Below are 144,179 nucleotides of genomic sequence, written 5' to 3'. Positions count from 1 at the left end.
ATAATCAAATGAGATCTTGCTAGCGAAAATAATTAGTTATAGAGAATAACGATACGGCTCTCTTCCCATTGATTGATGTATGGTCGATCTTTTACTTATCTCCACTGTGGTGTAACGGGTTCTTCTTTTGACTTTCACGCAGACGACCGGGGTTCGAAACCTAGTCTTTCCCTTCTTTTTGCGATGTAGGAATAATTCAATTTGGTGCACGTTGAGAGCTATATAAAGAATGACATCCTCAATGCATGTAGATTTATAATATTTTAACTTAAAACTAGGCTACTTTGGCGTATAATCATTAATATTATATTCCAAAAAATTATATTGGAAACACGGGGTTTCGAACACCGGTCGCTGGGTTGCCAGGATTGAGCACTACCGCTGCGCCACTGTGCCAGATGGGATTAATTCATTGTTTATACATTAATGAACGAGAGACCCGTGTTTAGAATATACTTTATTTTGAATGAAGTTTTATCTCTTTATCCTCATTCATTAATGTGACGTCAACGGCTCATTAAATTTCTCAAATCCGTCAAACAGCGCATCTCATCAGACATCTTAATCCCAGTTACAATTAAAATAACCACATAATGTGTACATCGCACCGAGCGAGCGCCACGGTATATATAACGTGCATTATTTAGGACAAAGTGAATTTAGTATCAGCATTTTGGGTCTATTTTACATTTCAAAAGCCCCCTCTGGAAGAATGGAGCACAAAAACGTAATTCAGAATGGTATAATGCAGATCGTAGACTGTGGGAATAATTTCAGGAAACGGGCTGTCACTTGTTTGCGGGGGCGTGGCGATGGTTCATCCGGCTAACTTGAACTTAAACCCTGCTTTCGACCAGGCTCAAACTTTTGGATCTGTTGTCATGGTGATTTGGACAATCCAGATTCGGGGAACCGGAAAGTCCGGCTTAAGTCAGACTTCACCGAAAGTTATCCGGCTAACTCAGTTATCCAGGTACGGGGAACGGGGCCCAGGTTTAGAATATGTCACGAGTTAAGCTAAGACTTGTAAGATAGATATCTCGGAAAACTAACCACAAGTGATCAGTACGAACAAGCACTGAACAACGGGCTGTCAGACTCTTTATGCAGCCGGTGCTTCTCACTCCGCGTGCGTCCATTAGGCTCGATGAGTTGGGACGATGTGGGAGTCACAACACAAACTCCACACAGAAAGGCCCCCTGGTGGGGTTTGAACACAGGACCTTCTTGTTGTGAGGCACCAGTGCTAACCACTGTGCCACCGTGCCGCCAATAAGTTGTTATGGAAAATATTATGTTTCATCCTATTCCATCATTTGTACAGTTTACTGGGCCTATTATGTATACAGTGTACAGATAGCATGTTTATAGCTCTAATATTCTCTGTACAGCCTTGACTATATAGCGGCATGGTGGTGTAGTGGTTAACACTGTCGCCTCACAGCAAGAAGGTCCAGGGTTTGATTCCCGCTTGGGGACCAGGTTTCCATGATGCCAGGTACTCAGGTGGGGTATCTCCCAGGCCTTTCTGTGTGGAGTTTGCATGTTCTCCCCGTGCTCGCAAGGGTTTCCCCCCCGATAAGATAAACCCAATGAAAAAACATGCACAACAACAGATCGCTAACGCCGTGGCGTCCTTGACGAAGACGGACAGGAGCACTTGGATTGGTCCCCGGGGCGCAGCTCACGTTGACGCCCTATCTGCTCCCGGCTGCCCATGGGGGGAAGGACAACGGGATGGGAAAAGTGCAGAGAGACATTTCATCTGCGACTCAGGCTGCGGTTAGACTGACTGATGTTTTCGTTTAGTTTTCTAGATGAGTTTCGCTTTCCCAGAGCGCAACGTAGTGGTAGGCGAGTCAGACATTCGTTTTGCAACCTGAGCACTTTCGTTTTGTCACCTGAGCACAGTGATGTAGTACAATGCCAAAGCAGTAGGTGGCAGTAGGTGGCGAACATGAAGGCAATTGTCAACCAATCAGAACTTGAATGTGCCAATACACTTCCTGCAAAGAAATGTCAACACGCCGCCATCTTTAAATGCCTCCGGCTATTTAGCCAATGCAGCACTTATTTTTCAGCAAAGTGTAATAAAAGTGCAATAAACAAAACGGATACATTCACTGTGTGTTCTGCCTCTCATTTGTTGATGAAACAAAACTAGCATCAACACAATTGACCACCAAGAGCGGAGTTTAGTCTCATCGGCGCTGATAGGAATATGATAGGAATATGCCATCATAACAGTATAGCATTGTGGCTAGAAGCTAACGTTAGCACACGTTAGCCAGCCAGCACCAAACTGATGATATCGGGAGCTATCAGTAGCTAGATAACATTATAGACAACGCCTTGTGTATTAAACAAAGGTGAATAGATGACTGGGCCATTTTGTTTAATGCTTGTTATGTTGGAAGATGAGCTCTGAGCTAACAGGGTCTGGTAGCTACGGTAGGTAGCTAACGTTAGCCAGCTGCTCATGCAATCGTTAAAGCTAGCAGAATGAATGGATGTAAACTTTATTTAACATATCGCAGAATGGGTACAATACAATACGGCTCAATACAAACAATTGTTAAGGGAATGCAGACTGTTGTAGCGTGGACAGGGGTCCTTATAATAATAACTTGACAACACATGGTAGCTGCAGCTATTTGGGACAGCTCTGTTGTGAGGACACGCAGATGTCGGTATCTACTGCGCATGGGCGTTGAGCAACAACAGCTCTGCGCCGATTACACGACACGTTGTCGGCGAGTTTTGGCGCTTTTCCAAAACGGAAACACAATTTCAGCGTTTTGGTAGGGCAGCGCGTTTTCCTGCCAAAACGGCATTTCTATCTAACAGGGACAGCAAACGTATTCAAAACGTATTCAAAACAAACACAAAAACAGTCTGTGTAACAAGGCCCTCAGTGCATGTGTGTGTGTTCCTGTGGGTCGCCCATCTCGCGTGTGTGTGTTAAACTGCATGACAAATAAAGACTTCTAATCTAACCAATTATTATTATACTAGTTAATATAGTTAACTAGTATACACTTTTTCAGACACTAGGGCGAGAGTCTTAAAGGGGAACTATCTTATAAATGGCCTTTTTGAGTGTTTAGCATTGTTTCCTACCTATGTGAACTTATATTAATATGATCTATGTCTCAAAATTCTCATATTGGCGCATTCTTCCAATTCTCCTCTCACAATATTCACCGTCACTGAACTGAGTCACTGAAATGTGCCCTATATGTGATGTCATAAAGACACTGCTGCATGTTAATGTTCAGGTGAACCAGAACGCGCGCAGTGGTTTAGGAGCCCAGGCTCAAAACAGCTCGAGATCTTGAGGTAGAAAAATGCTGTTTTTGAGGACTTGATTAGAAATACAAAACAATGAATAAAAAAAATATATATATTACAGAGGTGTTCCATAGACTCACAGGAATTGTGTAAAAGTGCCCAAATAGTGAAAGAAATAGTAAAATAGTTCCCCTTTAACACACTCTGTGCCAAAAACGGCTTTTTACGTGTTTGGCCGCCGACCGTTGAGTGCCATAAACGTAAAAAGGAGTTTTTGGATTGTTTGATCTTTTTACTTTGATCCCCGCTCTACACAGTTGCCCAGAGCGATCTGCATAATTTAGGCACGTCCCGACACATTGGAACTGCATTCTGATCGACTATCACCAGGTGGCAGTATCGTCCCGTGTCTGAACTGTATGGGGCTCTGGGCTGATAGTCAGCTTCACTTTCAGTTTCTCCTCGCGAGTGGCCCCTCCTTCTCCTGGGACAGAAATTCACAGTCCTCGCCTCGGGATTCCGTTGCATAAACGTATTTGACCATCGAAACGTGTATAGACATATACACTGGTAATCGCGATGGCGATGCGATCACTTGGAATTATTCTTTTGGGATACCTTCTGGCTAAGGTAAGGTACATTCTATGTCTATTTTACCTAATCTGAAATGTGTTTTTCTTTTTTCTAACAATCACAGTTCTGTGTTTCTTTTTTTAAACTTAAATTTTTATTAACATTTATAGACAAACAACACTTACACAAAAATGGAACCCATAATACAACATTGTTAAACAGACATAAATAATAAAGTACAAAAAATATAATACAATTGTAATACCCAAAGAAATTAAAAATAAAATCAGAAAATACTAACTAAGTCAAAAGTGTGTGACATGGGTTCAGAGACCCTCCTTGAACCTCTTTCCTCCTTTACCCTTCGCCCTCTTGTGATGCATTTGGTTCTTCCTCTGTGATGTCGTTTTCGTTCCCCTTGTAATCCTCCCACTTTCCCCATCTTTCTCCAAATTTCTCTTCCTGTAACCTCAGCATGTGTGTTATCCTCTCCATATCCTGTATCTCCTCCACTATTCCTACCCATTGTGCTATTGTCGGTGGGTCTTCTTTGTACCACAGTCTTGTTATTGCTTTTCTGGCCGCTATCAACATTATCTTTATTAAATATTTGTCCCCCCCTTGTATTCCCTTGTGTGTCAGGTCTCCTAAGTAAAGCACCAGTCCTGTTTGTGGTAACCCGTATCCTAATATTCTGATCATTGCCTCCCCTATCTCCTCCCAATACCCCTTCAGCTTCTGACATCCCCAGAATATGTGTGTGTGATTTGCCCCCTCCTTCCCACACATCCTCCAGCATGCTCTTTGTGTTGGTGCATATTTTCCCTTCAGCTCTGGGGTTATAAAGAATCTGATTATGTTTTTCCATCCAAACTCTTTCCATATCCTCGATCCTGTTGTTGAATGTTGCACCTCGCATATGTTCCCCCATTCCTTCCCTGTTATTCCTATCTCTAGTTCTCTCTCCCATTTCTCCCTTATATAATCGGTCGTGTGTCCCTTGCTGGTCATTATAGCCCGGTACAGTGCTGATATTACCCTTCCTTTCCCTCCTTCGTATGCCCTTACTATCATCCTAATTATTCCATTCTGTTCTTCTTCCTTGTCCCCTCTTATTTCTTTATTATAGTAATCTCTAATCTGTAGATATCTGAAGTGGTCCCTGTTTTCTAGTCCAAAGTTCTCCTTTAATTTGTGTAGTGTTTGCATTTCCCCCTTCTCTATCATTTTGCATATCGCTGTTGCCCCCCCCCCCCCCCCCCTCTCCCACCTCCTGAATCCATGGTCCAGCCTCCCTGGTTTGAATCTCTTGTCATGTGCTATCCATCTCAGAACCCCTGACTGCTTCTCTAATTTGTGTGTTTTTACTACTCTGTTCCATATGGTCAAGGTGCATTTGGTGATAGGATCTAACAGTCCCTCTTTTTCTTTGAACAGTTCCCTATCTCCCACCAGAGCTTGTACCTTGTATCCCTCCCCTTCTTTTTCAATGTCTTTCCATCTTGCCTCATATTTGTCGTTACACCAGCACGTCACTGCTCTCAGTTGCGCTGCATAATAATAATCTTGTAGGCTGGGTACTGCCATCCCTCCCTCTTCCTTTGGTCACAGTTCTGTGTTTCAACGAACGAAAAACATGCTCGGCAAACGCGATCATAGTTTTGAGTTAAAACGACCCCCCCTTGATGATTTTGTGATGATACAAGTCATATACCTTTGATATGGGAGTATTCTGGGTTTCAGGGGATCAGCCAGAACGGTTTGGGCTTATTGCACATAATGTGTTTTATCTCGCAATCTATATGAAAAGAATTGTGTATTATCTTGGAAATGCGCGATGTTTAGCGTGTAATAAACTACAAACTACAAACTACAGCATGTGGAAACAAACTATTATTCCCATGCTGGACTACAAGTAATGTTTGTCAAAATTTGCTACACCGTGTCTCATACAGCTATAATACAGAACACACACACAGCTTCGCAAACATAGTGCAACGACCACGGAAACGACTAGAAGGCTGGCATTCTAAGGGTAACTTTAACCAAACAGTGTGGCACTGAAAGTGTTCTTAAAACAACGACCATGGCCCAGGACAGTTTGTCTTAGATATGTCATATTTTCAGAATATGTCATCTTGTCATTTTCTTTGTTGTCTTTTGTTTCATATCAATATTGTGTCAGATACAAAACCCATCTTTGTTTTCATTTTGTCATCTTTGTTTTCATTTGTCATTCCAAACTGGTGTATTTAATTGTATGTCTGACCAGAGCTCTTGCTCACTTTCTGGTCAGAGACTCGTGTTACACTTGTCTCTGATTGTAAACTGAGGATATTTTCAGTGGCCACAGAAAATAAACTACTATCTGAATTTCTACAGTTCACTGTCTTGACTCCTTTAAAATATTCCACAACCAGGTCAATTCCAGAATAGGATTCTGAAGAAAGTGTGACAGGTTGACAGGTTGACAGGACAGTGCTACCCATTCAACCCCCCCCCCCCCCCTACTTTAATATAAAAACATTTTAACATGCACTTTTCTTTTTTATATACCACACCTTTTTCCTCCTGTGACTATGCACACCGAGGATTATCATGACTGTAGGAATGTACCCCCTGGATTGTATTGTAAGAACTGTTGGAATAACTATATATGCCTTGGATTACTGTGTAAATGAGACACAATTATGAACTGCTTGAACTATGTGTCAAGCTAAATGACTAAATGTTGCATCCTCCAACTTTGTCCTCCAGACAGGCAGACCCCAGGTGGTGAGAGCAGGCAACTGCACCTCCTCATCCATCACCCTCAACATAGGGGCCCCCCAGGGCTGTGTTCTGAGTCCCCTCCTCTACTCCCTGTACACACATGACTGTGTGGCACAGCGGAACAACAACACAATCATCAAATTTGCTGATGACACAGTAGTGGTGGGCCTGATCTCTGCAAACGACGAGAGGGCCTACCTGGAAGAGGTCAAGGTCCTGGCGGGATAGTGTCAAGAGAACAGCCTCTCCCTGAACGTCAGCAAAACAAAGGAGATTATTGTGGACTTTAGGAGGTCGGGGGTCAGGGACTACAGCCCCCTCAGCATCGACGGGGCACCGGTTGAGAGAGTGAACAGTTTTAAGTACCTCGGAGTCCACATATCCGAGGACTTGACATGGACCACACACATTGACAGTGTTGTGAAGAAGGCACGGCAACGCCTCTACTTCCTCAGGCGCCTAAGGAAGTTCCAAATCAGTCAGAAGATCCTTAAGAACTTCTACTCATGTACAATAGAGAGCATCCTGACTGGCAATATCACCTCCTGGTTTTGGAATAGCACCGCACAAGACCATAGCAGACTACAGAGAGTGGCCCGTTCAGCCGAGCGCACAATTGGAGGGGGGCTTCCCACTCTCCAGAACATTTACAACAAGCGGTGCATGGGTAAGGCTAAGAGAATTATCAAAGACTCCAGCAACCCAAACAACTGCCTCTTTGAACTGCTGCGGTCAGGCAAGCGATACCGGAGTCTCATGGCAAGCACAGAAAGACTCAGAAGAAGCTTCTATCCCCAGGCCATCAGGTTGCTCAACGAACAATAACACTATGCAACAACCATCAAATGCACTCACAGCACACACATCCACACGCACACACTCACTTTAAACAAACAACACACTGCAGCACCCACTCTACACACTTTAGAACACCTAAACACACTTTATATTTATTGGCAAAGAATTTGCACTACAACCCATACCTCAGTACACCTTACTGTAAATTGTACCTAAATTGTACCTCATCCCATTTCTGCTTTGCACTATATAGTAGATTGTATATTAGTATATTGTATAGTATATTGTATGGTAACTCAGTTACTTCTACTCTGCATTGAACATTGTACATATGTACATACTGAACACTTGTGTCTACGTACGTGACTTATATTTTTTACTTGCTATACTTATTTTATTTTATACTTATCTATTTTTGTCTAGCACAGTCTCTGGAGCGTAACAGAAAGAAGCATTTTGTATAAAAGTATTCTGTACTTCTGTATGACAACTAATAAAGAAACTTGAACTTGAACTTGAACTTATCCGCCAATCTTCTCCTCCACTGCAGGAGCAGAGGGCTACTCATCTGGGTGCTCCTCAACGCACCCTCTCCCCCCAGTTAATTGCCCTTTTACCTCAGTGTGTGTGGCTGGCCGAATGATGTTAAACTGGAAACAGCAAACCACTGATAGAGGTTTCCTCTCCATTAGGTGTTCTATGGTGACTCTACGGAACCAACCACACATGGATGGAACTGACGTTTTCTACAAGGAGATTATTCAAGAGCCTTCTGCTCTGCATATTTTGTTGGACCAACAATCCTCTGTTGTTTGGTTCTATACACCAGGGCAGCGGCATACAGCTTCATTTTCATTTATTTAGTTGATTTTCCCTTTTCCAGATCCCTAAACTGTCTCCCCACGTTCGTCTCTCTCCCATTTCCCCCATCCATTGTGTGTTTTTAGTATAGGTACTGTAAGTTCATGTCAGGTCGTATATTTTAGTCCCTAGTGTGTTTCCCCGTTGTCCTTCTGTCTGCTACACACAGTGGTCCATTAGGGCGGCAGGGAGACCTTTCATGTTCATAGCAGCAGCACCGTGCTCCTCTCTTAGTACCACTCACCAGGCAGAGCTTTGTGTACTTGCAGGCCATTGTGTCACGCATGTTTAGCCCTGAGACTGTCTGTAACCGTGGGAGACTGTCTGTAACCGTGGTATCCACTCTGTGGATGGTGTTTTACACCACAAACCATTACCTGTGTGGCCATTGGGTGTTATTGTGTGTGGACTTTCTTTTTGCCATTGTGGCAATTTCCTATTGTTGTGTGTGCCGCCATTTTGGCACCTCCATTACTCTCGCTCAGTGCTGGTGGGCCATGGTACCACCCAACCTCTCTATCGGCTGCTACGGCCACGCAGGGTTCCTCCTCACCAGACTGCGCTGCGTTCACGCCAAAATTAGGAATATTCCCCTTTTTCACACATTGTAATAAAAAGATTTAACTCTTAGTTACGTTTTCATCTGTTGTCTGCTGTGTTACGATGTTTGGAACTTGTGGGAACTGGTCCAGGTGGATTTCCTCAACAGCTCACACCTCAAAGGGTTAAGAGAGGTATAGTACAAACCTGAGAGAAACTTACACGGTTCACATCCTGTACTTTTATTTTGTATAGCTTTTTATTATTTACCTCCTTTCCTCTATATTCCATATCTTTTTCTACATGACAACTCAGCCGGGACACTGACAAATAGAGGAGAGGCAAGAGAGAGGGATAATAAACACACATGCACTGACAGAAACACTTCCTCTCCCCAGAGAGTAAACTAAAAACTCTGTCCAGCATACGGTGCTATATTTATCCTTCCCCCCATCTCTCTCTCTCCATCCCTGTCTCTCTTGGCTCTCTCTCATATTTGACCTCAAGTTTTGCAGCCTCCATCGTTTTTAGTGAGTCACAGTGACAGCTTTCATTTAGCCCAGGCTAAGTTAGACCTGCACCACCGAGACGTGGACATTTGAGTGATATCTCTCTCTCTACCTAGGCTGGTAAAGCTATGCCTCCTAAAGTGTGAAAACGGAAGTACAGGAAGTACCGGCTACAGGCTTTCCGGTTTCGACAAAACAATTATAGAAACGTGTGAAGTGCACAATATTTCCTCGTTTAAGCCACTGCAACGGCTTTGGCTGAAGAATTTACTACATGACCGGGACGCGTCTATTCTTTTACCAACGGATTTCCAGTTCCACGTTCGCGTTCTGCGATCTGATTGGCCACTGACGTTTCTGGTGCGATCTGATCACGTTTCTGGTCATGTGACATGTGCGCCCAATCGTGTGACGCGCCCATTTCCGCCTCGAACAGCAGCAAACTACCTAACGCCTAGTTTATCACTGGTTAAGCTTAGGCGACTCGAAGTTAGTTAAGGTTAGAGTTTACACCGGAAATTCTACCCCATACACACTTTCGGCCGTAGTGCTTTACCAGTCTTTATCCCACGGAGGAGATAAAACTGGGAACGAGGTTACTCTCTACCTCTTTCCCCCTATTTCTCATCTCTCTCCCTCTCTCTCTCTCTCACACACACACACACACACACACACACACACACACACACACACACACACACACACACACACACACACACACACACACACACACACACACACACACACACACACACACACACACACACACACACACACACACACACACACACACACACACACACACACACACTGAATTGAGCTCCCCCCTCATACAGTCTGCCTTGATGTGTCTCAGATCTTTCCATGGCCACTAAAAGCTTGTCACTTCATCAAAATCAATTTCCATTATTTTCATCTCCCTCTCTTTCACGCTCTTTCTCCACTCCATCCCCCAAGCCCTTTGGACTCTCTCTCTCCCCCCTCTCTCTCCCTCTCTCTCTGTATCTCTCTCTCCATGTCTCTCTCTCTCTACTCTCTGTCTTCTCTCTCCCTCTCCCTCTGTCTTCTCTCTCTCTACCTCTCTCTCTCTATCTCCCTCTCTCTCTGTATCTCTCTCTCCATGTCTCTCTCTCTACTCTCTGTCTTCTCTCTCCCTCTCCCTCTCTCTCTGTCTTCTCTCTCTCTCTCTCTCTCTCTCTCTCTCTCTCTCTCTCTCTCTCTCTCTCTCTCTCTCTCTCTCTCTCTCTCTCTCTCTCTCTCTCTCTCTCTCTCTCTCTCTCTCTCTCTCTTTCTCTCTCTCTCTCTGGGTATTTATCTCAACTTGAGTTGTGTTTGTCCCGCCTGTCACCTCTCTTTCACTTTCTCTTCTTCTTTTTTGTCCTGGAAATTGTTGTGCTTTGTGCGTATGCGTGTGTGTGTGCCAGAGGATATATAGATAGATAGGAATTAGCTGAAGGACAAGGTTTAACAGTGATATTGGCTAATTCCTTTCACAACAGGAGGGGGCAAGAGAGTCGACTGAGAAAGAGGAGATTAGGAGAGGATGGAGGAAAAATGGTAAATGGACTGCCTTTATATAGCATCCAAAGAGCTTCACACGTTATTCCTCACATTCACACAATAACAGTGGAAGCGACCGTGCGAGGTGCCGACCTGCTCATCAAGGTGCCGACCTGCTCATCAAGGTGCCGACCTGCTCATCAGGAGCAGTTGGGGGTTAAGTGTCTTTGCTCAGGGACACTTCAACACGCTGCCAGGAGAAGCCGGAATCGAACCAGGAACCTTCTGATTACCAGACGACCACTCTACCTTCTGATCCACTGTCACCCCCAGGGTATTGAGAGACAGACAGATCTAGAATATGTGTGTGTGTGTGACTGTGTGTGTGTGTGTGTGTGTGTGTGTGTGTGTGTGTGTGTGTGTGTGTGTGTGTGTGTGTGTGTGTGTGTGTGTGTGAGAGAGAGAGAGAGAGAGAGAGAGAGAGAGAGAGAGAGAGAGAGAGAGAGAGAGAGACAGAGACAGAGACAGAAAGAGAGACAGAGAGCTTTGCCTGACAGTGCAAATTGATTGATGACGACATTCATACCTGGACAAAAATGTGTCTGAAATATTTTAACTAGTTGAGGCGTTGGCCAAGAGGACGTCCAGGTTGGAGGCCATTGTACACATGAACGTGTTGCTGCCTACTTGTAACCTTGATGCATTACCATTACTTTTGAATGGTTCCTCTTTCTCTGCAATTGAGTATCTCAGATGAACAACCATAACCGTTTTCAGATAAACAAAATGTTTTCAAACTTTATTATCTAAAGAGGGTCCTACTTGTAGCGACCTGAAAATAGTCTATTATTCAGATGTGCTAACTTGCCTTTTACCTCCCCTTTGTACACCAAGACATTCAAATTGGTTTCATTGATATTCGCACGAACAATGACACAGGCGTCTCCTTCTTCTATCACTGGAAGATGGATTATAAATGACATTACTGGATCATATTCTACAGTCCTTTTCCCTGTGGAGCTAGTAGACGACCAGCAGGGGGCGGTAGCAGGCAGAGAGTGTCGGAGAGAGAGGGGAGGAGATATATGGAGGAGAGAGACGGAAGATGCTCTCTTCGGCTTTGGACTTGGCCGTAAACGGTCGCAGCCACAACGGGCGTGTGCTTTGGAATAGCCCCGTTGAAGAAGTGAAGCTGGAGAGCCCCGTGGGATAGCGACGGGTGATAGGAAGTACTTGCTAGTTGACGTGACATCCTAGGAGTACCAGCGATAGTGTGTGAGCAAACGGTACAGAACAAGGTACTAACATTATCGAGTTACAGTAGTTACTGTGTGCGGTATAAGTAGCGTGCGGCTAATAACACATCTGAGTCCTTAGTAGTCGGGTTATAGCAGTTACTGTGCCGCCTTGCCGGTATAGAGTGCGAGCCCAGATACGTGCGTGGACCTACAAACAGTCTGCTCCGGCCGTCAGCAGCTGTCTTCACCGGCGTTCTGCATCAGCTCTGCACCGGCTGTGAGCAGCCAGCACGGGAGTCGTCCCGTCCAGCAGAGGTCGTCATCGCCCAGCACACACTCTCAGCCAGCACTGCCTCTCTGCCCAGCTCCGCCTGCTAGCACCTGCGACGAGAGCGTTCGACGCCATCTTGCCACCAGGACGGTGGTGGAGCGGCGCGGCCGCCATTTTGGTAGAGTAACATTAGGGCTTCGGTGCCCAGGATCTATTGCACGTTACACAGTGTGGTGCGGCCTGCGGGCGAAGTGAACGCTAACAACCAGTGTCTAAGGGGTACCCCAAACTATATATGCCGGCATTAGAATAGGACTTTTGCAAGGTATTAGTGGGCCCACACTTTTGTTTTCGTTCCTTTCCTTTGAGCGTGATAACATGTGTGTTTAATAATATTTTCCCATTCAATTAACCCTTTCCCTGTGGGGAAGTTACAGACCGGGTGCATTATAATTAAAGCCTTTTGAGGTATTATACAGGGTGAAGACCCAGACGTGGGTGATGAGTCAAACACAGTGAAGTATATTATCCCTGGTATTAACCCAGAGGTGGGTGTATAATATACGTGTTTATGAGGTATTGAGTTACGCACAGGAGCTATAGTAGGACTTCAGTCCATTCGACCACTCCTATTAAATAATTGTAACTGAACAGTACAATTAATATAAAGACTTTAATGGGGTTCTGTGTGCGTGTCCATTCCTGTGCCCAGTATTAACTCTTTTGGTGTGGGTAACGTTAATATAATTAACCCTTTCCTATTCCACCTTTCCCTCTTCATTGTAAGGTTTCTAGGGTCATTGAGGGAGAGTACTGCTTGCGGGGGGAACTCAGAGTATTTAATTACAATTCAGTCACGAGGTGTGGGAGGGTTTAAGGAGCAACTGGGGGGAGTGGGAGCGTGTTGGGGAGTACTGCTGACCGCCCTGCTGCAGGGAAGGAAGACCAGAGTACCAGACCAGGTTGGTAAATCCCGGGCCCCATCCACTCACACTACCAGCCTCCAGTCGACGCCCCAGGCCCAAAGACGAGGGTGCAGTCAGACAGAGTTCTACTGTGTCCAGCTACCTCGTGACTGCCAGCAACCGTTCCCACGAAGCAGGGATAATCCACCCTGCTACATACTAATCACCACAAAGTACCAGAAAATACCCCAAAGTACCTCAAAATACCCAAAAGTACCACAAAATACCCCAAAATACCCCAAAGTACCCCGAAATACCCCAAAGTATACCCCAAAGTACCCCAAAATACCCCAAAGTATCACGAAGTACCCCAAAGTATCACGAAATACCCCAAAGAACCTCAATGTACCACAAAATACTGGCTCAGAGGTAGAGCAGGTCAACTAATGATCATATGGTCAATGGTTTGGTCAGTGGTTTGAATCCCAGCTCCTTCTGTTCACATGCCGAAGTGTCCCCCGAAATTGTCAAATGTAATTTCGGGGTATGTTGGGGTACTTTGGGGTATTTTAGGGTACTTTGAGATATTTTGGGGTATACTTTGGGGTATTTTGTGGTACTTTGTGTGGACCCTCTAAAGATGGTAACTTGACTTTACAACTGTAAATACATTGGCTGTCCAGTTATATGGTTATTCAGTGCAAGGGTTCCTGTTTGCTCTAAATATACTAACGATATAAGGGTATGCTCCATGTATGCTGTTTCAAATATTCAAAGTTAAGTTATTATATATTTTTTTTACCCAGGGACAGTACACATTAATCAAAATCTTCAGTTTCCACATCAATGTAAATGTGCCAGAATTAGCTAATGAGCTAGTTTTCATCTGTAGTCCCTGCCTACCATGCATGTCTTTATGGTGTAGGAGGAAACCAGAGTACTTGGAGGAAACCCATGCGGACCCAGGGATTGGCTGCAATCTGCCATCTCTCCAGGACCTGTACGCCTCCAGGGCCCTGAGGCCTGCAGGTATGATTGTGGCCGACCACTCCCACCCTGGACACAAACTCTCTGAAGCACTCTCCTCAGGACCAAAACCTCACACCACAAGACTACACAGTTTATCCTCCTCCCCCATAGACACTACACATCACATTAACGTTCAGTCTCTGTCTGTTAACCTTTGCGCATTCCCTGATAAATATCTTGCAGATTCCTGCACTAACTGTAGTTTTTTTCACTTTGTATTTTTGTAAATATTTTTATTTTTATTGTATTCCTATTTCTTATTGTTGACTGCAGTACCGGTTTTCTATTTCTACTTTCTTACTTTTCTCTGTTTATTGTTATTATGCACCAACGTACCAAGACAAATACAAGCGCAGGCTCACACACACATATACACGCACGCAGGCTCACACACACACACACACACACACACACCACACACACACACACACACCACACACACACACACACACACACACACATACACGCACGCAGGCTCACACACACACACACACACACACACATGCGCACACACACACACACACTTAGGATACTCATATATAACCTCCAATCTCCAGCCAGAATTTTCATCCACCAACACTCCTAATTCACAGCTCATCCACTCTCCTATTTCAACTGCGGGAGTTTCAAGATTTGTTATTCAAAGACAATACGTCCTGCGGAGAAATCATTGTTCACTTCAGCACAGAGATAAGTCCTCTTCCACCAACGGCCTCACGTCTCACTTTCACAACTTAGTTGGCAGAGCAGGCAGGCTGACTGAGGTCAGATTCAGATTCAGATTCAGATTCCTTTATTAAGCCATTTGTGTAAAAACACATTGGTAATTGTTGCTGCATTACAGTGTATGCATTTTTCATTTATCTTTTCACAGTAACAACAACACCAACACAGACACAGGACAAAAAACAGTGCAGTGGAGGATTAATCATTTAAATAGTTATCATTTAAAATATATAAAGTGTAAAGTGCAGAGTTCCAGTAAAGACTAGTGCAGTGCAGTTAGTGTCATTGTACGAGTGTCACTTGGGGGCAGAGGGGGGGGGGGGGGGGCCTGAGGCATTTATCAGCCTGGCGGCTGAGGGGAAGAAGCTCAGTCTGTGACGAGCTTTCACTGCCTTTGGGATCCTCAGCCTTCTCCCAGAGGGGAGCAGGGTGAAGAGGCTGTGTCCGGGGTGGGAGGGGTCGGCCATGATCTTCCTCGCCCTCTTCAGCGCCCTGGAGTCGTGCAGGGACCTGAGGGAGGGCAGGGGACAGCCGATTACCCTCTCCGCGGAGCGAATCACCCGCTGCAGCTTGGCGAGATCTTTTGCCGCTGCAGCGGGGAACCAGGAGATGATGGAGTGGGTGAGGATGGACTCAATGATGGCCGTGTAAAATTGGGCCATCATGGTCCTCGGCAGTTTGTATTTATTCAACTGCCGTAGGAAGAACATCCTCCCCTGGGCCTTTTTTAGCAGGCCTGTGATGTTGAGCTCCCATTTCAAGTCCCGGGAGATGGTCATGCCAAGGAATCGGCATGACTCCACGGAGGCCACCTGGGTGCCTCCCAGTATGATGGGAGGGGGCAGGGCTGCTTTCCTCCTGAAGTCCACTACCATCTCCACTGTCTTTTGCGCATTGAGCTCCAGGTTGTTGCAGCTGCACCAGCTCTGCAGCCTCTCGATCTCCCTTCTGTAGGCCGACTCGTCTTCTCTCTCCCTCTCCCTCTGTCTTCTCTCTCTCTACCTCTCTCTCTCTATCTCCCTCTCTCTCTGTATCTCTCTCTCCATGTCTCCCTCTCCCTCTCTCTCTGTCTTCTCTCTCTCTCTCTCTCTCTCTCTCTCTCTCTCTCTGGGTATTTATCTCAACTGCTCCTACTTTCTTACTTTTCTCTGTTTATTGTTATTATGCACCAACGTACCAAGACAAATTCCTTGTATTGTGCAAACATACTTGGCAATAAACCTGTTTCTCTCATACAAACGCAGGCTCACACACACATATACACGCACGGCCGCACGCAGGCTCACACACACACACACACACACGCGCGCACACACATACACACACACAGATACACGCACGCAGGCTCACACACACACACACACACACACACACACATGCGCACACACACACACTTAGGATACTCATATATAACCTCCAAATCTCCATACTGTACAACAGCCAGAATTTTCATCCACCAACACTCCTAATTCACAGCTCATCCACTCTCCTATTTCAACTGCGGGAGTTCAGATTTGTTATTCAAAGACAATACGTCCTGCGGAGAAATCATTGTTCACTTCAGCACAGAGATAAGTCTCTTCCACCAACGGCCTCACGTCTCACTTTCACAACTTAGTTGGCAGAGCAGGCAGGCTGACTGAGGTCAGATTCAGATTCAGATTCAGATTCCTTTATTAAGCCATTTGTGTAAAAACACGGGTAATTGTTGCTGCATTACAGTGTATGCATTTTTCATTTATTTTTTCACAGTAACAACAACACCAACACAGACACAGGACAAAAAACAGTGCAGTGGAGGATTAATCATTTAAATACATATATATATATATAAAGTGTAAAGTGCAGAGTTCCAGTAAAGACTAGTGCAGTGCAGTTAGTGTCATTGTACGAGTGTCACTTGGGGGCAGAGGGGGGGGGGGGGGGCCTGAGGCATTTATCAGCCTGGCGGCTGAGGGGAAGAAGCTCAGTCTGTGATGAGCTTTCACTGCCTTTGGGATCCTCAGCCTTCTCCCAGAGGGGAGCAGGGTGAAGAGGCTGTGTCCGGGGTGGGAGGGGTCGGCCATGATCTTCCTCGCACGACTCAGCGCCCTGGAGTCGTGCAGGGACCTGAGGGAGGGCAGGGGACAGCCGATCACCCTCTCCGCGGAGCGAATCACCCGCTGCAGCTTGGCGAGATCTTTTGCCGCTGCAGCGGGGAACCAGGAGATGATGGAGTGGGTGAGGATGGACTCAATGATGGCCGTGTAAAATTGGGCCATCATGGTCCTCGGCAGTTTGTATTTATTCAACTGCCGGAGGAAGAACATCCTCCCCTGGGCCTTTTTTAGCAGGCCCGTGATGTTGAGCTCCCATTTCAAGTCCCGGGAGATGGTCATGCCAAGGAATCGGCATGACTCCACGGAGGCCACCTGGGTGCCTCCCAGTATGATGGGAGGGGGCAGGGCTGCTTTCCTCCTGAAGTCCACTACCATCTCCACTGTCTTTTGCGCATTGAGCTCCAGGTTGTTGCAGCTGCACCAGCTCTGCAGCCTCTCGATCTCCCTTCTTTCTGTAGGCCGACTCGTCCCCCCTGGAGATGAGACCCACCAGGGTGGTGTCGTCAGCGAAGCGAGGTGTGTGTGTGTGTATGTTAGATTGATAAGAATTGGAAGGGAAATGGAACATCTGGGTAATTGTTTGAAAATGTTCAATACTAGTGCCGATACCAATACCTTGTATTCGAAACCAATACCATGACAGTACCTTTTGTCAATACTTTGTGCATGGTGTGGGTCCTAGAAAGGCCTGCTGGTGAGGGCAGGCCTTCCGACTCCAAGGCAATAGAATAGGCCTACAACGTGTACCCAAGAGCCCTAAGAGCTTTGATTTGTCAACCAAGTGACATTGGATACAAGAACGCTGGTAGTGATTGGCTGCAAAAACCCTTACAATTAAAAGTGTTGAAAATTGGTATTTATTGTCTCAACATTTTTCAAAACCTGTGTAGTGGCCGCTTGTCGCTCCCCAATGAATCAACAAGCGTCACGATGCACCCACTTAGATAATTTCCTAACTCAGCAATCAAAGTTGTGGATGTTGATAAAGTTGAATGTCCAAGCTGCAGCCGATGTAGTTTGCAGGGTTTTATTGTCCAAAGCAGGGGCGGACCTAGCACATTTGGCGCCCTAGGTGAGGTTCACCACTGCCACCCCCCCCCCCCCCCCCCCCCCCCAAAACATTGCTGCGCTACCAACCGGTTAACCCTTTTCACTGCGACAATACACAGAAGGTTAACCCTTTCACGACCGCCGGTTGTGTGATAGTAAAGGGTTAACCCTCCATCGTGTGGCAGTGAAAGGGTTAACAGTTATACAGTAAAGTACTGCACCTTTATTTTTTACAAGCAAGAACAAGAGCTAAGAATAAATGTAAAGTGCACACTATACACAGACTTGGCTGACAGGAGGAGCATGTTCAGTGCTAGGCTCACACTACCCAAATGCAGCACTGAACGGCACAGGAAGTCCTTCATTCCAACAGCCATCAGACTATACAATGCATCACTGTGCCTCACTGCATCACTGAGCACAGAGCGGCAGCTCCATAGTGGCAGGAGGCCGCGACTAGCTGCCTCCAGGCTCCACAACAGGGGGCAGCGACTGCTGCCAGACATTGACCTAGGACTAATAGGAACCCAAGGAGGACAATACACTACCTGATGCATACTGCACCGTATGTGACACTGTGAATACTGTGAATATATATTTCAGTTAGTTAGATAGTTAATTATATTGACCAATTTGTTTACACTGCTTGTGTTGTTTTTACTACCTGTACCCCCCCTTCCCCCATGCTCAGTATATTTGTACTGTATTTATTTACTGTATATTTCATTCCATTTTTATTCTATTTTACTCTACTCTTATCCTAGGCAACTTGATTTGATTTGTGTTATTATTCTAATTCGTGACCTGTCCTGTGTAAATGTTTAAATGTTGAGCGATTTGCAGTGTCAAATTGCCCACGGGATAATAAAAGTATTTCTATTCTATTCTAAAGAATTAAAACAAATAAACAACTTAGCTAACACACAATAATAATAATAATAACAATAACAAACAATAAAAGAATGTGCAAATTAGCTTTCAAAGAAAATTAAGAAGAAATGTAAAGTGCACACTAAAGAATTAAAACAAACAACTTAGCTAACAATCATTATTACATGGCGTTTTCACATTCGCCGGAATGCTTGCTTGTGATTGGTCAATAGCCCCCCGACAGCGGTCATTATTTTTCAATAATGACCGCTGTGGGACAATAATGACCGCTGTGCACAGCTGTTCGCAATCAGGCCCACTGACACACACTGTTTCAGTGCAATTAGACACTGCCGGTGTTCTGCTGCCGGCGATGACAGGGGGCGGAGCGACGAGCGGAGCCAGAACGCAGCCAGAACCAGTGTTGCGAGTCGATGTAAAATGAATTAGGTATATTGTTAGTAAGTTAGCCATGTAATAAGCGGGATAATGTATAGCTATACTCGGTCATTGTCGCAAAATAATTGACCTTCACTGACGTTTAAAACACCTCGCCGAAGCGGCTCGGTATTTTAAACTCCGTGTCGGTCAATTATTTTGCGACAATGACCTCGTAGCTATACATTATCCCTTACATAATAATAATAACAACAATAACAAACAATAAAATAACGTGCAAATTTGCTTTAAAAGAAAATTATGTATGGTAAAATATGTTACACATATATAATCAAAATATAATATGCTAAATAAACAAACAAATAAATAAAAATTACAAATTCACTTTGTCTAAAGAACCATTTACATTCCACTCCCTATCACACTTCAAGGTTAGCCTGTAGCTCCTACTGGTTTCCATTTACAGTGCAATCCTTCTGGCCTTCCTCGCTGCAAAGTCATCAATCACATCAAATTGTCCAACTCCTGAGCCAGCTCCTTCCCATCCAAATCAGATTGCCCTCCATGGTTTAAGGTGTGTACAAGTGCCTCTGCTTGCTTCATCAGCTCTTGGTGTGGCAGGTCTTGGAAGTTGTACAAAATTGCATACCTTTCACCTTGGCACGTTTATCGTCTTCTTCTTTTGTTCTCTTTTTATACTGGATGGCCGGATGGCTTTTGCCTCTTCATAGTTCTCTAACGTTAGTCTTTCTTTCCTCAACGCTCAATTCTATAAACACTTGACCGATACCCATCAATGCACAGCGCTCTAGCATGTTCTGACTGTGAACACCTAAAGCTGAGGCTCAGACCGACCGACCGTTTTAGATTTTTGGCTCATTTTCCCTTATGTTAGAATTTTTTTATGTAAAAATAATGGTTGCAGATATAGAGGAGGGCGCCAAAACTGAGCCGAGCAAAAAAATAAATAAATAATTTTTTTTTTAAATATTAATTTAACAAAAAAAAAATTTGGGCGCCCCCCTCTGTGTGGCGCTCTAGGCAACCGCCTATATCGCCTGTAGGAAGCTCCGCCCCTGGAAAGATGAATGGTGATGAAGGTTAACAGAACAGTTGTCAATTGTTTGTTATAGATAAGCAGTTCCAACAATGAAAAACTGGTTTGAAAGTTCCCTCACAAACTCGGCGCTGCTGTAAATGAGAGTAACCTCAGTGTCTTACGAGGAACGAGTTGAAATAAAGGTATGAAAATTTTATTTAAATTCACATTTCAAAGAAAACGGAGTAACGTTTAGACAAATAATAAGCATAAAACCAGGGTGAACTCCCTCAAGAGCAACCCATCTGTCAAGAGGTTTGATGTCTGACGTGTATAAAATAGATACACAAACTAGTTCTCTCAATGACCATATTCAGATGTAATCACTGAATCATATTTTATGACAAAGGCCATGACGTTGTGCCATAACTAACAACAAATCAATGATTGTTAACAGTCTTAGGACACATGATAACAAGATAATTATTATATTGGAGAGACTGAATTGATACCCAACTCAACTATTAAGTGGCCTAAGCTACTTGACAGACACAGATCAGGCAATACAAGAGAGGTTAGTTTCACCCAATATGTCCTGGTCCCTGGTCTGGTCGTCCTCCAATCTCCTCTAAGTTCTGTTCCAGGTTTAGGTTTTATAAACAGGCTGTTAATTTTGCCCCTCCTACTGACAGTGCCCATCACTATAGAGCAGCGGTTCTCAAACTATGGGTCGCGACCCAAAGTGGGGTTATGTATGCAGGTGACAGTGGGGTCGCTAAATATGCCTAATTCTTTTGTGTATTGATAACATAGTGCTGTAATTCAATGTTCTAATAAATATGCATGATCAAGTTCAACGTGTGCTTTTATTTTGATATTCCTTAACCCATTCTCTGCCGGAGCTTATATCCATCGCTGTACCCTCTCTGCCAGCGCTATTTGTCTATGGAGATGTTCACCTTCTTTGCAGGGCTATAACTTTTTAAATTGTATTGCTAAATTGACATTACTATTCAACATCAATTATCTATCGTTCAGGATGTAGGAACGTTTTACTTTTTCATTCACACATTCATACTAAAATACCATCTAGAGTGTAACTGAGGGGTACAATTCCCTGACTGTATTGATAAGTATGGTATCATTAAACCACTACCTGCTTTATGTACTTTAAATACTGGCCACACAGTACATGATGTAGATATGATGAACACTTTCCCACCTGATGAAACGAAGTCCACACAAATGTATAAATCGAATATTTTATATAGCAAAGGGTATATACAACGTTCACTTAATGACATTTATGATTTGAATGCACTTGTAAGGCAAATGAGTATTCGTAGGTAAATCAACATTGAATGTCCAATCTCTGGTTACGCAGGGAGTAAGTATACAACCTGGTTCTTTAGGGAACAATAGCGATGGTACTTAAATGATTATAGCTGGATACACTAAAGGGGGGGTCCCGCTGGTTGTAAGGCAGTAGGGGGGGGGGGTTAGGAGAGCCGCTGGCGATATCCCATCTGGCCGACGATTTCTTGGGAGAATTCAGAGTGCTGAACACGGTGCCCACAGAACCTCGGTCCACAGATGAATACAGCTGGGCCCTCTTGTAGACGGTAGCTGCCGGTCCACAACGAAGAGACGTGAGGCGACCTCACTCTGGGTAGAGCGCCGTCTCACCTGGACTCCTCTCGGGGGGGTAGTTCCAACACTCAGCAGTGTTGGCTATTATCCATGGCATAATCAAAGCACCCAAAGCACGTAGATAATCCAAGCCGTGGAGGGCTCGCCGTCGTCCGGGTGAAGTAATCCAATGTACAGGTCCACTCGTCCTGGCCCAGAGCTCCTCGGATGCAAGCACCACACGTGGTCTGCCCAGCCTGGTTAAGACTCCAGATAACGCCAGGAACGATGGGGGTACTGCTCACTTTATAACTCTAACCGAACGATGCACCATACATAATAGACTATTATTAACTTAATAGAAATACGTCCCACTCGACGGTATAGTGCCAAACTATGACAATTCAACTATTAATCCACACGATGTCTCAATGCCTATTCTGAGGCCAAGTAGGCCATACTGCACCACACGTGCGTCGTGGGTGAGGCTTCACGTCTGTTACTAGGTTGGAGGGTAAAGGACTAATGGACTAAAAAAAAGTTCTACTTTACTTGCGCCATATATATATGCGCTGTGAACAAATAGTACCATTCGTATTTCGCCAGACGTATTCCTACGCGGAACCGGGCTTGTAACGACATGTTCGTCGGCACGATTGAACTTGAACCAAGGGGCTTGGCTGCTGGCGCCAGGTTCTTGTCCAATGGTAGAATGAAACTATTATGGGCTGTTAGTAGACTAAAGGGATATTCAGTGTATATGTACAAGGAATATACAGGGGATATCAAACGATATACAAATACTATTAAATATATATCCATAAATAAATATATATATTCGGTTTAATCTGATCCTTCACAACAGCCGCCCCCTAATTAGTCCCACCTAATTAGCTAAGCAGAGACAGATTAACCGCACTGTCTACCACTCAAGGTCCGCTGTAAGGGTCAGTCAACTCACAAAGTCATGGGGTCATGGTCGTCATCGATAGTGTCTGGGAGTCTGGGCAGTTCTATTAGCCTCGCCACGGGTCGTGTGTAAGTTCGCCCTTGGACGAGCACTTCAGCTGCTCGGACCTTGCCATCGGCACCGGTGATCACTTTGCTTACGCGGCCAGCCGGCCACATAGCTCTGGGTAGTGACTGGTCGACAATCATGACGACTGTTCCTTCTGTCAAATTGTCTCTCTCTTTTACCCACTTCTGGCGGGTCTGTAGAGACGGTAGGTAGTGGAGTAGGAAGCTGTTCCAAAACTTGTCAGCTAGTACTTGACTGTACCTCCACATTCTTCGGCCGTTCGCTTCTTCAGGCCTGTACATTGTCTGGGGTAGCGCGGGGTCCAGCCGCCCCATTAAGAGTGTGTTGGGGGTGACTGGGTCGACATCTGCTACATCACTGGAGACGTAGCCGAGGGGCTTGGAGTTCAATACTCCCTCGATCTCCGTGAGGACTGTCATTAGGACTTCTTCCGCCACGGTCTGGGCCCCAAGCACGGCGTACAGGGCTGTCTTTATAGAACGTACTTCTCGTTCCCAGGTTCCACCGAAGTGGGGTGCGTTCGGGGGATTAAACTGGAAGTCAATCTGGGATGGAGCGAGGTGGGTCTTAAGTTCTGGGCCCATAGCTTGGAAGCTCTCTCTCAGCTCTCTTTCTCCGCCTTTGAAGTTTGTCCCGTGATCAGACAACAATGTAGACGGTTTTCCTTTCCGTGATGTGAATCTTCGGAAGGCCATAAGGAATGAGTCTGTGCTCATGGTCGGAAGGAGTTCGATATGTATCGCTCTGGTGGTCATGCATTTGAATACAATACCCCACCGCTTCTCGGTTCCTCTTCCTTTCTTTATATACAACGGGCCAAAGCAGTCCATGCCTGTGGAGTGGAATGGCTTGTCGCCGAGTCGGAGGCGACAGGGAGGTAGGTCAGCCATCCGGGGTATGCTGGGCTGCGCGCGCCACTTTCGGCAGTCTAGACAGGTTCGCTGGAAGCGTCGCACCGCTTCTCTTCCTTGAAGTATCCAATAGCGACGTCTGATCTCCGCGAAGACTCTCTCTGCTCCTGCGTGGTGTACATCCTCGTCGTATTTCTTTATGATCAGCTCTGTGACCTTGTGTCGGCTGTTCAAGACTATCGGGTACTTAACGTCATCCGGTAGATCGGGGGCTCTCCGATGACGACCACCCACTCTGATGAGATTATGGGCGTCGCTCTCGGGTGCCAGGTGGAGCAGTCTGCTGTCTGATGGGACGGGCTTTCCTCCCTGTAGACAGTCTAGCTCGTCGGGGAACGAGTCTCTCTGGGCTCGTTGTAGTAGAAGAAGTTCTGCTTCTTCGTAGTCAGCTGCTGAAATGTCGGCAGTGTGCTGAATCTCTCGGTGGTGCCACAGGAATGTCTTTAGCTGCGCACTCTGTAGGGTAATGCAGTCATCTATGTTGGGGTCTGTGGAGGCGACTGTGCTCAGTCCACAGAACATAGGTTTCTTGTTCTCAGCCTCCTCTTTACTTGCTTCCCGTGGGGTGGGCGTAGGCCACTCTTCTTCCGGGAGCTTGAGGAATTCTGGTCCGTCGCTGTAGATGTTGCGACGGGTGAGGTCATCTAGGGACATTCCCCGGGTGATGACGTCAGCTGGGTTGTGTTTGGTGTCCACATACCGCCAGCTCGCTGCTTCTGTTAACTCTTGAATCTCGGTGACTCTGACTCCCACGAAGACTTTGTATCTGCATGAATCAGACTTGATCCATGTGAGTACTGTCGTGGAATCTGACCACAAGATTGTTCTGTGCACCGGAATGGTGAGTTCACGTTGGATTAACGTGGCTAGATGCGCTCCTGCTAGGGCTGCGCAGAGCTCTAGACGCGGGATAGATTGCTGCTTTCGTGGGGCTATTCTTGAGCGAGCCAGGATGAAAGCAGTGTGTATCTCTCCTCCCTTCTCTTGGGCACGCAAGTAGGCCACCGATCCATAGGCTACTTCGGAGGAGTCATTGAAAACGTGTAGATCCATCTTGCATGTCTCTGGCCTCACTGTGGGTGGGAAGTAGCTGCGGCGTATATTGACGCCTGGGAGTGAGCGGAGCTCCGTCTCCCACTCTCTCCATGTGGAGGCAAGGTGTGCGGGTATTGGGTCGTCCCAGCCCTGGTCCTTGTCCCATAGTGCTCGTACAATCATCTTTGCCCTGGTGGTGTAAGGTAGAATACATCCCAACAGGTCATATTGTCTGGCGAGTGTTCTGTACACACTCCGTCTGGTGGTCGGTATCGCCGTCGACCTTCCCTGCTCCGTGGTCAGGGGTTTGTGTCTATAGTGGAGCGAGTCTGTTTTGAAGCGCCAGACTAGTCCTAGTGTCATTTCTTGGGCTTCTCCTGGGATTGTCGCCATCCAGGTCTCGCTGCTGGCAGCCTTGTCCGCGGGGGAGAGGCTGCGCAATACGTGCGGGTCACTGCTGGCCCACTGCCTGAGATCAAAGCCGCCTTTGATCAGGGAGGCGCGTAGCTTGATTAGGAGAGCCTCGGCTTCTTCTTGAGTCGAAACGCTTTGTAAACAGTTGTCCACGTAGAAACTGTTCTTCACACTGTGTCGGACCTCTTCATCTGCTGCTGGGTCCTCTGCGACGTGTTTCTGTAGTGCAAATGTAGCACAGCACGGGCTGCATGTGGTTCCGAAGGGGAGGACTTCCCACTGGTAGATGGCTGGGTTCTCATCTCCGATCCTCTCTCTCCATAGGAACCGCAGCAGGGGCTTGTCCTCCTCCACTAGTCTCACCTGCAGGAACATCCCTTTGATATCCCCGCTGATAGCCACCTTGTCCTGGCGGAAACGTAGTAGCACGCCTAGTAGAGAGGGGCCGAGTGTGGGGCCGGGCAAGAGCTCTTTATTCAGATTTTGGGATCCGATCTGGTAGCTGCAGTTAAACACAATGCGATCCTTGCCGTTGTGGTGGACCTTGTGGTGCGGCACGTACCATGATTCGGTCGTCTGATCGGCCTCTTTAATGTCAATCTTTGTCACGTGTCCCGCTGTGATTAGCTTCTCAATCTCAGCGCGGTACACACTCTCTTGAGCGGGGTCTTTGGCTAGGCGCCGCTCTGTGTTCAATAGATACCGCTCCGTGGCGTCTTTCTTTGCGTGAAAGGTGGGCATTCCCTCTCGCCTCAGGAGTGGAGTTGCGTATCTCATCACTCCGCCGACTGTGACTCTCTTTGTCCCTTGCTCGAGGAGGTTGATGGCGTAAATGTCTTCTTTAGAACGAATGTCTTTCTTTTCGTTCTTAAAGGGCATTGTCTCTAGTGTCCATAGCCTCTCGACATGCTGCAGGAGAGTGGTGTCTTCTTCTGTCGCTCTGGAGTGGAGGCAGCTAGTGGCTGCTGTTCGGTTGAGAGATTTAGCGAGGGGGCCTTGTAGTGTCCACCCTAGGCGGGTCTCGACTGCTGCAGGACAGCCTCGGGGTCCTGTATGGACCCGGTCAATCGGGACGATGAGGTCTGCATGGTCGGAGCCTATCAGCAGGGTCGGGGTGGCGCCGTCTATGAGCGGGATAGGTAGTTGACGCAGGTGCACATATTTATCCATCAGCTTGGCGATGGGGTAGGTGTACTGCGATAGTCCTATTTCTTGGCTGGTGAAAGCATTTGTAATCCTATACCGTCGCTCTGGCTGCCCGCTTGCTGCGATAGTGAAGGAGACATTCTCGCCCTTTATCGTCTTTAAATCTCTTCTTATTGTCCGAATCGTCATTTGGTTCTCGCTCCCCCGCAGTCCCAGCTGGGCCGCAGCGGACGCGAGCAGGAGGGTCTTCTCTGACCCGTCATCAAGGACGGCGTAAGTGTCCATGACTTTATCTTGGTAGCTCAATGTCACACGGACTACCTTTAAGAGCACTTGGGCGCCGCTGCTGCTGGCGGGGTCAATGTACATGACACTTGCCTTGGTGCTGCTCGATGGTGCAGGTGCAGGCCTTCTTCTGTTACTGTCGTGTAGTACATCTAGATGGGCTCCGTCACACCGACTGCACCTTTTCTTTAGGCGGCATTCGGCTGCCATGTGACTGCGCGCACATCGGTAACAGCGCCTGTTGGACTTTATCCATTGACTCACTTCTTCTGCATTCATCTTTGTGAACAGGTGTGAAGTGCCACAGAACAAGTGACACTTTTGGACAATGACATCCTGAGTCGTTCCTATATGACCAGTATAAATCTTTAAACTAAACTCTGGAAAGATAGCTCTATGATGGCTCTACTTATAAAAAATGGAACTGAGCCTTTAATGTCTGCATAGAAGGTGTCTGTGAGAGCAGGCCCGCAGTGGGGAGTTAACCTGAGGAATGTGGCCCTGAGGATGCAACAGCAGAGGAGAGAAAGCTGTAATGTTAACCCTTTCAGACGGGAAGGGTTGCGGGTTGAAAAACAGGGAGTCCTGAATCTATAGAGGGAAATCTTAAAAAACGACATAACAATTAAATGTTTAATGTGTACAGTAAAAGTTTTCATAAATGGCATGCTTATAATTAACTGTCATTAGAGAATAATACTAAAAGAATGATGGGTAAAAACTGTTTTCTGGAGGAGATCTTTTAGGAAGCTTGATAAGAAATCCTAGGGATGGCTTCGTGCCCGGTACCATGTCACGTGATCCCCACAGACAAAGCAGTTGTCTGTTCTGAAGGAATAAGGGACTTTCTGTTACTTAAAAACCACTAGGTAACGAGAAGTAACGTTAGTACCAAGAAGGAGGAGCTCATACGAATTACGTATTGTACTCTGGTTTGCTAAAACAAAAATGACATCCCTGTGACTTCACTGTGTTTAGACCAATCGGAAATATTGTAAGATGGATATAAAAGGGACGGTTGCCCTTTCAAGGGCCAGACTTTTTTGAGAGATGGAGATCCTGCTGCCAGACACGGGGCACAAGCCGTGCAGAGATGAGATGTTCTGTTTTCTGCTTATTTTAAACTGAATTGGGTGCTTTCCACTTCAGTCTCTTCTTGTAACTAGCTTTTTCTAATTAAAAATACCTCTTTATAAATATCCTTTGTATCCTTTCTTCACACCAGACGGCCGGACGGCCGGGTAAGCATGAAATGTGTTTTGCCTTGTAACTTCACCCTTTGCGTTTTGATTAAAAAGACGGGTAAGCATGGAGATGTATTTTTGCATTGTAACTTTACCAGTAATAATAATAATAATAATAATAATAATGATAATGTGCCTGTAATGTGCATGATTTATGATGTAAAAAACCTCCCGAGTAAGGCTTTAGCCAGACGGAGTATTAATGATGTAAAAACTTTAGAAGTGTGGCTTTATCCCTACGGAGTAAAAGGAGACATATGATTATGCATTAAGGCAAAATAGAATAAGTGGCTTTATCCCTAGCCATAATATGATTATGCATTAAGGACTAAAGGTGGATTCTGTATAATGGGATTATCAAGTAAAGCCATACAGTGATAATACGTGTAACGGATAAGGGAAATGGACCTCATCTAATTAAAGAGAGTCCGTCCCAGTGCAAATAAAATAAAAGATTCCGCAACTTCAATCACTCGACCTAAGGTCGATGACTGACGGGGGTCGGAACGGTGCATTCGCTGTCTCTTGTCGGTCAGTGGTAACAACAACATTTTGTAGACTCGTTTGGTTCTGCGTGTCAACCACTTCACAGGACGCTGTTTGATGTCAAGATAAGCAGACCAATGAGTTATGAAGTTATCGATCTGACCTAAGAGATAGCGTGGGCATTCAACAACAGGTCACATTGTGACAGCCAGTGTTCCTTCTCACAGTACGGGCACACCATCTTCCACTTCTCTTTTCTCGAGGGGGTACTGTGGTTCTTACTGCTCGGTACTGATTCTGATTGGTGCATGACAGTCACCGATCTTCTTCCATCGTTTATTCTCCTGGGTCCCTCTCTGGAGCTTGGCGTGCTCCGCACGAACGTATCCAGTCGTAAGCTGCTGACTTCTCTCGCCAGGAAGTCGGCTAGATCGAGGAGGGATGGTTCGGGACCGTTAGGATCACGGTGGTCTCTCTGCCGCCTAAAACGCTCTTGTCTGGCGGGTGGCAGCTTCTCTAAAATCCTCTCGACGTTAGAGTTGGCGTATAGCTCGTGCATACCCTTTTCTCGTTGCGCTCCCAGCATCCCTACCAGGGACTGCACTTTTATAGACAGGTCGTCTAATGAGCGATTGTCTGTTGCTGGGGGTAGGCGATCAATATGCCTTATCTCTTGGATTACGTAATCCCATATACGTCCATATCTCTGGTCCAGCGCTGCTAGAGCCGCGGTGTATGGGGTCGTAGAGGTGGCATAGGCTAGCGCTATATTGTGCGCTCGCGGTACTTTCAGGTGCTTCAGTAATATTGCATACTTGTGGCGTTCATCAGCGACATCCACCATCATTGTCTCTAAGCACATCCGGAGCTCCGTGTACTGTGCTCGATTCTCATAGGTGAAGTCTGGAAACGTCGGCGTGGCAATGTATGACGCCGTGGATGGCTGATACATCGGCGAGCGTTGGGGGAGAGACCTCCTAGGCGAGTCTCCTCTTGCGCCTCTCTGTGGGCTGGTACCGGCAGGGTACCATGGCCCGCTGGTCCAGGTGCTATTCCTCGGGGCTGGTCGTGCGTCGTGCTCACCCATGAATAGAGTCGGGGGTCTGTAGCGCAGCGCCGCGGGGGTATAGCCTGGGCTGTACTGGACCTCCTGGTCCGGTGGAGTACTGTGCTGTCGTCGGGCTTGGTTCTCCTCCTCTCCCTCTTCCTCTTCTATCAGGTCCTCTAGATCCTGTAGTCGTTTATTTAGCTTCTCCGCAGTGTATGCTGCTCCTTCCTTGTAGCTGGGTCTCGCTTGGACCGGTCTGGGAAGGGGGTCTGCGGGGGGTATAGGCTTGGTCTGTTGGTCAAGTTCAGGGTCGCTTGCTCGGTTAGGAGACGCTGCCCTTGACTGTTGTCTCGACGAGTTCCTTGAACCCCTGGCGGAGGGAGAGGGTGTTGCCTTGAGGATCAGCTGCTCCATTAGCTGCGCTTGTAACTTGTCGCGCTCGGCTTCGCGCTTGGTGAGATCTGCTTCTCTTTGGGCACCGGCAGCGGCGCGCTGGGCGTCGGCCCGGTCTCTTGCCATATTCTCTTCCGTCTGAAGGCGTCTCATCTCCAGGCGTATGCGCTCTTCTTCGCTCCGTTGCTGCGCTTGGAGTTGTTCGCGCTCGATAAGCATCTGTGCTTGGAGTCGATCGCGTTCACCCTGAAGTCGATCGCGTTCACCCTGAAGTCAATCACGTTCGGTAGAGGCTGTCAGGCTGACGAGGAACGCCTGTGATAGCATCCTCTCCGCTTCGCTGGGGGAAGACGGTTGTAGAGGTGAGCCGCTCCTGACGGTACTCGTTGGGGAGTCCCGGGGCTCTATTTCCTCGGCGCTCTCCTCCTCTTCTTCCGTGCAGAGTTCTCTCTCTGTGGGGTTGTCTTCCTCCCGGGGCTGGTCGGGGACTACTTCTTCGGTATTGGCGGGGGGTAAAGGCATGTCAGCTCCCTCCTGGTCCCCACCGTGAGCTTGGTCAGTTACATTAGAACCCACTAGGGCCTCTGTGGTCGGGGCAACCTGGTCGTTAAGGTCAGACATAATTTTACTTTCTACTTTTACCGCGTTTACCGTTTGTCGAAGGCTAGGTAGTTGACTGACAGCGTAATCCTCTAAGTACTGAGGTGGCTGTCGTCTGCGCTGCGGGCATTCTACGTTAGGAGGACCGTTTCGTGGAGTGTTCATCATAGGCCATTTCAATATTAATAACACTATATTAATATTACACTAGTTACCCTCCGGCTCGAAGGACCAATTGTAACTGAGGGGTACAATTCCCTGACTGTATTGATAAGTATGGTATCATTAAACCACTACCTGCTTTATGTACTTTAAATACTGGCCACACAGTACATGATATAGATATGATGAACACTTTCCCACCTGATGAAACGAAGTCCACACAAATGTATAAATCGAATATTTTATATAGCAAAGGGTATATACAACGTTCACTTAATGACATTTATGATTTGAATGCACTTGTAAGGCAAATGAGTATTCGTAGGTAAATCAACATTGAATGTCCAATCTCTGGTTACGCAGGGAGTAAGTATACAACCTGGTTCTTTAGGGAACTATAGCGATGGTACTTAAATGATTATAGCTGGATACACTAAAGGGGGGGTCCCGCTGGTTGTAAGGCAGTAGGGGGGGGGGGGGTTAGGAGAGCCGCTGGCGATATCCCATCTGGCCGACGATTTCTTGGGAGAATTCAGAGTGCTGAACACGGTGCCCACAGAACCTCGGTCCACAGATGAATACAGCTGGGCCCTCTTGTAGACGGTAGCTGCCGGTCCACAACGAAGAGACGTGAGGCGACCTCACTCGGGGTAGAGCGCCGTCTCACCTGGACTCCTCTCGGGGGGGTAGTTCCAACACTCAGCAGTGTTGGCTGTTATCCATGGCATAATCAAAGCACCCAAAGCACGTAGATAATCCAAGCCGTGGAGGGCTCGCCGTCGTCCGGGTGAAGTAATCCAATGTACAGGTCCACTCGTCCTGGCCCAGAGCTCCTCGGATGCAAGCACCACACGTGGTCTGCCCAGCCTGGTTAAGACTCCAGATAACGCCAGGAACGATGGGGGTACTGCTCACTTTATAACTCTAACCGAACGATGCACCATACATAATAGACTATTATTAACTTAATAGAAATACGTCCCACTCGACGGTATAGTGCCAAACTATGACAATTCAACTATTAATCCACACGATGTCTCAATGCCTATTCTGAGGCCAAGTAGGCCATACTGCACCACACGTGCGTCGTGGGTGAGGCTTCACGTCTGTTACTAGGTTGGAGGGTAAAGGACTAATGGACTAAAAAAAAGTTCTACTTTACTTGCGCCATATATATATGCGCTGTGAACAAATAGTACCATTCGTATTTCGCCAGACGTATTCCTACGCGGAACCGGGCTTGTAACGACATGTTCGTCGGCACGATTGAACTTGAACCAAGGGGCTTGGCTGCTGGCGCCAGGTTCTTGTCCAATGGTAGAATGAAACTATTATGGGCTGTTAGTAGACTAAAGGGATATTCAGTGTATATGTACAAGGAATATACAGGGGATATCAAACGATATACAAATACTATTAAATATATATCCATAAATAAATATATATATTCGGTTTAATCTGATCCTTCACAACATAGAGTATAAATATGTTTTTATTGTTTTCTGCTGTATTTCATAGAACGTGAGATATAGCCATAAATGCATATATTAGATCAAATGTAGTTTGATACCGATCAACGTTATATTAAAAATTTCAACTGTACATGGTCCTAAACGTCATGACTGGTCATCTGAGGGTGAACGGAGGGGGGGGGGGGGGGGGGTCGTTTATAATTCAATGACCGACGTTAAATGATTCATGTAGTATGGGTGATATATTGATCAGAGTAGTTTGTATAGAAAATGGTAAAGAAAAACGCTGAAACTTACGTCAGTCTCCTCGTAGCGTTGGGCGATCACACTGGAGCAAAAAGATCGCCATTATGGGATGTTGATCGATGCGATCCATTTCCGGTTTGTATATTACTAATACACGTCCAAAACATGTTGATTATTGAGTTATGGCAAAGATCAATATCCACGGTGTCTGTATTGAGCCCAGGGACGCTAAGCAAGTGGCCGGACGAAAATAGGGGACGGACCAAGCACTTCCGGCCACTTCCGGTTTGGCAACTCGTCGATCGGCCACGAGGTGGCGGTATTGAAGCGTTGCAGAGTTGTGATGGCCCAGACAGCATCACCCAAGACTCCGTGAGTGACATATGAATACCATGACGAAAATATGAAATATTGATCTCAAAGAAGCCTTACGGCGTCATTGGCAGATTACGCATGGCGGAGATCAGTGATGTGTTAACACGTCATCGGCGGAGAATGGGTTAATTCCACTTTGAAATTACACAATACATTAAGTGTAGGTGCCAAAAAAATAATCCTAAATAAAATGGGGTGGCATAAAAAAGTTTGAGAACCGCTGCTACTTGTATAGACTGAGGGTCATGCGACCCCCCTTTAACAAAATGTATCCAGACACCTGTTATTCCCGTAGCTAAGTTTGTCTACCCTCCAGAATTCCAAGTTTAAGAACATTTGTTCTGTAACCACCCCAGTATTCAACATGTTCATCTTATATGCATGAGCTTCATTGTCCTCATAGAGATGGACGAAGTGAGACCTAGATAATCCACAATACCATAAAATCCTTTCTCATAGTGTAAAGAGTGAGCCTCAACTATTCTGGTTGAAACCATTTTTAAATGCGTTTACCTCTCTAGACTTTGTCCAGTTTTTATCTCTGAAATGCAACTTTTATTGCCCTCACCTCTATAAACCCCCCCTCCCCTCCAGGTCACACTAAGATAAATGTATAATAAGAGTATCTTACCTCTAATCAAATATGGATCATGATTATATAATTCAATGCTGAATCCTGTCACGTCAATGTCTCAAGATCATTTTTGCATCAGCGCTACGGAGCACACAGATAAACGAAAAGGAGGATCGGACCATCAAACGACTTCCTTCATTCAGAAGTGATGTAGTCAAAACACAGGAGACATTACTGGAGTAGTAGGAAACCAACTTTTATTTTAAAAAACAAAACATAAATAATATACCTACAGGAGTTAGAGATGAGAACAAAGAAAGAAGGCCCTACACCACGTTCAAAAGAGAGAATTGCATAATTCAAACCAATCAGCAACCCGTCCAAAGAAAGATCTCTCAGGTTCTGAGAGAGAGAGAGCACGTTCCAAGTGAACTTCTTGTTCATTTTTATTAAATTTTTTGAATGTAGAAAAGATTCACAGAGCTTGCATAACTCACCTTCCTACATCCCAGGGACACACTGGGAGAAAAATCAACATTCCGTGAAATACAATCTGTACATTCTTTCACAACCCGCACCTTTCTCCATAGATATATATAAAGACTAGATGGCGCAAGGCGGAGTCTCCAGCGTAGTTCACCGGCGGCCATCTTGTTACAGTGAACTATTCTGGTACGCATTATGGTAGCTGCTGTAAGGCGAGTGATTTGCACAAACAAAAATACTCTTAACTGGCTGAAATCTTGACGGATTTACAAACGGTTTGGTTTATTACAAACGTACAAACGATGCTTGGACATGTTGAAATGATCTTCATATGAAAGTCCATTATAAGTATCCAGTATGATAACTACATCTCTGAGGTTTTTAACAAACCAAATGGTTGAAAATTGAGCAAGCTATGGTTATTTCAATAGTACATGCACTATAGACATTCATGTTATGAGTGGGCGTGCTTCGTGTAGCAAGATGGCCACCATGTGGCAACGTCTGTCTCCATTGGCCAGCAGCGCGGGCGAGTTCACTAGTCTTTATATATATCTATGCCTTTCTCGACCAGACCAATCACTGTCAATCACTTCATCACGGTCCAGATTAATTTGTTACTCTAATGGGAGGTTGGGGGGTAATGACTTGTGCAGCAATGTACAGTAGTAGGTTATTAAATCAGGCTTTGTTAAAAAAAAATAGCACAAAGGCTGTCCAATGATAAAACCTTTTTGTTACTTTACAGAGTAGACTTCAGATCAATCAATAAATCAACAACAACCATCATATCCTACCCAACGGCAAATGCGTAGATACAGTATACAAAACACGGTGAGATCATTTAAAAAGAATAAAGCCTCACATTCCATGTTCACACTGACCATTCAACGACACACACACACACACACACACACACAGAGGAATATCTCTGATGATGGGACTGGTCAAGAGCAGCGTTTGTTCTTAACCCAAAGGGAACACCAAAGTTTGTACGATTTCACCAAACTCAAGAGAAGCTCAACTTGGGGGTGGTTAGCATTGTACGACATACGTTAGGAGCTGCAGCTTGATGATAAAAGATCATATCACTCAAAAAGGTAAAAAGCGCCATCAGAAACGATGACTGAAGAGATACATCGTGTAACGCTTGGACCCGTTTTGACAACAGGCCGCTATATCACCACAGCAGAGGCAGGTGGGCGGGTGAAGGAGCTCCCGTTTAAATCCAGTCTTTTCATTGGTCCATTAACAGTCTTGACAATACTAAAGCCTCCACGCAAGCACTCAATTGTGCACTTCCATAAACCATAACACAGTGCACACACGCACACGGCGAGTTTGATAATAGCAGAAAGTGTCCATCAGATGTTCTGTAGTAAGGTGCGTCAGTCAGCAGTCAGTGTGTGTGTGTGTGTGTGTGTGTGTGTGTGTGTGTGTGTGTGTGTGTGTGTGTGTGTGTGTGTGTGTGTGTGTGTGTGTGTGTGTGTGTGTCTCAACAGTAGTGGAGCAATAGTTAACACCAGTCAGTCACAGGTCACAGAGGATGGACATGACGAGCCATTGGCTGGAGGAGAAGCTCTCTGGTGGAGAAGCAGCTCTCTGGTGGAGCAGAAGCTCTCTGGTGGAGCAGAAGCTCTCTGGAGAAGCAGAAGCTCTCTGGTGGAGCAGAAGCTCTCTGGAGCAGCAGAAGCTCTCTGGAGGAGCAGAAGCTCTCTGGAGGAGCAGAAGCTCTCTGGAGCAGCAGAAGCTCTCTGGTGGAGCAGAAGCTCTCTGGTGGAGCAGAAGCTCTCTGGTGGAGGAGAAGCTCTCTGGTGGAGCAGAAGCTCTCTGGAGCAGCAGAAGCTCTCTGGAGGAGCAGAAGCTCTCTGGAGCAGCAGAAGCTCTCTGGAGGAGCAGAAGCTCTCTGGAGCAGCAGAAGCTCTCTGGAGCAGCAGAAGCTCTCTGGAGGAGCAGAAGCTCTCTGGAGCAGCAGAAGCTCTCTGGTGGAGCAGAAGCTCTCTGGTGGAGCAGAAGCTCTCTGGAGGAGCAGAAGCTCTCTGGAGGAGCAGAAGCTCTCTGGAGCAGCAGAAGCTCTCTGGAGGAGCAGAAGCTCTCTGGAGCAGCAGAAGCTCTCTGGAGCAGCAGAAGCTCTCTGGTGGAGGAGAAGCTCTCTGGAGCAGCAGAAGCTCTCTGGTGGAGGAGAAGCTCTCTGGAGCAGCAGAAGCTCTCTGGTGGAGCAGAAGCTCTCTGGTGGAGGAGAAGCTCTCTGGTGGAGCAGAAGCTCTCTGGTGGAGCAGAAGCAGAAGCTCTCTGGGGGTTTAAACAGTCCATTTAAAAAGTCGAGGATTGTACTGGTTCTAGTTTGCATGTGTGTCTAAGTTTGTGTGCGTGCACATGTCCACATGCACAAAGAGGTGCGTGTGTGTGTGTGTGTGTGTGTGTGTGTGTGTGTGTGTGTGTGTGTGTGTGTGTGTGTGTGTGTATCCAAAGGGGGCACTCCTGGTGGATGCTCCTCATGAGATGGTAGAGAACTCCTTGAGCAGGATGTCCTGACTCAGTGTGTTGAGGGAGACATTCTTCCTCACATTCAAGCTGATGGAGCGCACCTGGAGAGAGAGGGAGGGGGGTGTGGGGGAGAGGGCGACAAAGAGAAGGGTTATGGTTAATCTGAAGCAGCCCTTAGTTATTAGCATGGTGGCTGAAATCGGAGAATGAAAGCCATTAGATCAATAATTTATTTACAAATGTAGCAAGTAAAACATATTTCCTTGTCTTGCAACCAAAATGTGTTTCTGAGGGACAAATTTGGCCTGTGGGCCCCTCGTTGGCCAGCCCTGATCTATAAGACCCCCCCTCCCTCCCCGAAAACACACACACACACACACACACACACTGGCTCACTTGTGGAGTGAAGTCATGTGAGAGAGCAGGAATCAATAAACAGCTGAGATCAAATGAATGATACTCCATTGCCCTTTGACCCCCCCACCCCACAATGCACTGCTCTCTCACCAGCTCCTTGAAGAAGGCAGCCTCCTTCGGCTGCTCCGAGTATCTCTCGAACTGGTCCAGACCATCCTGCAGTTTCAGGGTCAGCGTGTCATAGTTGGACCGTACCACTTCCAAAACCTGGAAGGGGTGGGAGGAGGCAGGAAATTAACAACGAGAGCATACCACTCCGTATCCCACGGGTGTCATTATCTATAATGCAATGCAGTGGTTAAAAAGTTTGTAAATGAATTACTAGCCCAAGAGTCAAATTATTAATTGGTTAATTCTAGCGTGTTCATATTCATGAGGCGTCATGTTGAGCGCTGTTCTCAGCTGAACACCTGGTGCCTGTTCTCTGAGGAGAGCTACTCCTAGCCACCATGTCCCCACTAACCGTCAACCAGGGACACAGTGTTAACGCTAGCGCCGGCTACGCAGCATGTGGTGAGGTGAGCAGTAGGAGCGTCGCAGGAAAGGCGTCCCCGCAAACGGGCAAAAAGGCGCTTCTTCAATCATCATTTTGTTTAGTTTTGTCGCTCGTCGCCGTTTACCGTCACTCCCGGAACACATGGGCCGTTAGCTCTGAACAGCCTTCAGGGTTCTGTCAGGCCTAATGACGCTTGCATGGCTTTCAGGATTCTTTAAGAGAGGAGGAGGGGGTTCTTTCTGCAAAGTTGGTTCTAAAGCTGATGAAAAATTAAAGAGGGTTATTCTGTGTGTGTGTGGATACGGTTAAAACAGCAGAGAATGCAATTTCCCCACAGTGAGGGGAGATGAGGTCGAATTCGATAAGCCGAATTTCCCTCGGGATGAATAAAGTATTTCTATTCTATTCTATTAAGGTGGTGGTGTGGCTAAGATCAGGGCTAATTATACTGCGTTTCTCCACACGTCTAGTGCCGGCTGGCCGCCTGTTCCGCTGTGAAATGGTCCCTCGGCAGACCTTTTATAGACCCTGCATGGCTCCACACAGCATGACACACTCGCAGGGAGATCCCTGAGCCAAGCACTTCAACTACAGTATGCTTCCCTGAGACACTCCGTAAATAAAACACACACACACACATACACAACCAAATAAATATGCAGATTTTAACCTCTGTCTACTTCAAATGTATCCCACATTCTCACGAGCACACACACACACACACACACACACACACACACACACACACACACACACACACACACACACACACACACACACACACACACACACACACACACACACACACACACACACACACACACACACACACACACACACACACACACACACACACACACACACACACACACACACACACACACACACACACACACACACACACACACACACACACACACACACACACAACATTCACTCTTGGCAGATCTATAGCTGATCTATAGTGAATCACTTTTAACAGACATAAAATTGAAACAGCAGTGGATTTGGAAGTGGGTGAACCTTTTTCGTCCCCTTTCGCTCTGACAAATCTACCACTGGGCTGCTGTTGTTTTTATTCCAACCTCAGATGGTACACTACTATGAAATATTCATGCCCACCTCTCTTCTCTCCTTCATTCTTATTCCTCACCCCCCCCCCTTTCATAATTTCTTCCTCTCTGCTCCTTGTCCCTCCCTCCCCCCATATCTTCCTCCTCTCTGTTTAAATACATGGTCTCACATCTCAGCTAACGTGTGCTGAAGTTGTTCTGGTAGGAATTCAATCAAAGGGTAGAGGGGAGGGGGAGGAAAGGAGAGAGAAGTGCATAACCGTGTGGTATGGCGGCTGCACAGCATCCTGCCGCAAGACCCTGCAGCGCACGGTCAGAACAGCTGAGATGATCATTGGTGCCCCCTCCCCTCCCTCCAGGACATTTACAATACATGCCTGGCCCGCGACATCACCCACCCCTCACAACGCTTTTTCACTTTCCTGCCCTCCGGGAGGAGAATGAGGAGCCTCTGAGCCAGGACCAGCAGACTAAGACAGCTTCATACACCAGGCTGTCAGGAAGCTGAACTCTCTCCCAGCTCTCACTCTGCCACCAGTCCTGGACTAAGAACACCCCCCCCCCCACCCGCCAAAGAGTTTCACTAAGTTCTCTTTTTTACCTCCTATATTTATTTCACTCTTACATTAATTTTTTAAGCTACTGTTTATATTGTATATAGTCCTGTATATTGTGTGTACATCGTGTCCCATATGTTACTTTGTGTATATTAGATCTTTTTTATATACACCGTGAGAAGGGGGAAACGCAATTATATTTCTCTGTATGTCTTGCACATGACGAGAAGAGACAATAAAGCTGACTTTGATTATATAGCCTGTATATATACACACAAATGTGTTTCCCGGTTTCAATGTGTTAATAGTTTGTTTTACTTTAGAGGGATGTTGTAAGTCGGCTCAGTGCTCCGCTCAGACAACACACTCATCTCACTCGGGAGCCTTTCTGCACCACAAAGCATAATATGATTGTATGCCAGTATGAGTGCGTGTGCGTTTTCAACGCATGTCGTCTTGAAACACTTGCGTATTCAAGTGCCTCTTAATTTTCTTTTCTCCCATAGGAGGGCCGGCCTACAATAGCGAATGCCCCTTACTGACTGACTGACTGCCTGACTGACTGACGCCCCATGGTTGAAACACCAGGCGTGAGTGTTGTTGCTGCTGAGCTGCAGGAGGCATCAGATCACAACAGAGCCAGACACACAGTGAAAGCTGCATATTGTGTATAATAGCAGACCACATGAACAAAATGCCAACTTTGGTTGAGGTCAAATAAAGCCAGTCATGTTCACTTATCGCAGCTTTTCTGCCATTTTCTAAGGTTACACTCGCTCTGCTTCGACTCCTACATCTTACAGAACAGCTCTGTGGGTGTGCATCTCGAGCAAGGAGACGCTGGAGACACATGGCTAATTGGTACGTATATGTGCGCACTGAATCATTCCAGCAACAGTAGGCTTCTATTCTTCTAATGACTTGTTTTATTAGGAGATCACAGATATGCACTGGTCCCCTGGTTGATGACACCACTCACCAACCCCCAGGCGGAGCAGCAGGTGGCCTACAATGAGAGCCACACATGCACTCGACAACCCTGAGCCTCCTGTTCATCCTCCAGTGGCCAGCATCTCTCTCCTGTGTTTTGCAATTCTTTCGGATTTCACATTAACCCATTTCTTTTTCACTTCAGCCGATGACACCACGTTAACCTCACCTGTTAACTCATGTTCTCATGTCATGTTCTAATCTACTCCTTACAGTTCTGCGTTTACAGTGCACCATGTATATACCATATACATATATATTTATTCATTCTTCTGTATATATATTATATCCACATCTGTCTGCACATACCTGCTTATCCATTTTACATATCTTTAGATACTATATATCTGTACATATCCCTTACCTACTCGTCATACCAGTATGACTTGTATGACAGCATCACTGTACATATTAATACTACAACTCTGTAGTAGTATAGTACTACATACATCTGATACAACATTGTATATTACTATTACACTTTAGTGTTACATTTGCACTCTGGTTGGATGCCAAACCTATTTTCGTTGTACTTGTACTTGTGCTGTATAATGACAATACATTTGAATCTAATCTAATTTTGATCAGTCGCTAATTGCTTTCTGCTGAATCTGTGTGCACACGGCCCTGTGGTTGCACCTTACAAGGAGCTGGCGGGGTGTTTGTGTATACACATTCAGTTGTACGAGAATGCACATTCCATGTAAGAATCAGCTGCATTCTTCATGCGCAGCAGAGAACACTTTGGCTACTTAAGAACACATTTTCACGCATTCATGAATCCGGCAGGATCTTTCTTAAAGTTTGTTCGTATGAAGTTCTTAATTATGAAGATACTTATGAAAATGTTAGTGAATGAGGTCCAATGTCCTTTGATAATACATGACCTATCGTGAGCCTTCACTCTGCTACTGGTTTATAAAAGCTCAACTCATTAAATGGCCTTCTTGCCATTTTATCTGGCTTTCCACTGTGGCTGACAGATTCCTACTTCACAAAGTCCATCTCAATCACCTGACCTCATTGACGTTTCTCAAGAAAGTATTTATATATGCCATATTTACCCCATAATAATGACCGACCACATAACACTAAATCTTACATGCTCTTGGCACAACATATAATGACACACTATTATAGTGACAGATTGTTGGCGATTATCCTGTTCAGCAGGATCCGCCACAAATTTAACTCTGGGTGCACAAACACAGTTGTTTACATGCATCATGATTAACGAGGCTTGACTACTCTTGTTTTTCTGTGCGTGTGTATCAGTGGCAGCTCACTTTAATGCTCTGTGTTTCTAGAGGTCATCCATCTTCCTGTTGTCACTGGGAAAGAGGAGGAGGAGGGTAGGGTTACAGCCATACGTCAAAAGACGGAGAGAAGGACACGCAAGGTTTCAAACTTTCACACCTCGTTAAAGAAGGGAAAGAGAGCAGGATGAAAGCATGGAGGAGGAGAGAGAGCAGGAGAGAGGGATGAGAGTAAGCAGGAGGAGAGAGAGCAAGCAGGAGAGGGATGAGAGCAAGCAGGAGGAGAGAGAGCAAGCAGGAGGAGAGAGCAAGCAGGAGAGCGGGATGAGAGCAAGCAGGAGGAGAGAGCAAGCAGGAGAGAGGGATGAGAGCAAGCAGGGGGAGAGTGAGAGGGATGAGAGCAAGCAGGAGGAGAGAGCAAGCAGGAGAGAGGGATGAGAGCAAGCAGGGGGAGAGTGAGAGGGATGAGAGCAAGCAGGAGGAGAGTGAGAGGGATGAGAGCAAGCAGAAGGAGAGCAAGCAGGAGAGAGGGATGAGAGCAAGCAGGAGAGTGAGGGATGAGAGCAAGCAGGAGGAGAGTGAGGAATGAGAGCAAGCAGGAGAGAGAGCAAGCAGGAGTGAGAGGGATGAGAGCAAGCAGGAGGAAAGAGGGATGAGAGCAAGCAGGATAAAAGAGGGATGAGAGCAAGCAGGATAGGGATGAGAGCAAGCAGGAGGAGAGAGGGATGAGAGCAAGCAGGAGGAGAGGGATGAGAGCAAGCAGTAGGATAGAGGGATAGGAGCAAGCAGGAGGAGAGAGGGATGAGAGCAAGCAGGAGGAGAGAGAGAGGGATGAGAGCAAGCAGGTGGAGAGAGAGAGAGCAAGCCCAGGGTCTTTCTTGGGCAGTATTGCATGTCCTTTGATAATCCATGATCAGCCAGTCCTTTGCTAATCGCCGTGCCTGTTGATTCTACCGACTTTGGCCCGCAAAAGTCAGAAAAAAGAAGGTGGTGTTTTTTACCAGTTCTCCACCGTGTTGCCTACTTCACATGCAACATGGAAGCACCTTTATTTCAAACTGATTCTTCTTTTTCTGCATCGGGAACGGGAGGACTTGCTTGCTCTCCTGCTTGCTCTCTCCTCCTGCTTGCTCTCTCTCCTCCTGCTTGCTCTCATCCCTCTCTCTCCTGCTTGCTCTCATCCCTCTCTCCTGCTTGCTCTCTCTCCTCCCGCTTGTTCTCATCCCTCTCTCCTGCTCTCTCTCCTCCTCCATGCTTTCATCCTGCTCTCTTTCCCTTCTTTAACGAGGTGTGAAACCTTGCGTGTCCTGATCTCTGCAAACGACGAGAGGGCCTACCTGGAGGAGGTTAAGGTTCTAGCGGGATGGTGTCAAGAGAACTCCCTCTCCCTGAACGTCAGCAAAACAAAGGAGATGATTGTGGACTTTAGGAGGTCGGGGGTCAGGGACTACAGCCCCCTCAGCATCGACGGGGCACCGGTTGAGAGAGTGAACAGTTTTAAGTACCTCGGAGTCCACATATCCGAGGACTTGACATAGACCACACACATTGACAGTGTTATCAAGAAGGCACGACAACGCCTCTACTTCCTTAGGCGCTTAAGGAAGTTCAACGTGAGTTAGAAGATCCTCAATAACTTCTACTCATGTACAATAGAGAGCATCCTGACTGGCAATATCACCTCCTGGTTTGGGAATAGCACTGCACAAGACCGTAGCAGACTACAGAGAGTGGCCCGTTCAGCCGAACGCACAATTGGAGGGGGGCTTCCCACTCTCCAAGGCATTTACAACAAGCGGTGCATGGGCAAGGCAAAGAGAATAATCAAAGACTCCAGCCACCCAAACAACTGCCTCTTTGAACTGCTGCGGTCAGGCAAGCGATACCGGAGTCTCATGGCAAGCACAGAGAGACTCAGAAGGAGCTTCTATCCCCAGGCCACCAGGATGCTCAATGAACAATGATTGCTCAATGAACAATCGTAACAACCATCAAATGCACTCACAGCACACACATCCACACGCACACACTCACTTTAAACAAACAACTCACTGCTGCACCCACTTTACCCACTTTAGAACACCTAAACACACTTTATATTTATTGGCAAAGAATTTGCACTACAACCCATACCTCATTACACCTTGCTGTAAATTGTACCTCATCCCATTTCTGCATTGTACTGTATAGTATATAGTATTGTAACTCAGTTACTTTCTACTCTGCATTGTACATTGTATATATGTATATATTGAACACTTTTTTGTCTAGACTCTACGTACTTGACTTCTATTTTATACTTACTATACTTTTATACTTATCTATTTTTATCTAGCACAATCTCTGAAGCAAAACAGAAAAAAGCATTTTTATATAAAAGTATTCTGTACGACAACTAATAAAGAAACTTGAAACTTGAACTTGAGTTCCCACATCCCGCCCGTTGGTTGGCCTCCATTTCAGAAAGCACGCGTTTATTATTTACATCAAGTAAATAAGTTTACGTTGCACTACTCGCATGTTTTAAATTTTTTTGCCAATAATGGGCCAACTTTTTGAAGTGTCTCCACAAACTAGTTTATTATATTTTAACGGCAGCGTGCAGATCGCTAGCTTTGTGTGCGACATTTGTAAATGTGAAAAAGCCTAAAAGTAGCTTCTCTACCGGTACATCCAGTAGAGTCAAATCTCTACCTTGGCACGGATTTCTACCTCTATACCGGTTCAACCGTTATACCGCCCACCCCTACCTGAGATTACGACAAAGTATAATTACAAGGATGTGAATCGTGTGGACCTGGTGACACTCCTCTACACCAGGGGTTCTCAACCTTTCTGCTGCCAAGGCACCCCTGTGTCCAAAAAAATATTCCAGGGCACCCCTACATACGATAAAGACTTTTGCGGTCCTGTCTTTTTTGCTACAATGATGACAAAAGTGCTTGCTTTCAAAATAACGTTTATTTAACCCATTGAAACCGGGAAACAAACAGAAAATCATGTATTTTATTTTTAAATACAGAAAAATATCAAAGTGCTCTGTTGCAGCTGCACTGTTTTTCATAAAAATAACATAGTGTGACCATTTATCAAACAGAAAATCATGTATTTATTTTTTTAAATACAGAAAAATATCAATAAAGTGCTATCTGTTGCAGCTGCACTGTTTTCCATAAAAATAACATAGTGTGACCATTTATCAAACAGAAAATCATGTATTTATTTTTTTAAATACAGAAAAATATCAATAAAGTGCTATCTGTTGCAGCTGCACTGTTTTCCATAAAAATAACATAGTGTGACCATTTATCAAACAGAAAATCGTGTATTTATTTTTTTAAATACAGAAAAATATCAATAAAGTGCTATCTGTTGCAGCTGCACTGTTTTCTATACAAATAACATTGTGACCATTTATCAAACAGAAAATCATGTATTTATTTTTTTAAATACAGAAAAATATCAATAAAGTGCTATCTGTTGCAGCTGCACTGTTTTCAAAAAAAAAAAAAAAACTAGTGTGACCATTTCTCAAAACAGAAAATCATGTATTTATTTTTTTAAATACAGAAAAATATCAATAAAGTGCTATCTGTTGCAGCTGCACTGTTTTCTATAAAAATAACATAGTGTGACCATTTGGAAATATTATTCTAGTGAGGTGACGCTTGTTTATGACATCACATCCTGCCATTCTTTGTTGACGGTCAGGGACACAATGTTGACGTATAAAACAGCTATATATAAATGTAATCTGCAGAGTGCCTTTTACTGTTTATCTGTTAAATACAGTTTTCATTCATTCATTCACTTTTTGTATCATAATAATAACAGCAGCGGATACACTCACTTTGTCTGCACTTGGCGAGTAGCCCATCACCGTAGCCCAAGCGTGTAATTAGCACGCTTGTGATCCGGTCTTGAACTTTCCATAACGTGTCTCGATAAATCCATTTGATTAGATCCAGCACTGAATGCATTTAGTAATTATTATCACGACAGCCGCCCGCTTTGCAATTCATTGATAACGGATCAGAGCCGGCTCTAACGGAGATAGGACCCGCGATGTGACGTCACACGAATGCGACTTCTCTGGAAATGCGTTGGAAAATCTGTTGGTAAAAGCAATGACGCCTGACGCGGACGTTAAGTTGTTTCTATAATAACTTTACGAAACGTGTGAAGACATTTTGATCGATTTCTTTTTTAGTTCATGTTATTAGATTAGGCAATTATTGTATACACATGAAGCACTAGATAGACTATTTGTTTAGTTAATAGTTGTCATTCTATATTCTTAAAGAAACATTCCCATCAGGCATCTCGCGGAACCCCTGACAGCTCTCCGCGGAACCCCTGTGTGCCGCGGAACCCCTGTTGAGAACCGCTGCTCTACACAACAGACGGTGTCTACATTACCTACCAGACAGTGTCTATATTACCTGCCAGACAGAGGAGACAGTTATGGCTCAATAAAATCAGGCCATCTGTCAAAGACAACCTGTGCTGTTTAATGCTGTATTCATGCAAAGTACATCCAGCTGGAGCTCCATTTCATTCAGCGTTTTAATTTTCTTCACCTGAGCTTTTTGATGATGCAAAAAGAACTTGGCTTGAATTTCAACTTGAATGGAAATATAAAAACGTCTAGACTCCTAACAGTTCTTAGAAAGTGTTCTACTTGCTACGTGGCGCAGTGGGCAAGGCGCTTGCAACGAATGCTGGAGACTAGGCTCGAACAGGATGCCTCCTGTTCGAGCCCCGCTCTCCACATTGCTTTCAGTTTAGCTGGTCGTCCACAGTAATACACATTGGCCGTATTACGGGGAGGGAAACTGAAGGGTGGGGATCGGGCGTTGTGGACAGCGACTCCTACAGGTCGGTTGGTGCGCCTGCGCAGTAGAATCAAGAAGCGACGGGGGCGGGGCCCCTCCAAAGCCCAGACCCCCGACGCTGAAAGATCGAGCCGCGCAGGTGAAAAGATGCGACGGCTGTTACCTCGAGTATCGGAGGGGACTTGTGCTATGTATGACTTAGTCCACATTGCAGCCGGCTTGTGGGAGGCAAGAAACAACGTTCGAAAGACAGGGGAGGGTTGAATTGGACGATATGAAAATTGGGATGGGAGAAAAATAGAAAATGGGAGAAAAAGTGGATTAAAAAAAAAAAAAGTGTTCTACTTTCGTTCGTAAGCACAGAATTTAGAATGTGTGTACGCACAAAAAAAATCGGGATTTATCACACGTGTCCCACGCACACCGGCAAGTACTCCGTGTTGATAAATGCCGCTCTCGTGCACGATTTTAAGTATTTGCATATAGCACCGCCTGTAATTAACCATATACGGTAATGGAACACCCCCATGAAATGTGGAAAAGTGGACTAAGCCGAGCGAAGCGTGTTATGGGAGAAATACGTGACAGGCTGACAGACATGTACACGTATGGTGATGTCGGATATGATATCTATTAACTTAAAGACCATATTAACTAATAAAGACCGTGCTGGAATATGACTACCTTTTTCCGTTTTGTTCTATTAATACCCAGGGATTAAAGTTCTCCTCAATTTTATTCCAAATCGCGACGGATTTTCCGTCAATGTTCTACCTGCATATGATTTGTAGAGGCATACAGTCTATTTTGTTGTCGGTATTAGGTAGCCTATATGAATTACATATAATAGCAGCCATAGCCTACATTATGCAACAGTAACTTGCGCATATATATATCATATCATATTCCTATATGTCTCCCAGGAATCGTGGGGCTCTGGGGAATAAAGGTTGGGAAGACCCTGCTATCATAGCCTATCCTTTATAATGTTATAGGCTATTTCATTTACAGTTTACTCTATCAGCCTACCCAGCATGTAATACGTTCTTTGTTAGAACTCAACTCGTTATTATTTTGCGCATAGATTGCAGAAATACGGGAACGTTTTGATTTATATTTAAAAGGCTTTGACACAAAACGAAATAAGTGGAATTTCGAAGCTGCAAACAGAATACAAGTCATATCACCCACACGATATATGCTACCTGTATCCAGAGCATGTATGCTTTTCATTCATTTAAGACACATTTATTGCAAGGGTTTTGTATACACATAAACTCAACAAATAACCTCTGTTCTCGTTGCAATGCGTTTTAAATTATTTCTTATACAGTAGGAAGGGGGAAGAACACTATATCGTGGGTGTTCATATGACTTGTATTCTGCTTACAGCTTCGAAATTCCACTTGTTTCGTTTAACAATGGCAAAGCCTTTTAAATATAATCAAAACGTTGCAATCTATGCGCAAAATAATAACAAGTTGAGTTACGTGGAGCGCAGTCAGTACACCCCGTATATTCCGATAACGCTATATATAAACCATGCTGCATTCATTCAGAAGGAAAGACCTATTATTCCAAATGCTATTTATAGGGTTTTGACCATAATTACACTACTGTTGCTATTTTACAATTAACTATAATGAATTACGGGGGTCATACAGAACATGTCAGTCAAACTAATGAACGAAAGCTTATTTCTGCGTTGAAACGAATGCATGCAACTGATGAGAGCATATGCCGTCCGTCTGCAGTATCCATATTCTACCGCTGGGCGCCAGGTACGCATGCCCTGAGCTGAGCGTAAATATACGCACAAAGTCAAGCACAAGTTCAAATTGATAAGTCCCACACTTTGCTTAGAAATGATCGTACGCATGTGTTACGCACATATCTGTGCATACGCAACGTTGATAAATGAGGGCCCTGGAGCGACACAGAGAAGTACAACTTCAACGGGATGGTGGGGTCATTTATTGTCTGCGATCATTTCATTGGGGACTAATATTAAAGCAGTCCACTGGAAAACGACCACTTCATATAACGGATTTATACCTCACATCTAACTGGAAATTAATGATAACCAGTCGGGATGATATCTACATGGAACCAAACCTTTCTTCTGGGTTGTGAATAAATCCGATAGAGATAAAAAGTTAATAAAAGAGATGGGAGCAGGAAGGAGGTAATTGAGGAGGTATAACGACTGAATCCGTCACATTCTAATCAGCTTGTAAATAAAAACTAGACTTTTTACCCCTCTCCTCTTCATCAGGCACCTCGTTGATATAAACAATAAAGGTTTTTGGACAGAGCTCTCATCACTCCACTCAGTGAAGTGTCTTCCTCCCTCGTAAAGCCTCTCTCAGCTTTGCCGCTCACTAACAAACTTTCTTAGTTTGCAAGTTGTCAAGTTGCTTAACCTCTTAACAGCCCTGCAAGTTTAGCATAAAACGCTTGTTGATTGCATACTGAAAGTAAATTGGAAGCTATTCTGGAACCATTTGTAGCAGATGCACAAGTCTGGCCTCTTTTGAAAGGAAACACTCCACAACAGATGAGTGCTATTGTCATAGAGGTACAGAGGTTTGAACTAGGGATGTCCGATATTATCGGCCTACCGATATTATCGGCCGATATTGGCATAAAAATGTGATATCGGAAAATATCGGTATCGGTTTTCAAAAAACATTTAACATTTATTTAACCTTTATTTACCCAGGCAAGCAAGAAAGAACAAATTATTATTTTATTTATTGTCAAAGTATGCATAAAGTTGTGTTAATTACACGATAAGAGATATGTAATGTTAATTACCTGAAATTATTGGGGGGGGGGGGGGGGGGGGGGGGGGAGAGACCCTGCATATATCGGTATCGGTTGATATCGGTATCGGAAATTAAGAGTTGGACAATATCGGTATATCGGTATCGGTAAAAAAGCCAATATCGAGCATCCCTAGGAACACACTGAAATAAAAGTTTCTTTCATTTTCGTCTGAATTATCTTGCAAACAGATGCCTGTAGATCTACTGTATCTACTTTATAGTTATTAGCTGAAAACACTGCTGGGGCCATAGCCTGAAGTCTTACCTAGAACATGTCCAAAGTTGATAACAATATCACAAAGTGTTTTACACATATTTATGTAATGGTATGTTTAGGCATTTTTCCAAAAAGGAGTGAGAAGTCAACACTACCTCAGTCCCCCCCCCCCCCCCACTATTCTCTTGTCACATGCTCTCTTGTCTCTGTACACCACCCCCACCCCTTCTCACACATACACAAACAAACCATCAACACCATTTTAGCTTTCAACCGATGTGTGGGTTGAGAGACAATAACACAGTGTGACGCCAACTGTAAAATGTGTTGCGACGTGCGATGGCCCGTCGGAACGTTAACACATTGGTTGCCGTTCACGTAGATTTACGTTTATGTGGCCCAGCGGTTGAGTGCCGGAAACGTAGATCTACGTTTTTATCTCGGTTTTCCTTTTATTCGCTATTGCCATTCATAATCCATCGAGGCACCTTGTGCATGCTGTACTGAATGTGTCTGAGATCGCAGACGGTCAATACCGCCGCCTAACGCCTTGCGGCCGCTATTGCACTCCATTTGAAACAATGTGGTTTCTTTTCTCTACCAAGCTGCGGCGTGGGGGCGGGTTCTAAACACTCCGGCAAAACAAGGGCTTGTAGGGATGGCTTGGACAACTGACCCCGCCCGCCCATTCATGTGCAATGCCGGATAACGGATCGATGTGGATATCTGGAATGGCGATCAGATAATTGTATTATTCTTTTTGCAGTACACCAGAGACCAGGTAAGGACTCTATATTACCAATATTGCGTTGATCCGTTATTTTTTTGTGTCTGTGTGTATGTGTGTGTGCTGTGTCCCGTTGGCAGTGATCACAGCACGGAGGTGCGCCCCGCTCCAACCCCCCTTTCATGCGTTCATGATGAAAGATAATACCGATAATCTAGCGTTGATTTCAGATTGATTGTTGATCCAAGCAAGGAATGGCAACGTGTTTATTGAATTACACAAAAACGCTGTTTTCGCTTATTTTTCTGGGATTACTCAATCACTCAAACTATACTCATATTCACCACGGTATAAAACAGAAATGTATAGATGAAAAAATTATCTTGACCGGAAGAAACTCACTGACAATCGACAGCGTTATTAGATCCATAGCTATAATATAAAATATAGGTTTAGCTCTACAAACAAGGTGAGCGCTTACATGGGGTTAATGGGCGGCAAGGCCTATGCACTTCCCGGAAGGGGGCGTGGCACCCAATTAACACATTGGGTGCCGTTCACGTGTTAACCCGTTTCTGGCGCCCGACGGTTGAGTGCCAATCACTGATTAACACGTTTCTGGATCGTTATTTCTTTTATTCGCTATTTCCATTGATAATTCATCGCGGCAGCCTGTGCAGGCTGTCCTGAATGGGAATGAGGTCGCAAACGTCCAATACCGCCGCCTAACGTCTTGCGGCCGCTATTGCACATCCTTGGATTCACTCTGGCTCAGCCTGTATGTTAATCTAACAAATCCAGTCCGGGTTTTCCAACTCGGCCAGTAACACCGTTTATAACACATGGCTTGGAGAGAATCAAGCACCGTGGATTCATTTTCGTGGATTATCTTGGCAACACGATCGAGATCAATACTTGGAATGGCAATCAGATAATTGGATAAATCTTTTTGCAGTACATCCTAGTCAAGGTAAGTGCTATATGTTATCAATCTTGTGTTGATCCGAGCATGCCTTCCTTGTGATCCGTGTGTCCTGTAACGTTACTCCACAACGTATGCCGTTGGTGACGATCGAAGCATAACCCCCCCCCCCACCCTTTCATGCATGCATGATGAAACATAATACCGATAATCTAGCGTTGATTTCAGATTGATTGTAGATCCAAGCGAGGAATGGCACGCTTCCTAGTGAAATGCAATAAAACGCTGTTTAGCAGCGTTTCCTGGGATTACACAGAATTACTCTAAAACTATACGCATATTCACCACGGTATCTGTTTTTTGCATGTTGACCAGAAGAAACTCAATGACAATCGACTATATTATTAGATCTATAGCTATAATATTTAATATAGTTTTAGCACTGCAAACACCGGCATGTATCGGTATTCATTAAAGCGCTGGCACACACGGCCCACAGCGACCTCTGGTGAATGGCACTGGATGTGTTAATGTCCCACGTTTTACATTTGGGCCAGAATGATCTTTCTCTGAAAAGGTTCAGAAAATATAACAATGACAATATGGTTAAGGGCAAAATAAGGGTTAACTCTATAATCAACCTTTTTTTACAAGAAGATGGAGTTGCGGTAAGTGTGTGTAAGTCAACCACCACGCCAGGTGTGTCATATTTACGATATGAACAGAGATCATAGTACCTACAGAACCTCCCATCTCCTGGAGCCCTGAACCATGAATCAAGCTGTAAGGAGCCTCAAGCCCAGTGATGGGTGAGAACGACCGTTGTTCTAAGAGCCTCATCACTGTAATGAGGGGAGCGGCTGGGTCATCCACTCCACCATATAACTGTCACCCTTTCCTCAATAATAGATAGTCCCTGGAAACTGAAATGGGATCACCACTTGTGAAGTGCAAGGCATTATTGACAGTGCATTATTAACCTCTTAAGCACCGGACGCCCCGACGGTGGCTTAAGAGGTTAAATGTATTCCACTGAGCAATGTTCTGTAATGATTGCAGAAGACAACTTTGATATAGTGTGGCGCTATAACCGCTATTGTGATGTCACAAAGGGACAGAGTATTTACCTGCTCCTCGGACAGCTGGGAGATGTGGTTCACGGCGGCGTACGACTCGATCTTGGGGTTGAAATGGTTGACGATGGCCCTGCAACACAATCAACTCTTCCATGTTAGGAACGAGAGCGACCCAGGAGACCAAGGATGCAGCACCACAGCTACGTAGCTGCCTGCTGTACACCAAGATGCATATGTGCACGACACACACATTAACAAAGGCAAGCGCGCACGAACACGCACACACAAACTCAGTGACTAATCCATCAAGCCGGGCACAGCTCGTTTCATCACTGTTTATTTTTTCATCAATTCCACTCAAGTACACACACACGCACAAGTACACACATACACAAACACTCTTCCATGAATCCTTCAGTAACACATTTAAATTAGATAGATGTTTGAGAGGGTATACTTAAAAAAATCTTTAACCATGCGCGTGCATGTGCGCGTGTGCATTCTGTAAGTCTTCATACATGCTGTGCATAGTTGGTGTTAGTTCCTACAGTATGAGAGCAAGGTCATTCTGAATGCAGCCTGTCTGATACCCTGGTGTGTGATACTGTCCTGATACCCTGGTGTGTGATACTATTACAGATTGTTTTACACCAAGTATGACTAATGATTCCTTCCATTTTGTGAATGGATACAACACCTCTTCCATATTGTGCAACTGTTTTACTGTGTAAATTCAGAGGTAATATTTTCCGGTATCTCTGAAATAAAAACGATGTTACCGCTGAAATATGAGATAATGAGTATAGCTGTGAATAGGAATAGCGTATTTGTGTGTGTGCGTCTGTGTGTGTGTGTGTGTGTGTGTGATATTATACCAAATAAACTGTGATGATAAAAGCGCAGAGGCTATTTGTGTGTGGGATGGCATCGTACTCGCTGTCACACTAGAGCTGCTCACCGTATCTCGCTAGATCAGGGGTTCTCAAACTTTTTCATACCGTGACCCCATTTTATTTAGGAATTTTTTTGGGGACCCCACATTGTGTAATTTCAACGTGGAATTAAGGAATATCAAAATAAAAGCACACGTTGTTGAACTTGATCATGCATATTTATTAGAAAATGTAATTACAGCACTATGTTATCAATACACAGTTATAAAACAAGGCATATTTAGCCAGGATATGTTGCCAGAACATAAAACTTGCCAATGTGCACAGTCACCTACCTGCGACCCCATTTTGGGTCGCGACCCATAGTTTGAGAACCACTGCGCTAGATGTTCCCCGTATTAACACTTCCTTTGGTCAATCCTCCTTCCAATTTGCTGCTCCCAGCGGTTGGAGCTAGACTTTTACTACCTTTAAGGAGTTGTTGACACACACCTGCAACTGTCATCCAGCCTTTTAACTGTCATTTATCTGTCCGGCTTCATGTATTACATACCTTGTCATTTTATATGGTTATTTGTTTGATGTGTGTTTTAATTGTTTCCCTTACCTCTGTGATCGTCTGTCTCTTACCTATTTTATTTCATTAAAATGTTTTGTCCCCTTCCCTGTTACCCTTTGAGAAGCCCTTTTGTCCTCTCGCCAGGCCGTCATTGTGAATAAGAACAAACTCAGGAGGATTAGATGTGGAACAGAACTCTACCCTCATTTACATTCAGAGACTCAAAATAAGACTCACTACTTCCTTCCTTCCCCAAAAGTATTGTTGCACAGCCAGTGCCCAGGGCCTCTGAGCCCAGGGTGACTTCAGGGATCATCCCCTCAGGGAACAGGGGAATATGGATGGAGGAGAGGAGAAGGACGAAAGAGGGGACAGAAAGATAGCATGAAGAGAAGAATGGTTGAGTGTGTGTGTGTGTGTGTGTGTGTGTGTGTGTGTGTGTGTGTGTGTGTGTGTGTGTGTGTGTGTGTGTGTGTGTGTGTGTGAAGAGGAGGACAGGAGGGGGAGGAGAGGGATGGTGAGGAGGAGAGGGAGGGGAAGGAGGAGGAGGAGAGGGATGGGGAAGAGGAGGAGAGGGATGGGGAAGAGGAGAGGGAGGGGAAGGAGGAGAAGGATGGGGAAGAGGATGAGAGGGATGGGGAAGAGGAGGAGAGGGAGGGTAAGGAGGGGGATGGGGTAGGAGGAGAGGAAGGAGTTGGAGAGGGAGGGGAAGAGGAGGAGAAGGATGGGGAAGAGGGAGAAGGAGGAGGGTGAGATGGAGAGGAGGAGAGGGAGGAGGAGAGGGAGAAGGGTGAGATGGAGAGGAGGAGAGGGAGGAGGAGAGGGAGAAGGGTGAGATGGAGAAGGAGAGGGAGGATGAGAGGGAGGGGAAGGAGGAGGAGAGTGAGATGGAGAAGGAGAGGATGAGATGGAGGATGAGAGGGTAGCGGAGAGGGAAGAGGAGGAGGGTGAGAGGGACGGGGAGGAGGAGAGGGAAGAGGAGGAGGGTGAGAGGGATGGGGGTGGGGAGTGGTGGGACATAAGAAGATAAGAGGTCCTTTGGGGGAGATTTGAGGAGAGGAACAGAGAGCCCCGGATTTAGCAGCTAAAACAGAGTATCCTTCACTTTTCTCTGACCTCTCTCCATTCTGTTCCCCTTCTCTCAACGAACATGTGCCGCTTTCACCATACTCCCTCTCATATGTCGCTTGAGTGTTTCTAGTGTGTGTGTGTGCGTGTGCGTGTGCGTGTGTGTGTGTGTGTGTGTGTGTGTGTTAAAACCATAGAATTATATCATCTGTAGCTATATTTCGATTAGGAAGATGTACTCTTATTCCACATCTATATTAGTGGGTTGAAGGACCACTGAGGAGAAACACTAGATAAATAGATACTTTATTAATCCCCTTGGGGAAATTCAGGTATCCAGTAGCAGCACAGTCAGTTGACAGACAACAGAGAGCGATACAAAAAAAATAAAAAAAATGCGTGTGTTCAGTTACCTGACGTTGACCAGGGAGTGTGTCACTTTACTGGCGGGCTCCTTCCACTGGCCGGCGTTGGTGGATACTCTGAGAACTGCAAGGAAAGAGAAAAAACACAGACACACAGTCTAATAATGACGTGGCTTCCCTGTGCCATGCAGCCTGTTACTAACATTGCTAACATACATTAGCATAAGAGCGGAACACATGAACAAAATGCCAACTTTGGCTGAGCATGTGACATTAACTTCTGACAGTAGCTGTGATTGGTGTACTTTCGTGGGGACAGACAGACAGGCAAACCCTGTTCTAGACGGCTTGACACTTGGCTGAGTGCACTTGGGTACGTAACACACTTTGGTGATGTATTGCGAGGTAGAACGTAAATTTGCCTAAAGTTTGCAAGTAGGTATTACGTTCCCAAGTGAGCAGCATATTCAAAACATACAGATATTTGATAACCCCATTTTCATCCCTTATGGATTTGATTTTCAGTCCAATGTTACTGTTCTCCACGAAAATGCGTTGGATTGTTCTGGCTATGTTGCCCACTTTCCTAGGAGGACCCACCAGCAATTCATGTTTAAGGCGTAGGCTAGAGAACGAAAATTCTAACTTTGATAAACCGGGATGTTTTGCTGGTCCCAGATCAGGTACGTTTAAAATATCACAGCATTTATTTATTTATTTTCCCTCTTTCAACTTCTCTTCATGCACACTTCACCCCCACACACACAGACCAAGCAGAATAAACCTGCAGTATTACACAAGAGGGTGTTCAGAGTCAGGAGTGAGGAGCTTGCCTTCGCCGTCTTTGGAAAATAACTTTGAAAACACATAACCAACAACAACCAATTAAAAGAAATTACACAGAGGATGAAACTACTCACTGGTGTCCATCAGTTGCAGTGTTCTTAGCACGGGTAAACAGGCCGTCGTTCTCCACGCTCACTTTGATCAAATAGAACGTTTGTTCCACTGTCCCTATTTCAAATAAATGTATTCTAGTAACACAGCTAATAATAGCGCCGCAAAGCTCGATGTGGGCTTGCTAACGGCAGACAAATTAACAAGAGCTTGCCAACGTTATATTCACATTAAGAATACCATTTGTGATGTTATGATATCAATATAATATAAAGGCACAACATTTGCATCACTGCTTCGACATGTCCTGTGCGTCACACAGGTACCACCCGGCGAGCTGGTGGCTGCAGCGGTCTCAGTGTGGATGAAGTGCAAATCAAGTGCACCGCACTTTCGATTATTGGAGAAATGGGATACATGCTCAACTGAAGTGTAAGTGTGATCAAGCGTGCATATTGGGACTGCCTCTTAGTCGTGGCGGTAGGGCCGCTCCCTGCTGCAAGAGAAACTAAAGCTACAGCATACTGAAACTGAACAGCAGCTGCCCACGAATCCCCCTCTTAGTAAGTTAGAGTGCAACACTAGAGTAGTTGCATACAATACACAGAGTAGAACCTAAGCAGGTGGAGGCTGGGGTGGTGATGGTGGTGGAGGCTGGGGTGGTGGTGGTGGAGGCTGGGGTGGTGGTGGTGGAGGCTGGGGTGGTGGTGGTGGAGGCTGGGGTGGTGGTGGTGGAGGCTGGGGTGGTGGTGGTGGAGGCTGGGGTGGTGGAGGCTGGGGTGGTGGAGGCTGGGATGGTGGTGGTGGTGATGGAGGCTGGGGTGGTGGTGGTGGAGGCTGGGGTGGTGGTGGTGGAGGCTGGGGTGGTGGTGGTGGTGGAGGCTGGGGTGGTGGTGGTGGAGGCTGGGGTGGTGGTGGTGGTGGAGGCTGGGGTGGTGGTGGAGGCTGGGGTTGTGGAGGCTGGGGTGGTGGTGGTGGTGATGGAGGCTGGGGTGGTGGTGGTGGAGGCTGGGGTGGTGGTGGTGGTGGAGGCTGGGGTTGTGGAGGCTGGGGTGGTGGTGGTGGTGGTGGAGGCTGGGGTGGTGGTGGTGGAGGCTGGGGTGGTGGTGGTGATGGAGGCTGGGGTGGTGGTGGTGGTGGTGGAGGCTGGGGTGGTGGTGGTGGTGGAGGCTGGGGTTGTGGAGGCTGGGGTGGTGGTGGTGGTGGTGGAGGCTGGGGTGGTGGTGGTGGAGGCTGGGGTGGTGGTGGTGATGGAGGCTGGGGTGGTGGTGGTGGTGGTGGAGGCTGGGGTGGTGGTGGTGGTGGAGGCTGGGGTTGTGGAGGCTGGGGTGGTGGTGGTGGTGGTGGAGGCTGGGGTTGTGGAGGCTGGGGTGGTGGTGGTGGAGGCTGGGGTGGTGGTGGTGGTGGTGGAGGCTGGGGTGGTGGTGGTGGAGGCTGGGGTGGTGGTGGTGATGGAGGCTGGGGTGGTGGTGGTGGTGGTGGAGGCTGGGGTGGTGGTGGTGGTGGAGGCTGGGGTTGTGGAGGCTGGGGTGGTGGTGGTGGAGGCTGGGGTGGTGGTGGTGGTGGTGGAGGCTGGGGTGGTGGTGGAGGCTGGGGTTGTGGAGGCTGGGGTGGTGGTGGTGGAGGCTGGGGTTGTGGAGGCTGGGGTGGTGGTGGTGGAGGCTGGGGTGGTGGTGGTGGAGGCTGGGGTTGTGGAGGCTGGGGTGGTGGTGGTGGAGGCTGGGGTGGTGGTGGTGGTGGAGGCTGGGGTGGTGGTGGTGGTGGAGGCTCCCATTATTCTCCCATTACTCTCCCATTTCTCTCTCTCTCTCTCTGTCATAAAACAACATTGTCCAGTGTGCCTTACCCATACAGTAGAGGTTGTCAAAGACCTGGTGCATTCGTACGATCTCATAATACAGCTCATCGTAGCTGTTGGAGGTGGGCAGGAAGGTGTCGCCGTACGTTATGAACATGTTGAACAGGTTCACCACCTGGATGAGAGCAAAGGTCTGGAGTTAGGACCTTCTCTTGACTACTAAACCCCAACTTTAAAAGGTCTGGAGTTAGGACCTTCTCTTGACTACTAAACCCCAACTTTAAAAGGTCTGGAGTTAGGACCTTCTCTTGACTACTAAACCCCAACTTTAAAAGGTCTGGAGTTAGGACCTTCTGTTGGCTACTAAACCCCAACTTTAAAAAGGGGGAATACAGCTCATTTATTAATTCACATAACAGTATGTTAATAAACATGAACACATACCAATGTTCATTCCTGTGTGCCGGGACACTTCAGTTGATATTTTCTGAACATGTAATCGATGTCACTAAGTAATTTGTGATAAATTGATTACAAATAGTCTTAATTTATGTAAAATGTGCAGCTGCTTCGACTTCCTGGAGCCATTATCTGTAACTTCTCACACCCCAAATGGAGGTTGATATTTTAGCATTGCTAAGAGGTTTGAACGAGAACTTAAAACCTCTCACATACAAACATGGGCCTGATAATTGTGTTCGACTTCAACAAATAGAGCCCAATAAGAGACAGGCAAGGTCAGGAGTGTTTAAAGATAATCAGTGTTTAAAGAGAACCGCTCACAGTTCAGTGAAGTTGGTATTGAAAAAGCTAAAATATGAGTACAATTGAATAGAAGGAGTGTGTGTGTGTGGGTGGGGGGGATATCAGTCATACATAAAGGTAGCCTGCCAGCAACACTGATTGAGCAGCTGTTAACGCTATCAGTTTAGCTTAATTAATCTCTGTGAAACGACAGTATTTACGGGGCCGGTTCTCCGCCAGGCTCCAGCTGCAGGGCAGGGTTCTGCTACCAGCTGGTTCCATTGAAGAACCGCTTCCAAGTTAGTTAAACACCCAGATTCGTTACGCTTTGATTCTAACAAGTCATCAAATATTTACCCCCGCCACAACCTCAACATCAAACCCACTCTTTCAATATTAAGTTATTTATGATTTTGTCGTGTCACTCACAACACTGCTGAAGGAATATTTAGTTACTGTACAGAGTGCAATAAAAGCACTAAATATTCTTTAGATTTAAGCCCTTTCAATTGATTTGGCTTAAAAATTATTCTATAAGGGATTTGAAAGGATTCAATATGGAGATTTGACACTGGATTCATATTCGATCAAATGTGTGTGTGAGTTTCACCAATAAGGCCAGGTGAAAGATGCTAACTCTGTATCAGTGTGTGTGTGTGTGTGTGTGTGTGTATGTGTATGTGTATGTGTGTGTGTGTGTGTGTGTGTGTGTGTGTGTGTGTGTGTGTGTGTGTGTGTGTGTGTGTGTGTGTGTGTGTATGTAAATGGTAAATGGTGCATTTATATAGTGCTTTTATCCAAAGCACTTTACAATTTGTTCCTCACATTTTACCCATTCACTCACACATTCACACACCGATGGCAGAGGCAACCATGCAAGGTGCCAACCTGCTCACCGGGAGCAATTAGGGGTTAAGTGTCTTGCTCAAGGACCCTTCGACAAGCTGTGGGAATCGAACCGGGAACTCTCCGGATTACCAGACGACTGCTCTACCTCCTGAGCCACTGTCACCCCCTGTGTGTGTGTGTGTGTGTGTGTCTCTCACCAACAGGGCCAGGTGAAAGATGTTGTGCTTGGCCAGCAGCGTGGTCTCATTTGACAGCAGGAACTTCAGCAGGTTGATGAGAGCTGAGGAGGCACGAGACAAAAAGCAGCGTGTTTATGTAAAACTAATGTCTGTTACACAAGCGCTGAAAGCTGGCCAGTGACAGAAGGCACATGGCAACACTCCAGTTCCCTCAGCATGCATCATTATTAATGGAGACACAGAGGTGAGGGGACATCAAATCAAATCCTCCACAAGCTTTTTAAAGTGGAAAACAGAAGCCCCGTAAAAGTGAATCTTGTGTGTGTGGTGTGTGTGTGTGTGTGTGTGTGTGTGTGTGTGTGTGATGCCTCTTAACACTTTGAGTGCCAACGACGCTATATGTCGTTAGTTCATGCCGACCGTTGAATGCCAGCAACGCTATATATATTTCATCAATGCCTCATCCTAGCCTCACGTTAGTGCAGCAACCTCTCTCTGAGCTCCATTGGGAAAATACCGCCCCCTATCGTCTCTCCCTGTGTAACGGCACCCCATTGGATTAGAATGATGGGGGGGGGGAATCCAGTTTCCTCATTTTACTTATCCGGCAAGCCATCCGAAGAGATCGAAGTGATTGCCGAGCCGGAAAACAGCGTGGAATACATATTTACAGTATTTGGAATGGCGATCAGGAATTGGAATAATCTTTTTGGAGAACATCTGATCTGAGGTAAGGAATCTATTTTACCAGTCTTAGGATAATCGGATCTGTTTTCACAGAGATATCAGCGTTTGCCCCATGTGTGTGTGTGTGTGTGTGTGTGTGTGTGTGTGTGTGTGCTGATCAGGAAATGAGAATAGATTTTTCAGCTCGCTTCTCTAGCGTGCATAAAAGTACACATATACTATCGATAATCTAGCGTTTATTTGAAAACTATTCATAAATAGGCCGAAAAATGACAACGTTTTTTGTGTATTCCAGAATATTCCAGTAAATGTCGTTTATCACTAGGGTTGGGCATCGTTTGGATTTGAACGATTCCGGTTCCGATTCCGATTCTCCATATCGATTCCTGTTCTGAACGATTCTCGATTCCGATTCTTTGAGGTGCAGGTCACAGCTTATTTCGCAGGAGAATAATTTTTTTGTTGAAAAAAAAAAAAAAAAAAAAAACACTATTCACATTTTCAGTTGACTTGATACAGTTTAATCTGGTTGCTGTACTGTAACTAGGGTATTAATTAACAAAGTAAACAATTTTTTTTTTTTTTTTTTTTTTAAGAATCGAAATGCAGATATGTTCCAGAACCGGAAGTTAGGAACCGGTTCCTAATTAGAACCGGTTTTCGGTGCCCAACCCTATTTATCACGGAATCTTTATATTTCCCTGAAACAAACTAGGGCTTTTCAAAATGCTATAAAACGGAAATGAACCGATTAAAAAACAATCCGTTTCGACAATGTTGACTGCAAACAAGTCATTGATAAGCGACGGCCAGATTAGACACATAGCCATAATTTAAGACATAGATTATGCATTCACAACGCTATCATTGAAGTGGGTGCTGGCATTCAACCATGTTTTGACCATGTTCACCAGTGGCATCCAAAGTGTTAACAAGCTCCAGTGAGAGGGTGGCACAACAAAGCACCACAACAGAAAACAATCAAATGCATCACTTTTATTTGCTTGTCCTCCCGTTTCTTCCCGGGCCTCTCCATTCTCGTCCGACGGCGTGCCGTTATCGGAGTGTTATAGGAGGAATCGAGGTGATTATCGACCCGATTAGAAGTTTCAGTACTCTAACGAGAGACAGTGATATGGGGGCCATTACCGGCTTAATTGATATCCAATCGCGTGTTGACCAGGCGAGACACGAGGCCGACAGGATACGCTAGTGCTTTCCTCAGGGGGCCGTTACCCACGTTCGGCGGTGCAGTAGGTTTCCATTCCAACAGGCCCATTATTTTCCTGATTAAATTGCCTTTTTGCTAAAATAGCAATAATTGAACTCCCGAGCTGACTGCAAACAAATGCATAAAGCCGCTATGGTGTCTGGAAATCGTAACGATTTGAAATCTGTCAGATGAAAGTCAGGGATTGTTGTCTACATAAACAGAAAGGTGGAGCCTCGCCTAGTTCCACTTGATGAATCAAAGGAATGATGCAACACGTCCTTTAAAAAGAAGAAACCATTGCATCAAGAGGGAGACAACAAGTCATTACTCGCCAACTAATGAACTCCTAACTGAACAAAGTACAGTAATTATTCAACGACTAATGAACTTGTTTTTTTTTAAGGAACAAACGCAAAATAAAAAACACTCTCCAACCACTAGGCATATAGAGTAATGAACAAATAAATACGTCAGGACTAGGGCTGACTCCTATTAATCGATTAGTCGATTAATCGGTCGAAAGGAGCCGGAGTCGACTGGCCAACCTCTTAGTCGAATATAATAAAAAAAAATAAAAAAAAAATTATCATTCTTTCCAAAAGAAAAGAGGCCTAGAAGCGTGGCTAACGCTAATGGCACGCATACCAGAGGCTAACTGCCTACGAAAACAGGCACAGAGGCACTGAAAGAGGATTTCACCCATCTAATGAACACACTAGACATACACGTGTGTTGTTGTGTTCACACAGACAGCATCACTGCTGTGCCGCTGTTACTGCCAGCCCTATATTGAGTTTGCTTTTGATAATGACCATCAATAATACGTTTCATGTCATCCATCCTTGATGAGCGATAGTGTGCGTGTGTGTGTGTTTTCTTTACCTGACCACAGCTCCCTCCAGGTGTAGTGTAACCTGATTCTACACTTCTTCTGGTAGCAGATGAGTTTGTGGATGATCTGGACACAGCGCCTACAGACACACACACCATAATGTCTCAGTTGCACAATGTTCTTCCCCTTCTGTTCATGTCAACGGAATAGCATTCCAACCAATTCATGGGAGCTTGATTGATTGATTGAGCTTTGGTCATGCCCGTGTGTGTTCTTACATGTATAGATCCATAGGGAAATCCTTCATCATGTGTGTGACAATGAACTCCACCATCAAATCTAGAGACAGTGGACACACCAACGGAGACAAAGACGTGGTGAGGAGACACTTTCAGCATGAGACGGATTACTATCGCCACAGTATGTACGGATATAAGGCTTCTACATACCTAGCACTGCACACACCAGAGGCCGTGAGGGGATGTTCTTATCCACTGCCTTTTTCCTGTGTCGCATTGGCTGGAATACACACAACAGGGGGTGGAGGGGTGAGTAAATACACAAATGTGTGAGTGTGAAACAGGTTGACTCCTGAAAAGACACACTCACCATTCTGTGCAGGTTGACTCTGAAGTTCATATTGTCGTCATGGAGAAACGCATCTGCATACTGGTCCTATTGCACAGAGAGAGAGAGAGAGAGAGAGAGAGAGAGAGAGAGAGAGAGAGAGAGAGAGAGAGAGAGCGAGAGCGAGAGAGAGAGAGAGACGCGGTCAGCATCTGAGAATGTAGCCGGTATGCCTAACCTACACTAATGCTCAACCGCATAGTATGAGTTTGGGGTGAAAATACCATTAGTTCAGAAATCAAATGATTGCCAGCCAAAAGGAGTTCTTCTTTTCGAGAGAAAACACTGCTCCTAAACTGCCTGAAAGGCCTTGTTGTACTGCAGCCTTTCTTGCTAGAATGCCACGTTTTTAGTCCAGCCTTTTCTTCTTCTACATCTACCTCATTATGTAACACAATAGTAGTACACCGATATGCTCTGGTCTTCCGTGTCTCAGTTTTTTTAGATGGCAGCTCGCTAGTAAACGTTTTCTTTTTCCCGCCTAAAAGAGTCAAATGTTTTAGGCGGGAATTTTGATCTGGATTCCGCAGCTCATTTGCATTTAAAGAGACGGGAGCAGCCTTAGGCCGTAAGGTGAAGGCTGTATCGTTTCATCCCGTTCCCACCTCCCCGGACTACACAATTTTCACTCTGGGTAAAAGATATATTGGACTGGTGTAGATTTAGGAACAAAAAGTTCTCCATTGACAAACTAGCCCATTTTGCGCAATCATAATTTAATCTTTCCTCGCAAACGGATACTTGGTCACTGCAGAGTTTTATTTGATGTAATTGGTGCGAGTTCGGTCACGTATCTTGCGCTCGACCAATAGCAGCTCTCTTTGAGAGCTGCTATTGGTCGATCCGGTGTCAACAAATTACATCCACAGACGTTACGGACGAAAATGGACAGAAAACACCTTCTAAAGTTCGCAAAAAGGTTTCTAAACAATGTTATATGCATCTCACGTCCGTTCAGAAAGAACGTGTACAAGATTTTACACAGACACGTGGGATAGATATAGAAACTGCGTAGAACGGTGGCTTAACCTACCAGGCCAGAATCATACCATTGCGGAGACATACAAACATTGTTTAGAGATCGATTTGTGTCATAAATGTCATAATATATATTTGTATATCTGTATGTTGTGTATGTCATGATGAATTGAAAATGGGAGACCCTGATTAGATTAGATTAGATTGTACTTTATTGTCATTATATTTCCATACAACGAGATTTGGGACTCAAACCTAAAGGTCCAGTAATAAAATCACAAGTAATAAAAGAGAAAAATAAAAATCCTATACAGAAACATTAAATGCTATACAATAAGACAATGTTAGTCCTGTACAATATACAAAATAACAACAGTATACAGAATAGCAATACACAAATAACAATCAGTGTCAGACGGTAGTGGGTGGGTATTGCACATCAGGATGTTGCACAGTGTGGGAGGAGGGGGAAAGGTGAATTACCCTCTACCAGTAGGGATGCACTGATCCGATATTGGTATCGGTATCGGCCACCGATATCAGTAAAATAGCTGGATCGGGTATCGGCAAAAAAATATATATATATCGGATTATATATATATATATATATATATATATTTTTTTTTAATAATAAATAAAATAAGAAACAACCATTCAGTACATTTATATCTATGTGTTAATTTGTTACATTTAGTTTCACTAAGTTAGGAAAGTAATGTTTTAAGTCAAGCCTGATGTTGCCTTGCACAAAATAATGATCCCAGTCTCTTCCACACAGTGACAGTGAGGCATACAGTTTATTAATTGAATGAAGTTTATTTTCTGTCTTTGTTTACAACAAATCAAAAACACACTTGTGATCCTTTACAATTCTTAAAAACTAAATATATTTTAACACTTTAAACGCCGGGGTTAAATTCATAATTTACCATCCCTCGCCAGCCCTATTTAACATGGAGAAGTTCCCCTTCTTTGCAGGGCTATAACTTTTTAAATTCTATTGCTAAATTGCCATTATTATGGCCCATTCAATGTCCTATATGTATTGTTCAGGGTGTAGCAACGTTAAACTTTTTCATTCACATATTCTTACTAAAATATGGTCTAAAGTATAAGTATGTTTTTATCGTTTTCTGCAGCTTTCTTCAGAACGTGATTTATAGCCCTAAATGCATTATATTGATGATCAAATACAGTTTGGTAGGAATCTGTGCGAGATAAAAAATTTCAACTGGATGTGCTTCTAGAAGTTGGGCGGGGGATCGTTTATAATTCCGTGGGCAGCATTAGATGATTCATCCAGAGTGGGTCATATGTTCATCATAGCAGTTTATATCAAACACGTTAGAATATAACGCTGAATCTTACCGTGGCTTCCTCGCGCCGCTGGCAGATGAGCGTGGAACAGATTTTTTTCTATTATGGGATGTAGAAATGCCCAATCCATTTCCAGGTTTTATAATAGTATATACGTCCAAATCATGTTGTTTTTTCGAGTTATTTGCACCGATCGATGTTCACTGTATCAAGACGGAGTCTCTAACGATAGCGAGTGGCCGGACCACATATGGATGAGCACTACCGGTTCAAAGGTTTAATTTCCGGTTGGCGATCTGCCGATCGGCCACCAGATGGCGCTCTTGAACCGCTAGAGAGTTGAGAGGAGATCAGCAGTGTGTCTCAGGGCTCCGGAAAGGAAATATGATTTCGATGACAGATTTTTGAAATATTGACATCAAAGACGAGTTACGGCGTCTTCGGCAGAATGAGCATGGCTAGGAAAGACGAGTTCCGGCGTTTTCGGCGATTAAAGTGTTAATATAATAATTTTTTATTTATAATTGTTTTTAACTTTTTTGGAAAAATGGGTATCGGATCGGTATCGGTATTGGCCGATACCCAAACCCAGGTATCGGTATCGGGACTGAAAAAGTCGGATCGGTGCATCCCTATCTACCAGTCTACCTTTGATGGTCTTAGCAAAATAATATGTGTGCCACCTGTATGGCCAGCCATCAGCTAAGAATGTGAATGATGCCAGATATAAAGCATTCTGCATGGCATCATCGGCTTTGCCAGAACTCTCTATGCCCCCGACAAGTGGCGCATTGTACCAACGCTGCAAAAGGGCAAATTACCAAGCAGCTATAATGAGACATTCATTGAAAGCTATAATGTGTGCCCCTTTACCTGTTGGCAATGGATGGCATGTCGAGGATGGGGAGTTAACAGTGACTATGACGGATGCCTACAAATCCGGCCTCTGATAGTGTGTTGCAGGTAGTCCACTAAGGTTGCAAACAAGGACAATTTGAGACAGGAAGATGTAGGGGTGGACGGTATAAATGGTATGAATTTGCGCTACGGTATGGATTTTGACTATACCTTCATACCTTGTGACCGGTAGACTAGAGCAGCTAGTCACAGCAGTAGCAATGACGTTAACGTTACTTGACGATTCACTCGACGTTTGCAGTGGTCGTTGCATAGTGTTTAATTGTACTGAGTTTTTCTCCACTTGCTCATGGACCTTGCCATATAGTTTGGGCATTTCAATTTCCAGTTTCCAACTCTGTGTGTTGACAATGACATCCTGGTGTGACATCATCAACTACGGCAACTTAGGACGCTCAAATCTCAAACTCAAACCTATTACATCACGCTCTCTCGCTCTCTCTCTACATTGTCAAACATGTACACAAAAGTTAAGTTATGTTGGAGTTTTATTGTGTTTGGACGATATGACCCACAATCTGTACAATCTGAAATGGTTGCTTGGGTGAGTGTATGTGGCAGTGTTCCATTTTTCAGGGACTCGTTAAACATTTCCATCAGAAGTGGGGCAAGCTTATCACAAAACCTTTTATAAAAACCCGCCTCATAGCCATCCGGACCCGGTGCCTTGCCACTCTGCATAGCATTGATAGCCTCCTTGATCTCATCATTGTGTTTTATTGTGTTTGTCCTGCAGTCGTTTTTATTTTCACTTTGTGCCGCTTGATTTTATTGTATTTCATGAAAAATGTTTTTTTTAGACATGCAAGTAACTTGAGAAAAGGTTTTGCATTTTTATATTGCAGTTTTGCACAATACATTTTCTTAAAATACCTCTCTACTATGTGAAATATGTCCTAGTAATACAAGAGTACAGTAATAGCTGCCAGTGTTTTACCCCTTCAGAAGCATTTATATAGACATTTTAAGATAAATTAATATGCTGTGATATATACCGTTACCGTCTATGCTTCAAATTATACCGTGATATAAATTTTAGACCATACCGTCCAGCTCTAGGAAGATGTTCATGTGTGTCTGCAAAACTGCCATGTACAGGTCTTTGTCAATGCCAAAACTGTGCAAATGTTTCTTTTTTTGTATTTTATTTTTTTATTCTTTTTTAAAACAAACATATAAACAAACATGACAACACACGATAAGATATACAAGCATTAATTGTCAGGGCACATCCAATGAGATCACATTTTGGTTAGTTGTTTTATATAAGATATACCCATAATACCTGTTATCTAAAAAAAAAAACCTACATACATATGCTCAGCTCGAAACCCCCCCTCCCGGACCCCACCTTGAGAAGTACCTCCACTATCCCTCGCACCTAACCAGACACTACCATTATAAGCTAGCTTTTATTCTCTCCACCACTTCTAACCACATTGACATTTTGGATTCATTGAGACCCAGAATTCTTGCTGTAGATATTTCATGGTAAATTACATCGAGATATGTAAGAAACCAAACTTTACGGCACATTTTTTCCGGTTGAAACCAGCGTGATGCGATCAGCTTTTTGGCTACTGTGATACCCGATAAAACCAATCTCTTTAGCTGTGGATTCACTGCAAACTCAAAAACATCATTCAACAGCAATACCGAGGGGTGTACAGGTATATTCCAAGATACGAGTTTTGATATTTGTTGGGTCACATCTTTCCAGAATGCCTTAACTGGTGAGCAGTCCCAATACATGTGCATAAATGTCCCTTCGTCCCCATTTGTACATTGGGTGCATTTGGAATCTTGTTTGAGCCCCATTCGGCACAGTCTTATAGGAGTCAAGTATGTCCTGTGAATATAGTTAAGATTGATTTGTTGATGATCCGGGTTCCTTGATGTAAGTCGGACATTTGCCCAGGCTCCTTGCCAATCAAAGTCATTTTCCAGGTCTGGTATATCCCTCCTCCAGACAGAGTCAAGTTGGAGGGTTTCATACGAGGACGTTAGTAATTGATGATAAAATTCTGAAACAAAACCTCTCGATGTCTCTCTTGAGTAGAAGAATTTGTGGTATCTGTGGTGTTCAATTGGTCTGTCTAATGGAACACCGTGAGACTTCAAACATAGCTCTAACTGTTTGTGAAAAAGCCATGTGGACTTGGTGAGATTAAATTTTTTGCGTATTTCTTTATCACTACAAAAACCCTGTTTGTTAAAAATATCCCCTAATGAGTGTATGCCTTGCTTTTCCCATATAGGGAATCTTATAGGTCGTTTTCCAATTAAGAGAGCATTGTTATTGAATAAGGGAGTATGGTTGTGCCATTCTTGTGGGTTAGGATTTTTTTTTTGTGATTCACGCCATATCCGGATCGCATGAGTAATTATGGGGCCAAATTTTCGTTCACAGTGCTTGATTGGTAGTTTAGTGTGTGCTATGTCCTTCAGTCTATGTGGGGCTACTATGTTTTCTTCTATTTTCCTCCAAGATGCTAATGCTTGGGAGTCAAACCATGTTGTCAATGGACTTAATGAGTACGCCTTAAAATATAGGAAAAAATCTGGAAATGCCATGCCACCATCTGCTTTATTTCTCTGTGCGGTGGATCTTTTTATACGTGGTGGTTTGTTATTCCAAATAAATTTGTATGTGGAGGAGTGTAATCTTTTCCAGTAACCCTCTGGAGGGGGTAACGGTAGCATTGAACAGAAGAAGTTGATTTTAGGTAGTACATCCATCTTAACTATTGATATCCGTGCTTGTACTGTGTTCTTAAGTTTTGCCCATCTATCAAGGTCGTCTTTGATTTTGTTTTGGATTTTTGTGTAGTTGTGCTTCACCGTTTGTCTTATGGTAGGGAATATTTCCACTCCCAAGCATCTGAAATGTTTTACCATCGGTATCTGTCCTGGGAGGGTTGTATCTTTTTTTGCAGGGGTGTTAAGTGGAAGGAAAGCCGACTTCGGCCAATTTATCTTAAATCCCGATAAATCACCAAAGTCCTCAATCAACTTGAGCAGATGAGGCAATGTGGTGTTGGGGTTTTTCATGAACAATATTACATCGTCCGCATATAAACAAATTTTTTGTTGTGTGCCCTTGATTACGATAGGTTCTATGGATTGGGATTGTCTTATATATTGTGCTAACGGCTCTAATGATAGATTGAACAGACCGGGACTAAGAGGGCAACCTTGTCTGGCTGAGCGCGATACCGGAAAGATATCGGAGATGATTGTGCCTGTTATAATCATGGCCGATGGGTCTTTGTATAATACTTTAATCATATCGATGAATCCTTTTCCTAACCCCATCCTTTCTAGCACTGCCCACAGATACGACCATTCCAGCCTGTCAAAGGCCTTCATAGCATCCAGGGACAGTATCGCCTTAGGTATGGTATCCTCTTTGTCGGCATCAAGTACGTGCAGTATACGTCTTATGTTCTCAGTGATCAGGCGGCCTCCTATGAAGCCAGTTTGGTCCGGGTGAACTAAAGACGTCATATGCTTTTGTAATCTGATGGCTAATACCTTAGAGTACAGTTTGATATCTGTTCCGAGGAGGCTTACAGGTCTATAACTACCGCACTCGTTGGGGTCTTTGTCTTTTTTAAGGAGGACTGTTATGAGTGCAATATTGTCGGTTTTATGGAAGTTCCCCTCTTTGACTGAGTATAAGATCATATTTAGTAATAAGGGGCCAATTATGTCCCAACAAGAAAGGTACATTTCTGATGGGAAACCGTCTCTTCCTGGAGCCTTACCACTTTTCATTGCGGTTATGGCCATCTTGAGTTCCTCTAGTGTGATCGGTATTTCTAACTGTTTAGCGTCATCCTCTGAAAGTTTAGGGAGAATAATTTGATTAAGAAATGTGTCCATTTTGTTTTGATCGAAGGTCATTTCTGATTTATATAAATCGGAGTAGAATACTTTGAATGTATCGTTTATTTTTACCGGATCTGTTACAAGTACTTGTTGTGCTCTAATGGTAGTTATATCTGCAAATGTTGCATTAATTCTTAATCGCATGGCTAATAGGTGGCTGGGTTTGGAACCATGAGAGTACTGCTGTTGTCTTGTGCTGCGTATTTGTATTTCCGATTGTTGTCTGTATATGTCATTGATCTCTATTTTTAGTACGTTAACTTGATTTTCTAGTCGAGTTGAGTTGTTGTATTTCAGAGAATTAAATAACGTTGAGTAAAGCGTTTCCAGCTCATCCAGTTTTGTATTTTGATTCTTGCGCATTTTGGAGGAAAAGCTATCCGTGAAGTCTTTGATCATTCCCTTTACCGACATCCATATTATTCTGGGGTCTTGCACCGAGTTTGCATTCTCCCGTTGGAATACTATAAGAGCTTCTTTGAGTTGTGTAATGAATTCCTTGTTGTTAAGCAGCAACGAGTTAAATCGCCATCTTGGGGCTCGGGAGGATAGTATACCAAATGTACCTTTAAGGAGTAAATAACAGTGATCTGATAGTGCGTTGGGTATCATTTCCACTTCATAATTATCAAATAGTTTCTGTGATGCAAAGACATAATCTATTCTGGATAGTGTCTTATGTCTCGCAGATCGACAAGAGTACTTTCGGGTCGTGGGGTTAAGTAACCGCCATAAGTCCTTTACACCTGTAATCTTTGACCAATCCTTTAATGCCTTCGATGAATTCTTTTGTTCGCTGGAAAAGGCGAGGTAAGATTTGTCTATCCTTGGGTTCCAGATGGCATTAAAATCCGCTCCTATTATAAATGAGTAATCGGGAATGTCTAACATTGCATTGGTTAGTGTAGTGAAGAAATCTTCTTCGTACAAATTTGGGGCGTATACCGCTATCAACGCTATTTTCCTGTTCTTATGTTCAATCTTAGCTATAGTTATCCGACCTTCTACATCAGACCATACTCCCTTTAGTACAATATTCAACTTACGTTTAACGACTATTGCTACACCCCGAGTTCTCGTACCAATAGAGGAGTGACTGATATTATGGTATATGTTGTCCGCTAATTTACCTATGTCTTTCCCTAGAATGTGTGTTTCGCTTAGCAGAGCAATGTCCACATGTTCTTTTTTCATCAGTGTGAGCACGCTTTTGCGTTTAAGTTGGTTATTTATTCCCCCGGTGTTCCATATCATTATATTCAAACTAGCCATAGTCTATACATGTTGCATTGTAATTTTTGGTAATGCTTCTAGAGTGCGAGGCAATACTAGATATACATCCCACTAGTGAGGTCCCGTTGAGAGCCGAGCTTAAAAACATACATATATACAAATAAAAATCCCCTACCCTTCCCTCCCACCGAGAGTCGTACAGGATTGTGTTCCATGAACACAACCTTTGCGTATGACTCTCTCCCTTGCACCACCGGATATCCCAGAATGATCCAATTATCCTTAACATTCCTATGTATACCATAGGATCTAACACTCTAAATTCTACCATAAGTAGAATGTCGACTGTGGCTTGGCCACTTACCCGTAAAAAATAAATAAATAAAAATTTAAATGAGATAAACTAAAAATAAAGACCAAAAATAAGCTTCAATTGTCATGCCTTAATCACTTACATTTTATATGAACTTGTAATTTATAGTAATTTATAGTAACCCATGAATAATATGAAGGTATTGAACTGAAGAGAGAGCCTCAATAAATCAGAGAGAGCGGATGAAAAAGAAAGAAAAAAAAAAAAAACAAGTAAAAGGAAGAGAACATTAACTTAGATCTTAAAAGAGCATTGCTATGCTTAAACATCTAAAGTATTAATTGGAGAAGTAGTGAAATTATTTCCCATTAATAAAAAAACAATTTTTAAATACGTATATGCAGCATTTCCCCCGACCGGGGTGGGCGATGATCGTTGTGTAGAGTGATCTTTCAGCCGGCCGGCTATGATGGCTCTGTGGTTTTGCATCTAGATAGCTGTTGATTATTCCCCCGAGGGGCTTCTGGTAGAATGAATGACCACGTATTGCTGATATTCCAGAATGTTCCATATATCAAAGAATGCTTCGATGTTCTAGATTATTCCAATATGTCATTTTTACATTGTCTGAATGTTCCAGTATGTTCTGGAGTGTTCCAATCTTAAATAATATACACGTCGGGGAAAGTATTCAAAAACTCTGAGCACGTAGGTCTCTCTGTCCCAAATCCTTGATTATTAAAGGTTGTACTATATGGTGACCTTGCATAACTGAGATTTAAAAGGCCATTTATACATTAATCTGCTCCTGTTCAGACAGGAATTTGGCTGCCTCTTCAGGCGATTTGAGGAGAACTTTTGCTCCTTGTTTGTCGACGGCGCAAAGTATTGCAGGGTATATTAGTAGGGGTCTGTATTTCCCCAGGTATAGTTGAGACATCACCGTCTTGAACTTGGCACGCAGTTCCACTACCTCACGACAATAATCTTCAAAGCAGTGTATTGGTACCTCCATGTGTTTCAGATTGCCTTTCATCCTGCGAATTCCACGCATAATCATTTCTTTTATTCTGACTTGGCGCAGTACAACTAATATCACTCTGGGCTTAGCGTTGCTGTCACTGGAGCGGGGTCCCAATCTGAAGCTCTCATCCACCTCCGGTATTTTAGGAAGGATTCCTGTTCCCAAGATTTTCTGTAATTCTGTGGCAAACTCTTCAGGGTTTTCACATCTCACTGATTCGTCCAGACCGACAATGCGAATATTCAGCCTGCGTTTTTGATATTCCATCTCGAATATTTTGGCTTTCTGTTCTTTATTGATTCGCGTGAGCTCCTCCGTTATTTCGCTGAGCTCCGTCTTGATTTCATTGTAGTTCCCCTTCATCTCAGCAGTTAGGTTAACTGTGTTAGCCTCTACTTCCTTGTAGATGTGAGTGAATTTGATTTCGTGGGCTTCCACTACTTTCTCCAGAGCCTCGGTGCGTTTATTCTGTGCTTCGGCGTCCGCTCTCAGCGCATCAATTTTGCCTTCAATAGATTCTTTAATAGCATCTACTTTTTGAGTTATTATCTTCTGTGATTCTGTGATCATTTCCTCCATTCCCTCCATTCTCTTCTCCATTGTCTTCCCCATTTCTTCCATTTTCCGGATGATATGTTCGGTATCTGCGGAGGTCTTTGATGGGGTTGAACTTGAAGCGGCCTCTGTCGAGTCAATACTTTCTGCTGTCCGCTGTACGTATCCTGGGTCACGTAGCGGGATCTCTTCGACTAGTTTTTGGTCTTTCCCTGGGTTTTTCCTTGATGGCATCTCGATTCTTTTGGTCAATATAGTTAGTTGATAGTCTCAGTTGATATATGCGTCAAGTTTTAAACGCATTAATGGTATATAATTATGATTTTAAAACGAAAAAAAAAATAACGGGTGAGCAGCTGTGTCACATGCGACCTACTCCATTCTACAGCTAAACCGGAAGCAAATGTTTCTAAGGCTGCAGTTAGACTGACTGATGTTTTCGTTTCGTTTTCAGATGAGTTTAGCTTTTCCAGGTCACAACGTAGCGGTAGGCGAGTCACACTTTCGTTTTGTCACCTGAGCACAGTGATGTAGTACACTGCCAAAGCAGTAGGTGGCAGTAGGTGGTGAACATGAAGGCAATTTTCAACCAATCAGAACTTGAATGTGCCAATACACTTCCTGCAAAGAAAATGTCAACAAGCCGCCATCTTTAAATGCCTATTTACCCAATGCAGCACTTATATTTCAGCAAAAGTGTAATAAAAGTGCAATAAACAAAACGGATACATTCACTGTGTGTTCTGCCTCTCATTTGTTGATGAAACAAAACTAACATCAACACAAGTGACCACCAAGAGCGGATAGTTTAGTCTCAAAAAAGATCGGCGATGCTACATGCTAACGTGAATGGAATATGCCAGTATAACAGTATAGCATTGTGGCTAGCAGCTAACATTTAGCTCACGTTAACCAGCCAGCACCAAACTGATGATATCGGGAGCTATCAGTAGCTAGATAACATTAGAGACAACGCCTTGTGTATTAAACAAAAGTGAATAGACTGGGCCATTTTGTTTAATGCTTGTTAAGATTGAAAGAGGAGCTTGAGCTAACAGGGTCTGATAGCTAACGCTAGCTCACGTTAGCCAGCTGCTCATGCAATCGGTAATGCTAGCAGAATGAATGGATGTAAACTTTATTTAACATATCGCAGAATGGGTACAATACAATACGGCTCAATACAAACAATTGTTAAGGGAATGCAGACTGTTGTAGCTTGGACTGGGGTCCTTGTAACAATAACTTGACAACACATGGTAGCTGCAGCTATTGCTCTGTTGTCACCGGACATTGGTGAGAGCACGCAGATGTGGGTATCTACTGCGCATGGGCGTTGAGCAACAACGGCTCCGCGCAGATTACACGACACGTTGTCGGCGAGTTTTTGGCGTTATTCCAAAACGGAAACACAATTTAGCGTTTTCAGTAGGGCCAAAACGTCTCCTGCCAAAACGGCATTTCTATCTAATAGGGACAGCAAACATATTCAAACGTATTCAAAAAAATTATCACAAAAACACTAGTCTAACCATGGCCTAAGGAAACCGAAGATAGGGCTACATGGGATGATGACTCAGATGATAGTGGTGAGGATGATTAACATCAGTGTTGCCTGGGAAGTGTGGTGGTGGATGAGGGTGTGGACTGGGTTGGGATGTATAGGGCGAGGGGATTAGGATTATACAGTAGTAGTGTGATTTGTTTGTATTTGTTGAGATCAGTTTGACACTGATCTCTCCACACACCTCACATTTTACTCTGTATTGTATATTCCTCTTTACTTACTTACTTTTTTTTACTGTATGAAGCACACTCTCACTGGCTCATACAGAAACAAGCATTTCATCGTAAAGTACCTGTATTTTATTGTGATAAATAATAAACAAAATAATAAACTTGTGTTAGTTGTGTATGTATATGACAAATAAACCTCCGGTCAGTCCTTCATACCAGCGGCCATCAGGCTCCACAAGAGTGGGCAGGGACTGCTGCCAGACATCCAACTACAACTACTAGGAACCTAAAAAGGACAATAACACTATGTGTTGTGAAGGGCCAGATTAAACCGAATATATATATTTATTTATATATATATATTTAATTGTATTTGTATATTCTCTAATATTCCCTGATATCCCTTGTATATTCCTTGTACAATATGCATTGAATATCCATTCTAGCCTACTGAACATCCCATAATAGTCTCCATTCTACTATTGGTCGAGACCTTGGTGCCAGGCTGCCATACCCCTCAGACCCAGTTCAAACGTACCGCTCCACATGTACGAACAAGTCCTAGTTCCGTGTAGGAATCTGACTACCGCACCACTAATGGGACTATTTGTTCATAGTGCGTATATATACTGCGCTACTAAAGTAGGACTTCCTTTTCAGTCCAGTTTCTTACCCTCCAATAGAGTCACAGACGTAAAGCCTCCCCGCGACGCCACGTGTGGGAGTAAGGCCAAGTTCGCCTACCATCGGTATTGAGACATCGTGTATATTAATATTTGAATAGTCATATTTGGCACTATATCGTCGAGTTGGACGTAGTCTATTAAGCTAATAATAGTCTGTTAATATATAGTGCTTCGTACGGTGAGAATACTACCGTAGTCAGTACCCCATCGTTTCGGGCAGAGAACTGGCTGCTTATCCAGGGTGGTTGACCCCACGTGAAGCTGCACCCGAGGAGCCCCAGAGCCGACGAGCGAGTGGACCTGTATACCGGATTATTCTACCGACGACAGCCCGCCTTCCCAGGCACGGATTATGCTTTGTATACTTTGATTATTCCATGGATAAAGACCCCCGACACTGCCGTGTGTTGGAACCCCCCCCCCCTGGAGAGGACGCAAGGTGAGGAGACGCTCTGCAAGACGAGGTCGCTTCACGTCTCTCCCCCGTGGACCGGAGAGAGCCGGCCCACAAAGAGTCCACCTGCTTTCATCTGTGGTCCAAGGATCGCCGGCGCATTGAACGGCACTACAGTGGGTTCACCTGGGATACCCTTGGCCGGATGAGGCAGCCGGATTCTACCCCCCCCCCCTTCCTACTCCTGTCGGCTTACAAGCGACCGGATTAACCCCCCCTAGTGTATCCAGTATATAATCATTAAAGTATCATTGCTGTTATTCCTTAAACTATTCCAGGTCGTATATGTACCACCTGCGCCTTCAGAGATTGGACATTCTCTATTGATATACCGACGAATACTCTTGCCATAAAAGTGCATACTAATTCCCATTCATAAATGTGATTGATTTGATTAAGTGCTTGCTCTACACACCATCGCTGTGTAGAAATAAAGACCTATTTCTAATTCGTACATTTGTGTTGGATCCGTTTCATCTACGTGACAGTGTTCATCATAATATATTTATGCCGTGTACTGGGTGGCCGAATATTAAGTACAAAGGTAGTGGTAGTAAGTATCATATCTAGTAATACAGTCAGGGAATTGTACCCCTCAGTTACAATTGGTCCTTCGAGCCGGATGGGTAATTAGTGTAATATTAATATAGTGTTATTAATATTGAAATGGCCTATGATGAACACTCCACGAAACGATCCTCCTAACCAACGCCCGCAGCGCGAACGACGGCTCCCTCAGTACTTAGAGGCCTACGCTGTCAGTCAACAACCTAGTCTTCTACTAACAGTAAACGCGGTAAAACTAGAAAGTAAAAGTATGTCTAACCCCAACGCCCAGACTACCCCGACCATAGAGGCCCCTACGGGCTCTAATGTAACTGACCAAGTTCACGGTGGGGACCAGTGGGAACCAGACATGACTTCACACCCCGCCAGTACTGAAGAAGTAGTCCCCGATGAGTCCCGGGAGGAATACAACGCTACCGAGAGAGAACTCGGCACGGAAGAAGACGGGGAGAGCACCGTGGAGATAGAGCTCCAAGGCTCCGCAAGGAGTACCCCGAGGGAAGGCTCCCCTATACAACCGCCTTCCCCCAGCGAGGCAGAGAGGACCCTACAGCAGGCCTTCCTCATCAGCCTGAACGCCGCTGCTGAACGCGACCGACTGCAGATCCAGCAGCGGAGCGAAGAAGAGCATATACGTCTAGAACTAAGACGCATTCAGAGAGAAGAGAATGTGGCCCGAGACCGAGCAGACAGCCAGCGAGCAGCTGCTGGTGCTCTACGGGACGCAGAGCGCGACAGACAGCAAGCGCAACTAATAGAACAGCTGATCAGACGGACAACACCCTCTCCCTCCGCCAGAGGCTCCAGGAACTCGTCTAGACACACCTCCAGGGCGGCATCCCCATGCCGAGTAAACAACCCTGAACTTGACCAACAGACGAGGTCTATACCCCCCACAGACCACCTCCCCCCACCGGTCCAAGCGAGACCTAGCAACCGGGAAGGAGCAGCATATCCTGTGGAGAGGCTAAACCAGAGACTACAAGCACTGGATGACCTAACTGAAGACGAAGAGGAAGAGGAGGAGAACCACGCCCGACGACAGCACAGTACTCTACCGGACCAGGAGGTCCGGTACAGCCCAGGCTATACTCCCGCGGAGCTGCGCTACAGACCCCCGACTCTATACACGGGTGAGCACGACGCACGACCCGCACCGAGGAACAGCACCTGGACAAGCGGGCCATGGTACACTGCCGGTACCAGCCCATACCAAGGAGCGGGAGGAGACTCGCCTAGGAGGCCTCTCCCCCAACGCTCGCCGATGTATCCACAGTCAGCGTCATACATTGGCCCGCCTATGGTACCCGACTTCACCCAAGAGAACCGGGCCCAGTATACGGAACTCCGCATGTGTCTGAAGACCATGTTGGTGGATGTATTGGATGAACGCCATAAATACGCCATCCTACTGAAGCACTTAAAGGTGCCCCGCGCACATAATATAGCGCTCGCCTACGCGACTTCCACCACCCCATACACAGCAGCGCTGGTAGCATTGGACCAGAGGTATGGGCGCATATGGGATTACGTGATCCAGGAGATCCGACACATCGACCGCTTACCCCCAGCAATAGACAATCGAGCACTGGACGACCTGTCCATCAGAGTGCAGTCCCTGGTAGGGATGTTGGGAGCGCAGAGAGAGAAGGGGAGGCATGAACTTTACGCCAACTCAAATGTGGAAAGGATCTTGGAGAAGCTGCCGCCCGCTCGACAGGAGCGTTTTAGGCGACAGAGGGACCACCGAGACCCGAATGGCCCCGAACCGAACCTCCTCGATCTAGCAGACTTCCTGGCGAGAGAAGTCAGCAGCCTACGGCTAGATACATTCGGACGGAGCACCCCTGGCTCCAGAGAAGGAACCAGACGACTAAATGATGGAAGAAGATCGGTGACTGTGATGCACCAATCGGAGTCAGTACCGAGCAGCAGGAGCCACAGTACCCCCTCCAGAACGGAGAAGTGGAAGATAGTGTGCCCCTACTGTGAGAAAGAACACTGGCTAGCGCAATGTGACTCCTTCCCCAAGCTGAACGCGGAGGAAGCAAGTCAATGGATAAAGTCCAACAAGCGCTGTTTTCGCTGTGCGCGCTCACACATGGCAGCCGAATGCCGCTTAAAGAAAAGGTGCACCAAGTGCGATGGAGCCCATCTGGACATACTTCACGACAGTAACAGACGGCGCCCTTCACCCGCACCATCCAGCAGCAAAGCGAGCGTCATGTACATCGATCCCGCCAGCAGCAGTGGAGCCCGAGTACTCCTAAAAGTAGCGAGTGTGACACTAAGCTACCAGAATAAAGTCCTGGACACTTACGCCGTCCTCGATGACGGGTCAGAGAAGACCCTGCTGCTCGCCTCCGCTGCGGCCCAGCTAGGGCTGCGGGGAAGCGAAACCCAAATGACAATTCGGACAATAAGACGAGATTTGAAGACGATAAAGGGCAAGAATGTCTCATTCTCTATCGCAGCAAGCGGCCAGCCTGAGCGACGGTACCAGATTACAGACGCTTTCACCAGCCAAGAAATAGGACTGTCGCGGTACACATACCCCGTCGCCAAGCTGATGGAGAAATATGCACATCTGCGCAAGTTACCGATCCCGCTCATAGACAATGCTATGCCGACCCTGTTGATAGGCTCCGACCATGCAGACCTCATTGTCCCGATAGACCGGGTTCATACCGGACCCCGAGGCTGTCCTGCAGCAGTCGAGACCCGTTTGGGATGGACTCTCCAAGGCCCGCTCGCCAAATCTCTCAACCGAAGTACAGCCACTAGATGTCTCCACTCCCGAGTCACAGAGGGAGAAACCGCACTCCTGCAACACGTAGAGCGGCTATGGACCTTGGAACAAATGCCCTTTAAGAACGGAAAGAAAGACATTCGCTCTAAAGATGACATTTACGCCATTCACCTCCTCGAGACAGGGACCAAGAGAGTCCCGGTCAACGGCGTGTTGAGATACGCCACGCCACTCCTGCGGCGAGAAGGAATGCCTACTTTCCACGCCAAGACAGACGCCACAGAACGGTACCTGCTGAACACGGAGCGGCGCTTAGCCAAGAACCCCGCCCAAGAGAGTGTATACCGCGCGGAGATTGAGAAGCTCATCACAGCGGGACACGTCACAAAGATGGACATTAAAGAGGCTGACCAGACCACTGAATCGTGGTACGTGCCTCACCACAAGGTCCATCACAACGGTAAAGACCGCATAGTATTTAACTGCAGCTACCAGATCGGATCCCAAAATCTGAATGAAGAGTTACTGCCCGGTCCCACACTCGGCCCCTTCCTACTCGGCGTTCTACTCCGCTTCCGCCAGGAAAAGGTGGCCATCAGCGGGGACATTAAAGGAATGTTCCTGCAGGTGAGATTAGTAGAGGCGGACAAGCCCCTGTTACGGTTCCTATGGAGAGAGAAGCCAGGAGATGAGCACCCAGCCATCTACCAATGGGAAGTCCTCCCCTTCGGAACGACGTGCAGCCCCTGCTGTGCTACATTTGCACTACAGAAACATGTAGCAGAGGACCCAGCAGCGGACGAAGAGGTCCGACACAGCGTAAAGAACAGCTTCTACGTAGACAACTGTCTACAAAGCCTTTCAACCCAAGAAGAAGCCGAGGCTCTCCTGATTAAACTCCGCGCCTCATTGATCAAAGGCGGCTTTGATCTCAGGCAGTGGGCCAGCAGCGATCCGCAAGTACTGCGCAGCCTCTCCTCCGAGGACAAGGCAGCCAGCAGCGAGACCTGGATGGCTACAATCCCGGGAGAAGCCCAGGAGATGACCCTGGGATTGGTGTGGCGATTCAAAACAGATTCGCTTCACTACAGACACAAGCCCCTGACTACGGAGCAGGGAAGGCCGGCGGCGGCGCCGACCACCAGACGGAGTGTGTACACAACACTCGCCCGACAATATGACCCGCTAGGATGTATTCTACCGTACACCACCAGGGCAAAAATGATTGTACGAGCATTGTGGGACAAGGACCAGGGCTGGGACGACCCCATTCCCGCACACCTTGCATCCACCTGGAGAGAGTGGGAGATGGAGCTCCACTCACTCCCAGGCGTTAATATGCGCCGAAGCTACTTCCCACCCACGGTGAGGCCAGAGACATGTAAAATGGACTTACACGTCTTCAGTGACGCCTCAGAGGTCGCATACGGATCAGTAGCCTACTTGCGGGCCCAAGAGAAGGGGGGAGAGATCTACACAGCATTTGTCCTCGCCCGCTCGAGAATAGCCCCACGCAAGCAACAATCTATCCCACGTCTAGAGCTCTGCGCAGCCCTAGCCGGAGCGCACCTAGCCACGCTCATCCAACGTGAGCTCACCATACCGGTGTCTAGAACAATCCTGTGGTCAGATTCCACGACGGTACTCGCCTGGATCAAATCGGACTCATGCAAGCACAAAGTCTTCGTGGGAGTCAGAGTCACCGAGATTCAAGACTTAACCGAAGAGTTAACCGGAGAAACAGAGTGGCGCTACGTTGATACAAAACAGAACCCAGCTGACGTCATCACCCGGGGGATGCCCCTGGATGACCTCACCCGTCGCAATGCTTACAGTGACGGCCCCGCATTCCTAAGACTCCCGGAAGGACAGTGGCCCATGCCTATCCCGAGGGAAGCAAGTCCAGAGGAGGTGGAAAATAAGAAGTCTGTGTTCTGTGGATTGAGCACCGTAGCCTCCACCGACCCTAACATAGACGATTGCACGTCCATAGAGAGTGCACAACAAAGAACATTCCTGCGGTACCACCCGGAGTGCAAGCCCCTCGGATATGTCTCCAGTGATGTGGCGGATATCGACCCAGTTACCCCCAACACACTCCTGATGGGGCGGCTAGATCCTGCATTACCCCAGACAATGTACCGGCCTGAAGAAGCGAACGGCCGACGAATGTGGAGGTACAGCCAAGTGTTAGCCGACAGGTTTTGGAGCAGTTTCCTACTGCACTACCTACCGTCTCTACAGACCCGCCAGAAGTGGGTAAAGGAGAGAGACAATTTGACAGAAGGAACAGTCGTCATGATTATTGATCAATCACTGCCCAGAGCTATGTGGCCGGCCGGCCGCGTAAGCAAAGTGATCACCGGTGCCGACGGCAAGGTCCGAGCAGCTGCAGTGCTCGTCCAGGGTCGCACTTACACCCGTCCCGTGGCGAGGCTCATAGAACTGCCTCGACTCCCAGACACAATCGATGATGACCATGACCCTATAACCCTATGACTTTGTGAAGTTGACTGACCCCTACAGCAAACCCTTATGTGTAAATAGACAACGCGATTAATCTGTCTCTGTTTAACTGATTAGGTCTGGGACCAATCAGGGGGTGGCTGTTGTGAAGGGCCAGATTAAACCGAATATATATATTTATTTATATATATATATTTAATTGTATTTGTATATTCTCTAATATTCCCTGATATCCCTTGTATATTCCTTGTACAATATGCATTGAATATCCATTCTAGCCTACTGAACATCCCATAATAGTCTCCATTCTACTATTGGTCGAGACCTTGGTGCCAGGCTGCCATACCCCTCAGACCCAGTTCAAACGTACCGCTCCACATGTACGAACAAGTCCTAGTTCCGCGTAGGAATCTGACTACCGCACCACTAATGGGACTATTTGTTCATAGTGCGTATATATACTGCGCTACTAAAGTAGGACTTCCTTTTCAGTCCAGTTTCTTACCCTCCAATAGAGTCACAGACGTAAAGCCTCCCCGCGACGCCACGTGTGGGAGTAAGGCCAAGTTCGCCTACCATCGGTATTGAGACATCGTGTATATTAATATTTGAATAGTCATATTTGGCACTATATCGTCGAGTTGGACGTAGTCTATTAAGCTAATAATAGTCTGTTAATATATAGTGCTTCGTACGGTGAGAATACTACCGTAGTCAGTACCCCATCGTTTCGGGCAGAGAACTGGCTGCTTATCCAGGGTGGTTGACCCCACGTGAAGCTGCACCCGAGGAGCCCCAGAGCCGACGAGCGAGTGGACCTGTATACCGGATTATTCTACCGACGACAGCCCGCCTTCCCAGGCACGGATTATGCTTTGTATACTTTGATTATTCCATGGATAAAGACCCCCGACACTGCCGTGTGTTGGAACCCCCCCCCCTGGAGAGGACGCAAGGTGAGGAGACGCTCTGCAAGACGAGGTCGCTTCACGTCTCTCCCCCGTGGACCGGAGAGAGCCGGCCCACAAAGAGTCCACCTGCTTTCATCTGTGGTCCAAGGATCGCCGGCGCATTGAACGGCACTACAGTGGGTTCACCTGGGATACCCTTGGCCGGATGAGGCAGCCGGATTCTACCCCCCCCCCCCTTCCTACTCCTGTCGGCTTACAAGCGACCGGATTAACCCCCCCTAGTGTATCCAGTATATAATCATTAAAGTATCATTGCTGTTATTCCTTAAACTATTCCAGGTCGTATATGTACCACCTGCGCCTTCAGAGATTGGACATTCTCTATTGATATACCGACGAATACTCTTGCCATAAAAGTGCATACTAATTCCCATTCATAAATGTGATTGATTTGATTAAGTGCTTGCTCTACACACCATCGCTGTGTAGAAATAAAGACCTATTTCTAATTCGTACATTTGTGTTGGATCCGTTTCATCTACGTGACAGTGTTCATCATAATATATTTATGCCGTGTACTGGGTGGCCGAATATTAAGTACAAAGGTAGTGGTAGTAAGTATCATATCTAGTAATACAGTCAGGGAATTGTACCCCTCAGTTACACTATGCATACTGCACCTTATGTGAATACTTTATATTTCAGTTAGTTAGTTAGTTAGTTAATTATATTGAATTGTTACCATATATTGTTTACACTGCTTGTTTTTACTACCTGTACCTCCCCTCCCCCATGCTGCTATGATGCCTGAATTTCCCCAATGGGACCAATAAAGGAATATCTTATCTTGATTGATTGAAAACTTTATTAACAGATTGCAGAATGGGTACAATACAGAACGGCTCAATACACACAATTGTTAAGGGGATGCAGACCAGAGAAAGACTTTCGTCTTGTTTACATGAGGGTCCCCCATTTTCAATTCATCATGACATTTATGACACAAATCGATCTCTAAACAATGTTTGTATGTCTCCGTAATTGTATGATTCTGGCCTGGTAGGTTAAGCCACCGTTCGACGCAGTTTCTATATCTATCCCACCGTGTCTGTGTAAAATCGTGTACACGTTCTTTCTGAACGGACGTGAGATGCATATAACATTGTTTAGAAACCTTTTTGCGAACTTTAGAAGGTGTTTTTGTCCATTTTCGTCCGGAACGTTAGTCTGTGGATGTAATTTGTTGACACCGGATCGACCAATAGCAGCTCTTTGTTGCGAGGATACGTATCCTCGCAACAAAGAGAGCTGCTATTGGTCGAGCGCAAGATACGTGACCGAACTCGCACCAATTACATCAAATAAAACTCTGCAGTGACCAAGTATCCGTTCGCGAGGAAAGATCTAGTCCCGACTTTTAAATTATGATTGCGCATAATGGGCTAGTTTGTCAATGGAGAACTTTTTGTTCCTAAATCTACACCAATATATCTTTCACCCAGAGTGAAAATTGTGTAGTCTGGGGAGGTGGGAACGAGAATCGTTTTCAAGCCACTTCTCAGCCTTCACCATACGGCCTACCTGTTTGAGGCAGAGTGAGCCTGGGGTGCTGCACACACAGCCTGTACAGCTGTGACTAGATGCCTTTTGGCCAAATAAACATGTAAATAGTATTAACACATTGAGTGCCACGCCCCTTCCGGGAAGTGCATCTGGCCTTGCCGTCCATTCACCCCATGTAAACGTGCACCTTGTTTGTAGAGCTAAACCTATATTTTATATTATAGCTATGGGTCTAATAACGCTGTCGATTGTCAGTGAGTTGCTTCCAGTCAACGTGCAAAAAACTGAAATTTTTTTCATCTGTACATTTCCGTTTTGAATAGGGATGTCCGATATTATCGGCCTACCGATATTATCGGCCGATATTGACATTAAAATGTGATATCGGAAAATATCGGTAAAAAAAATAAAAATTTAATAAAAAATAAATAAAAAAATTTATATAACCTTTATTTACCCAGGCAAGCAAGTAAGAACAAATTCAGATTTTATTTATTGTCAAAAGCATGCATAATGTTGTGTTAATTCCACAACAAGAGATATGTAATGTTAATTACCTGAAATTATTCCATTTTTGGGGGGGGAAACCCCCAAATATATCGGTATCCGTTGATATCGGTTGAAATCGGTATCGGAAATTAAGAGTTGGACAATATAAAAAAGCCAATATCGAGCAACCCTAGTTTTGAATATGAATATAGTTTGGGTGCTTCTGAGTAATTCCAGGAAAAAGACGCGAAAACAGCGTTTTTGTGTAATTCAATAAACACGTTGTCATTTTTCGCCTGATTATCGAATCTTCCTGAAATCAATGCTAGATTATCATTATTAGCCTTCCTCGTGCATACATGAAATGTGCCCTGGAGCGCGGCGCTCCCCCCCCCCCACCTCCTGCACTCAACGGTAAACAGCCACACACATAAAAAACAGATAGCTTCAATCGCGGTAGAAAGAAATATCAGATCAACGCAAGATTTTATATATAGAGTCCTTACCTGGTCTCTGATGTAATGCAAAAAAAATAATCCAATTATCTGATCGCCATTCCAGTTATCCACAGCGATCCTGTCTGCGACGTTATTGGGCATTGCACATGAACGGGCGGGCGGGGTCAGTTGTCCAAGCCATCCCTACAAGTGCGTGTTTTGCCGAAGTGTTTAGGACCCGCCCCCACGCCGCAGCTCAGTAGAGAAAAGAAACTACACCGTTTCTAATGGAGTGCAATAGCGGCCAAAGGCGTTAGATGGCAGTATAAGACAGTCTGCAAGCTCAGACACACTCAGAACAGTATGCACAAGGTGCCCCGCTGAATTATGAATGGCAATAGCGATTAAAAGAAATACCGTGAGAAAAACATAGTTCTATGTTTCCGGCACTCAACCGTTGGGCGACAGAAACGTAGTTCTATGTGAACGGCACCCAATGTGTTAATATATTAAACTGGGAAATGTAAATAACAATAAAAATTACTTTGTTGGCTTTGTCTTTACAATACCATGGTGAATCATTTTGTAAAAGGGCAATGTTCATAATCCCAGCACTGTTCGCATATTGCTTCTCCTCACCCAAGTGCGTTTGCAGGTGACCCTGCTGGGCTTAAATTAGGGGTTCACTTAGTTTTGACACGGCAGGTCAATCGAGGAAAAAGAAAAGAAAAAGGCTCTTCTTTCCTTTCTATGGATTCAGAATTGGTTTGGATGCAGCAGCAGCTCCCTTACCTCTGCTATGCAGGTGAGGATGATGAGACACAGCCTGGCGCTGTTGAGTCTGTGTTCGTCTGGAGACAAACAGGACAGATGGACAATAGAAAAAAAATTAAATAAAGCTGGTTTATAGGGTTGAGCGACATGGACAGAATATCATAGGATGAGTATTTTAGTTGAGATCACACTTTAAATACAATGCAATATAATTTTTAAAGGTCCCCTATCTTATAAATGGCCTTTTCCAGTGGTTTGCATTGTTTTCTAGCAATGTGGGATTGTACCAACACAGACTAGGTGTGAAATTCTCATTCAGGCACATTCCTCCAGTTCAGCCGAGACAAGATCCTCCCCCGATAAACCAAGCCATTCTGAATTTATGTCAATCTGTGACGTGTAAGAATAGTGATCTGCGTAACCTCAGCTCCTTCTGTGGTTGTAGCCACCACCCACAATCAACAATTCGAGGAAGTTAGTGTAACATTGAAGTTATGACCAAAACGGAGCGAGTGGAAATAATGCGGAAGCGGCTTCCCTGTCAGACACTTGCACTTCCCCAAAAGAGAGAAAAAGAGAGAGAGACAGATAGAGAGAGAGAGAGACGGATAGAGAGAGAGACAGATAGAGAGAGAGAGATAGAGAGAGAGAGACAGATAGAGAGAGAGAGAGAGAGAGAGAGAGAGAGAGAGAGAGAGAGAGAGACGGATAGAGAGAGGCTCATACATCTCTCTCTCTCTCAGAGGAGGAGCGTGATGGAAGAGTGGGGAGTGAGAGGAAGACGGAGAGATGAAGGAGACAGTGATGGAGGAGACAGAGTGATGAGGTTAGAGAGTGATGGAGGAGACAGAGTGATGGAGGAGACAGAGAGATGGAGGAGACAGAGAGATGGAGGAGACAGAGAGATGGAGGAAACAGAGAGATGTGGTTAGAGAGTGATGGAGGAGACAGAGAGATGGAGGAGACAGAGAGATGAGGTTAGAGAGAGATGGAGGAGACAGAGTGATGCAGGAGACAGAGTGATGGAGGAGACAGAGTGATGGAGGAGACAGAGTGGAGGAGGAGACAGAGAGATGGAGGAGACAGAGTGATGGAGGAGAGGTTTACCTTTAGTGTCCTGCATGACAATGGAGGCGTACTTGAGGAAGGTAATGAGGAGGTTGCTGGTCTGCAGGTTAGGATCCAGCGGTAACTCTGGGTTGTTCATCACTGCAGAAGGTCAACAGATTAGGGGTCAATTAAAATCCACTGAACTTGAGGAGCCGGGAAAAAACAAGCATCTCACGTTTTTTCTGTTGTATGTCCATTAAAAAGAAAGCTGCGACAGCACTCAATCTGAACGGAACAAATCAAGGAATCAATCGGAAATGACCGCAGCATCGATCCTTCGAAATGTTTCATTGGTGTCAAGTTAAAATGTTCCAAAGCATCTAGTCTGATGAAATACAAAAGGAGCGGAAGAATAATTTCATTCAGAAGCAAGATGGCGCGGTGCTGTTCGGCTGCCTCTCTGTGGGCTCCGTCGAGATTGTGCTTATTTTTTAGATTGTGCTTTGTATAGTTTTACTAGTTTTTTAAAGATACATTTTAGTTTATCGCTTTTCCTGGTCAGACATGACCGACAGATACAGTGAGGGTGAAACGGGAGAGAGAGCAGGGGAAGACATTCGGCAAATAACGGCGGGTCCGGGAATCGAACTCGGGTCGGCCGATCCGCGACGCAGCACGGTACATGGTGTGCTACTGGAGCGCCCCTTTTACTAGTTTTTTACTTTAGTTTTGTATATTTTGTAGTGTTTGGTGGTCTTTATTCTTTTACTTTTTTTTTACTGTATGAAGCACAATTTCAGGAAGGTCATACAGAACCAATCATTTCACTGTAATGTACGTGTACTTTATATGTGACAAATAAAACAAAACTTGAACTTGAACAGAAGCACTAGGATTCTTCAGAAATGCTCTAAAAAAAGACCCTGTTAACACTATGGGTGCCATGGGTTAAATTCATTATATACCATAGGTTGCCGGCTCTATTTGTCTATGGAGAAGTACCCCTTCTTTGCATGGCTATAACTTTTTAAATTCTATTGCTACATTGCCATTATTAGGGCCCATTCAAAGTCCTATATGTATTGTTCATTGTGTAGCAACGTTAAACTTTTTCATTCACATATTCATAGTAAAGTATGGTCTAATGTATAAGTATGTTTTCATCTCTTTCTGCAGCTTTCTCCAGAACGTGATCTATAGCCCCAAATGCATTATATTGATGATGAAATACAGTTTGATGGCAATCGGGGCGATATAAAAAATTTCAATTGGACGTACTTCTAGAATGATCTACGTATGATCTGATGATGACCGGATGGGCGGGGGATCGCTTATAATTCCGTGGGCAGCGTTATATCATTCATCTAGTGTGGGTCATATGTTCATCATAACAGTTTATATGGAATACGTTAGAAAATAACGCTGGATCTTACCGGATCTTCCTCGCGCCGTTGGACGATCAGCGTGGTGTAGACCGTTTTCGATTATGGGATGTTTATCCTGATGAACCATTTCCAGCTTGTATAATACTATATACGTCCAAATCATGTTGTTTATCGAGTTATTGGCAATGGATCGCTATTATATTGTGACGAGCCAGAGTCCCGGGACATGTACCGAGTGCCCGGAAGTAATATGGCCGACCAGCACAACCTCCACAGCACTTCCTGTTTGGTGATTGCGCCGATCGGCCACCAGATGGCGCTCCTGAACCGCCAGAGAGCTCAGTGGGTCCTCCTGGTGGATCTCAGGCCAGCGGAGGGGAAATATGAATCCGTTCACAGATTTTTGAAATATTGATATTAAAGACGCTGTACAGCGTCCTTCGGCAACTTGAGCATGGCCGGGAATGACGCTGTAAAGCGTTTCCCGGCAGTCAAAGTGTTAATGTGCTGCTTTAGTCAATGTCAGTGTACATTAATTGTCAATTTAGGTTTATGGTTTATTATTTTATGTAATTATTTTTTTTTTTATGAAAATGTATTGTTTAGATGCACTGATTAATTACTAAACTACTGTCTGGATGACTGGATTACTTAAATAATCATTAGTAGCAGCTCTACCACAGAGAGATGTCTCAGTACAGCATTCTCAAACTGAGCTTTGTTTGTGGTATATTGTCTTGGGGAAGCATGAACACACAGAGACTGAACATTATTCATCATTATACTGCAGGGGAGAGACAGTGAGTCTCCCTTCAGACAACACACACACAGCCTGTTCCTCTCTTCACTTTGGAGTGTCCTCAGTAAAAGGTTACCAGTATCCAATTTTACAGACATTGACAGACAGACAGACATCTCTCTGTGGTAGAGCTGCTACTAATGATTATTTAAGTAATCCAGTCATCCAGACAGTAGTTTAGTAATTAATCAGTGCATCTAAACAATACATTTTCATCACAAAAAAAAACTCTAAGGCTGTCTCTGTCCCTGTAGGTTTCAGTGACCACAATATAATAGCTGTCACTAGAAAGACAAAGGTTCCAAAACGTAAAGCTAAAATAATTTTAACACGGTCCTATAAAAATGTTAATGAAGATTCATTTATTGATGAAATATCCAGTATTGATTGGAATATGGTGTGTAGTGAGGATGACCCTGAAGCTGCCCTGGATTTATTTATGTCAAGATATATGAGTGTTGTAAACAAGTATGCTCCTTTAAAAAAATTCATGGTCAAAAATAGATCTGCCCCATGGCTTGACAGCAGTCTCAGGACCCTAATGAAAGAGAGAGACATGGCCAAAAAAGCCTCAGTTAGTTCTGGTTCAATTGATGACAGGCATAAATACTAGGGATGCTCGATATTGGCTTTTTTACCGATACCGATATACCGATATTGTCCAACTCTTAATTTCCGATACCGATATCAACTGATATCAACCGATACCGATATATGCAGGGTTTCCCCCCCCCCAAAAAGTGGAATAATTTCAGGTAATTAACATTACATATCTCTTGTTGTGGAATTAATACAACATTATGCATACTTTTGACAATAAATAAAATCAGAATTTGTTCTTACTTGCTTGCCTGGGTAAATAAAGGTTATAGAAATGTAAAAAAAAAAAAAAAAACGATAGACATTTTCCGATATCACATTTTAATGCCGATATCGGCCGATAATATCGGTAGGCCGATAATATCGGACATCCCTAATAAATACTGTGCTTTACGCAATCAGGTGACGAAACTAAACAAGGTAAAACAAAGGTTATATAATGCGAGAAATGATAGCAAACAAATATGGAATGTTTTTATGAAATGATGGGTCGAAAGACAACTGTGTGCACACACACCCTTAGTGGAATCAAATGGATTTGTTCTCACAAAACCAGGTAAGATTGCAAATCATTTTAATGATTATTATGTGGGTAAAGTATCTACCTGTACACTAAGGCAGGCTATGAATATTTCAAACAACCTTAAAACAAATGACTGTATTAAGTATATTATAATGAAAGACAAAATTTGTGAATTTGAATTTCATCAGGCTGAAGTCAGTGAGGTGGAGCGTGTGACTTTTTTCCGTAGCCTATGTGTGCGAATACGCTCTCTGATTGGCTAGCCGCGTACAGCGAAGACCCTCTCTGATTGGTTTAGCGCCGAAGGGTCTGTTCCGCCTAACCCTAACCTTAACCCTAACCTTAACCTTAACCTTAACCCTAACCTTAACCTTAACCCTAACCCTAACTCTAAGCATAACCCACTTCGAAAGAGGGCCAAAGCATAACCACTTTGAAGCAGAGAATATATACAGTATAAGGCAGAAGAGTCCCTTCCCTATGCTACGGAAAAAAATCATGCAGGTTACTCCGCTCTCTTCCTGATAGTAAGTTAGCAGGCCTAGATAACCTGGATAGTAAAGTGCTGAGAATGACTGCTGGTATCATATCATCTACTATATGTATGTCATATTATGAATAGATGTTTGGATGTGTTTTTCCTTTACCTAAGGATACCAAAGCTGCTTTTAATGAGGGAAATTCTAGACCTATAAGTATTTTACCTGTCTTGAGCAAAATCATGGAAAAGTTGGTGCATTCACAAATTCAAGAGTATTTTGTTTCAAACAAGCTTGCAACAGATTCTCAACATGCCTATAGAGCTGGTCACTCTACTTCTACTGCTTTGATACAGATTACTGATGACTGGCTTAAAGCTATAGATAACTATGCTAGTGGGAGCTGTGCTGTTAGATTTTAGTGCTGCATTTGATGTGCTGGACCATTCTCTACTGGTTGAGAAACTTAAAATGTTATGGTTTTAACTCTTCTGCTTTAAAGTGGATACTACGATTTTTGTCCTCTAGATCACAGGTGTATCTAAATGGCAGCCTGTCCAGTAGCAGAGGTCTAGAGTGTGGCGTTCCGCAAGGAAGTTGCCTAGGACCTTTTCTCCTCTCTTTATTTATGACCTATCTTGGGCTACCAAATGTGCTACAACAGTTCTTTATGCAGATTACATTGTATTACGCTGCACCATCATGCAATGTACTTAATGAAGTTTTGAGCAGAGAACTTAAAGTTGTGCATGACTAGGTGGTAGTATGTAATAGACTTGTCCTTAATATCTCCAAGACTAAATGTATTGTGCTGGGAACAAGGCACAGGTTATCTACAAATCCAGAGCTTCATTTAAACTTGTGTAATTCGGCAGTTCAACAAGTTGAAAGTACTAAACTCCTTGGAGTGATGCTGGATTGCACTCTGTCTTGGTCTCAGCATATTAATTATATTGTTTTGAAAATGGGAAGAGCAATTGGTATTTCCAGGAAATGTACTTCTTTTGTTGCCCGTCCCCTTTTATGTCAGTAGGTTTAGTTAAGTTTAGTTTTATGTCATCTTGACTATTGCTCTGCGATGTGGTCATCTGCTGCCAGTGGTGACCTCAGGAAGCTCCAGGTGGTCCAGAACAGGTCTAATAACACTAAGGTCTAATGTGAGCAGTATGCATGCCCGCCTCTCTTGGCTTAACGTTGAAAATAGATTGTCTTTTATATACTTGTGCTGTTCAAGTTGGTCATGAGCAGTAAAACTCCTGTTTTTAATATTATACATAAACAGATTGTTTTTAGTAATACTGTGCATGAGCATTACACTAGAGGTTCCAGTAGTGGGCAGCTTGATTTGCCAGGTCCAAAAAACAACGCTTTAAGGAGATATTTTATTTTTAGAGCATTAACTCTTTGGAATAACCTGCCTCAAAACCTCTGCTGCATTTACAGTAGATTCACTTTTAAAAATAATCTTAAATTGTATTTAACACTGTAAAGTATTTTGTATTGTTTTTGTTGTTTTCTGTTTCTGTGCTTGCATGTAATTTTAGCCATCTTAATTGTTAGTGAGTACTGACTTTTAATAATTTTGTTTTGCAATAATAATTGTTTTTTGTATGTTTTTTGTGTGTGGACCCCAGGAAGACTAGCTGGTTGCTATGGCACCAGCTAATGGGGATCCGTAATAAAATCAAATCAAGTCAAATCGGGGGGGCAGGTGGCGCACGGAGATTACGTTCGTCACCAACACCGGGAGACACTGGATTCGCCTGTTCGAATCCAGCTCCCGGCGTTGCTATCAGCTTGGCTGGCCTCTCACACTGATACAATTGGCTGTATCAGGGGGTGGGAAAGCTGAAGGGTGGGTCCTGGGCGTTGTGGACAGCGACCCCTACAGTTCGGTCGGGGCGCCTGCTCAGCAAGGGTTGGAACTAAGGAGAGATAGTGTGGCCTCCCACACGCTACACTCTCCCTGTTGAGAACCTGCGCGGCCAGGTTGGCCTGCCCCAGGCTGCACATGCGTCGGAGGAAAGCATGTGACAGTCTCCGGTCTCCCGGACCAACAGTAGGGGAAAGTACGCAACAACCAGGAAGGGTGGGATGGGAGAAAAATCGGGGAAAAAAGGAAAAAAAAAATAGAAAAAAGAAGAAAAAAAATCAAGTCAAATCAAAATCAAATCAAATCAAAATCAAATCAAATCCCAATACCAATTGTTTGACACATGCCTATCCTCAGATAATGAAGTGGTATTATGAGTGTTACAACACTCCTTGCAAGAAACCCTGCGACAGTGTATGTGCATGCAATTCACACACACACACACACACACACTTTTTGCTAATTGCCATGAACAGTTAACCAGCTGTCCTTTAGAATAGAATAGAAATACTTGTATTATCCAAAGGGAAATTTGACACTGCAAATCGCTCAACATTAAACATTTAGACAGAACAGGTCACGAATAAGAATAACAAAACAATCAAATTGCCTAAGATAAGAGTAGAATAGGGCGGCTAAGTGGCGCAGTGGGCAAGGCGCTCGCCACTAACGCAGGAGATGCTGGGTTCGAGCCCAGCTCTCACCGTTGCTACCGGCTTGGCTGGTCGTTCATACTAATACAATTGGCAGTATTAGAGGGTGGGAAAGCCGTTGGGTGGGGATTGGACGTTGTGGACAGCGACTCCTACAGGTCGGTTGGTGCGCCTGTACAGCAGAATCAGGAAGTATCGGGGGCAGCGTGAGCCTCCCATGCGCTACTCCTCGCCACTGAGAGATCGTGCTGTTCAGGTGAAAAGATGCGACAGCTGCCTCCTCGTGTACCGGAGGGGACACGTGATGCAAGGCTTGGTCCTCACTGCAGCCGACCAGTGGGAGACATAGTCTAGCAACGTTCGAGACAGGGGAGGGGAGAATTGAAGGGAGAATTGGCGAGGCGAAATTGGGATGGGAGAAAAATAGAAAATAAGGAGAAAAAGTGGATAAAAAAAGATAAGAGTAGAATAAAATAGAATAAAAATGGAATAAAATATACAGTAAATAATACAGTAAAAGTATACTGAGGTCTACAGTAGGTGTAATATTGCACACTGCTGTTTCAAGAGTAAGAGTCCAGGAAGATGGTAACTGTCACTCTGTGCTCAGTGATGCAGTGAGGCACAGTAATGCATTGTATAGTCTGATGGCTGTTGGAATGAAGGACTTCCTGTGCCGTTCAGTGCTGCATTTAGGTAGTGTAAGCACTGAACATGCTCCTCCTGTCAGCCAAGTCTGTGTGTAGTGGGTGGGAGGGGTTTTCCCTGATGGCCTGGAGCTTAGCAAGGCTCGTCCTCTCCGCCACCCTCGCTAGGGAGTCCAGCTCCACCCCAACCACGCTACTGGCCTTCCTGACCAGCTTATCTAGCCTGTTTGTGTTCCCTGCTCTCAGTCCGCTGCCCCAGCAGGTCACAGCGTACAAGAAGGCACCCGCCACCACCGACTCATAGAACATCCTCAACATCCTTGTACAGACATTGAAGGATCTCAGCCTTCTGAGGAAGTAGAGTCGGCTCTGGCCCTTCTTGTACAGTGCCTCTGCGTGTTTTGACATGCTCAGTTTGTTGTCGATGTGCACACCGAGGTATTTGTACTCCTCCACCATGTCCACATCGACTCCCCTGATGGAAACGGGGGTCACAGCACTCCTCCTCCTCCCCAGCTCCACCACCAGTTCCCTGGTCTTCGCCACATTTAGCTGCAGGTGGTTTTTACCGCACCATGTGACGAAGTCCACTACCAGTTCCCGGTATTCCCTCTCGTCACCGTCCTTTATACATCCCACTATCGCAGAGTCATCAGAAAACTTCTGAAGGTGGCAGGACTCTGACCGATAGTGGAAGTCGTTGGTGTAGACGGTGAAGAGGAAGGGAGAGAGGACTGTCCCCTGCGGGGCCCCGGTGTTGCTGACCAATCTGTCTGACACACAGCTCCGTAGGCGCACGTACTGTGGTCTGCCCGTCAGATAGTCCACAACCCAGGACACCAGGGGGGCCTCTACCTGCATCACCTCCAACTTCTCAGACTAGCCGGGGCCGCTGTATCAAACCTATTGTAAAACAGGTTTAGCTCATTAGCCCTTTGGGTCATAACCAACCTTTCCACAAAAATCTTGTGCAAGTCTGTGAATCTAGTTGGAAGTTATACACTTTTTGCGATAATCGACTCCTATTGTCAGTCAGGCCCCCTTTTAGCCAATTGGCATGAACACACAAACGCACACAATTGACCTCCATGCAAGGGTGAAATTCTAGGGTGCAAACCGCCGGTAAGAGGGTGGGGAATTTTGTGGACCGACCGACAAACTGACCGACCGACAGAGTGACCTATAGAGCTGCTGACCGCAACTTAATAAAGTCAAATTAAAAGGAGACATTAACTGAAATCTATTTGTCATTGTTATTCTTTTGTTCTCTTGGCAAGTACATTAAGCTACCCTCTACCTCTATAAAAGGTCACAAAAATGACAATTCTACAATTGGCCCAAATATCAGCTGTAAAAATAAAACCAGACTGATACCAACTGTGCTTTTTAAAGGTTGGTACATCCATTGGTGCATCATGAGTTTGTATAATTATAGGCAAAAGATGTTTAATGCTGAAAATGCATAGAATTCCATCCAAACAAACTTGAGTCAAAGCCAAGGTAAACTGGCATCACGCACTGTTATTCTCAACAATACAAGTGAGAAAATGATGCTTTTAATTTTCATTTAGTTACAGAATGAATGTCTTTTCAACTATGAAATCTTGGAAGTGTGCGTTCCGTCTCACTCATGAAAACATATATTTCCCCTTTGAACCACTCTCGCACCCCCCAGGGAGGCGCATCCAGCGCTTTGAAAACCTCAGCGAACAACAACATGCATTGCACCAAAAAAAGTATAAAGTAACATGCATCAAATGTTTTCTTTTTATTCTGTACTTTGCAGATTCCTTTTCCCTCAACAAAAGAAAATGTAGTCTCTTATTGCTCCTATACACTTTGATGATTCTCTTTATACAACATGTGTATTTACTGTATGCGTGTATTGGTACGATTGTTGGTATGTTGTCGTAGGAGGACGACAAGGGAAAAAGGCTGTTTATATGGAGAGTCGAAGTGCGGACGGTTCAACCCCCACGGCGAGGGGAGGAGGTGGTGTTTATTCGAGCGAACACTCTGCATCACTAGAAGTCCATTAATTCACCTTTAACATTACTAAAAGTCTTTGTCCCGCTACTTTCCCATGCCTTGCTAAAGACAAGCAGGCCGGTCCATGTAAAATAATAAATAAATCTGTGCTCTCTGAAAGTCTACAGCTCGTCTCATGGATAAAAGATGACGTCGCTATACCTCCCTCCTTCTCCTGCCTCAATCCCTGCTCACATCAGTAGAACGGAACACATGACATTAATCCGGTGAAACACAGAACTGTGATCGTTTCAAAAACACGTTTCAGATTCGGTAAAATAGATATAGAATGTACCTTACCTTAGCCAGAAGGTATTCCAAGAAGAATAATTCCAAGTGATCGCATCGCCATCGCGATTACCAGTGTCTATACACGTTTCGATGGTCAAATACGCTTAGGCGACGGAATTTCTAGGCGATCAATGTGAATCTATGTCCCAGTAGGAGGAGTGGCCACTGGCCAAGCAGAAATTAAAGTTAGAGTGTGAGCCATCGCAGTTCAGACACGGACGATACCGCCACCTGGTGAGAGTCAATCGGCATTGCAGTTCTAATGTGTGAGGATGGTCGAAAATTATGCAGATCGCTCTGGGCAAATCTGTAGAGCGGGGATCAAAGTAAAAAGATCAAACAATCCAAAAAAACGACTTTTTACGTTTTTGGCACTCAACCGTTAGCACCTAATAACGACTTTTTAAAATGTTGGCACAGAATGTGTTAAAGGACAACTTAAGGGCGCCCCAGTGGCGAACCACATAGCGCGCTCAGCCGCGACACGGCCGACCCGGGTTCGACTCCCGAACCCGTCGTTATTTGCCGAATGTCTTCCCCCCACTCTGTCTCCCATTCCTCCTCTGTCTCTCTCTACTGGACTGCCCAGTAGAATAAATAAAGCGATAAAACGCCAAAAAATATATAAAAAAAAAAATGACAACTTAAGTGCATTTAGCCCCAAACAGTGTTCATCTCCATTATGTTACAAATAATCTGATGCTGAGACTTCCGGTTCCGATCAGCAACACATGGCTGGCTGATTTTGCGGAGCTCAGCAACCATGCCACATTAACCTTGATTACGTTTAAAAATTGTATACCATTTAATTTAGTTGACGTTAGAATCATGTCTAAACAGACGCAGACCAGGATGGGAACCCTGAACGCCGTGGATAAGGAACTCATTAGGTCGATATTCCGTGAGGAAATAGACACTATCGTGGCTAAGCTAACCGGCAGAGTGGATGCGCTGCAGGAGACGGTAGCCAGCATAGACACACGGTTAGCCATGGCGGAGGAAGGTCTATCCGCAGTCGTGGAGGTGGCTGATACCAACGCCACGGAGATATCGTACTTGAAGGACAAACTACGAGCTTGTGAGATGAAATCGGCAGATCTGGAGGACCGTGGCAGGAGATGCAATGTTAGAATATACGGGCTACCCGATGAAGTGGAGGAGGACGAGCCGATTAAGTTCCTCGAGGAAATTATACCGAAATGGTTCCCGAAGCTAGCCCGCCCCGAGATTGAGAGAGCTCACAGGATCTTCAGACCCGCTACCCTGATGAGGAGCGAGCGTACAAACCCTCGCACATTCATCTTCTGCTGCCTGAGGTTCCAGACAAGACAGCATATTTTGAAAGAGGCCAGGCTGAATCCTCCGGTGGTGAATGGCCGTACCCCGAGATTCGCCGCTGACTTCAGTGACTACACAGCGAGGCGCCACATAGCTTTTGCCGGGGCCATGGATCTAGCACGGGAGAGGGCGGTGGAGGTATACCTACTGTTCCCGGCAATGCTGAAAGTAAAGACGGGACGGGGAGAGGTGTCGTGCAACCGTCTATTCAAGTCACCATCCGAGGCGGAGGACTTCATTCGGAAAAGCAAAACAGTCATTCCGGCTGAGAGGAACAGACCGGGCCCGGTGGAGCAGACTCCGAGCGACGGGGAGTGAGAGGCCGGAGCAGGTACCTGAGGCTGGCTTCACGCGTGGCCTGCTAGCATGCTAGCTATCCAAGCTAGCGGCCCTGAAGAGTGGAGCGGGCTCCACATGTGGGCTGCTAGCATACTAGCTAACCAAGCTAACGGCTCTGGTGCACGAGAGCTGTTAGCACACCGGCTAGCTATCCAAGCTAGCACTGTTGTAAGCACGGCCGACCGCAGTTTTCTCAGTCCTCAGAACGGTAATACTTGACTTCTCTATACGGTATTGTCTCAGTCACGAGCATGATTACTGACTATTTGAAAGGTAATTCAGACGTCCTTTACTCTTATTGGTTTTTTCTTTATTCTTTATCTCTTGCCTTTTTTATCATCCGACACTCGAACTATGCATTGAACTGCGCGGAGATTGTTACGTATATTTGTTATCTTTATCCGGCTCTGACCGGGCGAAATGAATATCACAATTTTCACTCAAACAGACTGTATGTGCTTATGAACCGTTCAACCAAGGGGGGTGACCCCCTTGCAACGAACTGTCTGCGGGTGGCAGATCAAGACTCTCCTAACGCTGCGGATACTGCGTGCTTTTAACTGTCTTTCTTATCACAGCAGTACACTGCATTACCTCAACGATGGCAGCACGGTAATGCTCAGGGTTTATTACCACAGTGGTATTATTTCGACATGTGTTATGAGTACTTCACTTTACTCAGGTTCAGGTCGGACGAACTGTGTTTCATGTGCTTTTATCGTCTGCATAATGTTCTATGCACTGAGCTCTATATAGATTTATTCTCTCTGTTGAACGATGGGGGGTTCCCCTATTTCTAAATCGTTACATTATACAATTTTGGTTAGAATGGTTAAGTTACGTAATGTGGTTGTGGTTGCTGTGACCCGGTCGCAGTGCCAAATGGTGTTTGATCGACATCGGACAAGATATTTGATGGGGGGGAGGGGGGAGGGGAGGGGGGGATACGGGGATTTTTGTTTTTCATTTATTTTGGCTCGCTCTATTATGCGTTTGCTCTCGCCCAACAGGACCTTAGCGTGGGGATGTGTATATGTTGTGGTGCTCTACTTCAAGGGAATCACGTTCAGTCATACTGCAACCTGGTTGGACTATGGCTAATTTAAACATCTTGATCTGGAATACAGATCCCTGAGTTGGATAAAGATTTTGATTGGGATGCAGTCTGGGAAAATATTAGGCTATCATCACGCAACCCAGATCACCAACAGATTCAGTCTCAGACCTGACTCTCGATGTACCTTGTGTCCAAACGGTGCCATTGGAACATATATGCATATGTACTGGGAGTGCCCTCCTGTTGAGATCTTCTGGGAAAATGTTACCTCTCAGCTATCAGAGATTTTCTCTTTGACCATACCGACCTTGCCTTCTGTATTATTGTTAAATGATGTTTCTCAATTGCCGACCTCTGTACATGTAAAGAGACTCATTTTGGCTGGCCTTACGGCTGCCAAAAAGTTTATTGCCTCACGCTGGATACAACCAGATAAGTTATGTTCGAAGGTATGGATTCTCACCTATCTTGATGTTATTTATTTGGAGATTTCCACTGCACGTGTCATAGGTGTTAATGAAGCCAATATCGCGGTCTGGTTGGCTGTGGTGGAAAAGCTAAAAGAACGCATATGACTTTGGAAATTGAGTACTGAATAAGGTATTATGTGAATGTCTCACGTTGGGGTCCTGGGGCGAGAGGGGGGGGGGGTGAGGCTGCGGTTACATTAGGGCCAAAACTATTTGTTTCAGTTTCGTTTTTCAGAACGCTACGTAATGGCAGGCAAGTTAGACGTCGTTTTGTCTCCTGACCACCGAGTGATGTATATACATATAGTACAATGCCAAAGCAGTAGGTGGCGATGTAGTTCAAACATGAAGGCCATTTTCAACCAATCAGAAAGGTTGAACGAGTCACTCCACATCCTGCTCAAAATCTCAGAAAGCCATCATCTTTAATACCTCGCATGAGCCATTTTAGCAACATAGCATTTATTTTTCAGCAAGAAACAAAGTGCAATAAACAAAAACGGTGTTCTGCCTCATTTGTTGATGATTTGTTGATTAAACAAAACTAACATCAACACAATTGACCACCAAGACCGGAGTTTAGTCTCACAAAAAGATCGCCGATTTTGTTAGCTTACGTGCTAACGTAATTGGGATATGCCATTATAACAGTATAGCATTGTGGCTATCGTACATTAACCTAGTAATGAATGGATGAAAACGTTATTTAACAGATTGCAGAATGGGTACAATACAATACGGCTCAATACAAACAATTGTTAAGGGGATGCAGACTGTTGTACTTTGGACTGGGTTCCTTATAACAATAACTTGACAACACATGATCTTAGTTTAGCCGCAGCTACAGGCAATCTGAGGAGGACGCAGCTGATATCCTGTATAGGTCCAGCCAGGGGAGAATTTGGCGTCGGTGTTTACTACTGCGCATGTGCGTTGGGCAAGAACGGCTCCGTATCGCGCAAATTACAATGGCACTGTTGTCGACGAGTTTCCAAAACGAAAACACCCTTTCAGCGTTGCCGCTAGGAAAACGCGTTTTCCTGCCAAAACGGCGTTTCCTTTTAAATTGGACATGCAAACGTAATCATTCGAAAATACAACGTTGCTGTTTTTCCCCAGTGTAACCATGGCCTTAATGAAATGCTGTAGGCTTTGTAGTTGAGCAGTCTGAATGAAACGCTGTAAGCTAATAGTTTAGCAGTCTGAATGAAATGCTGTAGGCTAGTAGTTTAGCAGTCTGAATGAAATGCTATAGTCTAGTACTTTAGCAGTCTGAATTAAATACTGTAGGCTTAGTAGTTTAGCAGTCTGAATGAAATGCTGTAAGCTAGTAGTTTAGCAGTCTGAATGAAACGCTGTAGGCTAGTACTTTAGCAGTCTGAATTAAATGCTGTAAGCTAGTAGTTTAGCAGTCTGAATTAAATGCTATAGGCTAGTTAGTAGTTTAGCAGTCTGAATGAAACGCTGTAAGCTAGTAGTTTAGCAGTCTGAATGCAGAATATACTGTATTTTATTAGCCTACACCTAAATGTTGGGTCCTAACTAAATGTATTCTGAAAATGTAGGTCCCTGAAGAAATAAAAGAAAACCACTGCACTAAACTGACACAACCAGAACATTATCAACCAATCACAGGACTCACTGTCCATGGAGGGTGGGGTTGTGCCCAGCGGCGTGGTGGGTGTGGTCGGAGTGGGGGTGGTGAGCGAGGCCGTCGTTATATCCATCTCCGGGTGGCTCTGTTGACGGGAGCAAAATTAGCGATTAGCTCACTTTCAAACAAAGTTATTTAGAACTCACTGTATGCCCAGGCTTTAGTTGTCCTTTTGCCTCCTTTGGCATTTTAAAAAGATTCAGTCGTGTTTGGTTTGCCAGCTGGCATACAGGGCAGGAGAGAGAGAGGAGGGTGGAGCAGAGGGAGAGTGTCAGCAGAGACTACAGCAGGGGGTCAGAACTACCACATCTCTTGATGTGCAGGCATCATCACATTTAGGGAGACATGAAGCACAGGAGGGAGACAAACATAATAAATGTATTATAGGGCTGGGCGATATAACGATAACGATAAATATCGCGATATATTTTAATAATCGATATCGAATATCGAAATAAAAAAAAATCGAAAAATCGTTTTTTTTTTTTTTTTTTCTTTTTACCTGCAACAGGGCAGTTTTAAAACCAGAGACAGTGGACAGACTTGTCTTTCTTGCCTGCAACTTAAAGTAATGGCTTTGCTTGTCCAAATGACAATACTGACCAAATTCAGATTTCTTTTTCTCTTGTCCATTTATTTTGTTTGCTTTCTAATTTAAAATACATTTTGAAACCGTCTGTACACAGTAGGCTATGTGTGCTAGCAGAACTAGACTCCAGTCACGAGTCACAGTGCACATGTTTGTCCACCAAAAAAGCGCCAAAAGATCGAAAATAAACTAGCAGAGCCAGAACTGTTCAACTCCTCTGGAGCCACAGCCAGCAGAGAAGCCGGTTTACTTTAGCTTTTAAACCAGCTGCAGCCTGAGAACTGGAGTGTGAGGGGATGTAACACTAAAGATGGCGGCAATGACAAAGAATTGCTGCAAAATAAATATACATCTGTTGTTAAAAAAAAAAGAAAAAAAATGTTTTTTTTATTTTTTTTTTTTATTTTTTTTATACTTATAACAATTCGATAATTAGCGATATCGAGAAATAAAATAAAATTATCATATCGTTATCGCGATATGATTTTTTTCCATATCGCCCAGCCCTAATGTATTATATACAGTAATGACAGTTATGTCAACATTTTGACTAAAATAGACTATGACAGGATTACAGACTTCCAGCTGAGAAAAGGGATTTTAATTTTGTATGAAGTATCCATTTAAAGATGCAGTCTGCAGATTTTGAAACAGAGCTACATGAGTAATAACTTCAACCCAGAGCGATAATAACATTGCCCCAGACAGAGCGAGTAACAACATTGCAGACGCAGAGACAAAAACGTTATCGCCATTTCAAGACTTGTGTTGTTATAGTACCAGTATCAACTGATTCTAACTTTAAAAGGAACATGTGAGTAACAAGTTTTTCTACAACTCAAGTTCAGACCTATGTTACTCTATTTCATTAGCACTAAAGGCGAATTTATAGTATTTTGGTTTGCAAAACAAGTATGCAGTCCTCAAGTAAAAGAAATTGCCACTTTTGGGGGCACCTGTTAAGAGGTTAAGCACTTCAAGGACCTTGTGCGAACCCTGACAAAAGAAGAGTCAAATGGAACAAGTGTCCAAAGACGAGGCTTTTTAGGGGGACGTCAAGATGTCGGCATACCTCAAAAACAAAGTCTACACAACAGGAAAAGATTTTGTCGTGTACATTTTTATTTTGGAGAGTGCTCCTAACATATACCAAATGATGACTAGTCCTACTGAGAATCTATTCGTAAAGTCTTTCGTTGCCAAGCAACCTTCCCATTCTTCTGAGCGTCAAAGCTTCGTTCCAAAAAGAATGACAGGGTTTGTGTTTCTTAGCTTGTTCCTTTTAAGCAGAACTGGTAAAAAGCTGCTATTTCTCTTTAGCGCTTTTATACAAAATGTTGGTGGACACTACTTCTAACCAGGCAACGCCTACTAAAATCCAATGTTTTTATCCGTTAAAAAGGTTATACACACATACAAATACACACCTGGTCAGAAACCAGAGAACAGAATCTTACCTGTGCTAAAACTGTGATGAAATTGCGGTTGAGGTGCACGGCTTCATACAGTGCCAACAGAATGGCCTCGTTGGTCCTGGTGGTAGAACAAAAAAGGTCAAAAGGTCAGGGGCCGGCTAAGATATTTTTCGTGCTTGCATTTTATCCAGAGCCAATGAAACACTTCAGCAGGTTTATAACGGGATGTGGGTTTTTTGGCAAGTTCACATCCCAGGGGCGCTTTCGGTTCCAAGTTTGGGGTGCAATAGACATGGAAACGATGTTTGCCCTTCATTTAATATTTTACAGCACAGAATACGTAGTGTAACTACTGTATGTATAAATAATTCAGCAGAAGGAATGAGGTGATGGATAGCTTGTTTACCGACACTATGTGGGCAGTATGTGAGGTTATAGTGTGTTATAGTGTGAGGTTATAGTGTGTTATAGTGTGAGGTTATAGTGTGTTATAGTGAGGTTATAGTGTGTTATAGTGTGAGGTTATAGTGTGTTATAGTGTGAGGTTATAGTGTGTTATAGTGTGAGGTTATAGTGTGTTATAGTGTGAGGTTATAGTGTGTTATAGTGTGAGGTTATAGTGTGTTATAGTGTGAGGTTATAGTGTGTTATAGTGTGAGGTTATAGTGTGTTATAGTGTGAGGTTATAGTGTGTTATAGTGTGAGGTTATAGTGTGTTATAGTGTGAGGTTATAGTCTGTTATAGTCAAACATTTGTTTTGATTGGAGCATGTAGGAATGAGAACGGTATCGCTCACAAGGCTCGGGACTAGGGATGTCACAGTATGACATTTTGATATTAAGATTATAGATTAGATTATAATTATCACGGTATTGCAATTATTATCCGGTAAAAGACAAATTAGGCCTAGTTTTAGGTTACAGGTTAATTAAAAAAATTAAGTTCTATAGCTGAACCTAGCTAAAAAAGGCAAAAAAAAAGATAGTAGAATATCATAGCTTCTGAAATGCTGTTAAATAACCATGTCATATTTAATCACAGTTAATAGTGTAATCGGTTAATATTGTGTGACATCACTATTTGACACAATGTGTTCCCAAGAAGCACCAGGCACTAACTATGCTGGCTGGCAGTAAGCAGCAGTTGAGGAAAGGTTTTAAACATACCAGGAGTTTGACACAGTGTGGATCAGAGTATGAACAATTCACAAACAATTAAATTCAGTTCACCCCTCCAAATGGTAGTGGACAACTGATCACAAATCAGCGATCTACCACTTAGGAACTCAAGAGTGGTTGTTCTCCAACCTTGTACTTACTGTACAGAAAGCTTCTCATCGGCATCCGCTATAAACATGTTGCCCACCTGTGGAGAGAAGAGGCATTGCACTATGAGCTCACAGCACGACAGTCAGTGGCTTTGTCGTGGTGGAGGTGGAGTCAGACGTCAGTCCTTGAATCTAGAGTCGAGCTTCACTCAGTAAGTGAAAACACACCGTGCCCCGACTGCTACAGATAATCAGTCCTAACGCATCTGTATAGGAGTTTGTGTCTCCAGGGGTAGTTCATCACGGGCGGTGAACCATGTTGAATCAGGCTCAGCAGTCAAGTCATGTCTGGGCGAAATCTAATTTAGCTTGCAAACTTTTCACATAAGACTCGGAACATATCCATTGCATGTGAGAGGGAATGTTGCTAACACACTTCTCTTTCTCTCTCTCTCATTCTAACACACACACACTCTCCTCCTCCCTCTGTCTCTCTTACTACCCCACACACTAGGGCTGGGCAATTAATCGAATTTCAATTTAATTTCAATCATGAAAACAAGATAATCGAGATAAAACAAGTATTGTGCCGCATGCCGTGTTGCTTGCATTTTGGCTTGTGTCGTAAACGCACCGCACCCTTCCTTCAAAACGGCTGTTTCAGCTCGTGTTGAGAGGGAGGAGGGAGCCACGGCCGGTTTCTCTAGTTATTTTGTAGGTAACTAGTAGAAGATGACAGAAAGGCAGCCTTTGGTCGAGAAGAAAGGCAAAACCAATTCTTACCATACTAGTGAAGGTTGAGAAGAATCCACCCTGGTTCTCCTCCTCTTTGTCTTTATACTGCCTATAGAACAACAACAAACTAATATGAGAAGACAGTTGGAGGAGCAGTAGTCTAAATACTGCCTATAGAACAACAACAAACTATTATCAGAAGACAGTTGGAGGAGCAGTAGTCTAAATACTGCCTATAGAACAACAACAAACTATTATCAGAAGACAGTTGGAGGAGCAGTAGTCTAAATACTGCCTATAGAACAACAACAAACTATTATCAGAAGACAGTTGGAGGAGCAGTAGTCTAAATACTGCCTATAGAACAACAACAAACTATTATCAGAAGACAGTTGGAGGAGCAGTAGTCTAAATACTGCCTATAGAACAACAACAAACTATTATCAGAAGACAGTTGGAGGAGCAGTAGTCTAAATACTGCCTATAGAACAACAACAAACTATTATCAGAAGACAGTTGGAGGAGCAGTAGTCTAAATACTGCCTATAGAACAACAACAAACTATTATCAGAAGACAGTTGGAGGAGCAGTAGTCTAAATACTGCCTATAGAACAACAACAAACTAATATCAGAAGACAGTTGGAGGAGCAGTAGTCTAAATACTGCCTATAGAACAACAACAAACTATTATCAGAAGACAGTTGGAGGAGCAGTAGTCTAAATACTGCCTATAGAACAACAACAAACTAATATGAGAAGACAGTTGGAGGAGCAGTAGTCTAAATACTGCCTATAGAACAACAACAAACTATTATCAGAAGACAGTTGGAGGAGCAGTAGTCTAAATACTGCCTATAGAACAACAAACTATTATCAGAAGACAGTTGGAGCAGATAGCGCTCGTTCCACCACAACTGCAGTTTTAAGTACCCTTGAGCAAGGTACCCAACATTTTTTACTCATTTGTGAGAATGTGATTCGGCCATATAAACATGTCTATGTGGCTAGACAAAGTGCCTTCCTTATTTTCCCAGCATCCAGTTTGGGACATTAGCCTCTTCTCTTAAAATATATATATATATATTTTTTTTTGTTATTAAAACCACCAGGGGAGGAGAGTTTGAATATCCCACTCCCCACCCTGGTTCTGTAATATGGGCAATACGTTGTGGTTGTGATGTCCTACAGTATGTGTTGCTTTGTTTATAGGTTTCTGGTTTGCTTTTATTATTACTACTATGGAAGCAGCTTCATGATAAGACGATATGTCATCAACTGAGTCCAAGACAAATTTCCTACAATAAAATATATCTTATCGTATCGTATTGTGCCCTCAAAGCCATGTCATCGGACATTGAAGTAAATGTACACTTCTCTCTTTGTTGCAGTCATTTTAGCAAGTAGCTTCCTTTATAAAGCACTGATGGACACCATTTCTCCATTCGTCACTGTGGGTAAGCGTGTGGGGTTAATGTGAAAGTCTGTGCCAAAATGTCCCTTTAGTCCCTTACATATCAGAATGTATATCCCGAACCGTATTTTATTCTTTATTCTTATTTTTATTCTTATTTCGTGACTTTTGTTTTTGACTACCTAAATGTTTACCGTTTACCGTGAGCGATCTGTAGTGCTGAATTTCCCTCGGGATAAATTAAGTATTTCTATTCTATTCTATTACTGCTCCACTGGAACAGTAGAATACTATGGCTGTATTGGGCTGCTCCCATATGAGTCAATGTGTGCAACTGTGTCCGTGTGTAGCAGAGGGTGTCGCTGGAAATCAGCATAAATGCTCAAAATCCTCCATAGACAAATGAGGGTTAAAGAAACCGATAATAAGAATAGAAACAAGCGTACTCAAGAGGACACACACTGAGTAATACATAATAATTACTCAGTGAGAGTAATAAGTAATAATAACATAATAAGAGTGTGTAGTGGTTGAGTGTGTGGATGACAAATCCAACTGTGTGACTGAGGAAGCGATTGAGCGCAAGAATGTAGGTACACTACACACACCAACCACCGAACCCACAACATACAGCAGACATCGATTTTTGAATATTTGAATAGTCGTTCAATTATATAAAAAAAATCTAAACGTTTATGTGAATATCATTTTGTCTAAAATAATATATTTTCCCTTGTTTTTACTGGCACCTACACTGTGTAGTGTATTGAGAGAGGATCCTATTAACTGTTACACTGCTGAATGGCATGCTGGGTACAGCTTGTTAGCTAGCCAACAACTGGGAGAACAGAAAAGAAAGACTGGAGATGTTACATTGTAGCTAGTTTTGTACTGTATGTTTGCCATGTTGTTTCACTTAGCTCACACATTTATTTTCAAGCATTACGTGATTTAACGTTCAGAATGAATGCTTTTTCCCCCGGGAAATACGCTAGCCTGTAGTGTTGGGTACCGTTCACATTTGAACCGATACCGGTACCTGTGAATCAATACCGGTTGTAAAAAATGAGTCCAAACTTCTTTATTATGATTATTATTTATTTAGAACAATTTGTTAATATATATATAATATTGCAGCGAGCGTTGTCTGCATCTAGCTTTGTAAAGTGTAACCACACTTGCGACCGTTTTCGGCTCGTCATTGCCCCGACTGCTTTGTTGTTGTTGAATCAAGTCAAATCCTAGGTAAGCGTTTATTGTGCGTGTGAACATTGACGTGAGGCACACTTCATAGGTTTCGTGGTAAGCGAAACGCTGACGTCATCGGACTTATCTCTTTCACGGCCATACCCGAGTATACTCCGGTTTTGATCCTTTGATATTTTCCTGTGATCCCCATTCTATACGGTCAGCCGGAGCCATCTAGGTGTCTATGATTCATCTACCTACGTTGGAATTGCAATGACGATCGAATATCACCAGGTGGCAGTATCGCCTACCTTTGAACTGGAATGGCTTGGTGTGGATACACATTTTCCTTATTTTATTTTTTTTGGCAAGGGCTCCTCCTGAGGGAACAGTGATTGCCTCGAAATGTTGTTGCCTGAAGCGTATTTCCTAGGGGTGGAACGGTACGCATTCGAACCGTACACCGTTCGGTACGACCTCCACAGTTCGGGCCATGTGTGTATTGTTCGGTTATAACGTTTTCTGCAAGCTAGGCTAACGTTACGTTAGCTGCAAGCTAACCGTGGAAACGCTCACAGCGAAGTGACTCCATGACACCAGTTCCATTAGTGGGGAAGGGGGGGTATATTGACGAGGCTTGACAACAGAGGTTCAAAGATAACTTCACATTCATTGGCTGTTGGTTTATATTATATCATCAGGGCTTCTCCTTCCAACGCAGTGTTACTGTTGACTATTTACTTCCTTGTGTGATGTCACTTCAAATACGGCTACCAAGACACTCAAAAAGCAAAAGCGAGTCGAGTCGATTAGGTACCATTCAGTAAAAAGCGGCATAAGAGAATACTTCATAATGTTTTTATGCAATTAAAAAGTAAATATATATTTAGTACGCATGATTTATTGATTTTAAATAACTGACTTTCCCTTTTTGATAAGAAGGTCTAGTGCTGGTTGAGCATATGCATACTTGTTGATGACCTTTGTCTATAATGTGGCCACAAAAATAGAAAGGTTTAAGGTTTGTTTGCACTAAGTTAATACTTTGACAAATGTTGCCTATATATTTCAGTCAGTTTGGTCTTTGTGTGCCAAACATTATTTAAGGCAAACTGCTGTAAACCTTTTTTTTTACCAAATAAATGAGAAGCATGTTTAAATCAGCAATGCCTCCCCTCTTGCTGTACCAAAATCTCTCCTAGCTCTAACCCGGTCACTGTCAAAATGATGTGCCTGATGTCAAACTGCTTCATTCTTTCAGTTTTTGCATGACTACATCCTTGAGAATAACTGAAAAGTTGGATTCTTTTTAGGCTATATATCTTATGCTGATGTATGGTATTTTTGGAGTGTTAAATTTATTTTTTAATAAAAAACGTATACCGAACCGAACCGTAGATTTTGTGAACCGTTCCACCCCTAGTATTTCCCATATAAATGTGTATAGACATATACACTGGTAATCGCGATGGCCATGTGATCACTTGGAATTATTCTTTTTGGAATACCTTCTGGCTAAGGTAAGGTATATTCTATGTCTATTTTACCGAACCTGAAACATGTTTTTGTAACGATCACAGTTCTGTGTTTTACTTGACGTAAAACATGCTCAACAAACACGATCACAGTTTTGAGTTAAAACGACCCCCCCCTTGATGATTTTGTGAAGACACATATGTACATGCTATATACCTTTGATTTGGGAGTCTTTGGGGCTTCAGGGGATCAACCAGAACGATTTGGGCGTATTGCATATAATGTGTCATATCTCGCGATCTATGGAAAAAGACTGGATTATTCCGGAAATGGGGCGATGTTTAGCGTGTAGCGACTGTAGCGTGTAACAAACTACAGTGTGTAGAAATTAGCTGATTAGTCAGTAATGGACTATGAACAATGCCTGTAAAATGAGCCATACTATTGTCTCCATAGCTATAATACAGAACACATGATGGGTCTGAAAACATCGCTAAAACGGTCATTAACACTTCCGGCGCCAACAGAAGAGGGCGCTGATGGCCCTTCAGTGCCAGTGCTTTATCCAATGTAGGATAGGACTTATTTGCGAGTGCTTAAAATATATCAAATATAATAGCAATAGATCTAAATAACACGTGATCGTCAATGAGTTGTTTCCAGTCAACATGCACTAAACAGATAATTCTTTCATACATACATTCATACATTTCCGTTTTATACCGTGATGAATATGAATATATTTCTAGAGCGTTCTGTCTCATCTCAGTAAACTCCAGCAAATCGAGCTTCAATGTATTTCGTTAGAAATCGTGCCATTTGTCGCTTGATTTATGAATCGTTTTCAAATAAACGCTAGATTATCGATATTATATGTGTCATCATGGGCGAACAGAAGCGGGGTCTGAAAAATCGCTTCTCCATACTTTGGTCGGCGCGAACCTCACACATACACACACACACACAGGCGGGCTCCGATGGCGGTGAAAGGAACATCTGATTAACCCAAGATTCGTAACATAAAGTCCTTACCTCACATCTGATGTCCTGCAAAAAGATTAATCAAATTCCTGATCGCCATTCCAAATATTGATCGCGTTTATTGATCCAACGTTATATATCCAAAACACATAATCCACGCTGCTCCGAGTGTCCCCAGTCAATGTGTTATAACGATACTGCATGCCCGAGAAGTAAAACCTGGACCGGACCTCTTAGATTGATACACAGCCCCAGCCAGAGGGATTCCAATGATGTGCAATACCATCCGGGAGACGTTAGGCGGCGGTATTTGCTCTTTGCGAGCTCAGACCCATTCCCAATGATAACGTCAGGCTGGATGGATGAAAAATTAATGGATATAGCTAATAAAAGAAATATCAATTAAAACCCGAGATATCTTGGGTATTGGCACCCAGAGCATGGCGAGTTAACCAGAGAAATCTCGGGGTTGGCCTCCAAAGGGTTAACGCTGGCGCCAAACAGTGCAGATGGCGAAAGCTAGTGGCCGTGAATGAGTTAAAAAAAAATAATAAATTTTTTTCTTTTTTATGTGGCACCGCTGGATCTCACGTGAATCGGTACTCGGTAGTACCGACGTGATTCGGTCGATACCCTTAAAAGTACCGGATTCTGTACCCATCCCTACTAGCTTGGTCCGCTAATGTTAGCTGTTAGCAATGATGGTCGCCAGCTAGCTCGCTTGTTTGATTATGTCACGTTCGCTATTAAGTAAAAACTAAATCATATGTTAAAGTGGATGGGTGGGGGGGGGGTATTAATATTCAAATCGTAACTTTGTGAGCTTTTCCCATCCCTGACGCACACATATATGAACCAACCTCCAAACCCACAGAGTGCAACGATTAAGTGCAAGTGCTCTTTCCAAGCTCATAGCAACATCAGAAACAGGAGAACAGGCACATTATCGTCATTCCAACATTAGAACACAAGTACCCTATCCCAATGTTACCCAAATTAAAAGTTATTTCCTTCGCCTCCGTACCACATATTCTCTACTGGGGGGCATTAGATTATAGATGCAGCACTGTAAAACGCAAACTGTATCAAGCCACCATCCATCACTTTAATGTGTACTTCTAAGCAGGCAGACAAGATCTCATATTCAACCTGAAGTTACATTTTTTACTTTAGACTCACCCAGGAAACATTACAGATTGTAAAGTGAATATAAAAAACATTTGAAAGAAAAATCTGTCAAAGACATAAATAACTGCGGTAAGAAAAACAGTTACTGTTTGAAGAAGAGAAAAGGAACATTTGTTGAGAACGCCGAGGGCTTGGAACAGGCTGTGATGGATCGTTGACATGTGGAAGTTTTAATATATCACCTGTTATATTCTGTCAGAGCGTGGTGGACGACCATACCCATTCCCTGGGGGGAGAAGAAAGATCAATACTGCACTGAAACTTTTGATAATGAGATGGTGATGACCCGTGACTACAAATAAATCATACTGGATCTGTCTCGTTCTTCTGTGATTAAAGTAGATATAACAAGAAAACACTCACGTCTAATGTCGGCTCGTCATCCACAATAGAGAGCTTCACAATATAGGGGTTCACAGACTAGAAAGACAGACAGATGACACAAGAAACCATTGAAATTAACAGAAACTAATTTTAACATGCTTTCCCACATGTAGAGATGTGTGTAGAATAACATTTGACACCATTTTTCTGCAGTAGAAATATCAACTCTAGGGCTGGGTTCTGTTTTGGAACCTGTTCCAATTTAGTAGGACCCCCCCTGAAATGCTTTCAAACACCAACCCTACTCCCATCACACACACATACACAGCCGAGGTCATACGCACCTCATACTTTCTGTAATTGACCAGGAGGGCCAGGAGGACCACAGAATCATAACCATGCTGCCCTCTGCTGGACACATCTGACAGAATCTGAAGGAGAGAGAGAGACAGTGAGAGAGAGGGAGGGATGGAGGGAAAGAGAGCAGGCGCTAGACCTGCGAAACAGCACCCACACCCACCTGTAAACCCCACCCTCCAGTCATCAATACATTTATACCAAGTAGACCAATATTGATATATTATAATGTTGACCCATATCAAGCCCTGCCCTCTACTCTTGATCCTCCAATCACAACTGTTGCTTCCCTAGGAACGTTTATCCAAGGGAAACGACGGTTTGCGATTGGAGGATCAAGAAAAGAGGGTGGGTCTGAGATTGGTCAACTGTGTAGCCAGAGTAGATGTATTACCCCCAACCTCCAACCTTGGGTCCCTCAGTTAGAAATTGTGTGCCGATCAATGTCAACATACACACCACTGGCTAAAACGTTGACCGGCACAGTTGATCATTGCCTAAATCTCCTACTCAAGACACTTGACATATTAACATGTCCAGCGAAGCGTCTTGGTTACTCTAGTTTAAACTTTGACCAACGTGGAAACATATCCACAAGGCAGAGTCCGTGGCTGACCATCAATTCATCCACCAAGTTTAAGCCAAATATGGGAGAGAAACACAGAAGCTATTGTGGTTAAAGACACTCACACACGAGCGATAACAATACCATACCCCTTATTGTTGCATCATTTTACTCTGTCTATTCTATTGTTTTATTGCACTGCACTATTTTACTCCGTCTATTCTATTTTACTCGTTTTATTATTGTCTATTTTAAAACTGCAATAGAATCAAACCATTAACGAGGTGGCCTATTGGGATGTTAGATCCTAATGTGAAAAACTGTTTATTATTGTGCACTTTGTAATTATTATGTTAGGGCAGGATGGGGTTATTATTCAGCAATTACTTCTTACTAGTGCATTGCCCTGTGGCCGTTCGGAACGGGCCGATTGCTTGGCTCACGGTATGGCTGCTTGCGGCGTTCTTGGAAACCGTCCGATCAACTTCACACTCGACACTGCGCCCCCTTGTGTCGCCAGCAACACACACGTCGATCAGACGAGTGGTTCTCGAGATATGCGAAGGACAGACGGACAAAGATGCCTTCCTTTATAGTTAAATTATCGGAGGACTCAAAATAACACACCTGTAAAATGGCCTCAAAGATGCTGTTGATCATCACGTACTCCAGTATAGTGTTCTGACTAATATTGTCCGTCACCTGCAAAACAAAAGCCATGTTGTATCTTTGCTGTTCGTGACATTGTAGGAATTGTGAATGGTTGTGAATTCCACTGTGTCGATCCCATTCAATACAAACGCTATTGCCATAATGTAGTTAACTATGGTTGTCTCACCGTCACTAGACATAGCAGCAGTTTGAGACAGAGGCTCTTCAAACTATCTGAACCGTCTCCACAAAGAAGGCTGTCCAGACTCTCCATCAGGTCCTATATACAGGAGACACATGAGTCAACACACACAAGCCCAATCCCCCGCAAATGATATATCCCCTAACGAGGGGTGTCACGATTACCAAAACCAAATAAATTGGTTAGAAAAAACAATCCATGACAAATGACTGCATCGATGCGTAGAAATTGCATCGGTGGCAGTAAAATGTTCCAAAGCTTCTAGTCTCGACGGAAATACAGAAAAAGAAAGAATCATTTCATTCAGAAGCATTGATTGTTAAAAATACTCTAAAAAGAGCCTGCATGCTTTAGCTCCATTTCAGTGTGTAAGTAAATGTAAATGTTCAATTGTGTGGGCTATTTTGGATGAAAATGATCAATAAAATAATCATTGGATGAATGGATTAAGTAAATAATGGTTAAGTAGCAGCACCTCTACCCCCTCTCCCTTTCTCACAGACAGACAGGGACACACCTTCATCCTGAGCTCGGCCTGGTCGAAGCCCATGAGCATGTTTATGATGTCGAAGCCGGAGGCCGACCTGTTCTTCTGATGAACACCTCGGAACAGAGCGCACAGAGTCTGAGGAGAGAGGCACACAGAGGCAAACAGACTGTTGATTACAGTATTTTATACAATGGCATGCAAATATCTTGATTCTGATTGGCTGAAACAGTCAAGTTAGCCGTTGTTATATCGTATAACACACTCCACGTGACCCCAGATCCCTCCCACAACCGAATAACTTTTTCTTTCCTGAATGAGTCTGAATGAGTCCGCCATAGATAGACAAATGGAAGTATGAATATCGTTTGAACGAATCCTCCAAAAAAGATAGTCAACTGGAATATGTTAGTTTGTTACACATATGTTGGATTATGTAATTGGTTTGTCATGACCCATTGTGAAACAAAAGAAAAATCGCGGAATAAAAAAGAAAAATGGCTGCGTTTTTTTTTCTTTCTTTTTTTAGACTATTTTGATCTACTTTCTCTGTGGATGGTTTTGTGAATAAATCTCCATTATGCTTAAATTACTGTGTTTATTGTATAGCAATATGGTTGGGTGAATTGGGCCATTGTATAAAAGCATTAAATCACTTGAAGTTGTGTCTTATACTCATTAGATCACGCCTAGACGTGATCTAATGAGTGTAACACACTCCTGCGCGTGATTTAATGCTTTAGTAAACATTAAGAGACCCTTTTCTTTATGCTCAAAAAGGTTTGTTCATTCGTTGGGTTGGTTGGTTTGTTCGTGTGAGCGTGCGTGTGCCTACATACGCGCGGATGTGAGTCACATACGTACGAACCTGTAATTGGTTTGTCATGACCCATTGTGAAACAAAAGAAAATCGCGGAATAAAAAAGAAAAATGGCAGCCGTTTTTTTTTTTTTTTTTTTGACCATTGGATCTACTATTTGGATCTACTTTCTCTGTGGATGGTTTTGTGAATAAATCTCCATTATGCTTAAATTACTGTGTTTATTGTATAGCAATAAGGTTGGGTGAATTGGGCCATTGTATAAAAGCATTAAATCACTTGAAGTTGTGTGTTATACTCATTAGATCACGCCTAGACGTGATCTAATGAGTGTAACACACTCCTGCGCGTGATTTAATGCTTTAGTAAACATTAAGAGACCCTTTTCTTTATGCTCAAAAAGGTTTGTTCATTCGTTGGGTTGGTTGGTTTGTTCGTGTGAGCGTGCGTGTGCCTACATACGCGCGGATGTGAGTCACATACGTACGAACCTGTAATTGGTTTGTCATGACCCATTGTGAAACAAAAGAAAAATCGCGGAATAAAAAAGAAAAATGGCAGCCGTTTTTTTATTATTTTTTTTTAGACCATTGGATCTACTATTTGGATCTACTTTCTCTGTGGATGGTTTTGTGAATAAATCTCCATTATGCTTAAATTACTGTGTTTATTGTATAGCAATAAGGTTGGGTGAATTGGGCCATTGTATAAAAGCATTAAATCACTTGAAGTTGTGTGATTAGATCACGCCTAGACTTAATGCTTTAGTAAACATTAACCCTTTAATCGCCAATGACGTGTTACGACGTCATTCTCCGCCATGCGTAATCTGCCAATGACGTCGTACAGCGTCTTTGAGATCAATATTTCAAATTTCTGTCATGGCAATCATATTTCACCCACGGAGACTTGACGGGTGCTGTAGATCTCCTCTCAACTCTCCAATGGTTCAAGACTGCCACCTGGTGGCCGATCGGCGAGTTGCCAAAACCGGAAGTGAGCGGCCAGAAGTGGTGCTCACCCATATTTCGTGCTGTCGCTCGCGGGACTCCATCTTGACACACTGGATAATCGATCGGTTGCCATAACTCAATAAACAACGTTATTTGGACGGATATATTATTATACAACCCGGAAATGGTTCATCTAGATCAACATCCCATAATAGCGAACTTTTTGCTCCACTCTCATCACCCAACGGGAAGAGGAGACTGGGGTGAGTTTCAGCGTTTTTCTTTACCATTTTCGATACAAACTGCTCTGATCTATATATCACCCATACTACATAAATGATTTAACGTTGGCCACGGAATTATAAGCGACCCCCCCCCCCCCCCCCGGTCAACATCAGATGATGAGTCATGACGTTTAGGACCTTGTACAATTGAAATTTTTTATCCGACGTCAATCGCTAGCAAACTGCATTTGAGGATCTAATATATGCATAAATGGCTATAACTCACGTTCTATGAATTACTGCAGAAAACGATAAAAACATATTTATACTCTGGACGGTATTTTAGTATGAATGTGTGAATGAAAAAGTAAAACGTTCCTACACCCTGAACAATAGCTAATGTCAATTTAGCAATACAATTTAAAAAGTTATAGCCCTGCAAAGTAGGTGAACATCTCCATAGACAAATAGAGCTGGCAGTGATCAAACATTGATGGATATAAGCGTGGCAGAGAAATTGTTAAGAGGCCCTTTTCTTTATGCTCAAAAAGATTTGTTAATTCGTTGGGTTGGTTCGTTTGTTCGTGTGAGCGTGCGTGTGCCTACGCGCGGACGTGAGTCACATACGTACGCACCTGGAATGTGTTCACGCTCCATATTTTCCTCAGCCACACAGTTAAATGGTAAATGGACTGCATTTTAGGGATGGGCGTGAGTAATCGATTAATTAATTAAATTTTTTCTTTTTTTTTAGTAATACACGATCACTCGAGTATAGCATGCGATCAATCGATCTGGATTTTTCTTAAAAATGCCCATCCCTACTGCATTTATAGAGCACTTTTATCCAACACGCTTTACAACTTATGCCTCACATTCCCCCATTCACTCACACATTCACACACCGACAGCAGAGGCGACCATGCAAGGTGCCAGCCTGCTCTTCGGGACGGGAGCAGTTACGGCGGTTAAGTGTCTTGCTCAGGGACACTTCGACGCGCTGCCGGGAGGAGCCGGAATCTAACCATGAACCTTCTGATTATCAGATGACAGTGCTACCTCCTGAGCCACTGTCAAGCTACAGTTGACCAAATCCGCAATGCCACACACTCAACACGCTTCTGAACAACCTAGAAATCATCCACACACTCAACACGCTTCTGAACAACCTAGAAATTATCCACACACTCAACACGCTTCTGAACAACATAGAAATCATCCACACACTCAGGGCGGCCGGGTAGCGCAGCGGACTAAGTGTCTGTCTACCACCACAGAGCCAGTGGGATCGAATCCAGCTGTGGTGCCTCCGGCTTGGCCGACCGTCCATACTAACACAATTGGCAGTGTTAGCGGGTGGGAAGCCGGCGTGGGTGGGTCCTGGTCGTTGTAAACAGCGACTCCTACAGTTTGGTCGGGGCGCCTGCACAGCAAGGGAAGGATCTGGGAGAGGTAGTGTGACCTTCCACACGTTACACTCTCCCAGTGAGAGTCCGCGCTGCCAGGTGAAAAGAAGCGGTGGGCTGGCTACACGTGTGTCGGAGGAAGCATGTGATAGTCTCCACCCTCCCAGACCGACGGCAGGGGGTAGAGTGCACAACGACCAGGAAGGGGATTGGGAATTGGCATAACGACTAACATTGGGATGGGAGAAAAACGGAAAAAGAAGGGGGGAAAAGATAATAATTTAAAAAAAAATCAAAATCATCCACACACTCAACAACTCCACAGGCTTCTGAACAACATAGAAATCATCCACACACTCAACTCCACAGGCTTCTGAACAACATAGAAATCATCCACACACTCAACTACACAGGCTTCTGAACAACATAGAAATCATCCACACACTCAACTACACAGGCTTCTGAACAACCTAGAAATCATCCACACACTCAACTCAACACGCTTCTGAACAACCTAGAAATCATCCACACATTCAACAACTCCACTGCGCTTACTGTCTTCTCCAGAGTCAGACAAGAAGATAGATACCAATTTCCTCTCTGTGCGTTCAGTAGAAAGCTATCCGGCTGCAAGCTAGCCTAGCTTAGCATAAATTAATGGAAGCGGATACGGACCACTGACTACCCTAGATTACATTTTCGGGAGAGGTGTTTTTGGACAACAACTAAGCTAGCTGGTTCATATTCGCTTCCATTCATTTGTCCTAAGCTAGGCTAGCTTGCAGCCGGATAGCTTTTCTTTCTTTCTTTCTTTCTTTCTTTCTTTCTTTCTTTCTTTCTTTCTTTCTTTCTTTCTTTCTTTCTTTCTTTCTTTCTTTCTTTCATCTTTTTGTCTGACTCTGGAGAAGACGTTAAGGATATTTCCCATAATGTCGGCATGTTCCTTTAAAGTGTATTTGTCACATACACGTTATACATGTACAATGGCAGTGAAAAGTGTAATAAACAGTCCAGTGAGAGACAAATGTACTGTCAGATTCTAGCTACCTGCAGGGCATTGACCACTTTGATCTGGTGCTCCTCTCCGAGGGCCTGGACGCAGTGGTGGAACAGAGAGTTGATGTTGTCCTGGATCCGCTGGACCTCCTCCCCATCCACACTCTCCAACTTGGACTCCAGGTACTCCAGGTTCACCTGGGAGAGGGAGGGGATGGGGGCGTGTCATAGAGAGGGGTGGGGTTGGAGGGAGATGTGATGGAGAGATGCGATTATAAGAAGAAAACACTAGTAACTAGGAACAGTTATGGGATTCAATGGAACCGGGAGAACGGCTGCCCTCGCCCAACAAGGAAACATGAAACCGGAGACGTTTGGCCATTACACAGGCCAAGATACAAGGTTACAAAGGGTGCTCGATACCGCTGTCTAGCGGGATGCGGCCGGTATTGCACTTTGGCGACCTCACACTCATTCCCTATGGTGACACACAGGTCCGTGGATGAATAATGAATAAAAATATCAAATAAAGGAATAAACAACCAAAACCCGAGAAATCTCGGGTCTGGCGCCCAACGCATATATACAAAAAGGTACAAGCTTATTTTGATGGGAACAGAATCAATTCAGATCACATACAAAGCTGGCTACTCCACAAACACAGCACTCACATCGCTGACTGATAACTGGCTTACACATATTGATAGGAAGTCAATGGTGGGTGCTGTGCTTCTGGATTTTAGCGCTGCATTTGACATTATAGATCATGATCTTCTGCTCATGAAACTTTCAGCTTATAAATTCAATGAAAGTGCTATTAAGTTGTTAAAGAATTACTTACTTAATAGACTACAATGCGTGATGTTTAATGGCACACTATCGGAGATGAGGGAACTCCATGCCGGAGTGCCCCAAGGGAGTTGCCTGGGTCCCTTATTGTATGCAATCTTCGTTAATGATTTACCATTAGTACTTAATAATGCATCAATGGAAATCTATGCAGATGATACTACCGTGTATGTAGCGGCGGAACAATCGGAGTCTGTTAATAGGTTATTGCAAGATGAGATAGTGCTAATTTCCAACTGGGTAAGTGAAAATAAGTTAAAGTTAAATGTTGCAAAAACCAAGAGTATAATGATAGCCTCAAAATATACATCTAGATCAAATCCTAAATTAAATCTAGTTCTGAACTGTGCTGATATCAAACAGGTCAGTGAGGCAAAACTGCTGGGTGTTGTAATAGATGAAACACTTTCTTGGTCGAAACACATTAGCAATATGGTGGCTAAGATGAGCTGTGGTACTTCAATGATCAGAAGGTGTAGAAATCTGTTGACTAATGGTACAGCAAAGCTTGTACTACAATCTTTGGTCTTATCACGCCTGGACTACTGTCCTACTATATGGTCTAAGTTGCCTCTAGGCTTGATCTGAACAAACTCCAGTTAGCTCAGAACAGGGCGGCACGCCTCGCTCTGCGCTGCTCTGTGAGGAGTAGTGTTGGAGTGATGCATGCCGCGCTGACCTGGATGACAGTGGAACAGAGGATGGCATGTAGCCTGGTAACTTTTTTGTTTAATATCTGTAATACTGGGAAACCGGAGGGTTTGCACTCACAACCAGGGAGCGAAATAAACTTTTTGACTCACCGGCCAGTTAGATGGGAAGAATCTACCCGCCAAGCATATTTCTTACCTGCCAAATTTTTTTTGATTAAAAAAAAAATATATATATTTTATATAAAAAATAATTTTTTTAAATAAAATATATATTATATAATCATACTTGTAGTTGTATTATCTGCGAGACATCGCCACCACGCAATAAGTCAAAATGCTCGCTATCTGCAAACAGCTCCACTGTCTGTGTATACTTGAGTAGCCTCCAGCTCCAGCAAGGATTCTCCGGCGATGCAGCTAGACCCTATACTAATACTCTACATTCAGCATGCAAGGATTCTCCAGCGCTGCAGCTGGACCCTATTGGTATAATGTTACGGTTCTTTGGTCAAATCACATTCATCAAGCCCTCAGCTAGAATACGCATTGAATCAATGTTATAAGACATTGATATCAGGAGCTATCTGTAGCTACTGCTAGCCCGCTAGATAACGTTAAGACAATTTAGTTTACTGGGACATATAGAGCTAACGTGAGCTAGCTAACGTGAGCTAGCTAACGTGAGCTAGCTAACGAGGGAACGGAGGTATTATGCACTTGAGTCGACTATTGCTGGAGCATGTTGATATCAGCAGCTATCAGTAGCTAGCCAGCTAGATACCGTTAGACAATGCCTCGTCATGTATTAAACTAAAAGTGAATAGTTGACTGGGTCATTGTTTAAACAGTAACGGTAGCTCATGGAGGTCCGATCTAGACTAGAGCAGACTGCCTCTGTGTTGATACGAGCAGAAGCCAATAGTATCCCGCTGCAGGGCTGGCCCGGCTGGGCGGATATGACTCGTTGCCACGGTTTTTTTCAAAATAAGAATATCATACGAACCGAATGCTGCTAACTGCCGGAGCCATCTATATTATGACTCTAGCTGCGCTTGGGCCGGAAATGAGACCCGCACAGATTTTCAAAATAAGAGTATCGTTATGAACTACACATCTACACGCCACACGGCGGGCAGACCTCTCAGTGGCAAGCGCCAAAGGTAAAAACTGAGCGCCCCTGGCGGGCGGCGGGCTTAAATTTCGCCCCCTGCTCACAACTGTACCAAACTAATATGAGACACGGATATAGCACAAGGCAAGCATTAGATTCATGCTTTACTTTACCTCTACCAAAAACAAATGCTCTGAAAAAGACGGTAATATATATTGAGCAGTTGCTTATTGGAATAAAATACCCAGAAATATAGCTATGATAAAGAACAAATTTATGTTTAAAAAAAAGTTTTAAATTGCGCTCATGAATAATGAGTTACATTTTGGCCATTGACTTTTAAAATTAGTATGGAAATATAAAGGTGATCGGTGACGTGAGAAAAGTTATGCTATAATATGAGTTCAAATAATATATATGATTTTGATCTGTTTTGTTCTTATGGACTGAATATGTAATTTGTATTTTTGAGAATTGTGATATCTAACTTTTATTCACTGTTTTGTTCGTTGTGATGTTTTCTTGTGAGTACTTCAATGTGTGTGGTTTTATATTTTTATTTTACTTTTTTTTTTGTGTGTTTGTATTTTTAATGTTTGGACCCCAGGAAGAGTAAGCTCACTTTGGTGTAGACTAATGGCATTGGGGATCCACAATAAAACAAAACAATAAAACGCATGGCGAGTTAACCCAGGATATCTCGGGTCTGGCGCCGAATGTGTTAAATAAGACATGTCCAGCCCATGGGGACATTAACGTGTGTTGTCGGGCCTTACAAATACATTTGATTGATTCATACAACTTTATGTAAAAAAGAGAAAACATAACTATCCCAGTTTAAGGTCTAGTTTCCTACCTTCATAAGGAATAGCTCGTCCCAGAAGCGAGGGTTGTTCTTGGCTGGGTCCTCTTTCTGAGAAAGAAAACAACAAAGTAAATACTTTATCGCTCCAGACCCTCCCTGCCACACTATGCTTTCAGTTTCTACCATCCATCACAATACTCACAGCAAAGATCTCGTCATACATCAGCACCACCTTCTCCTTCAGGGGCTTTTTAGAGGACGATGACCTCCTTAGTAGCCCCGCCTTCTTCTCCACCTGAGACATGGCTAGGTCTGAGGTCACACACACAAATATTATTATTAGTGGTGCTGGTGCAAGACTTCCAACATGTCTGGTTTAAACTCCTACTCTGGGAGTCAACACGAATTTGATTATGTTCCAAGACTTAAATAGCTGGGTAACAGATGATAACAGATTAAGTTACCTGTAGCTTAGTCTGTCACACCTGTTCTATCATCACTACAAGGGTATTAATACAGGTATCCCTATCTAGCTGCTAGCTTCCTAATGCCGGGGTTACACCATACTTCTCCCAGCTGGCCTGCCTGTGTGTGTTTAATCTATATGGGCGAAGTACAGTATTGTGTGCGCTTATGGTCCTATGTCAAATGAATGACTTAAATGATCTACAGATGGCTAAGTAACGTTAGCAGTTTGTAGTTAACGTTGATACATTTAACTAAACTTAGCTAGCTAGCGTTTGCCAACATTGTTTACGCTGCATGACCCATGACTGCAGCCGAGCAAACAAGCTAAGGTTAACTAATTAACGTTAGCTAGGTTAACGTAGTAAGGTTATGCTGCCAATTGACAACATTGTGCTATAAAAACAAGCTTCAACTAACGTTAGCTGGCTCTCATGAACATCAACGTTAGTTAGTTACATTGCATAGTATTGCATACCAAGCAAGACCGACACGTTAGCCAACAAGCTACAGTTCACACCACTGGCTGCTATGCTGATGACAGCTATTTCCGAGTTAGTTAGTAGTACGCTATGTGTTTTAACTGTAAAGTTTTGTTTGCTCTCCTCACCTCAAATACAATGTTGTGGTTTATAATAACGTAAAACCAGTTCATGAATCCGTATCGTGAGAAAGCTAGCCTGAACAACGTTATCCTCTGCTAACAGCGTATTGCTAAATAACGTTAGCTGCTGCCTACTGCTGAAATCACTCCCACTCCCTGACTGTGTTTTGTTGTCGTCTGCAAGGTCTTAGTACCCTGTTCATTTCTCCACTAATACATCTGGCGTCTCCCTTTACAAGTAATTCATATGGTTATTGTCTTTTATTATTGTCTCAAACCCCATCTATGAGTGGTCTACAATGTTTTTGTTTTGTTTTGACGTTTAGTGCAATTTGTAACTTTCTACTTTCTACACGACCAAGGTATCCATGTACATGTCAAAATACTTCCCAAAGGTCAGTGAATACCACGATCACAACACCAGAGGGAGCTCCACAAATCATGTAAAACCCAGATTCGGCTCAAACAAGGGACTAAACACGTTTCGCAATTATGCCACAACAATGTGGAACGCCCTACCCAAAGCTGTAAAGGAATGTGAATCACTACCCACCTTCAAAAACACTCTCAAAGAACACCTACGGGAGACTGCAATTCAAAACTGGCCCCTACAAATGTCCTAACCCAGTTGTACAATAAAGACCAAGCATGGCTTTGTCAGTATTCCAATGTAACAGTACCCAACCCCCCCCCCCCCCACCTCCAATGTACAGGCTAGCCCCACCCAACCCCACCCCACCTACCCAACCTCCTCCAATGTACAGTTTCTATGTCAAATGTAGGTCAGTATTCCAATGTACAGTGTCCCCCCCCCTCCAATGTACAGCCCCACCCCACCTACCCAACCTCCCCCAATGCACAGTTTCTATGTCAAATGGATATACACTCTTTTTCTGGATTTTTTTAGTATCACAAACCGTACTGTATTTGAAAATCTGGTATGTCATAAATGTATAGATGTAGCAGTACTGTCTATCTGTATGTCGTGTGTGTCATATGATGAATTGAAAATGGAGGACCCTGATGGAAACAAGACGAAAGTCTTTCTCAGGTCTGCATCCTCTTAACAATTGTATGTATTGAGCTGTACTGTACTGTACCCATTCTGCAATCTGTTAATAAACTTTTCAATCAATCAATCAATCAATCAAAACTCCTATTATCATGGCTTTATACTGAAATGCCCTCATGCTTGGGGCAAACTTCTCACTTAAAAAAAAGTTTGGCCATTGTAATGTGACAATGTAGTGAACTTACTTGATTGATTGATTGATTGATTGATTGATTGATTGATTGATTGATTGAAAACTTTAATTAACAGATTGCAGAATGGGTACAGTACAACTCAATACACACAATTGTTAAGGGGATGCAGACCAGAGAAAGACTTTCGTCTTGTTTACATCAGGGTCCCCCATTTTCAATTCATAATGACATGACATTTATGACATACACAACATACAGATATAAAAATCTAATCTAATCATGACATTTATGACATACACATGACATATACAGATATACAGTACTGTTACTGTTGAATATAGAGGGTGTATGTATGGTTGTAACTGACTGTAATTGCTCTCTCTACTGCCCTCATGACTGCATGTATATCCGTGTCCACTGGAGGGCGCTGTAGGCGGAGCGTCTACTGTCTACACCAGGTTGGGACTATATAAACCTTGGTTCCCTCCTACTGTTCCTTCTTCTCACTTCTGCCCCTCCCGGAGAGGAGATCATATGTGCTGCTGTATTATGAGACTACATGATAAATAAATCGCTGCCAGCAGAGCAAGGCCAAAGATAGAATACCATGCCTCTTGTATACATTATTGTCGCCCCATTGCCAAATCTGTTAACAGGTTATGGGCCCAGATCTCGCAGGGGCAAAATAATAAAGGTAGTTAGCTTAGCTGACGTGTAGGCCAGAGCAGCACCGGGAGTACTGCGTGGCTAGATACTAGGCCAACGGAGCTTAAGCTACACCAACCACCTACCACCAAGAAAGAGGATGGCGACCAAGGGAAGAAGCAAGTGGCCCACATTTAACGGGAAAGCGGAAGGATATGAGCTCTGGGAAGAGCGCATGCTATGTTGCATGCACAGCGCGGGACTCAAGGCGGTGATCCTGGCGGCCCCCGCGGGGCCACTGACGGCGGAGGACCAAGCACAAGACGACAAACTAAACGCGGACGCATACTGTGACCGCGACACGAAGGACAAAGGCCGAGAAAGCCTGGGAGTGTTGAGGGAGCATTACATCGGACAGGGAAGGCCCAGAGTAGTGTCCCTCTACGTAACGCTAACGGCCCTGAAGAAGGGGCACACAGAGACGATGACAGAATACATCATCCGAGCTGAGCAGATCATGACGGCGCTCAAGAGTGCAGGAGAGGCACCAGGAGAGGGGCTAATGATGGCAATGGTGATGAGAGGACTGCCGGAGTTATACAGGCCGTTCGCGCTACTGGTTACCCACGGTTCAACGGACATGACATTGGGGCAGTTCAAAGCCAAGCTGCAGAACTTTGAGGCTTCAGAGGATATCCACCCAGACGTCGTGGAAGCGGGGGGGGTAGCACTGAAAGCCCGAGCGACACAGAGGGAAAGGGCCAGGCCCACGACGGAGCTGACGTGTTGGCGATGCGTAGAGAAACGGGCATCGGAGAGATAACTGCAACAAGACAGTCTGGTGCAACTTCTGCAGATCATCGGGGCACACAGACAAAGAGTGCCGAAAGAAACGAGACCAGAGCGCCCGATACGCACATGGGCAAGATGTCGGCCAGAGACGAGGCGGCGCACATGGACAAGATGGCGGCGACGGACGAGACAGCGACTACAAACAAGATGGCGGCGATGGACGAGATCGCGGCCGCGGCCAAGATGGCGACTGTGGACGAGATGGCGACTGTGGACGAGATGGCGACTACAGACGAGATGGCGACTACAGACAAGATGGCGACAACAGAGATCGTGTGACGGGTCGAGATAACGCACGAAGAGCGGCGGGACGAGAGGATTTCATTTTCGGGGCGCGGACCACAGGCGTCACCCGGCCAACACAGCACCGGCAGCTCCCGAGGAGGGGGTTGATCGTAGACACAGGTGCGTCGTCCCACATCATCAACGACAGGAGCAGTTTCAAGAACTTCGATAAATCCTTCGAGCCGGAGGGACACAGCATGGAGCTGGCAGACGGGAAGCACACCTACGGGTTGGCGCAAGGGAGAGGAGACGCACAGGTACGCCTTATAGACAGTAAGGGACGCCGGTGTACAGTGACATTAAAGAATGCTTTATATATACCATCGTTCCCACAAGAACTATTCTCAGTCAAATCTGCTACTGCTAACGGCGCCGAAGTGTTCTTCAGTGAAGGTAAAGATGTTCTTGTAGAACGAGATGGTACGCGGTTTAATATCGACGTATATGGGAGAATGTATTACTTACAAACGGAGTGCAATAATAATGACAAATGTAATGTGACTGTTAGCCATGACATCCAGACGTGGCATGAAATTATGGGTCATTGTAATCACGAGGATTTGCTAAAGCTACAAGCAGTGACAGACGGTATGCACATTAAAGGTGAGAGGCATAGACCTGACAAAGAATGTGAAGTTTGCATAAGAGGGAAGTTTACCCAAACAAGGAACAGGGGCCCCACGGAGAAAGTAAAGAGACCGCTGGAGCTAGTTAACACCGACCTAGCCGGTCCAGTAAGGAACGAGTCCATAGGTGGCTTTAACTACGTACAGTCCTTTACAGATGTGGGTACAGGCGTAGTGTTAGTCTATTTCCTCAAAGCAAAGAGTGATGCGCTACAAGCCACGGAAAAGTTCCTTGCCGATGTAGCCCCCTACGGGGAAGTAAAATGTTTGAGATCAGACAACGGGACCGAGTTCACGAACAGAGAGTTCCAATCACTGCTAAGAAAGAACAGGATCAGACACGAGACATCATGTCCCTACTCCCCACATCAGAACGGGGTAGCAGAGAGGGAATGGCGCACCCTTTTTGAAATGGCCAGGTGTAAGCTAGACGATAGTAACATACCGAAGAGCCTGTGGCATTATGCAGTACAAGAAGCTGCTTACACCAGAAACAGGTGTTTTAATAAACACACGGGCACCACCCCATATACAGCAATGACTGGGAAAAGATGTAATCTAGCCAGAATGCACAAATTCGGATCAGTGTGCTATACTTACCAGCAGGATAGAGGCAAGCTTGAGTCCAGATGTGAAAAAGGGTTCTTTGTAGGACCCGACAGAGGGAGCCCAGCACTCCTAGTCTACTATCCCGGTAAAGGGAAGGTGCAAAAGCGTGCGAAATCGAGACACAGACAGAGGAGCCATGGCTGGACTCCGGGGTAAGGTATGGGGGGACAGAGACACCCCCGCCTAGCGTACTGAGCACAGGCGTGCAAGCAGACAGCCAGCCACCCCCAGAGGGCGATGACGAGGAGCACCCGAGGGTGACGTCAAGTGCCCCAAGCAGTGGGAGGTATCCCTCAAGGGAACACAAACCCCCAAAATATTTGATAGATTATGCCCGGAGAGGGAGTGACGAGGATGACAGTACACTCGCCGATATTGACTACTGCTACAGAGTGGTGTGTGTCGTGCCTCAGTCTTTTAAGGAAGCCATAGTGTCCCCAGAGTCGAGTAAGTGGGAGAGAGCGATGGACGAGGAGATGAGGTCCTTAGAGGACAACCACACTTTTACTCTCACACAATTGCCAGAGGGCAGACAGACAGTGGAAGGAAAATGGGTGTACTCGATCAAGGAAGGGATCGAAGGCCACGGAAAGTACAAAGCGAGATTTGTAGCTAAAGGTTTCAGCCAGAGGGAGGGGATAGACATATGGTGAAACATTTTCCCCCACCGCCAACCTGACCAGTGTAAGGGTAGTGGTTCAGAAAGCAGCTGAGGACAATCTGATTCTACATCAGATGGATGTGAAGACAGCCTATCTGCACGCACCCATAGATAGGGAGATATATGGAACAACCTGAAGGTTATGAAAAGAAAGGGAAAAAGCTAGTGTGCAGGCTAGAAAAATCCATTTACGGCCTGAAACAGTCTGGGCGAAATTGGAACGAGATGCTCCACACATGCCTCATCGAGGATCACTTCCTACAGAATCCAGTAGACCCCTGTGTTTACTCAAGGGAGTCAAAAGAGTCAGGGAAAGTGATAATCGTCATTTGGGTGGATGATTTGATCATCGCAGCAGACAACACCAGGAACCTAGATCAGGTGAAAGGTATGCTCTCCACCAGATTCAAAATGAAAGACCTTGGCAGGTTAAAGCATTTCCTAGGTATGGACTTTGAGCAGTCAGAAAATTGTGTAACAGTATCCCAGAAGAGATATGTGGAAAAGATCCTGAAACGTTTTGACATGCAGGAATGTAGAACAAGGGAAACACCATGTGATCAGAAACTTGATTACCAAGAGGATGCTCAGAAACTGACAGATGTAAAAATTAGGGATGCACCGATATGAAAATTTGCCACCGATACCGATACCGATTGTTCAACTAACACAATCGGCCGATACCGATACCGATATTTGTGGCAAAATATTTTTTTGAAATATTTTTTAAATATAAATTTTTTTGTAATATATTTTTTTTGTAATATTTTTTTTTTTATGAAACTACTGTATATTTGTCTTACAAATTGTGCTCACCGATATGAACATAGGCCTCTTTACTTACTTAAAAAAAGGAAACATCAAGAAATAGCACTATCTCTCTCCCAGTATGTTCTGCAGGGCTGCAGCTAGATACTAGTTCTCGCAGCATGGTCTACCTGCTGGGCTGCAGCGAGATACTATTGTCTCAACCAATGACATTTTGATTGACAGTCGATTCTGCCAATTACGTCACACACCGCTTGCACCCGCCTCTGCTGTTACCACCAATCGGCAAGCGTGTTGCATTTTTACTCCTGCTTTTGTCCGCCATTGATTTTGACGACAGAGGTTTTCTAGAACAACAACACGGCGCGGCCGACGTTTAGCTTTTAGCGCCGCAGGATGACTTAAATGAGGCATAATGATTTTACTGCAACTAATGTTATAATAAAACAAAGCCTTTCTATACATGTGTCTGATTGAAAACGTTATTAACAGATTGCAGAATGGGTAAAACTCAGGGCTCTGTGAGCAACGGAAGGAACTGAGCTAGTATGAACGCTTGCTACGTTCGGGTAAATAATATGCTGATGTTATGAACGTGTAACACTAACTATATAATGTTAATGCCACAAAACGAATGCCTTGTTAATCATAAGTAGTAACTTTGATGCAGTAGCTTGTGTGTGTGTGGGCCGGGGGCGGCGTTGTGCAGGTAGGTCGTGTGGTAAAGCTTAGGTGGTGTTTCATATAAGGACTCAGACAGCGTGGCCATTTCAAGTAACGTCTTTATTCATCTAACACAACTGCGCCTGCGCCACGCCTTACAGCAACAGCTATGGATGCCCGTAAGGGACATCCACTACATCTCCCCTTCTCCCAGGAATAAACCTAACCTCCTCAAGTATAAACATCCTCCAGTATATTCAGACATCTACTACAGACATCCATTACATCTCTCCTTCTCCCAGGAATAAACCTAACATCCTCAAGTATATGTTGAAATACTCTAAAGAGAACCATAATGATGTAACATTACATAACATCCCTGCACAGATAATACAGGTAAGTGCCTTCTAGCTGTAAGGTGAAGCACTCATTTTTTTTCTTTTACTGAACGTAGTCCTTGAGCCATTCTGGCGGCTTTATCTGCCGTCTCGGAACGTCTCTCACTTTAGTCTCTGTACTCTCTCTCTCTCTAGTCAGGGCGCTTGGCGCTATTTCCTCCTCTGTTGTTTGCTCCTCCTGTGGAGTCGGTGTCTCTTGTGGTTCAGGGAGAGCTTGCAGATGAGCCCTGTTCCTCCTCACCACCTCTTCTCCTGCCCGGACCACATAGGAGCGTGGCGTGTCAGCCTTCCTGAGCACCGTAGCTGGCCGTTTTCCACACCGATTGACCCGGTCTCAGTTCCGGCCTCTGTGTGGCCCGGTGTCTCTCATTAAAGTTCTGCGTCTGTCTCAGTTTCAGTTGGTAGTCCTTTTCCTGAAAGGCCTTCGTTTTGGGCCATTGTGGTTTCAGGTGGGCCGGCGCCTGTGGCAGTGGGGAGCGGAGCTTCCTGCCCATCAGGAGCTCAGCAGGTGATGGTCCATGCTGCAATGGTGTGACTCTGTACGCTAACAGTGCCCTGTGTGGGTCTTCATTCTTACTCAACAGTGACTTAGCCGTCTTGACAGCTCTCTCTGCCTCTCCATTGCTCTGGGCAAAGTACGGGCTACTTGTCACATGAGCAAAGTCATAATCTGTGGCAAAGGCGGCAAACTCCGCTGACGCAAACTGTGGACCATTATCACTCCGCAGGACCTCTGGGACCCCGTGTCTGGAGTACATGGCCTTTAACGCCTCGATCACTCCTTTAGTTGTGGTAATGGGGGTTTTCTCTATTTCAATGTACCTTGAATAGTAGTCTACTGCTAACAGGTAGGTGGTGCCCTTTAGGTCAAACATATCCACCCCTACCTTTTGCCACGGCCGCTGAGGCAATGCCGATGGCATCATTGGCTCTGGATGCCGTGTCTGACTCTTCACACATGTTTCACACTGTGTTACTACCTTAGCGATCTGACTACTTAAGCCCATCCACCACACTGACTGCTCTGCTCTCGCTCTGCACTTAGATATCCCCATGTGTCCCTCATGTAAACGTGCCAGCATTTCTGTTTGCAAAGTCTCTGGTACTACTATCCTCCGTCCTTTCATTAAAAGGCCTCCTGCACAGTATAGCTCACTCTGGTAGATCCAGTAGGGCTTTAGCTGCTGTGGCAGTTCCTCCTGTCTTGGCCACCCCTTTTTGCACTGCTGTATAAGCTGTCTGCAGACAGAGTCCTTTTGCTGTTCCTCAGCAATCTGTTGCAGCTTTGCCTTAGACGCTGGTAGGCCCTGCTGTACTGCCTCAACAAACACCTGTGCTTCTCCTTCCAGCTCTCTTTCCTCCTCTGTCAGTGTGCGCACGATTGGGGCCCTTGATAATGCATCTGCCGTTATCAACGCTTTCCCTGGGACATATACTATGTGGTATGTATATCTCAGTAGTCTAAGCCTAAAGCGCTGGATTCTTGGGGGTAAGTCATCTAGTGCCTTCGTACCTAACAGAGCCAACAGTGGCTTGTGGTCGGTCTCTATGGTAAATTGAAGGCCTATTATATACGAGCTGAGCCTTTCGCATGCCCATGTTACTGCCAGCGCCTCCTTCTCCACCTGGGCATATCTCTGCTCTGTGTCAGAGAGACTGCGTGAGATATAGGATATCGGGCGCCACTCCTTGTCCTGCATTTGGGTGAGGACTGCTCCCACTCCAAAAGATGATGCATCTGCAGACACTCTTGTCTTAGCATTTGGCCTGTACTGTGCTAGCACCCTATCTGAGGCCAGATCAGACTTCACCTTTTCAAAGGCTGTCTGCTGCACCTCTCCCCACACCCAGGCATTCTCTTTCACCAGTAAATCCCGTAGTGGTTTGGTAGTGTCGGTGAAAAGAGGTACAAACTTTCCCATGTATGTGGCCATGCCCAGGAACCGTCTCACGTCTGCGACATTTTGTGGAGCGGGCATGTCTACTATTGCCCTCACTTTCTCTGGGTCTGGCGCTATGCCCCCTGCACTGACTTTGTGGCCCACAAACACCAACTCTGTCTGTGCGAACACGCACTTTTCATTTAGGGTCAGGCCGGCTTCCTGAAGCCTGGACAGGACCGCAGTGAGCCTCTCATCATGCTGGGCCCTATCTACGCCACATACCAGCACATCATCTGCGTGGCATATTATGCCCGTCAGCCCGTCCAAGAGCTGCGACATGCGCCTCTGAAAATGTTCTGGACCAGAGCTGATCCCGAACGGCAGGACATTGAAACAGAAGCGGCCACATGGAGTAACAAATGTGATGAGCTCTCTGCATTCTTCTGATAGGGGAATCTGCCAGAATCCCGAGCGTGCGTCTAGCTTAGTGAAGATCTTTGCCCCATTCAATTGAGCCAATGACTGCTCTACCGATGGTAGTATGTGTCGTTCTCTACATACCGCCTCATTGAGTCTAGTCAGATCCACGCAGATCCTGATGTCTGTCTTGTTGGGCTTTATCACGGGTACCATACCCGCACACCACGGCGTTGGCCTTTCTATCCTTGAAATTACTCCCATTTTTTCCATTCTCTCCAACTCCTCCTTGACTTTGTCTGCTAGTGGTATAGGCACTCTGCGTGGAGTAGTGAGTGCGTATGGTACTGCATCCTCCTTCAGGCGAATGCAGTAATCCCCCTCTAGCCTCCCCAGGCCTGCGAACACTGTGGGGAATTTACCCTTGAAAAAGTCCCCTGGGTCCTCCAGTTCATCAACCCGCTCTACCAGTCGCAAGGCTTCAACTGCTGGCAGACCTAATAAGGGTCTGACTAAAGAATCTACTACAAATACCGGCTGGGCAACCGTTCCACTTTTGCTCTTGAGCTGGCATATGACTTGCCCTGCTACCTGCAGCACCATGTTATTGGGCCCATATAGCTTCTTATCTGTTGCCATCAAGGGGCCGTCTCTGCTATATTTATATAGCCTGGTGGGGATAGCAGTGACTGCTGCTCCTGTGTCTATTTTAAAAGAGATCACTTCTCCATTGAGTTCTATGTCTGTGTGCCAGCCAGAGACATGATCCTTCACTTCTCCTAGAAAAAGGGTGTCCTGTTGTAACTCTCCCTCCTCTAGCATCTCATACACTGGCTGTGCGAAACGGCACACTGCAGCAAAATGCCCTGTCTTGTGGCACTTTCTACATTCTGCATTGCTAGCTGGACATTCTCTCCAGCTATGGGGGGAAAATCGACCACATTTCTGACATTTCTCTGTGTTTTTGACTGTCTCTGTCTGTCTTGTTCTGGTATACCCTGTTTGTTTGTGACCATATGCCTCTTTCTTTTTGAATGGACGAGAGATCGCATCCACCTCTCTCCTTTCCTCTGTGTGTGTAGCCCCGCCCCGCATCACAGTCTGTTGCTGCTTCACCGTTTCCTGCTGTTTCACTTGACTGATAGCCTTGTTCAATGTCATGTCAGCGTCTAGCTGCAGTTTCTCTGAAAGGGCCAGGTCTTTTATCCCGACAATAATGCGATCCCGGATTAACTCCTCCCTCAACACCCCAAAGTTACAGTGTTCTGCGAGTTTATGCACTGCCGTTATGAAGCTATCCGCGGCTTCCCCTGGCTCTTGTTTACGTACATTAAACTGCGCACGCTCGAATATGACGTTATGTCGCCCTACGAAATGTTCTTCCAAACACGTAACCACAGTTGCATATACGAGCCTTTCCTGTGCACTCAGCTGAGTAGAATTTAGAATGTCCTCCGCTTCATCTCCCATGAAGTATATCAGCGTATTGACTTGGAAAGCCTCTCCCTTCCTATCCAGTCCCGATGCGACGCGATATCTGTCAAACCTCCGGATCCATCTCGGCCAGTTCTTGCCGTCTGTGCAGTCAAACTTCTCCGGTGCGCTGACATGGAAACTGTCCGTCTGCGCGCGACCTGCTGCCGGTGCTGGTGGCGCCGCCCTTGCTGCCGCTGGTGCCCCTTCGCCGTCCGACATAGTTAGCTAACGTTAGCTGTTGTGCTATCTCTTGTAATAGCCTGTAATATCTCTCTCGCCGCTTGACCAGTCTCTTCTCTTCGTCTCCTAGGTAACGGGTTAACCCTTCTGACATGGGTTGAACACTTCTGACACCATGTGGTAAAGCTTAGGTGGTGTTTCATATAAGGACTCAGACAGCGTGGCCATTTCAAGTAACGTCTTTATTCATCTAACACAACTGCGCCTGCGCCACGCCTTACAGCAACAGCTATGGATGCCCGTAAGGGACATCCACTACAGGTCGCGAGTGAACTTTTTTTGGTCTTGACGCTACACAAATTGATGGATATTTATCGGCTACTGCCATGTTATAATAAAACAAAGCCTTTCTATACATGTGTCTGATTGAAAACGTTATTAACAGATTGCAGAATGGGTAAAGCTCAGGGCTCTGTGAGCAACGGAAGGAACTGATCAGTATGAAGTATGAACGCTTGCTACGTTCGGGTAAATAATATGCTGATGTTATGAACGTGTAACACTAACTATATAATGTTAATTCCACAAAACGAATGCCTTGTTAATCATAAGTAGTAACTTTGATGCAGTAGCTTGTGTGTGTGTGTGTGTGGGCCGGGGGCGGCGTTGTGCAGGTAGGTCGCGAGTGAACTTTTTTTTGTCTTGATGCTACACAAATTGATGGATATTTATCGGCTACTGCCATCGGCACATTCGAGCTTATCGGCCGATAGGCCGATTGCAGTCAACAAGGCACTTATCGGCCGATACCGATACCCGACCGATACATCGGTGCACCCCTAGTAAAAATGTACAGGGAAGCCGTGGGTAGCCTCATCTACTTAACAACATGTACCCGCCCTGACCTGTGTTTTGTAGTGAGTAAGTTGTCACAGCATTTCGCTGATCCCACAGAGGAACACTGGATCACAGTAAAACATGTTTTTCGTTATCTAAAAGGTACAGTAGATAAACTACTTTGTTTCAGAAAGAGCAGCGAAGGCCTAGGGCTTAAAGCCTACAGTGATGCAGATTGGGCTGCTGACACAACAGATAGAAGGAGTACAACTGGATACTGTGTTAGTTTAAACACAAACAGCTCACTGGTTTCATGGAAAACAAAGAAGCAGCCCACAGTAGCACTGTCAACTTATGAAGCAGAGTACATGGCTCTGGCCATGACGATACAGGAGTGTATTTACCTAGAACAACTGCTCGGAGGGATGGATAACTATGTATATAAGAAAACTGTTGTTTATGAGGACAACCCAGGTACTATTGCCATTGCGAGAAACCCTGTGTGCCGACAGAGGTGTAAGCATATGGACATAAAGTACCATTTCATCAGATCTGTCATCAGAGAAGAAAGAATGACACTGATTTATTGTCCAACAGATGACATGGTAGCAGACGCTATGACGAAACCTGCTTCCAAACTGAAATTGAAAAGATTTGCAGAGGTTATGTTTGGTGTGTAAATATTGAATGCCATACTCTTTTTGATGTTCTAAGACTGTGTTATTTCCTTTGTAAATTGTTTTGAAGAGTCCATACAGAATGTTAAGCAACCATAAGTGGGAGTGTTGAATATAGAGGGTGTATGTATGGTTGTAACTGACTGTAATTGCTCTCTCTACTGCCCTCATGACTGCATGTATATCTGTGTCCACTGGAGGGCGCTGTATGCGGAGCGTCTACTGTCTACAACAGGTTGGGACTATATAAACCTTGGTTCCCTCCTACTGTTCCTTCTTGTCACTTCTGCCCCTCCCGGAGAGGAGATCATATGTGCTGCTGTATTATGAGACTACATGATAAATAAACCGCTGCCAGCAGAGCAAGGCCAAAGATAGAATACCATGCCTCTTGTATACATTATTGTCGCCCCATTGCCAAATCTGTTAACAGTTACATTTGTGACATACAAGATATGCAAATATACAGTAGGCCTACTGTTAAACAGAGAGCCTAACAGTAAATATATACATACAAGGGGGAGGGAAATGTACATTAGGAGGGGGTGGGAGGGTGTTCGGACATTTACGGGGGCCAGTTTCTAATCGCAGCCTCCCGTAGGTGCTCTTTGAGAGCGATTTTGAAGGTGGGTAGGGATTCAAATTTTTTTACGGCTGTGGGTAGGGCGTTCCACATTGATGTGGCATAATTGCGAAACGTGTTTAGTCCCTTGTTTGAGCCGAATCTGGGTTGCACATGATTTGTGGAACTCCCGCTGGTGTTGTGGTCGTGGTATTCACTGACCTTGGGAAGTACCTCGACATGTACATGGGTACCTTAGTGGTGTAGTGTATCTTGTAGACCAGGCCCATTGCAAGTTGCTGTACTCTGTCGTCTACTCTAAGCCATCCTAGGTTGTCAAAATGGGCTGGGGTGAGGTATGTTTTAGGAGTAAGGTCAAGCAGTAGTCTGACCAGTTTGTTTTGTGATGTTTGTAATCTTGTTTTTAGTGCCTTTGAGGTGCTTTGGTACCATGAGGTGCAAGCATAGTACCCTTGAATGAGTGCTCCTACTAGAGTCTTCAGGGTATTCTTGTTTACCAGAGAGGAGATCCGGTACAAGAATCTTGTTCTTTGGTTGACTTTTTTGATTACATTGTTTGCCATTTTGTCACACAGGAAAGATTTGCCTCTAGGATGGACCCCAGGTATGTAATAATTTCATCTTTCCTTGTGACAATATTGTCACCCATTGTAACAGAGAAGCCGTTTGTCTTGCTGAGTTTGTTATTTGATCCGAAGTGGACTCTGTTTTACCCAGGTGTAATGATAGTTTGTTATCTGCGAGCCAGGTGCAGATTCTGCCGAGTTCCAAGCTGAGGGCTTTTTCAACCTGCAACTTGTTCTTGTCAGAGACCAGCAGGGCTGAGTCATCCGCAAACAGGAACAAGTTGCAGTCACAAGCTGACGACATGTCATTTGCATAAATTAGGAACAGTAACGGTCCTAGTACGCTTCCTTGTGGAACACCAGGCTGACTGATGGTGTCTTTGATATGGATGATTATTGCCTAATCGCTCCATCTCTGATTGATTGATTGAAAACTTTATTAACAGATTGCAGAATGGGTACAGTACAGTACAGCTCAATACATACAATTGTTAAGGGGATGCAGACCAGAGAAAGACTTTCGTCTTGTTTACATCAGGGTCCCCCTGATTGATTGATTGATTGATTGATTGATTGTCACTGAATACACGCTACTCGAAGAAATAGCAACAGCCAGGGCTCATTATAAAGAAATGCCTGGCTCGCCACTTCTTGGCTTGAGAAACCATGGAAAGTAACAGGTTATTCACGTCTTAAAACATAATTGACACATGGGCGGTCAGGTGGCGTAGCGGAGATTGCGTTCGTCACCAACACCGGAGACGCCTGTTCGAATCCAGCTCACAGCTCCGGCGTTGTCACCAGCTTGGCTGGCCGTTCACACTAATACAATTGGCTGTATTAGACAATAGTATGCAGCTGCAGCCGTTCAGACCAGCGCTTACAAGCCCCGCACATACAAGCCCGCACATAGCAACCCCTCGCTTCCATTGGCTGATTTTGGTCACGTGATTTTGGGTCACGTTGCACGTTGCACTGCGGGATTGATTGATTGATTGATTGAAAACTTTATTAACAGATTGCCGTATGATTTGGGTCACGTTGCACTGCGGGATTGATTGATTGATTGATTGATTGATTCATTGATTGATTGATTGATTGATTGATTGAAAACTTTATTAACAGATTGATTGATTGATTGAAAACTTTATTAACAGATTGCCGAATGGGTACACGTGACCACAGGCCCTGATTGATTGATTGAAAACTTTATTAACAGATTGTAGAATGGGTACACGTGACCTGACCGATTGATTGATTGATTGATTGATTGAAAACTTTATTAACAGATTGCAGAATGGGTACAGTGACCGATTGATTGATTGATTGATTGATTGATTGATTGATTTATTGATTTATTGATTGATTGATTGAAAACTTTATTAACAGATTGCAGAATGCAGTACAGCTCAATACACACAATTGTTAAGGGGATGCAGACCATGCAGTACTGTTACATTTGTGACATACAGTAAATATATACAAGGGGGAGGGAACTGTACATTTATGATGAATTGAAAATGGGGGACCCTGATGTAAACAAGACGGAAGTCTTTCTCTGGTCTGCATCCCCTTAACAATTGTGTGTATTGAGCTGTACTGCAGATATATTTCAATTGCCTTACTTATTTACATAAGTATTATAGGCCTACAGCAGTATTGTACAGACAGTCTGTGTGAAGTCTGTGTGGTTATCCAGCTGCACAAAGGCAGAGCAAGAGGCTCTACAGAGGGTGGTGATGATAAAGCCATGATAAAGACCTTCAATCAGCTGAAGGGGAATCCCTCCAAGCTGCTGTCAGCGCTACACACCTTCGGCCGCTCTGGTATCAGCCATGCATCAAAACGTGCACACGCACTCAGGCGAGTCGCTAACCGTGCTGGGCCAAGTATAGCGGCTCAACCCACCTCTGTTGCCCGTCGTAAAATGAAGCTCGGGGGTCGACGACAGCTCGCTGCGGGGAGGCCGAAGAAAAGTGTGGTGAGCACAGACCATCGCTATAGTTTCCCAACAGGAGTAAAGTCTGGAACGCACCACAGCCTGTCACAAGCAGTAGAGATGTGTCGTAGCAATCCGAAGTGACATTGACCACCAATATAGCATGTACATAAAGACCCAGTGCCTCATCCGTAGCTAATATTGCACTACCACAGGACCTAGCATGTCCTACCATGCTCTGTAAATAACTTATGTACATATACCGATATGCCCTACTCTGTTTACTTGTTTTATTGCACAATGTCGTTCTATTGGATTCTATTATATGTTATTACTATTGTATTATGCACATCTTTGCGGGCACGACCACCCGCATTTAATTTTTTTTTTTTTTTTGATATTTTTTGCACAAATCTCTCCAATATTCAAAACATCTCTTTCCACATCACCATATGCAACTTCCAAGATTTGCCTTTTTCTTTTTTTGTAAGAACATACAAAACATGTAAAGGACTCATACAAATACATTAACAACTGACATGGAAAATAAAAAATACTTACGAAAAAAAGAAAAATACTATACTATACATTGTGCGTATACATCCCTGATATATATACTTTGCATGTAGACCGATCTACCTGCGAGCAGGTATGTGCTGCATCCTCTATCGGGATGCCACCCTTCTCCATATTGCATGTGAGAGAAAGCGTCCCAGACACATGTAGGTGTGCATGATAGCATGCATGCATGTGTGTCTCCAACATATGTATGTGGGTACGTGTATCACGTAAGCATGTGTACATGCCTCACATGTGTGTGTGTGTGCATCTTCCAGGTATGCGACTGTACTCCTATCTCTTGTGTGTGTCTCGTATCCATGCGTGCCTCCGCCCCCTATGTGAGTGTATATCTCAGGTGTGCATATATATGTGCGTCTCAGCTACGTATGTGTGTGTCTCCTATGTACATGTATATCCCCCATATGTGTCAGTGAGAGCCTATACCTCAACTATGTGTATATGTAGGTGTGTGTATGCCTATTTCCTATAAGTGAGTATGTGCATGTATGTGTGCCCCTGACATGTATAACTTAGCCTTGTGCATATGAGTGTGTGTAAACCTATTATGTACACATACGAATATGTGTATCCTAGATACTTGTATGCGGCTAAACATGCGCATATGAGAGTGTGATAGAGACAGTGACCATTCCATAGATATACCATCCGGACATAAAATCCATGTACATACATATATAACACATTATAAAGTACAAGTACCATCAGATCAGATCCCCTTTTTCATATTCATCCTTGATATCATTGTAACCCCACCTTAATCATTTGTCCCCAGACCGTTCAGTCAGGTGTAGAAAACTGTCCCATAAACGTGTATGCAAATAAACAACTTGTGACAAATAAAACTCTTGACTTGACCACCAGCCTCTCTATCTAAATGTTATATTGTTAACTGTCTAGTTAGGCATTAACTGTGTTAATCTAAATGTTATATTGTTAACTGTCTAGTGAAGGCATTAACTGGGTTAATTAATCTAAATGTTATATTGTTAACTGTCTAGTTAAGGCATTAACTGGGTTAAGTGGGGAGTGCGTCATGGTACAGTTTCAGTAAGTGGGGAGTGTAAACAAGTTGAACGCGTCACGTGAAATAACGTTACGTGAATAAACATATAACGTTACAATGTACAGTTTCTGACAGCTGGCTGTGTTGTGAAATGTGCATAACGTTATGAATAAACCGCGAAGTCACGCGAAATAACGTTATAAACGCGAATCTGGTAGTATATTTATTTGTATCTTCTTGAGATGATAACATTACATCCGCATTTTACCGCATGGCGAGATAAACCAATCAGAGAGGGGCTTCGCTCAACCAATCAAAGAGGGGGCTGCAGAAATGGAGCCCAACCAATCAGAGAGGCGTCTGCAGAACCTCAGCCATTGGGTGGGACCCAAATCACGTCACCAAAATCAGCCAATGGAAGCGAGGGGTTGCTATGTGCGGGGCTTGTATGTGCGGGGTTTGTAAGCGCTGGTCTGAACGGCTGCAGCTGGAAGCATCTCGTATTAGAGGGTGGGAAAGCTGGCGGGGTGGGTCCGGGTCGTTGTAAACAGCGACTCCTACAGTTCGGTCGGGGCGCCTGCTCAGCGCGGATAGGATCTAAGGGGGGTAGTGTGATCCTTCCACACGTTACACCCTCTCAGTGAGAGTCCGCGCTGCCAGGTGAAAAGAAGCGGTTGATTGGCTAGACGTGTGTCGGAGGAAGCACGTGATAGCCTCCACTCTCCCAGACCGACTGTGGGGGGTAAGTGCGCAGCGACCAGGAAGGGGATTGGGAATTGGCATAACGACTAACATTGGGATGGGAGAAAAATCGGAGGAAAAAGATAAAAAAAAAAAAAAAAACATAATTGACACTACTGGATCTCCAAAGCATCCGCTCTGCTGTGCCAGCTCAACGAATGAGCTCTCACCTTTCACCCCACTGACCCCTGATCCTCCTCAGGACCAGCTTTGCACTGTGAACTTGAATTCAACGTAATTGTGTTCCTTCTGCGATTGCCTTCATTAAATTACATCGTTTGTAGGTGCCATTTAATTTTTTTGTTAAAGAACTACAACAAGACGTTGCAGTTATGGCATAGTCACTGCACGTCCATCAATCTGTTGAAATTAGACAGACAGATTAGAGGTGTGTTGACTCAAGGACGCCGAGAAGAAGTAGAACAATTCACAAGTGTGACTAGGCTACAGCCTGTCTTTAACGAGCATAACGCTATGTCGCTATATTTTTCCTACTAACATACCCATAACAACTAAGGCCACAATGTAAATTAAGCCTGCTAACGTTACGTCAAGCTATATTTTGCTATCACGAAGACAGCTGTCAACAAGAAAACATGACACACCTAACTGAAATGTAACGATTAGTTATATTGTATACTCTTATTTACGGTGATCATTTAATTTGTTCTACTGTTACAGGTAATAATAATAATAGATTGAATTTGTAATGCACTTTTTGTTTGCTGGGATCCCAAAGTGCTACACTACAGGGTTAAAACATAGTTTAAAAATAAACTAGTTATTAGTAAAACAAATAAAATACAGAATAAAAATAAGATAAAAATAGAACATAGTTAATTAAAAACATAGTATAAACAGAGAATGAAAAAACAACAGCACAAGAAAATAAAAATAAAAAGCTAACAGTCAAAGGCCTTTTTGAACAGGTAGGTTTTCAGGCCTGCTTTAAAAGAGTCCAGGCTCTGTGGTGCCCTCAGCTGGATGGGGAGGCTGTTCCACAGGCGTGGTGCAATCACACATTCAGCAGTAGGCTAGTTCAGCGTTTCCCAAACTCTGGGTCGTGACCCAAAATGGGTCGCGGACCCGTTTTTATTGGGTTGCCAATAATAATAATAAAAAAACTATTATACTTTTTTCTTTTTTTTAAGCTGTAGATGTATTTTTAATTTTTTTTTAAAATCTTTTTCCCCCTCCTTTTTCCTCCGATTTTCTCCCATCCCAATGTTAGTCGTTATGCCAATTCCCAATCCCCTTCCTGGTCGCTGCGCACTTACCCCCCACAGTCGGTCTGGGAGAGTGGAGGCTATCATGTGCTTCCTCCGACACACGTCTAGCCAATCAACCGCTTCTTTTCACCTGGCAGCGCGGACTCTCACTGAGAGCGTGTAACGTGTGGAAGGATCACACTACCGCCCTTAGATCCTATCCGCGCTTAGCAGGCGCCCTGACCAAACTGTAGGAGTCGCTGTTTACAACGACCCGGACCCACCCGCCAGCTTCTCCCACCCTCTAATACTGCCAATTGTATTAGTGTGAACGGCCAGCCAAGCTGGTGACAACCCCGGAGCAAGCTGTAGATGTATTGATTCAGTTTGGCACCACATACTTATGTGAATCTGGGTTTTCTACTCTAGCATACCTGATAAACAAATACAGAAACAGACTAAATGCTCAGCATGACCTCAGAATAGCACTTTCAAAAACCAAGCCCAGAATAGACCTGCATATACCTCTCATTAGATTTCATTGTGCCATAGATGAAATATTATACCCCTTCTAGCATGATGTCAGGTCAGTAGCATTTTAAAATAAGTCAGTACAAATCTAACTAATCAGAATGTTGCTCAATGTTGGGGTTTAAGGTTGAGGGACTGAGGGAAGGGGTAAGAAATGGAGAGTTGAAAAAGGGGTGAGAAATAGAAAGGAGAGTAGAATATGTTTGTTCAGTGTTACAAAATTGTATGTACATATGTTATGAGGTGGTGAGCAACTTAACATTACACTCTGATTATTGCTGTGATGTACTTTTATAATTAAATAAATACATTTCATATACATTTGAAATTCATGGTTCGTTGTGTTCTTTATCAGTAGTTTATAAATGTATGTTATGGCAATTCATGATGTATTTTTGTAAGTTTGGGTCCCGGGGAAACACCAAATTTCTCTTTTGGGTCTCGAGCTGAAAAAGTTTGGGAACCCCTGGGCTAGTTCACACAGTCAGTAGTAGGTTAGTTCACATTCTATATAAGACCTGACATCTAGACAATAGCTCTCTCATTCTATATAAGACCTGACATCTGGACACTAGCTCTCTCATTCTATATCAAACCTGACATCTGGACACTAGCTCTCTCATTCAATATAAGACCTGGCATCTGGACACTAGCTCTTTCATTCAATATAAGACCTGACATCTGGACACTAGCTCTTTCATTCAATATAAGACCTGACATCTGGACACTAGCTCTCTCATTCAATATAAGACCTGGCATCTGGACAGTAGCTCTTTCATTCTATATAAGACCTGCATGGCATTAGTTTATGACAGCCATATAGATAATTCAAAACTTAAAAACGGCTTCAGGAAATTCACAACATTTAAAAATAGGAAAAATAAATCCATCATGGTGGATTGGTGGCACACATTTGTAGAGCAAGATGTAAGCAAACACACACACACACACACACACACACACACACACACAACCATTGCAAAAAGACTAAATTAGACATAAAATTAGCATTACATAGACAGATTACAGCAATGCAGAAAATAGACCAATACTTGTAATTTCAGGTTTAATGCAAGGAGTAAGTTTCTCCATATTATTCAGCAGCATTTCTCTTTTGGTTGTACAGTAGCCTCTACTATTGGATCTTCTGAGATGCTAGTCTGCTGTGATGATGACCGTGGCTTTATTGTCTTTGATGTATTATTTGCACAATGGATTTGCACAATGGGTGTGGCAGAACTCAGTTTACAGAATATTGTCAGGGCATCAGTCATGGAGACCTGTATGGTTGGAGGACGTATAGGAGGCTGCTAGAGAGGACCTTTGAGAGGGGAGGGGAGCCGCGGAGCTCTGCTGGGAGAGGGGAAGCATCAGAGCAGGTAGAATGGTTCACACCTCTGGGCAATGTGCTCACTCACCAGTAATCCATTAGTTAACCCTTTCACTACCACACTACCAAATGGTTAACCCTTTCACTGCGTCAATACAGAAGGTTAACCCTTTCACTGCCACATGACAAAGGGTTAATCCTTTCACTACCACACTACAGATGGTTAACCGTCTGTAGTGTGGTAGTGTAAAGGTTAACCTTCTGTAGTGTGGTAGTGAAAGCTTAACCTTCTGTAGTGTGGTAGTGAAAGGTTAACCTTCTGTAGTGTGGTAGTGAAAAGGTTAAAGGTTGTACCGGTAATTGTGCTCAGCAAACTGGGGCGACAGTGGCTCGGGGGGGTAGAGCAGTCGTCTGGTAATCCGGAGGTTCCCGGGTTCGATTCCCGCTCCTCCCAGGCAGCGTGTCAAAGTGTCCTTGAGCAAGACACTTAACCACTAATTGCTCCTGATGAGCAGGTTGGCACCTTGCATGGTTGCCTCTGCCGTCGGTGTGTGAATGTGTGATGAATGGCTAAAATGTGAGGAACAAATTATAAAGCGCTTTGGATAAAAGCGATATATAAATGCAGTCATTTACCAAACTATCCATTGACAAAAAAGAAAACGTGACAAAATTGGAAATGAAGAGAAGACAGAGGACAGATGGGGGCGTCCTCTACAATCAAGCTGTCACACTGATGTTTTGCAGCAGCTTGTCTGAATTGATTGTCTGTCTGCTCAACAACAAAGAGAAGGTTAACAAATCAATTATGGGCACAAGATGCACCACAATATAATGCATCTAAAAGCGTCAGTAAAATGGCCCGGCCGCCACTCTTTATTACTGAGCTGCTGACTCTGGGGCAGTGTGCTGCTACCATATATACTATGTATAT

The 144,179-nt window shown here is 44.5% G+C and overlaps 1 protein-coding gene across 1 annotated transcript; it reads right to left on the bottom strand.

Moving 5' to 3' along the window:
• Nucleotides 1-33,764: 33,764 nt before the first annotated feature.
• On the bottom strand, nucleotides 33,765-122,726 carry armh3 (armadillo like helical domain containing 3). The gene is made up of 26 exons (XM_084317867.1): nucleotides 122,586-122,726; nucleotides 121,713-121,822; nucleotides 121,562-121,618; nucleotides 118,144-118,290; nucleotides 113,724-113,831; nucleotides 113,192-113,284; nucleotides 112,981-113,055; nucleotides 111,776-111,862; nucleotides 111,471-111,527; nucleotides 111,290-111,333; nucleotides 104,911-104,971; nucleotides 104,179-104,225; nucleotides 102,902-102,977; nucleotides 100,844-100,940; nucleotides 86,777-86,878; nucleotides 85,688-85,746; nucleotides 62,590-62,655; nucleotides 62,430-62,499; nucleotides 62,259-62,319; nucleotides 62,031-62,119; nucleotides 59,267-59,349; nucleotides 57,525-57,651; nucleotides 54,830-54,905; nucleotides 51,948-52,026; nucleotides 37,010-37,126; nucleotides 33,765-36,603 (listed from the first exon to the last, which is right to left on the bottom strand). Exons 2-26 carry the CDS (start codon nucleotides 121,812-121,814, stop codon nucleotides 36,511-36,513), a joined length of 2,073 nt encoding a protein of 690 aa, XP_084173993.1. The 5' UTR covers nucleotides 121,815-121,822; nucleotides 122,586-122,726; the 3' UTR covers nucleotides 33,765-36,510.
• Nucleotides 122,727-144,179: the final 21,453 nt, after the last annotated feature.

This window comes from Notolepis coatsorum (assembly GCF_963971535.1).
Source record: "Notolepis coatsorum genome assembly, chromosome: 7".
In the NCBI taxonomy this organism is placed as follows: Eukaryota; Metazoa; Chordata; class Actinopteri; order Aulopiformes; family Paralepididae; genus Notolepis; species Notolepis coatsorum.
Note: the sequence above shows the minus strand (reverse complement) of the source record. Positions and strands in the feature narration are given on the sequence as shown.

What these genes read in the sequence shown, in the direction of transcription:
- armh3 (XM_084317867.1), bottom strand. Translation starts at nt 121,814, where the DNA reads ATGTCTCAGGTGGAGAAGAAGGCGGGGCTACTAAGGAGGTCATCGTCC. An exon ending in TCTTTCACCTGGCCCTGTTG is followed by an intron (nt 57,652 to 59,266) that starts GTGAGAGACACA and finishes GCTCTCATCCAG; the next exon opens with GTGGTGAACCTGTTCAACAT. An exon ending in TGACAACCTCTACTGTATGG is followed by an intron (nt 54,906 to 57,524) that starts GTAAGGCACACT and finishes CTTTCCTTGCAG; the next exon opens with TTCTCAGAGTATCCACCAAC.